The sequence below is a fragment of the Agelaius phoeniceus genome, chromosome 30 (assembly GCF_051311805.1).
Source record: "Agelaius phoeniceus isolate bAgePho1 chromosome 30, bAgePho1.hap1, whole genome shotgun sequence".
Lineage (NCBI taxonomy): Eukaryota > Metazoa > Chordata > Aves > Passeriformes > Icteridae > Agelaius > Agelaius phoeniceus.
Genome location: NC_135294.1, coordinates 6,396,760 through 6,518,514, shown reverse-complemented (window position 1 = coordinate 6,518,514; position 121,755 = coordinate 6,396,760). Strand labels below are relative to the sequence as shown.

At 50.1% G+C, this 121,755-nt stretch overlaps 4 protein-coding genes, 2 long non-coding RNA genes and 1 pseudogene across 12 annotated transcripts; 3 read left to right on the top strand and 4 right to left on the bottom strand.

The window, feature by feature from the left end:
• The first annotated feature begins 6,143 nt into the window (after positions 1–6,143).
• Positions 6,144–13,456, top strand: NFU1 (NFU1 iron-sulfur cluster scaffold). 3 transcript variants are annotated; one of them, XM_054650519.2, is made up of 8 exons: positions 6,144–6,258; positions 7,356–7,462; positions 7,732–7,867; positions 8,400–8,466; positions 8,920–9,034; positions 9,231–9,294; positions 11,541–11,715; positions 12,211–13,456. In XM_054650519.2, the coding sequence occupies exons 1-8, from the start codon at positions 6,212–6,214 to the stop codon at positions 12,256–12,258; spliced, it is 759 nt and encodes a 252-aa protein (XP_054506494.1). In that variant the 5' UTR covers positions 6,144–6,211; the 3' UTR covers positions 12,259–13,456. The 3 variants fall into 3 exon arrangements, with proteins under 3 accessions (XP_054506494.1, XP_077047878.1, XP_054506495.2); XM_077191763.1 differs by lacking the exon at positions 8,400–8,466; XM_054650520.2 differs by lacking the exon at positions 11,541–11,715.
• A 324-nt stretch (positions 13,457–13,780) lies between these two features.
• LOC143696184 (uncharacterized) lies at positions 13,781–14,642 on the bottom strand. The gene is made up of 2 exons (XR_013185626.1): positions 14,518–14,642; positions 13,781–14,185 (listed from the first exon to the last, which is right to left on the bottom strand). It is a non-coding gene; the product is annotated as an uncharacterized LOC143696184 (long non-coding RNA).
• Positions 14,643–14,672: 30 nt separating this feature from the next.
• GFPT1 (glutamine--fructose-6-phosphate transaminase 1) lies at positions 14,673–44,733 on the top strand. 3 transcript variants are annotated; one of them, XR_013185625.1, is made up of 20 exons: positions 14,673–14,814; positions 22,145–22,252; positions 22,678–22,785; positions 24,051–24,176; positions 25,041–25,099; positions 26,062–26,196; positions 26,951–27,012; positions 27,641–27,720; positions 30,213–30,318; positions 31,270–31,433; positions 32,113–32,208; positions 32,577–32,674; positions 33,700–33,820; positions 34,304–34,461; positions 36,263–36,377; positions 36,922–37,049; positions 37,140–37,307; positions 37,763–37,924; positions 44,294–44,432; positions 44,466–44,733. XR_013185625.1 is itself a non-coding variant. In XM_077191762.1 (19 exons), exons 1-19 carry the CDS (start codon positions 14,808–14,810, stop codon positions 44,321–44,323), a joined length of 2,031 nt encoding a protein of 676 aa, XP_077047877.1. In that variant the 5' UTR covers positions 14,673–14,807; the 3' UTR covers positions 44,324–44,733. The 3 variants fall into 3 exon arrangements, 2 of the variants coding, with proteins under 2 accessions (XP_077047877.1, XP_077047876.1); XM_077191762.1 differs by having other exon boundaries at positions 44,294–44,733; XM_077191761.1 differs by lacking the exons at positions 44,294–44,432; positions 44,466–44,733 and adding an exon at positions 39,373–43,255.
• A 7,114-nt stretch (positions 44,734–51,847) lies between these two features.
• LOC143696167 (uncharacterized) lies at positions 51,848–52,218 on the top strand. Its single transcript, XR_013185596.1, has 3 exons — positions 51,848–51,869; positions 51,996–52,115; positions 52,175–52,218. It is a non-coding gene; the product is annotated as an uncharacterized LOC143696167 (long non-coding RNA).
• On the bottom strand, positions 52,179–98,729 carry ANTXR1 (ANTXR cell adhesion molecule 1). 3 transcript variants are annotated; one of them, XM_054650665.2, is made up of 18 exons: positions 98,108–98,724; positions 88,894–88,965; positions 88,113–88,184; positions 86,354–86,435; positions 85,615–85,648; positions 84,917–84,996; positions 83,982–84,050; positions 82,689–82,769; positions 79,318–79,378; positions 77,653–77,751; positions 74,057–74,126; positions 73,268–73,346; positions 72,436–72,531; positions 63,456–63,497; positions 59,694–59,789; positions 58,542–58,709; positions 55,937–56,017; positions 52,179–52,756 (listed from the first exon to the last, which is right to left on the bottom strand). In XM_054650665.2, exons 1-18 carry the CDS (start codon positions 98,257–98,259, stop codon positions 52,493–52,495), a joined length of 1,698 nt encoding a protein of 565 aa, XP_054506640.1. In that variant the 5' UTR covers positions 98,260–98,724; the 3' UTR covers positions 52,179–52,492. The 3 variants fall into 3 exon arrangements, with proteins under 3 accessions (XP_054506640.1, XP_077047776.1, XP_077047777.1); XM_077191661.1 differs by having other exon boundaries at positions 52,661–53,871; XM_077191662.1 differs by lacking the exons at positions 52,179–52,756; positions 55,937–56,017; positions 58,542–58,709; positions 59,694–59,789 and adding an exon at positions 60,221–61,210 and having other exon boundaries at positions 98,108–98,729.
• Positions 98,730–100,970: 2,241 nt separating this feature from the next.
• Positions 100,971–102,896, bottom strand: LOC129131582 (gastrokine-1). Its single transcript, XM_054650503.2, has 5 exons — positions 102,849–102,896; positions 102,568–102,708; positions 102,323–102,433; positions 101,591–101,732; positions 100,971–101,201 (listed from the first exon to the last, which is right to left on the bottom strand). The coding sequence occupies exons 2-5, from the start codon at positions 102,652–102,654 to the stop codon at positions 101,113–101,115; spliced, it is 429 nt and encodes a 142-aa protein (XP_054506478.2). The 5' UTR covers positions 102,655–102,708; positions 102,849–102,896; the 3' UTR covers positions 100,971–101,112.
• Positions 102,897–105,648: 2,752 nt separating this feature from the next.
• Positions 105,649–119,972, bottom strand: LOC129131581 (uncharacterized; annotated as a pseudogene).
• Positions 119,973–121,755: the final 1,783 nt, after the last annotated feature.

Sequence of the window (121,755 nt, the reverse complement as noted above, 5' to 3'; positions counted from 1 at the left end):
TGGTGGGAGGGGCGGGGGGCGGGGCTGCGGGTGCCGGAGCTGTGCGGTCAGCAGGGGGGCGTGTCCCGCTGGAGACTCGCGGCGGCAAGGGGCGGGCCCGCAGGAGGGGCGGAGCTCGGCGGGGCGGCTGCTGCGGGCAGCGCCTGAGGGCTGGGACCGGCCCCGCGGCAGCCATGGCCCGGCAGGAGCTGCAATTAAAGGGTTTAAACACCTGCGTCCCAAAAGTCTCTGGCAAACACGGCTGAACGGCCAGCTTTGGGGAAATTCATTAAATTCCATTCTATGAGGGCTAAAACTCCTGTTGTGGTACTTTACGGCAGTCGCGTTTTACAGCAGTCGCGCTTTACGGCGCCTTTTACGACAGTCGCGCTTTACGGCAGTTTTACGACAGTCGCGCTTTACGGCAGTTTTACGACAGTTCTGCTTTACGGCACCTTTTGCGACAGTCGCGCTTTACGACAACTTTTACGACAGTCGCGCTTTACGGCACCTTTTGCGACAGTTCTGCTTTACGGCACCTTTTACGACAGTTCTGCTTTACGGCACCTTTACGACAGTTCTGCTTTACGGCACCTTTTGCGACAGTCGCGCTTTACGGCACCTTTTACGACAGTCGCGCTTTACGGCACCTTTTGCGACAGTCGTGCTTTACGGCACCTTTTACGACAGTTCTGCTTTACGGCACCTTTTACGACAGTCGCGCTTTACGGCGCCTTTTACGGCAGTCGCGCTTTACGGCAGTTTTACGACAGTCGCGCTTTACGGCACCTTTTACGACAGTTCTGCTTTACGGCACCTTTTACGACAGTTCTGCTTTACGGCACCTTTTACGACAGTCGCGCTTTACGGCACCTTTTGCGACAGTCTCGCTTTACGGCACCTTTTACGACAGTCGCGCTTTACGGCACCTTTTGCGACAGTCGCGCTTTACGGCACCTTTTACGACAGTTCTGCTTTACGGCACCTTTTACGACAGTCGCGCTTTACGGCACCTTTTGCGACAGTCGCCTTTCCCAGCAGTTTTACGACAGTCGCGCTTTACGGCACTACCTTTTATGGAACTTTTACGGCACTTTACGGCACTTTACAGTTTTTATTTTGTTTTTCATTTATTTTTAATTTTTTAAATTTTATTTCTTATTTAATTTTTATTTTTAATTTTTCTATTTTTAAAGCTTTTTATTTTATTTTTTTTATTTTATTTTTTATTTAGTTTTAAATTTTTCTATTTTTAAAGCTTTTTATTTTATTTTTTTAATTTTATTTTTTATTTAGTTTTCAGTTTTAATTTTTCTATTTTTAAAGCTTTTATTTTTTTTTATTTTTTAATTTTATTTTTATTTTGAATTTTTTTATTTTTAAATCTTTTTATTTTATTTTTTAATTTTATTTTAAATTTTATTTTTATTTTTAATTTTTCTATTTTTAAAGCCTTTTATTTTATTTTTTAATTTAATTTTTTATTTAATTTATATTTTTAATTTTTCTCTTTTTTAAGCTTTTTCTTTTATTTTTTTAATTTTATTTTTTATTTTTAATTTTTATATTTTTAAAGCCTTTTATTTTATTTTTTTAATTTTATTTTTTATTTAATTTATTTTTTAATTTTTCTTTTTTTAAAGCATTTATTTTAGTTTTTTTATTTTTATTTTTTATTTAATTTATATTTTTAATTTTTCTCTTTTTTAAGCTTTTTATTTTATTTTTTTAAGTTTTATTTTTTATTTAATTCATTTTTAAAATTTTTCTCTTTTTTAAACTTTTTATTTTATTTTTTTAATTTTATTTTTTATTTAATTTTTATTTTTAATTTTTCTCTCTTTAAAGCATTTATTTTAGTTTTTTATTTTTATTTTTTATTTAATTTTTTAAAAATTTTTCTTTTTTAAGCTTTTTGTTTTATTTTTTTAATTTTATTTTTTATTTAATTTTAAATTTTTCTATTCTTAAAGCTTTTTATTTTTTTTAATTTTAATTTTTATTTAGTTTTCAATTTTAATTTTTCTATTTTTAAAGCTGTTTACTTTATTTTTTAATTTTATTTTTTATTTAATTTTTAATTTTTCTATTTTTAAAGCTTTTTATTTTATTTTATTTGGTGCTGTCCAGACCAACTCAAGCTGGTGATTGTGGTGGTGTTTGAGGGTGTTGCACTACCTTTTATGAAACTTTTACGGCACTTTACAGCACTTTACAGTTTTTGTTTTTCATTTATTTTAAATTAATTTTGTTATTTTAATTTTATATAATTTTTATTTTTAATTTTTCTATTTTTAAATCATTTTATTTGGTGCTGCCCAAACCTGCTGTAGTGCATTTTTATACTTTGTAATACTTTGAAGTCATTTTGTTTTGTATCCCCATATTTTTCCCAAATGGTTTATCCCAAACTGTACCCCCCTCCCTTTACCTGTGTTATCCCTCTCCCGGGATGAGATCATCCCCAAACCCCACCCTGGCTCTCTGTCAATCACTCAGCCTCCCATCCCCTCCATGCAGAAGTTTCGGTCCAAGTCATCGAGTGATCAGCCAGAGGCCAGGGGTCAGCCCCCCAAGCCTTGCCCCATACACTGTCCTGTGTGTCTGTCCCCCAGCATCCATCCCTTAGGGTCACTTAATGGTTGGTAGGATGTTCTCTACTTTGGGTTTCCACCTCCCTTTAAATGTGACCTTGGCACATCTCCCTGGGGCTCTCGGCAGGAGCCCCCTGAGGTGCAGGAGCTCCTCTGGGACTCCTAATAAAACCCTGGATTAACCCCTGCTAAGAGTCGGCCCTTTATCATCTACCGATGTCTCTGGTGTCTCTGGTGCTGCAAAGGCGCCAGCCCAGGTGCCCTTAGTACCCTCGGGGCACACACAGAGAGTGTCTCCCCCCAGCCCAGGTGCCCTCAGTACCCTCAGGGCACAGAGAGTGTCTGCCCCAGCCCAGGTGCCCTCAGCACCCTCAGGGCACACACAGAGAGTGTCTGCCCCAGCCCAGGTGCCCTCAGCACCCTCAGGGCACACACAGAGAGTGTCTGCCCCAGCCCAGGTGCCCTCAGTACCCTCAGGGCACACACAGAGAGTGTCTGCCCCAGCCCAGGTGCCCTCAGTACCCTCAGGGCACACACAGAGAGTGTCTGCCCCAGCCCAGGTGCCCTCAGTACCCTCAGGGCACACACAGAGAGTGTCTGCCCCCAGCCCAGGTGCCCTCAGCACCCTCGGGGCACACACAGAGAGTGTCTGCCCCAGCCCAGGTGCCCTCAGTACCCTCGGGGCACAGACAGAGAGTGTCTGCCCCCAGCCCAGGTGCCCTCAGCACCCTTGGGGCACACACAGAGAGTGTCTCCCCCCAGCCCAGGTGCCCTCAGCACCCTTGGGGCACACACAGAGAGTGTCTGCCCCCAGCCCAGGTGCCCTCAGCACCCTCGGGGCACACACAGAGAGTGTCTCCCTGCCAGCCCAGGTACCCTCAGCACCCTCGGGGCACACACAGAGAGTGTCTGCCCCAGCCCAGGTGCCCTCAGTACCCTCGGGGCACACACAGAGAGTGTCTCCCTGCCAGCCCAGGTGCCCTCAGTACCCTCGGGGCACACACACAGAGTGTCTGCCCCAGCCCAGGTGCCCTCAGTACCCTCAGGGCACAGAGAGTGTCTGCCCCCAGCCCAGGTGCCCTCAGCACCCTTAGGGCACACACAGAGAGTGTCTGCCCCCAGCCCAGGTGCCCTCAGTACCCTTAGGGCACACACAGAGAGTGTCTGCCCCCAGCCCAGGTGCCCTCAGTACCCTCGGGGCACACACAGAGGGTGTCTGCCTGCCAGCCCAGGTGCCCTCAGCACCCTCGGGGCACACACAGAGAGTGTCTGCCCCCAGCCCAGGTGCCCTCAGCACCCTTGGGGCACACACAGAGAGTGTCTCCCCGCCAGCCCAGGTGCCCTCAGTACCCTCGGGGCACACACAGAGAGTGTCTGCCCCAGCCCAGGTGCCCTCAGCACCCTCGGGGCACACACAGAGGGTGTCTCCCCCCAGCCCAGGTGCCCTCAGTACCCTCGGGTGTCTCCCCGCTCTCGGCCGTGTCGGTGCTGCCGACTCAGGACCGGCCCAGGGTCACTGAGAGGCTCGCACAAACCCGCTCGGCCGCTGATTGTGGTGGTGTTTGAGGGTCCCCAGGACAAGGGAGGAGACGAGAATCTTGACTCCACCTTTCAGAAGGCTGAAATATTATTTTATAATCTCTATTATATTAAAAGAAAATGAGATATTAGAACCATACTAAAAGAGCAAGGAGACATCAGAAAGCTGGAAAGGAATGAATAATAAAAACCTGGGACTGCTCACAGCCCCGACGCAGCTGGACCATGATTGGTCATCAAGTAGAAACAATGCACAGGAGACCAATCCAAGATGCCCCTGTTGCTAAACCATCTCCAGCCCACACTCCACAGCCAGCAGATTGTTATTGGTTCCATTTCTGTTCTGAGGCTTCTCAGGAGAAAAAACCCAGCAAAAGGATTTTCATCAAACACATCAGTGCCAGGTGATGGCACAGGCAGCATCGGCTGGCCGAGGTCACTGTGTCATCCCTGCCAGCCCAGGTGTCACAGCAAGGAGCAGAGAGTTCACCCTGTGCTCAGCCTGCAATACAGAGCAATACAACACAACACACATATTAACACAAGATGATAACCTTTTTCTATTTTCATTACATGTTGATTTTTTGTTACAGAAAACCCAAAGCAACAAAAGCACACAGAAAACAACACTCATCTACCATTAACACCCCCTTCACATGACACACGAACTCACCATCCCTCTCATCACAACTGCTAAATTACACCCCAGCAATCATTGGTCCTTAGGAACGTGGTTCCCGGGAGCCTCCAAAAAATCCTCCTGCCTGACGAAAACCCCGGTCCCTGGACGGTCCACACCCAAACTTTGGTGATCAACAGACCGACCCACTGCTGTAGGTGGGTGAATACCCTCACACACACCCAGAAATCCCCCTGTGCAGTCAGAGGGACGAGGCTGCTCAGCGTTCCTGATCCCTCGCCTCCAAAGGGATGGGCTGGGAGGGCAGGGGGCTTGCTGTGGTGTGGGATGCAGCTGGTGGAGCATCCCAAACACTGAGTCTGGCTTTGGAAAAACTCCTTTGTGTCCAGGAGGAGATGGGGGTGTCCGTGGTCCCCACAGTGACCCACAATGAGACACTTGTGTCCCCCAGTCCCCTCTGTTCCCCCCATGCCTGGCAGAGCCCCGGGCTCCAATTTTGCACTCTTTGGTTGGGATCGTCTGTTCCTGGTAATCATGAAGAAATGTTCCGCTTGTAAACTTATGTACATTTTATTAAAACTATATCTGATGACAAGCACCATCTCCACTGTGCCTTCCTTCTCCCCTCCCCGGGGAAAATATTTCTGCTGGACACAGGGAAGCTGGGTTTTAATGAGTTCTTCCTACCTAAGTGCTGAACTGGGTTTGGATGTTTAATCTGGCAGCTGTGAAGTCAAACTGATCTTGCTGCTTTAAGCAGAGGATATTTCAGTTTGTATCCAGTTTATATTTCAGAGAGAACCCTTCCCATCAAGGGCAGGACAGAGCCCTGAGCCCTCGCTGTGTGCTGGTTAAACGTGTTTTTTGGTATCATTCAGCTGCCAAGACTCTCTTAAGTGCAAAATATTAATTGGGCTTTGCTAGACTTGTTATTTTAATTTTTCTCTTGAAGTAAATGTCCATTGAGAGAGATTTTGTGCTGTCTTCTGGCTCTGCACAGCTCCTGACAGGAGGGGACAGCCAGGGGAGGGGACGGGAGAGGGAACGGCCTCAGGCTGGGCCTGGGGAGGCTCATGCTGGAAATGGGGAAAATTCCTTCCTGGAAATGGGAAATTTCCTTCCTGGAAATCGGGAAAATCGGTGTTAAAATTTTCCTTTCTGGAAACTGGCAAAATTCCTTCCTAGAAATCAGGAAAATTCCTTCCTGGAAAGGGCTGCCCACCCCAGCACAGGCTGCCCCGCGCAGGGCTGGAGTCGGCACCCTGTGTGTGTGTGGCACTCGGGCCCAGGGTCCGTGGCGGCCCTGGCCGTGCGGAGAGCGGCGCTCGGTGTCCCGGCAGCCCCGGCAGCCCCGGTCGGAGCCCGTTCCCTCACGCCGCCGCCGCCATGCCCGCTGTCCCCCTCAGGCGCAGCCGCCAGAGGGCGCCGCGGTGCCCGCTCGGCCGCGGGGAGCGCCAAGATGGCGGCGGCGCGGCGGCTCTGCGCGGCGGCGGGGCTGGGCGGGCGGTAGGTGACGGTGGGGCCCGCGGCTCCCGCTGCCCCGGTGCGGCTTTTTCCCGGAGGGAGCTCGGTTTATTCCCGGAGGGTGCCCCTCACGCCCCTTCCCCACGCGGTTGAAAGGGGGCTGCGTCGCAGTTAGCGGCACCGCGACCTCCCGGGCCGCCCCGGCTGCTCCTTGCTCTTCCCCTTCCTTTTTCCACCGCGGACGGGGGTGACGCTTCTTCCTGGCAGGCAGCGGGAGGCTGTTTCTCCTTCTCAGCCCGTTCCAGCCGCGAGCTGGTAGTTCTGCAGTTCCTGGGTGCTCGGTACACCTGGGGGGAACCATGAGGGGTAATTGCCCTCAAACCCTGCTCGAGATGCTGCACCGAGGGCTAATTCCACACACACATCCTGCTCCGAGGGGTAATTCCACACACACATCCTGCACCGAGGGGTAATTCCACACACACATCCTGCACCGAGGGCTAATTCCACACACACATCCTGCACCGAGGGGTAATTCCACACACACATCCTGCACCGAGGGCTAATTCCACACACACATCCTGCACCGAGGGGTAATTCCACACACACATCCTGCTCCGAGGGGTAATTCCACACACACATCCTGCTCCGAGGGGTAATTCCCCTCACGCTCAGGACACTGCAGCCTGGTGTAATTCCCCTCACATGTGCTCACATGCTGCTGTAGGGGATAATTCTGCACCCCCCCGTGTGCACAGGATCAGGCAATGAGGAGCTGTTACACCCTTCCCACTCCTGTATGTTCAGGGCTGTGAAATAAGAGGAAATCCCTCCCTCACGGTTAGCTCAAGATCAAGCAGTGAGGGGGATTTAGAGGACCCTGTAGTGCTGGGCACTGTGAAATGGGATATAATCATCATTAGCTAAAGGGAGCTTCCAGGGCACCTTCCTTGCACATCCTGTTGTGGTTTCTACTTGCTCCCAAGCCCACAAAAGTAAGCAAATAACGCAATTTAGACCTTTTCTGTGTTGGTGTGTCATGTGCTCACAGTAGGGATGTTCATTTCGTGAGACAGAGCTTCTTTGGGACAGTGGAAATGTGGAATTTGGAAATTGTTAGTAAAGGTATTTTTCTCTAGGTTCTGTCACGTGCTGTTAAAAGATCATAATCTGACAACTCGCCAGCCTTTCCACCAACTCCTGCAGAAGAAACCATCTCTTCCATCTGCAGCATGGCATCGTGCAGGTAAACACCAGTTAAAAATACACAGATGAGCACATTGGGGGTTCTTCTGTCCCGTGGTAATGCTGAAGGTTTGCTTTTTAGTAAATAAACGTTAGCAAAAGAGCCAAGGTTCCTTTCATCCTGCTGTCTCCTGTGAGATGATGTGCCCGTGTTCAGCAGGGTTCCCATGGGCTGGGATCATCCTGGGCTTGCTGAGTAATCAGGACTTGACTTCCACTTAAGCTCCTTAGGTTTGATTATATTACTTTTCTTTGTTTTTGTCTTTGCAGCGAGAGGCATGTTTATTCAAACCCAGGACACACCAAATCCAAACAGCTTGAAGTTTATTCCAGGAAGGGAAGTGCTGGGGTCCAGGACTATGGAGTTTTCCACGCCAGCTGCAGCCTATTGCTCACCTTTAGCAAGGTATTATTATTCCCTTTTAAACAGAGTTTGGAATAAAAATTTCCAAAGAATTAACAGAAGCTCCCTGGAGGAGAGGGAGGGAAGAGAATTATTTGATTATTTCAGATGGTTTGGTGCACTTGCATAATTCCATGGTTTAAGTATTTTCAAAACCCAGCTGATTTAGTGATGCAGATGCTCAGTGCACGTACACCCGTTTCATGTGTAGAAATTCTTTCAAGTGGGTATTGTGAAATGACTTTTATCATGTTCCATTACACATACTTTTGTGGTAGGATTTCTGATTCTTTCATTCATTGCATTTTTGATGATTTCCATTCTTCCAAGAGAATATATATTTTTTTTTCCCCTGTAATTACAAAAAACACTCTTAGAGCCTTACACTGTATTTACTCCTAGTACACCACAGTTTAATATTTTTTTCTGTAGATGAAATTGTTTGGTAACCATATTATTAATTGGTAAAATTAAAGCTTAACTTGTCAGATTGAGTGCATTTTTGCCCACTTTTCCCCCCTGGTGTCCTTAACAGACAGTTATTCCGGATTGAAGGAGTGAAAAGTGTTTTCTTTGGGCCAGACTTCATCACAATCACCAAGGTAAGCAGAGCAGGGATTCAGCTGTGCTCAGAGATGAGCAGATCCAGGCAGGCACAGTGGAGTTCCAGAGCAGTGTCCACGAGTGCCTTTAATACAGAACAAAATAAGTTCAGGGAATGATAAATAGCTAAATTGACAATCTTGAGTCTCTGAAAGAGTTGATAAAAATATCTGTCAAATGATAATGCATTTTGGAGACTTGCACACCTTTTTAGCCAATATTTTTAAAGCACTTGCTTGGCTTGCAAACGAGGAGAGCCTTCTTTGGCTGCCACAGTCTGAGTCTGACTGAACGTCTGTTTAAAGCTGGACTTGAGAGAACATGAACCCAGTCTGTGCATCAGCTGGGGCAGTCCCTGGTGGCATTTGAATGTGAGGATCTCTGGGAATGTAGCAGCAGCAGGCACGTTCTCTTCCTCATTCTTTTTCCTTCCCCTCTTCTGATTCTCACAGGAGAGTGAAGACCTGGATTGGAACTTACTGAAACCAGATATTTATGCAACCATAATGGATTTCTTTGCCTCTGGCTTGCCTGTAGTGACTGATGAGGCACCCAGGACAGACACAGGTAAATCAGACCTTCAGGGGGAGGCCAAGTCTGCCTTTGGGTTTAGCTTTTGTGGCATGCAGAAGAGCCTCCCCTTCTCCCTCAGAAAAGCAGGCAGGAGAATTTAAATTTAAAACCCGTTAAGGTGACTGCAGACAGGAATTTGCAGCCTGGAATTCTCCCAGTGTTCTGACTTGCACGTTTTTCTTTTCCTAAGCTGCTTCAGAAGAAGATGATGAAGTTGTACTGATGATTAAGGAGCTGCTGGATACAAGAATCAGGTAGTTTATATTCCAGAGGAAGATCTCCTGGAAAATCCTGGCCCTCAGCAGATTTTGGCCTTGCACTCTGATTTTATTGGTGCTTTAACACAGCTTGAATTTAGAAATGGTGGTGACTCATGGATTCTCAAGAGTGGCTGTGGATCCTGTTGTTGACCTGAGGAGTATTTTGGTGCTCATTAATTGCCTTCCAAAGCAAACTGAAAGCAAAAGCAACTTGACATTTGAGGTGCAGGGGAAGATGTCTGATGTGTCTGTGATATCTGATGGTGCCATCTTCCCCAGCTCACAAACTGCAGGGACCAGAAACTGTATTTTTTATTTATTTATTTTTTTTAGCAGCTGCATTGAAACTGATATCACGTTATTTACAAATTTTATCTCAGAGCAGACACACGGTGCTGGTTAATTTTCCTGAAAAAGGAGGAAAAGTAGAAATAAGCTGGAACATCTTTCCCAAACATTTGCACTGAATGTTGAAAGCAGAAGCCAGGTAGTGTTGTATAAAGCTGACAGAAATGTCCATGCTCCTGCTGGCTGCCTGGCTGTTCAGTGTCAGCCCTTGATCTTCCAGGGCCCTTTTGTAACAGGCGTGGAATTTCTGCCCAGAATTCTGCTTTTCCCACCTTTTCATTTCTTCAGTTTCCCCCTGTACCCATCAGTGCACCAATAAGGTGTTGATGAGAATATCAGCAGTGGTGGAGCTTCCTTCATTTTCTAGCAGGGCATTCTCAGAAATTATCCATCAGCCAGGCTACACATAGAGCATTTATTGTCCAGCAGATCCAAATTAAATGCAGGAGTTGTCAGAAGGTGCAGGATGGGGGGAATGTACATCTAAAAGGTCCTGTAGTGTGTCAAAAAGTTAATTCAAGTAAGCAAAATGGAAATTTAAATGATGATCTTTGGCTTTCTGGAACGGAGATAATTTGCTGTGGTGAGTTTATAAATGTGTCAGGTTCACAGATTTTTCTGTGAGGACTGTAGCTCTCAGAGAGTTATTTTGGAAATCAGTATAAAGAGCTTCTGTTAGAGGAACTTGATGGTTTTAACTTGGTCTGGAAAAATGTTGCTATGGGGACAGGGCTACAATGCTGGGCATTTGTGACTGCAGAGGGGGAGCAGGCTGCAGAAATGCTGTGGCTCTGGGGTGAGCTTATCAGGAGCTGCTTCCTTCACCTGGGAGCAGGATTAACCTTTTAGAGCTGGGGTTGTTTTCTGCCCTGCACAAATTGTGGAGAAATGCATATTTATTGATGGAAGCAGGGCTTCTTATCACAGGTGACAGCTGTGCTGCACCCGGGGGGGACACACCCCACACCCATGAGGTGTTTGTTGGCAGCACCTGGGGCAACCACAGCCAGGGCAGGCTGAGCTTTGCCCCAGGGTGTTCATTCACCCTAAAATCTCCAGGTAAGGCAGGCTGAGCTCTGCCCCAGGGTGTTCATTCACCCTAAAATCTCCAGGTAAGGCAGGCTGAGCTCTGCCCCAGGGTGTTCATTCACCCTAAAATCTCCAGGTAAGGCAGGGCAGGCTGAGCTGTGCCCCAGGGTGTTCTGTACCCTAAAATCTCCAGGTAAGGCAGGGCAGGCTGAGCTCTGCCCCAGGGTGTTCTGTACCCTAAAATCTCCAGGTAAGGCAGGCTGAGCTCTGCCCCAGGGTGTTCATTCACCCTAAAATCTCCAGGTAAGCCAGGGCAGGCTGAGCTCTGCCCCAGGGTGTTCATTCACCCTAAAATCTCCAGGTAAGGCTGAGCTCTGCCCCAGGGTGTTCATTCACCCTAAAATCTCCAGGTAAGGCAGGCTGAGCTCTGCCCCAGGCTGTTCTGTACCCTAAAATCTCCAGGCAGGGCAGGCTGAGCTCTGCCCCGGGGTGTTCATTCACCCTAAAATCTCCAGGTAAGGCTGAGCTCTGCCCCAGGGTGTTCATTCACCCTAAAATCTCCAGGTAAGGCTGAGCTCTGCCCCGGGGTGTTCATTCACCCTAAAATCTCCAGGTAAGGCTGAGCTCTGCCCCAGGCTGTTCTGTACCCTAAAATCTCAATGCCTACAGAAAAGGTTTCTGTGTTAGCTAGTCCAGCACAGCAGGAGTTGTTGGAAATGTGGACCAGGTGGTTGTAGAGAAACAGTGACTAAGCCCCTCTGTGTCCACAGTTACTGTAAATGTTGAATGTTGCTTTCCTGAGGGTTTCTGGAAGGATCCCTGTTCCAGCTCTGAGCTTTAGGGTGAATGTTGTGTTCCCCCAGGCCCACGGTGCAGGAGGATGGCGGTGATGTCATTTACAAGGGCTTTGAGGATGGCATTGTGCAGCTGAAGCTGCAGGGCTCCTGCACCAGCTGCCCCAGCTCCCTCATCACCCTCAAGAGTGGGATACAGAACATGCTCCAGTTCTACATCCCTGAGGTGGAAGGCGTTGAGCAGGTGGGTTGGGAGACATCACTGAGGTTTCCTTTTCAGTGGCAAAGGAGCTCTTTGTCCCTAACCCTAACCCTTTCCAGCAGGCTGGGGGCAGTTAGGAAAACCAGGGCTGTGTGGATGCAGGTGTTCCAAGGCCGCTGGAGAACCCAGAGCTGGACACACTTGCTGATACCTTTGTGCTTTGGTGACTGGATGTGATAAAAAGCAATGACCTTTGTCCCCTGGAATGCAGATTCTTTGGGTTTCTCATGAAATATCTGATCTCTGGAGCCATTGTTCCGTGCCCTTTGTGGTGGCTTGACCAGCTCCTATAATTAAAGCTCATTTCCTCCTGGCATTTTGGATTGCCAGTTTTTCTTACCTTCCTCCTGAGCCCGTTGTTCAGTGGTGTGGAATAACTGCTGCTCTCCTTGGGCCCAGCAGGGATTTAATGTAATAAGTCCTGCAGGACTGAGAGCTTAACCTGTTTATCTAAACTGCTTCTGGGTTTGGTTTCAGGTTGTTGACGACGATGATGACGCGGAGAAAGAAGCAAATTCGACTTGAGCTTCGTCATCTGTGGCCAAATAAACATTCACCTCCTGCTGTATGTAAACCACCTTTGTGCTGAGGAACAACCAAGGCTGCCTTGTCAGAAAAACAGTTGTAGCTACTGTGAGAATGCACCATCAGTTCAAGCAGTTCACCCACTAATTTATTAAATGCCCTGGATTACAAAAAGGTTCTTCTGCTATGTCTTTAGAAAGGAATGGTGGGCTCAGAAAACAGTGATGTGTTTGTTGTTTTTTCATACAGATCTTCAATACTGGAAGAAAGAGAAGGCAAAGTTCCTTGGCTTTTTTTGTGCAATAGCAATATTAAATGTTTATTCCCCCAACCTGTGGGACTGACAGGACTGGCTGCCCTTACTCTGTAAGTGGGAGCTTCAGGAATGTTAATTTTATCAAGTCTTGCTAAAAAGCTGCTGATTCCTAGCAAACTTTTGTGAAAGATAACCTATAATATCAACTGTTCATTTTGGGGGCTGTAACCCTGCCATGGCTTTGTGGAAAGTTACCTCCTTGCTCATTACCACTCTGCAAACCATAGCAACAGAAACAAAAAAGGTTTGTTACAAAAATCATACCTTCTAAAGCAAATGTTAGAAAAGAACGATCCTTATCAGCTTCAGCAAGTAGACTGATGAGTTCATCTAGCAGTAAAATCGTCCAGCCACCATGCAGCAGCTGATTTCTCAGCACTGGGAGGAAGGAGGGCCTGTGTTTGTGCTGCTCCTCCACATCCTGTTTGCCTGGTACGTGGCAGAGCAGGGCTCCTGCAGTCCTGCACACATGGCAGGGGCTGTTTGCTGTTCTGAGTTGGAGCACATCAATGGGGCTTTGCAAGGAGCTCTGTTTACTTTGTGTGTGGGGAATGGTTTCTTCCTGGTGCCGGCTTTGTCACCAGGAATTCTGTTCCTTCCTGGTGCTGCCACCACGGAGCTGAGGTCGTGCTCCTCGTTGGCTTGAGAGCTTCTGGTGTGTTCCCCTCTCTCACCCCTTCCCAGTGTAATTATTCCACTGATAAGGTCCCTAACCAGGCTCAGTTCAGCCGGTGGAGAATCCCCTCTGCAGCACCACGTCAGCATGTGGTAACTGTCAACTACCTATTACTTGGTAGAAATTTAAAAATAAATATTTTAGCTAAATAAGCTAAATATTTACTCAGATTTCAATAATAACCCGCAGTTGTTTGACTCTGGAAATCGGTGTGAAATGACCACGTTTTCTTTGAGTCTCTGGTGAAGGACTCGGGGGTATTGATGGCAGAATTCCCTGCTGCAGGGCAGGGAGGGTGTCCTGCTTTGAAGCTGCAGGCTTCTCGTGTTCCTGAGACCTCCTCCTCCTCTCTGCTCTGTGCCCAGCCAGGTTCTGGCAGCAAGCTCAAAATACGGTTCTGTGTCCTGATGTTGTGGGTTGTTTTCTGTGCTTTTGAGGGAAATAGTTCTTTATAGAAATTTTAGTGTCATATAAAGTAGAATTTAGTGTCATATAAAGTAGAATGAATGGCATTTCTCTTAAGGCATTGCTCTCTTTTGTAGCCTTAGGTTTTTAATAAATTTCCAGGCAGGGTTTGATGGGGTGGCTGCAGACAGACAGACAGACAGCCAGCCAGCACACTGAGCTCTCCAGCTGCACGGATGTCACGCCTTGGTCAGCTATGCCTGTCCCAGTTTGCTCTGCAGATTCATCTTAATGGTTTCTTTCTGTGCCTCTGAATGGGAGCTGTTGTCGAGCGGGCTGGGGAAGGCAGGATGCAGCTCGGGGAGCCCGCGGCGCCGCTTCGTCCCTGCCTCGGTCGGCGCCCGCTGATCGCCAGGCACCGGGAGCGCCCGGGGGGATCCGTGCGTGCTGCCCTGCCTGGAGTCAGTGGGAATTACCGGGGCAAACACCTCCCGTCCTCCGTCCGGGGCCGGGAAATACCGGGAAGGGTTCTGGGAAAAGGGATACACTGTTCTGGGGTTAGGAATTACCGGGAAGGGCTGGGAACGGGCATCCCCCGGTCTGGGGCTGGGAATTACCGGGAAGGGACTGGGAACGGGCATCCCCCGGTCTGGGGCTGGGAATTACCGGGAAGGGTCAGGGAACGATCATCCCCCGGTGTGGGGCTGGGAAATACCGGGAAGGATCCGGGAGCGGTCTCCCCCCGGTGTGGGGCTGGGAATTACCGGGAAGGGTCAGGGAACGATCATCCCCCGGTGTGGGGCTGGGAATTACCGGGAAGGATCCGGGAGCGGTCTCCCCCCGGTGTGGGGCTGGGAATTACCGGGAAGGATGCGGGAGCGGTCCCCCCGGCCCGGCCAGGGGGCTGGGAATCGCGGGGTCTCTCGGGGAGCGGGCCCATCCCCGTGTGCCGGGGGTGTTTCCGCCCCTCGGCCCGCCCGGCCCCCGCGGCGGACGCGGCCCCGGCAGCGGCTGCCACGTCCCGGGGCGGGCGGGCGGCGCGGCCAATGGCGGGCGCGGCCGGGGCGGGGCGGGCCGGGGCCTGCGCCGGGCCTGGCGCGAGGGGCGCGGCCCCGGCGGCACAGACAGCGCGGCTGCGGACCGGGACGCACCATGTGCGGTGAGCACCGGCCCGGGGACGCCGCGGGGCCCGGCCCGGCCCCGGCGCGGCGGGAGGAGCCGCTGGGGCGGGCGCGGTGAGGCCGCGGCCGGGCGGGGACGCGGGCACGGCCGGGCCGGCTGAGGGGAGAGCGGCCCGGCCCCGTTATCCCGAGTGCGGGCGGCGGCTCGCTCCGTGCCGGGGATTTAAAGGGCCGATTGTCGGCGGAGCGTGGCGACAAAGGGCCGGTGCCCCGGGCTGGGCGCTGTGCCCTGTGCCGGTGCGGCTGGCCCGGGGACACCGGGGGAACGGGCGCTCCGGGGCCGCTCCAGCCGAGCCTCTGCTGCTGTCGGAGGCACCGCTCCCACCCGGTGCCCGTGGTGGTTTTTGGGCGTTGCTGCTCCGGTAATTTGTCCTCCGCAGGTCGGTCCGGGCTGGCCCGGTGTGGCACGGAAGGGTCCGGCCTGGCCCTGACCGTGCCCGAGCTCGGCCCGAGCCCGGAGTGAGCTCGGCCCGAGCCGGTCCCGGTCCCGGTCCCGGTCCCGGTGCCGGTCCCGGTCCTGGTTCTCCGCTCCTTCCACTCCGCTTCCCATGGCAGTGCAGCCACCCTGCCCATCCTTCGCGCACAGGAATGTCAATTATCCTTTCCCTATTCCCTTCTCTTCCTGTTTTTCCATGGAAATTTATGCAACAGCAATCGCTTGGATTTTCCTATTTTCTTTCCACGCTACCTTCTTTTTTTTCCCCTGTATTTTTGTGTGCAAAATTACGCTCTTAGCGGGACTGTGCGTTTTACACTTAACATGCAAGTTGCCATTTCTCTCATTGTTTTTGTGGGATGGAACCGGCGTTGCCTTCAAGCTGTCAAACTGTGGAGAATCAGTCAGAGACTCGTACCTCAGCTCACATTTAACACCGTGTTAATTCCTGTTTGAAAGTACAAAGCGGAGCAAAGCTAAGAATAGAAAGGATAATTATTATTATTATAAATAGCTTGCTGCAAGAATAGGGGTGGTTTTGGTGCCTCGTGCTTGCCATATTCGAGGTCCGGCCTTTGAAATGTGCAATATTTACATCTGCTCTTTGTCTTTTCTGCCTGGAAAACACCGGGCAGTTCCTCAGCTGTGCTCAGGGTTTAAGGTGTCTCCCCCCTTTTGGATACAAGTGAAATTCTTCCTGGATGTTGAAACATTTCACAGGAAGAGTGAGGAAAGCACAGGGGATTATTGTCTCTGTTGCTGAGGGCTGCTCTGGGATGTATCCTGGAGTGAGAGAGTGATGGTTTGTCTGGGTCTGATTTCCCAGGCTGTGGCAGCTGCAGGGCCTCAAACACAACATTTCTGTCATGGAATTGTGGCTGGGGATGGACAGACCTGGCTTTATCCTGCAACCCGCCTTCAGAGTTTTACCCAGTTCACACAGAAAGGTTAAGGTGGGTTTTAAAAGAGATAAATGTGACAATGGTGCTGTTGTTACCTGAGTTCTCAGACACCTCAGTCTGTGGCACTGAAGGGATTCCAGCCTCCAGACTGGAGTTATCAACACAGTGTTTTCAGCCTGATGTGCAGGTCTGTGACCTTACAAAATCTGATGGGCTGGTGCTGCTGGACAGGTAAAGGAGAGGAGCCTCCAAGTGCTTTGGTGCCTGCTGTGAGCACTGTTTGGATGTGCTGGGGTTTGTTTCTAACACTGAAAACCAGGGTTTGTCCTTGGCTATGTGTGTTACACACCTGCAGTTCGAGCACCTGGCCAGGTGTGAGCTGGGTGTGCTTTGGTCCGAGGGTTCAGTGGCATCTGCGAGACACTTCAGGAAACTGGTTTTTCCAGGGCTGTTCTGTAAATCAGTAAACCTGTCATCTGCCATGGCTGAATTTAATGAGCAAAAGGGACACAGAGTTCAGGTCTGGGGTTGGGACGGCAGAATTCAGGTGTAGGACAGAAGAATCCAGGTCTGGGATGGCAGAATCCAGGTCTGGGGTTTTAGAATTCAGGTCTGGGATGGCAGAATTCAGGTCTGGATGGCAGAATCCAGGTGTGGGATGGCAGAATCCAGGTGTGGGATGGCAGAATTCAGGTCTGGGATGGCAGAATCCAGGTCTGGGGTTGTAGAATCCAGGTCTGGGATGGCAGAATTCAGGTCTGGGGTTGTGGAATTCAGGTCTAGGACAGAAGAGTTCAGGTCTGGGGTTGGGATGGCAAAATTCAGGTCTGGGATGGCAGAATTCAGGTCTGGGGTTTTAGAATTCAGGTCTGGGATGGCAGAATTCAGGTCTGGATGGCAGAATCCAGGTCTGGGATGGCAGAATTCAGGTCTGGGGTTGGGATGGCAGAATTCAGGTCTGGGGTGGTAGAATTCAGGTCTGGGGTTTTAGAATCCAGGTCTGGGGTTGTGGAATTCAGGTCTGGGATGGCAGAATTCAGGTCTGGGGTTGTAGAATTCAGGTCTGGGGTTGTGGAATTCAGGTCTAGGACAGAAGAGTTCAGGTCTGGGGTTGGGATGGCAAAATTCAGGTCTGGGATGGCAGAATTCAGGTCTGGGATGGCAGAATTCAGGTCTGGGTTTGTGGAATTCAGGTCTGGGGTTGTGGAATTCAGGTCTAGGACAGAAGAGTTCAGGTCTGGGGTGGCAGAGCTCAGGTCTGGCTTTACTAGTGATTCCTGAAGATAAAGATGGGCTTAGGAAGGACTTGGGTTTCTACTTCTGGGCTTGCATGTACCTCAGTGGGGACATTGGGCCCCTCCTCATCTGTTGCCCCTGGCTGTGCCTGGTTCTGCCTTGCAGAGCTGTGGCCCAGGGTGAGTCCTGGGGCTGCTGCTCTGCTTGTTTACTCTGGGCAGGAGAAACCCGGCCCCTTTTAGCTGGAGAGGGAGCGTGGGCAGCAGGCACCAGTGGACAAGTGTGGATCCCCACTGGGTGGGTGTTTTTCTGGTTTTGCTTTTTCTCCCAGCCCGGAGGTGATGAATTGAGTGTCAGCTCCCAGACACAACAGTGGCCTGGCCCTGTGCTCCTCAGACTGGGCAGAAAAAGGGACCTTGTAGGACTCCAGGAGCTCCTCCAGCAGGGCTGAGCAGCAGCTCTGGCATCAAGGATTCCTTGGAATTGCCCGGTGGATGTACTGGTAACAAGGTCTATGGAAAGGAGTGAACAGTAATAGGAAAAGGAATTTGGGAGTAAACCCAGCCTGAGGGCTTTTCTGCTTTTGTAGGGAAAGGATTGCAAGAAGCAATTCCTTCAGGTATCTCAGTCATTTACCTGGAAAGGGTAAAGGCATTTTATTTGCCTGGGAATGTGAAATTAAGGAACCTGAGCTCCAAAAATGTTCGTGAGGAAAATAAAGTTCTCAGAAGAAGTATTGTGACTGTCAGCCATAGAGATCAATAATGCCCTGGAAATGTTGGAAATGTTACTCTGTTAAAATGACCACCTCTTTAGAGAGAATTCTTTATGTAGCTGAAGGCCTAGGATTTGTGCTTGAGTGTTAAAAATCAGCTCTGTGAGAGAGCTGAGTGTCAGGAGCAGCCAAATGCCTGTTCTGGTGCTTCCCCAGGTGAGGTGTTTAAGGCAAACCTGCAAGAAAGGAAATGCTTTATATTCTAAATTATATTGTTCAAGGGATTGCACTGGAGAGAACCCATTTCTGTGGATCTCAGTGTGATTCAGGAGCTGCCTGATGAGCTACAAGCTTTGGGTTGCTCTTTCCAGTCCACACGTGCAAAGTCCTGTGTGGGGTGAGCAGCTGAAATGTTTTATTGTGCTGTGGAGTGTCACTTCTGCCCTGATTCTGAGTTGCACTGGGGTTGAGACTGAGTTTGTCAGTGTTCCAGACAGGGGAGCTGTGATTTCTGCCAGCTGGGGATTCCTGCCCCCCTGGCTGCTCCCTGTCCTCTTGTATGGGAATTCCTGCACCCCTGGCTGCTCCCTCTGCTCTTGTATGGGAATTCCTGCACCCCTGGCTGCTCCCTGTCCTCTTGCATCTGGAAATTCCTGCCCCCCTGGCTGCTCCCTCTGCTCTTGTATGGGAATTCCTGCACCCCTGGCTGCTCCCTCTCCTCTTGTATGGGAATTCCTGCCCCCCTGGCTGCTCCCTGTCCTCTTGTATGGGAATTCCTGCACCCTTTGCTGCTCCCTGTCCTCTTGTATGGGAATTCCTGCACCCCTGGCTGCTCCCTGTCCTCTTGTATGGGAATTCCTGCACCCTTTGCTGCTCCCTGTCCTCTTGTATGGGAATTCCTGCCCCCCTGGCTGCTCCCTCTCCTCTTGTATGGGAATTCCTGCACCCCTGGCTGCTCCCTGTCCTCTTGTATGGGAATTCCTGCACCCCTGGCTGCTCCCTCTGCTCTTGTATGGGAATTCCTGCACCCCTGGCTGCTCCCTCTGCTCTTGTATGGGAATTCCTGCACCCTTTGCTGCTCCCTCTCCTCTTGTATGGGAATTCCTGCACCCCTGGCTGCTCCCTCTGCTCTTGTATGGGAATTCCTGCACCCCTGGCTGCTCTCTCTCCTCTTGTTTGGGAATTCCTGCATCCCTGGCTGCTCCCTCTCCTCTTGTGTGGGAATTCCTGCATCCCTGGCTGCTCCCTCTCCTCTTGTATGGGAATTCCTGCAGCCTTTGCTGCTCCCTCTCCTCTTGTATGGGAATTCCTGCACCCTTTGCTGCTCCTTCTCCTATTGCATCTGGAAATTCCTGCCCCCCTGGCTGCTCCTCTCCTCCTGCAGCTGGGAATTCACCGTTTCAGAGCTGCAGCAGGAGGAGGTTCCCAGGGCTGGGTTTTTGTGCCACCTCCAGCAATGCCAGCTCAGAGTGGTTCAGTGTCCCTGGAGGTCCTGGCTCCTCTTGGGGCTGGTTCTGTGGGCAGGTGTGGAAGGCAGTGCCTGGACAAGCATCTAAATGTACAAAACTGAAACCAGAACTGTGCTGGGCACCTGAAACTCAGCTCTGGGGAACCTTCTGCCCCAAGTTTGTGCATCCTCAGCATCCTCAGCCCCTGGCATCCAGGCTGGAGGTGCCCAGCTCCTTGCAGTTCCACCCAAATCACATTTCCACTGAGTGATGTCAAGGAGCTGTCACTGTGAGGGTGAAATTGTCCCTGCTGGAGGGCTCCTGGCAAGGCTCTGTGCACTGTCTGTGTTTTCATGCCTTGGTTGATTTGGGTATCAGCTCAGGGGGAGGGAGAGCAAGGCTTGAGCAGGGCACTGTGGCTCTGGGCTGTGACAAAAGCCTTTTCTGGGCTGGGAGGTGCCTTTGGGAACTGTCCTTAAAATTAGAAGTGGTTACAAGGTGTGATTGCTCAGATGGGAATGATCCAGCAGTTAAGAACAGAGAAAATGCTGTTTTCTACGTGGGGATTCCAACTTTCCCCAGCTGTGAAGTATTGCATCATTACAGGACGTTTGGAAAGGGCAAAATTAAACACATTTGTAAATATTTCCAATAAATGAAGTCTATTTGCACATAGTTCATGATGATAAGTATCACAAATGGGTGATAAGCCTTCAAATATTGGATATTAGCCTGCAGATTAGTAAGTCATGCATTTAGGAAGACTTGTGTTCTTTTACAGGAGCCTTATGGTCTCACTTTTTACTTTAATGATGCATCATTTATGCATATTCTATTTTTATTTCATTTTTTCCTGTTTTCTCCAAGGTGAATTTTAAGCATCCCTGTCTTACTTGCCTTCTCATTTGTAAGATGTGTTGCTCACAGATGAGTACTTAGAATTTGATCTTCCCAGTGGCATCTCCACTATCATTCTCCTTATTTTCCTCTCAGGATCTAAAAGCTGAACTGAATCAAAGCTGAACCTCCCAGGGTCTGGTTTTTGGAAGAGCATGTCCATATTTCACAGCATTAATGCTGCATTTGTGTTTATTCTGGTTTCCTTCTTTTCATAGTCTGTTTTCTGAGAAGCACTGAATTCCTTGGGTTGGTTTTTTGGTGAGGTTTGGGGTGTTTTTGTGTCATTCTTAGCCTTGGATTCAGGGTTTTTTTTTTTTCCCCCCCAGGCCTCATGAATAATCTTAATATAACTGTGCTGTAATTAATAGCTGTTAGCAGTGCCAGGCTGGCTCCTTCCTGGAGGGAGTTCAGTGTTTGTGTGCACTGCAGGCAGGGCTGAACCCTCTGCCTTTCTGCCTTTCCCTCTCCTCCCTGTGGGGAGGCCGCTGCCTCTTCGTGCCCCTCTTGTTGTGCTCTGCCAGCATTTGGGATCTGGGACAAGGAGCAGGCTTTGGGCTGTTGGGTGGGGTTTTCTTAGTGCAGGTGTGACTGAGCTTGCTGAAATCTGCAGAGAGAGCAGTGTCTGAAGGCACTGTCTGGGTCGGGTTCAGCTTTAACAGAGGTGTCCACAGCCAGCCCTTCTGGGGGCAGGCAGATGGGCTTCAGAGCAAGCTGAACAGTGCCAGAAGCCATCCTGTGCTTGGGGAGCATTCCCTGGCACCCTTTATCCCTGGAATCTGGAATCCCATGGGCCTGGAGCATTCCCTGGCACCCTATAACCCTGGAATCTGGAATCCCATGGGCCTGGAGCATTCCCTGGCACCCTATAACCCTGGAATCCCATGGGCCTGGAGCATTCTCTGGCACCCTATAACCCTGGAATCTGGAATCCCATGGGCCTGGAGCATTCCCTGGCACCCTTTATCCTTGGAATCCCATGGGCCTGGAGCATTCTCTGGCACCCTATAACCCTGGAATCCCATGGGCCTGGAGCGTTCCCTGGCACCCTTTATCCCTGGAATCCCATGGGCCTGGAGCATTCCCTGGCACCCTATAGCCCTATAACCCTGGAATCCCATGGGCCTGGAGCATTCCCTGGCACCCTATAACCCTGGAATCTGGAATCCCATGGGCCTGGAGCGTTCCCTGGCACCCTATAACCCTGGAATCCCATGGGCCTGGAGCGTTCCCTGGCACCCTTTATCCCTGGAATCCCATGGGCATGGAGCATTCCCTGGCACCCTTTATCCCTGGAATCTGGAATCCCATGGGCCTGGAGCGTTCCCTGGCACCCTATAACCCTGCCATGCTGTGATCCCAATCCATCCATCCCCTCACACCTCTCATCCCTTGTTCCCAATCCATTCCCTCTGTCCCACTTTGCTGTTCTCTGCTTCCCCTCCGCCTTCCCTGCAGCCCTCCTCCTCTTCCCCTCCTGGCACGACCCAGTGCCCCTTTCCCAGTTCCAGAGGTGCCCCAGGGGTGGGACTGGTGCCCACCTGAGCTGCTGGGGTGGGAATGGTGCCCATGGGATGGGGCTGGTGCCCATGGGGTGGGAATGGTGTCCCAGGGGTGGGAATGGTGCCCACCTGAGCTGGGTCCTGGTGGCACTGACTCTCCTGTCCCCCCCAGGCATCTTTGCTTACCTGAACTACCATGTGCCCCGGACCAGGAGGGAGATCCTGGAGACCCTCATCAAGGGGCTGCAGCGCCTGGAGTACCGGGGCTACGACTCTGCAGGTACCTCAGCTCTGCTGGGCTCTCTGGGGGGCTTTCCCTGGGTGCTGGGAGTGCTTTCTGCTGCTGAGGAAAGCTGGAACACAAACTGGATGTGCCTGTGGGCAGAGGTTTGCATTAACTTCAATATGCAGATTTCTATAAGCATTCTTGATGTTTGTTTTTGGGGTTTTCTTTTCTCTGTTTGTTTTTGGTTTTTTTTTTCCTTTCCCCAAAGGTTTTAAAAATACTGACAAGATGACAAAGGGAAAGCTGAGTTCTAATCTAATCTTAGTTCTAATCTAAAGGGTTTCTTGCCTTTATGTGGCAGGCCAGCTCTGGGAGAAAGGGCTCAGGGAGAATCAAAAAGGGCAGAATTTGTTGACAGAAAATCCTGTAATAACTTCTGCACTTGACCTTCTTTCCCCATGTCCCACGGGGGGGTTCAGGTGTGGGACTGGACGGAGGAAATGACAAAGACTGGGAGGCCAATGCTTGCAAAATCCACATTATCAAGCAGACGGGGAAGGTGAAGGCTCTGGATGAAGAGGTTCACAGTAAGTGCCTCCCTTTCCTCCTTTCCCTTGTTTCTGTTTTGAATCTCCCCTGATTTAGCCACAAACACGAATTTCCAGAGGTGTAAAGGCTCAGGGATGAGCTGTGAAGAGCTTGGTGATCCTCTGGTTGTTGGTGTGGAGTTACAGAGAAATCCTGATTTTTCCAAGATAAATGATTTGCAGCTACTGAAGTAAAATAGACCTGAAATACACCGTGGGAAACAGACAGGAAAAACTCCAAAACAAGCAACCAAAAAAAAACAACCTTGAACTGGGGATAGAGGAATTAGCAGGAGATAATTATCAAGACCTAGAGCTTGGGCAGAAGGAGAAATCGGGAGGAACCTCCCCCTGTTCCCTGTAGGAATCTCCTTCTGCCCTTTATTTAAACCTTAATTCATTAAATCTGAGCTCAGTGCAAAGATGCACGAAGGTGTTGGGGGTGGAATAGAGGCTGGCTGAGGGTGGGGAGATCTTTTCTTCTCAGCTTCACACTCAGAAGCTGCTGTGTTGGTGAAATTGGAGTCTTTTTAACCCATTCTCGTGTTCACCTGAGGCACAGAGTGCTGAGCGTGCAGAGAGAGGTGGGTCAGTGTAATCTCAGTGTAAACCAGCAGCCAAAAAGCTCAGATGTGGTGGGGTGTGTGCTACAGAACCAGGGGATGGGCAGAGCATTCCTGAAGGGAGATTTGAGAAGAAAGAACGAAAGGAAACATCAGGATGCACAGTTTTGAAGAGATTGCGGAAACACTTGTGGAGTGTCAGCAGGACTTTTTCCCCAAGAAATTTTTTTTTCCCAGAGATTTTTTTTTTCCCAAAGAATCTTCTTTTTCCCCAAGAAATCTTTTTTTCCCAAAGAATCTTTTTTTCCCCAAGAAGTATTTTTTTCCCCAAGAAGTCTTTTTTTCCCCAAGAAGTCTTTTTTTCCCCAAAGAAATCTTTTTCCAAAGAAATGTTGCTGCTCATGGTAGCTTTGCAGAGACAGGGGTTAGGGGTGCCTGAATAACCATAACAGGATGGCAAGGACCCAGGCTTGGGCTCTCCCTTAGAGGCTGCTTTTTGTTTTGGCACAGTGAGGGGTGCAGGGCTGTTTTCTGTGTGTGTCCCTCAATCCCCCTGAGGTTTTGGTGGTGTCTGGTGATCCCAAAGGTCTTTTCCAGCCCCGATCCGTGTCCTGTGGGCTTTGCTGGCCCTGCCGGCACCGCTGCCCCGCTGAGGCTCCCCGGGCACGGGCAGCCCCTCAGGGCTGAACCTTTGCCGTGCAGAGCAGCAGGACATGGACCTGGACATCGAGTTTGACGTGCACCTGGGCATCGCCCACACGCGCTGGGCCACGCACGGGGAGCCCAAACCGGTGAACAGCCACCCGCAGCGCTCCGACAGGAACAACGGTCTGGGGCTGGGCTGCCCTGGGGAGCTGGGGCTGCGGGAGCTGGGGGGCTCCTGGGGCTGGGCCTGCTCCTGGGGGGCTGCTGGGGCTGCCCTGGGGGAGCTGGGGCTGGGATGGGGAGCTGGGGGGCTCCTGGGGCTGGGCTGCCCTGGGGAGCTGGGGCTGGGGGAGCTGGGGGGCTCCTGGGGCTGGGCCTGCTCCTGGGGGGCTCCTGGGGCTGGGCTGGGGAGCTGGGGCTGGGGGAGCTGGGGGGCTCCTGGGGCTGGGCTGGGGAGCTGGGGCTGGGATGGGGAGATGGGGCTGGGCTGGGGAGCTGGGGCTGGGGGAGCTGGGGGGCTCCTGGGGCTGGGCCTGCTCCTGGGGGGCTGCTGGAGCTGCCCTGGGGGAGCTGGGGCTGCCCTGGGGAGCTGGGGCTGGCCTGGGGGCTCTGGGGGGCTGGACTGGGGGATCTGGGGCTGGGCTGGGGGAGCTGGGGCTGCCCTGGGGGAGCTGGGGGGCTGGGATCCTCTGCAGCTCCTCCTGGGGTCACTGCCTGCTCCTGGGGCTGGGCTGGGGGTTCTGAGGGCTGTGCCTGCTCCTTGGAGGGCTGGAGGGGCTGCTGGGGGTTCTGGGGGGGCTGCAGCTCCTCCTGGGGTCACTGCCTGCTGCTGGGGGAGGTGGGATCCTCTGCTGCTCCTCCTGGGGTCACTGCCTGTTCCTGGGCCTGGGCTGCTCCTCTGGGGGCTCTGGGGGTGCTGCTGGCCCTCCTGCAGCCCTGGGATCCTCTGGGGCTCCTCCTGGACTCCTGGGGGGGCTGCTGGCCCTGGGTGTCCCAGGCAAACTGCTGCCAGGCTGGGGCTGAGCAGGGCCTTTCCTCTGTCCCCAGAGTTCATTGTCATCCACAACGGCATCATCACCAACTACAAGGACCTGCAGAAGTTCCTGGTGAGTGGCCCTGGGGGTGAGACCATCCCTCCCTCCCTCCCTCCCTCCTTTCCCCTTGCTCTCACACCCTGCCCAGCTCACTCCTGTTGTATTCTCACTCTCCCTTCCCCACTTCCATTCCCCACTCACCCCTTCCTTCACTCACATCTCCACTCACTCCTCTCTCCTCTCTCACAGTGATTTCCCCCCTCACATCCCCTCTCACCTCCATTCCTGCACTCCCATTTTTGCACTCCCACCCATATTTGCACTCACAGACTCTCCTACTCTGGGAGTTCTCACATTTACACCCCCATTCCCTCCCTACCCCACTCCCCACATTCCCTCACTCAATATCCTGGCGTTCACACCCTGCTCACACCCCACAACCCCCTCCTCATCCTCACTCCTTCTCCCAAGGAGACCTTCCCCCTCAAACCCCCTCCCTGTGTCCCTCACACTCCCTCTCACTGCCCTCTCCTCATATTCTTGCAATTTAAAAGGCAGGAGGGATGGAAGGGAAGTGTGAGAAGAGAAAAAGAAGGGGAAAAAAAGGCAGGGAAGTAAAAGGAAGAGGAAAAGCAGAGTGAAGAATGGGGGAAAAAAGAGGGAAAAAAAGGGTAAGAACAGCTGCAGTGTGGAAGGGGGAAAGGAAAGGAGAGGGAAGGAAAGGAAAGGAGAGGGAAGGAAAGGAAAGGAAAGGAAAGGAAAGGAAAGGAAAGGAAAGGAAAGGAAAGGAAAGGAAAGGAAAGGAAAGGAAAGGAAAGGAAAGGAAAGGAAAGGAAAGGAAAGGAAAGGAAAGGAAAGGAAAGGAAAGGAAAGGAAAGGGGAGGGAAGGAAAAGGAAAGTTGAGGGAGGAAGGCAGGAGCAGAGAAATGGAAAACCATGAGAAAAAAGTAAGCAAAAGGTGAAGGCTAGGGAGTAGTGAGAGCAAAGAAAGGGAAGGAAGGGAGGCTGGGGAGCCACAGGAGCTGTCCCTGCAGGAGAGCAAGGGCTACGAGTTCGAGTCGGAGACGGACACGGAGAGCATCGTCAAGCTGGTCAAGTACATGTACGACAACCGCGACAGCGACGACATCAGCTTCTCCACGCTGGTGGAGAGGGTCATCCAGCAGCTGGTAACCATGGGGCATGGGGGGCATGGGCATGGGCACCACCCAGGAACACCCCTGCACCCAGCACTGCTGCTGTGGGGCTGGGCACTGCTGCCTCTGCCTGCCCGGAGCAGGGCTGGCTTTGCTTCTCTGGGCTGCTTGTCGGTGTTCAGCTGGGAAAGGGCTCAGCTCCTGGGCATGGCAGCTCTGGAGGCTGCCAGCCCCTGGTGGGGTGGTGGGAGTGGGGAGGGAGACTCTGTGCTGCTCCCAGTCCTTCCCAGAGCTCCAGAAATCCTGGGAGAGTCTGTGCTGCTCCCAGTCCTTCCCAAAACCCCAACCTGGGAGAGTCTGTGCTGCTCCCAGTCCTTCCCAGAGCTCCAGAAATCCTGGGACAGTCTTTGCTGCTCCCAGTCCTTCCCAAATCTCCAGAAATCCTGGCAGAGTCTGTGCTGCTCCCAGTCCTTCCTGCAGATCTTTGCCTCTGCAGGTCCCCTGAGTGCACCCTGAGCTAAAGCAGGAGCCCTGGGCTAGCCAGGGGAGTCTGGGTGTCTCTCTGCGGGTTCAGGAGGCTCCTGCAGTGGCTGAGGATGCACTGCCAGGCTCAGGGGAGGGAAATCCTGCCAGGGTGGGGGGGCTGGAGCTGCAGGCAGTTCTGGAAACATCCGTGAAACCTCTTGGGTGTCTCTTCTGTGTCCACAGAAACACAGGAGCAGTTTCTGTGCTGGGAACACTGACTCAGTGCCTGGGCCTCAGCTGAAGTTTGTTTTTCTTGTTGCAGGAAGGTGCTTTTGCCCTTGTGTTCAAGAGTGTTCATTACCCTGGGCAGGCAGTTGGTACCAGGTGAGTGTCCCATGGGAAGGGACATTTCTGCACCCTGCCTGGTGCTTGTGTTTGTACCCCCAAGTTAGAAGGCAGAGGGGAGATCATTCTCATCACACTGTACATGCTGGGACAGGGTGGTTGTTGTTTTTCATTTCCTTTCTCTTGTTTTCCATCTGTCACGACAGAAAGCTCCCAGAAGTGTTTTGGAAGTGCCTTACTGACCAGCTGTAGCACACCTGGTCTAGAGCAGCTTTGTTTTGGTGTCCTCTGGGGATGATCTGAAGGGAGAAGGTTTTACCTTTTCCTTTGTGCTTGCCCCTGTGGCAGCACTTGGCCTGCAGTGTGGGCCAGCCTCGTGTCCAGGTTTTCTGTCCCACTTTTCAACACCAGCACCAGCCAAAACCTGTGTGTGGGTGTGTGCAGTGAGGGGCAGTCCCTGTTCAGGGCTGCAGTGACTCTGGGCGAGTTTCTCCAGCCCTGATGCAGCTTCCTCCCGTCCTTGTGTTCTTCGTCCTGGGATTCCTTCTGTGTTTGCAGCAGCTGCTCTGGGGGTTCTGGCTGTGCCCCAGTGCAGCTGAGGGGCTCACAAGGGCCTGGGGGGCCGTGGGGGTGTCCCCAGGGCTGAGCTGTCCCTGTGTCCCTGCAGGAGAGGCAGCCCCCTGCTCATCGGCGTGCGCAGCGAGCACAAACTGTCCACAGACCACATCCCCATCCTCTACAGGACAGGTGAGTGGGGACAGCTGAGCCCTAAACCTGACCCTAAACCCTAAACCCTAACCCTGATCCACAGACCACATCCCCATCCTCTACAGGACAGGTGAGTGGGGACAGCTGAGCCCTAAACCTGACCCTAAACCCTAAACCCTAACCCCAGTCCACAGACCACATCCCCATCCTGTACAGGACAGATGAGTGTGACAGACCCAAACCTGACCCTAAACCCCAAGCCTAATCCTAACCCACATCCCCATCCTGTACAGGACAGGTGAGTGGGGACAGCCCCAGCCCTGGGGACCTTACTGAAAATTCCTGAGAGTGACTCTGTAATTCCCTGTGGGCAGAGGGGTCTGGATTTGTGTTGTGAGCAGTGCAGGGGTCCCTGCTCCTGTCCTGCTGCTCATCCCCTGCTGCAAGAGCCAGTGCCAGCAGCTCTGCCTTCTGGCTGATTAGCAGTAGCATTAATGTATTTGTGTAACACTGTGGTTTTTTATTCAATAGCTCAAATTTGGTTTGTTTGTTTTTGTTTGTTTTTTTTTTTTTCCCAATTGCACTTCCAGCCGTACAATCTATGGATCATTCTTTTGATGGAATATCCATAAAAATGGAGGAAGGTGCCCACCAGAGAAAAAAAGCTAACACTTGAAATTTCAGACAAATCCTCCAGCTCCTTAGGAGAGGAATCATAAATATGCATTGTCTTTTTAATATGTGGCTGTTGCTTTCCATGTAGTGCAGTGAAACATGTGGGAAAATCAAAATTCCTTCCTGATCAGAAGCACCACGAGCAGCACACAGGAAAATCCACCTATCCCACTTCAAATATTGGGACATAATGCTCAGCATATGTGCAAAAACTGATGACAGTGCAGCTTGTACTGAGTGTTCCTGCAGCTCTGGCTGCAGAAGGAAACAGTGAATTACCTTAAAAATAAACCCCACTAAAGCAGGAGGCTGCTGCCAATCCTGCTGCAAGCACTGCCCAAAATTCCTGCTGGGGTTTGGGTTGTAAGAGCCCCGTCCCCCCCTGAGCAGGGTGAGAGTCTGAGCTGCAGCCCCTGGAGGCTGCACTAAGCTTGGCCTGAGCTGGGCCTTGCTTCCCCTGTGCATTTATCAGGGGAACCATCTGGCTCTGTCCTGAAGGGCTGGAAAGGCCAGCCCAGCTCACATCTGAGAGGATGTGCCTGCCCCTGCAGAAGCTGTCCTGCAGGAAAGCAATGCCACATAATGAAGGCAATGCAGGGAAATGCTCTGTTTTGAGAACCCAAATTTGCATGTTCTGATCAGGTCTGGGTGTTTCTGGTGGGGAGTGGCCACTGGCAGCTCTGCTCTGTCCCTTCTCAGCACCAAATCAGCCTGTCCTGCCTCAGCTCAACAGCAAGGGCACTGTTCTCCTCATTTACTGGCTTGATAAGTGGACTGGAAGGCTCTGACTCGCTGCCTGAGTGGCTCTTCTCACTGAGTATCAACATGAAAGCAATATTTCCCCTTCACGTTTCCACCTGCAGAAGTGGAAGCCAGAGCACCGCGAGCTCTGCTTGCATCCCTGAATCAGATCAGTGTCTAGCAGGTGAAACAGCACCAGGACTGTGCAATAAATATAGAATGGAGGAACTCCAGTGTTGCTGTTCCTCAGCAATAGTCCCATTTTGGGAGATAAGCTGATTAATCCACCCCCTCCCTCCCCATACCCTGCACAATGACTGGCAAATAGTTCTGCTGGAGGCTGGTGCTGAGCAGTAGGTGTTGGGTGCCTCATCTGCATCCCTGATGAGCTTCAGCACTGAGCAGCAGTTTGGAGGAGGAGGAGGAGACAGTGTTGGGAATTTCCAGAGTACTCCAGAAAGGATCCCTGGTGGAAGGCTGAACTTTGAGGACAGGTTTTTCCCAAGCTGGCTCTCAGTCCTGTGTCCCCCTGGTGAGCCCAGGGGTGATTTCTTCCTGAGCAGGGTGAGGTGGTTTTGTTTGCTGGTGCAGGAACAAGGCCGATCTCTTAATCCTGGATGTCCTGAGCTGTGTCTGCCAGTGAGCTCAGCCAGACAGAAACAGGTTTGGGTTCCACCTGTGGTGCTCAGGGTGGGCACACAAAGGATTCCCCCAGAGCTGAGGGTAACAGACAGAGAAGGGGCAGTGCTGCTCCATTCCAGAGAGGAGCATGGGAGAAACTTAAAATGAAAACAGGGCAGGTGTAATGGGGAAATGTGGCTGCTCATAAAGCACCTTGAATTCTCTGCCAGTGGAGCCACACAGAACATTCATTTGGATTTTCTCCTGATACTTTCCTCTAAATTTCAGATACACTAGTAACACTCTTGCAGGCTTGATAAAAATCAGTCAAACTCTTGCAAGCCAACCGAGGACGGGCACAAGTGCTGCTGCTCCTTTTGCTGTGCAGGCATGAAAATAGTGCTTCATGTTGGTGCCGTGCTTTGGGGGCTCTGCTGGTGTCACCTGTGCCCGGGGCTGTCACCTGGGCAGCCCCTGAGCCTCCTGTCTCCTAGGGAAGGACAAGAAGGGGAGCTGCAACCTGTCCCGAGTGGACAGCACCACCTGCCTCTTCCCCGTGGAGGAGAAAGCTGTGGAATATTACTTTGCTTCTGATGCCAGGTAGGGCTTTCCAGCACCTCTGGTGTGGGGAGGAATGTCCTGTTTAAAGGAACAAGGCATGGGGAGGCTGGGCTTTCTTTGTGAATTACTTTGCAAATTACTTTACAAATGCTAACCAAAACAGAGTTGCTGTTAAAATAATGAGCACTGGCCTTGGAATAGAGTGGTACCATTCTTCAGGCTCATTTGTGAGTAAGATTTCCCAGTGATGGGAAACCTGAGGGAGTCCTGACCTAAATTAGCAGACGAGGTGCTAATTATGAGAGAATTGTGTTGATTCTCCAGGGATCTCTGCACCATCATCAATATATTATTATAATATAGTATAATATATTATATATCTGAATAGATAGTATAATAGAGTATCTATTATATACTATATAATGTAGTATAATATGTTATATATCTGAATAGTATAGTATAATTATTTTAATAAAGCAGTGGATCAGCCCTCTGCAATCATGGAGTCAGTGCTAATTATTCCTGTTCAGGGCACCATTGCCACGACAGAAATGCACAGTGTTATCTTTTTATACTAAAAACTCCCTGTACAATATTTCCAATTACTTCCCAATACCCATCACCTATGTTAGACAGTGAGCTTCTACTCTAAACCAATCCCAAAGTGCCACCATCACAGCAGAAGATGGAGGCCAAGAACAAGAAGGGGAAAGGCTGGACAGGCCCAGATTCCTCCATCTTGCCCCCTGAACCCCCATTCTAAAAACCCCAAAAATCTGTTTTTCACCCCATGATAAATTCACCATCATTCTACTTAAACTGTTGTGGCTTGTAATTCTTCATTATAAGGTTGGTAATTATTTCCATGGGTTAAAATCAAAGTCACAGGGGCCTTGGGCTCTGAGCCAGGCTCTCTGAGCCCCTGGCAGGGGTTTGGGCAGTCCAGGGCAGCCAGAGGGGTGTCCTGAGCTCAGTGTGATGTCCCCACAGCGCTGTCATCGAGCACACCAACCGTGTGATCTTCCTGGAGGACGACGACGTGGCGGCCGTGGTGGACGGGCGTCTGTCCATCCACCGCGTCAAGCGCACGGCCGGGGACCACCCGGGCCGGGCCGTGCAGACCCTGCAGATGGAGCTGCAGCAGATCATGAAGGGTGAGAGCTCCTGCCTGCCTGCTGGGGCTGCTGTCACCCTGTGCCACCCCTGCCCCGAGTGGGGACAGGAGCCCGGAGCGTCTCCAGAGGTGCCGCGGCCTGCTCTGGTGCTGGAGCATCCTCATGGGGAAAAAGTCCTCACAGGTCATGGGATTTCCCCTCTAAAAATCTTCATCTTGGGACTGCAGTCCTTTTTGGAGACAAAATCCCCAGTTTGGGGCTGCAGTCACCTGCTGCCATCCCTGCCCCGAGTGGGGACAGTCTCTGCTCTGCTCTGCTCTGGAGGTGCCACAGCCTGGTTTGGTGCTGGGTCATCCTCATGGGGAAAAGGTCCTCACATGTCATGGGACTGCCCCTCTAGTCATTGACACCTTATGAGGAGAGCTGTGGGGCTCAGGGTTTTGCCCCCTGCTTGGAGCCATCTGGTTTTTCCAAGACTGATCCCTCACAAAGTTGCCACTCTGGATCTGCCCTTCGCTGACACCTTCCAGGAGCTTGAATCAAGCTCTCACCATGAGCTGGTGTTTTGGCAGAAAAAGAAGGATCAGTTTAATAATCTTTGGCTGGTCCAAGCTTTTCTCTACATACACAGGAAAAATGGCAATTAGCAGGAGGTAATTTAAAATTAAAGTTACCAGGTGGTAAAGTGTTCTAATTTGTTTTCCATCTTCCTTCATAGGTAACTTCAGCTCGTTCATGCAGAAGGAAATATTTGAGCAGCCAGAATCTGTTGTTAATACCATGAGAGGAAGGGTCAACTTTGATGACTACACAGGTAATTGAGCTGGAGCCTCCCTCACTGGGTGTCCATGGTGGCTGCAGGGCAGGGAGGGGTGGAAACCTTGCTGGGCTGGGATGAAATCTGTGTCCAGTGCCTCCAGAATTCCATGTGCAATGAAATCTGTGTCCAGTGCCTCCAGAATTCCATGTGAAATGAAATCTGTGTCCAGTGCCTCCAGAATTCCATGTGAAATGAAATCTGTGTCCAGTGCCTCCAGAATTCCACCTGCTGCTGGCAAGGTCCCATTTCGATGGCTTTTTGCACATCTGGTGATGGAGATGGTGACATTCTGTTAGCAGCAGTGATTCTGGGAGCCTCTCCTCCCTGCTCACCCTGACTGGGCTCTCTGCTCTTGCCCACAGTGAACCTGGGGGGGCTCAAGGATCACATCAAGGAGATCCAGAGGTGTCGGCGTCTGATCCTCATCGCCTGTGGCACCAGCTACCACGCAGGAGTGGCAGTGAGTGCTGGGCCCAGGGCCACAGGCAGGGGCTGGGCTGGGCTGCAGGGACCCCAGGGACACCCCAGGGACACCCCAGGGACACCTCCCACTGTCCCAGGCTGCTCCAGTGTCCAGCCTGGCCTTGGCATCCAGGGCAGCCACAGCTGCTCTGGGCACCCTTCTCCCCACCCTGCCAGGGAAGAGTTTTGCCCTAATAATCTCATCTCATCTGCCCTTTTTTGGTTTAAAGCCATTCCCCTCTGTCCTGCCACTCCATCCCTTGTCCCACGTCCCCCTGCAGGAGGCTCTGAGCCCTCCCTGGAGCAGATTAAGGATTGATTTCAGGGTAGGGATTGGTTCTTAACCTCAGTCAGGTTAGGAGTAAGCAAGTGCACACAGGTGAGTGAAGGAGGGCCCTTGTGAAGGCTGCAAACACCAGGCTCAGTTCACAGCAGCAGCAGGAAATAAAAGCTGGTGAAGCTGAGCTTGGGGAAGTGGTGCCTGTGACTTCCATGGCTGTGGAAGGCTTTGGGAAACAAAAGCTGCTCTTTAAAAAAGGGCAGCTGGCAGGGGAGGGACGCTGCAGGAACAAAATGCAGGGGCTGCCAGGGGCCAGGTGGGGTCCAGCAGGGCCTGGATGTAGGCTTGGGGATTTGGGTTCTTCAGGCTGGGACACACTCAGGACACCCAGCATTACATAATTTATGTGGGGGGTTATGTAACCAGTGAGACTTACTTAGAGAAATCTCCATTTGAGGGAGGAGTAGGCCCCACAGACCAATGTGTTTTCCCCCCATACCTCCCTGCCCAGGTGAATTTTTATTAAAAATCAAGTTGGTGGTGGTGCCAAGGCAAGGTTGCTTCTCACAGGGGTTGGTGGTGACTGGAGTGTGGGCAATATGAGCAATTGAAGTGTAATCCAGCGCTAATTGTCACATGGAGTTTAACAGTAATATTTTCCAGTGTGTGTGGCAGCTAGAAAGCTTTTTTTGTGCCTTTATAAACATGATGTAATCCCTGCCTTCCTGCCCCTGCCCTGCCAGACCCGCCAGGTGCTGGAGGAGCTGACTGAGTTACCTGTCATGGTGGAGCTGGCCAGTGACTTCCTGGACAGGAACACGCCCGTGTTCAGGGATGATGTCTGCTTCTTCCTCAGCCAGTCAGGTACTGCTGGGCTCCCCTCCCTGCCCAGAGCTGAGGGGGAGGCAGAGGCCACCCTTGGGTGCCTCTCTGGGGGACTGGGAGGGCTGGTGTTGGTGCCTTGGCAAGGCGCCCTAGAGCTGAGTTACAGAATAAAGTAGGGAATTATTGAAAGGATCTCCTCCATGGATCCACCTTGGGCGCTACAGGAGCCTGGCCCAGATGAGTTTTTATTGAGCAGGAAAATGAATAAAGTTGATTTTTGTGAAAGGGGGACAGCCCCAGAGCTGCCTTGTGTTAACCAACAGCTGCAGGTGGGTTCTGGGTGGCACTGCCCTGTCCAGGGCTCACACTGGGCGTGCAGGGGCTGCTGCACCTCCCTGGGGCTGCGTCTGGGGCATTTCCCAGCAGCAGCAGCAGCAGCAGCAGCACTGAGCACCCACCCCTGTGTCCCCCCTGTGTCCCCCCTGTGTCCCCCCTGTGTCCCCCTGTGTCCCCATGTCCCAGGGGAGACTGCAGACACGCTGATGTGCCTGAGGTACTGCAAGGAGAGGGGAGCCCTGACCGTGGGCATCACCAACACCGTGGGCAGCTCCATCTCGCGCGAGACCGACTGCGGGGTGCACATCAACGCGGGCCCCGAGATCGGCGTGGCCAGCACCAAGGTGGGCGAGCCCCCAGGGCTCGGGCTGCATTTGGACTGGATTTATTTAATTTAATTTAATTTAATTTAATTTTATTTTATTTTAATTTATTTTAATTTATTTTTTTATTTATTTATTTTTAATCTTTGATTTTTATTTATTTTTAAAAAATATTTATTTTTAAAATTTGATTTTTATTTTAGTTTTATTTTTATTTTGTTTTATTTTATTTTTAATTTTTAAAATTTGATTTTTATTTTATTTTACCTTTTACATTTTTTTAAACTTATTTTTTTAATTTTTAAAATGTGATTTTTATTTGATTTTTATTTTTATTTTATTTTTATTTAAAATTTATTTTATTTTATTCATTTTAATTCTTATTTTTAATTGTTGCTTTATTTTATTTTCTTACTTTTATTTTATATTATTTTAATTTCTTTTATTTTAATCTTTATTTTTAAAATTTCATTTTATTCATTTTTTATTTGATTTTATTTTTTAATTGATGTTTTAATTTTAAATTGATTTTGGTTTTATTTTTATTTTTTTTTTTATTTTATTTTATATTTATTTTAATTTATTTTATTTTTATTTTTTAATTTATTTTTTTAGATAAGATAAAGGAAACTTTGTTTGCATGTAACTCCCTCACTGGCTGTGCTTTACCAAAGAAAATGGGATATTAAAACTATCCCTTTAACAAATGGGGGAAATGTTTTTGTACAGAATCCCACAGTTTGTGTCCAGGTAACAGGATTGTTCTGGCTGGGGGAGATGCAGTATAGGAGAACTTACTTTGCTGCCTTTCATTTGGGTGAAGTGCTGAAATCTGCTTTGGTTCAGTTAAATTTAGAGACGAGATGATGTCAATCTGTTACATAAATTCAGCCAAAAACCACATTTGAGTTTAACAGTTCATGGGGGAATTTGATAATGGAAAATTCATGAGTCTCTTACAAGAAACTCTTGAAGGAGCTGTTTGTCCTGTTGTTTTCACATGGCCAGCACTTCCAGCTTGGAGAGAAATGGAATTTTTCATTTTTTCTCTGACCATGTGGGGTGTCACCAGAGGCCAGACTGCAGCTTCAGGGTCCCTCAGGTGTCCCTCAGGTGTCCCTCAGGTGTCCCTGTGACCATTCCTGCCCTGCTGTGGCCCCTCCTGTCACCTCCCTGGGCAGGGATTGCCCCCAGAGGCAGGGCAGGAGTTCAGGCTCAGGTTTAGGCTGTTACTAAAGAAGGGAGCTGGGACATCACGGCTGCCTTTGTGTTCCCCTGAGTGTGGCCCAAGGAAATCCCAGCTGGCTGGGAGTGGTGCTGGTGATGGGCTTGCCCCAAACACCTCCAGGCAGTGCCTGCTGCTCTCAGGAGCCACTGGCAGTGAAGCAGGACAGGGGCACGGTCACAAAGCAGGGCTGGCAGTCAGCAGGGGATGGAGAATACAAAATCAGGGAATATGGGATATAAAATCAGGGGATATAGAATATAAAATCAGGGGATGTCGAATATAAAATCAGGGGATGTGGAATATAAAATCAGGGGATGTGGAATATAAAATCAGGGGATATAGAATATAAAATCAGGGGATGTGGAATATAAAATCAGGGGATGTGGAATATAAAATCAGGGGATATGGGATATAAAATCTTGGTTGTTGTGTCTGAATCCCCTGGGGTGTGAGGAGGTCACTGGTGAGCCCTGCCCGATGAGCCCAGGTCCATTGCTGCTGCTGGCTGGGAACCAAAGCTGCCACTTGGAGAGCAAAAGCTGGGCTGAGATTTCCCGTGTTTGGTGCAGCAGTGGTGTTCTGTGTCCCCTGCAGGCCTACACCAGCCAGTTCGTGTCCCTGGTGATGTTTGCCCTGATGATGTGTGACGACAGGATCTCCATGCAGGAGCGGCGCAAGGAGATCATGAGGGGGCTGAAGGGGCTGCCAGGTAGGGCCTGGGGCAGGGGGAGCCCAGCTGGGCTGGGCCTGCAGGGAGGGACTGAGCTTAGGGCTGGACCTGCAGGGAGGGACTGAGCTTAGGGCTGGACCTGCAGGGAGGGACTGAGCTTAGGGCTGGGCCTGCAGGGAGGGACTGAGCTTAGGGCTGGGCCTGCAGGGAGGGACTGAGCTTAGGGCTGGGCCTGCAGGGAGGGACTGAGCTTAGGGCTGGACCTGCTGAGTTTAGGGCTGGACCTGCAGGGAGGGACTGAGTTTAGGGCTGGACCTGCAGGGAGGGACTGAGCTTAGGGCTGGACCTGCAGGGAGGGACTGAGTTTAGGGCTGGGCCCTGCAGGGAGGGACTGAGCTTAGGGCTGGACCTGCAGGGAGGGTGGCAGAGCTGTCACAATTCCTCACAGCCATGTTCCCTCAGGTGTCCCCGGGCCACCAATGTGGGCCAGTCAAGCTCTGAGCCCGGGGTTTTGTGGTCCCTGCTGGCTGTCGGGGTGAGGGGGGTGTGAGCACACTCAGGCTGGGCTTTCCCTCCCCTCCAGACCTGATCAAAGAGGTGCTGAGCATGGATGATGAGATCCAGAAGCTGGCCACGGAGCTGTACCACCAGAAGTCTGTGCTCATCATGGGCCGGGGCTACCACTATGCCACGTGTCTGGAGGGAGCCTTGGTAAGGGCCTGAGATTAAAGAATCCCCAGAGCTGGTTAAAAACCACGACAGGGCGGCTCAAAGTGTCATGAATTCTTTCCCCCCCTGCAGAAAATCAAAGAAATCACCTACATGCACTCGGAGGGGATCCTGGCTGGGGAGCTGAAGCACGGCCCCCTGGCCCTGGTGGACAAGCTGATGCCTGTGATCATGATCATCATGAGAGACCACACCTATGCCAAGTGCCAGAACGCCCTGCAGCAGGTCATTGCACGGCAGGTGAGGCTCTGCAGAGCTCCAGAGGGGCTGCTTCTGGCAGGAAAGGCATTCACAGCCCCCATTCTGCTCCCCTGGGTGTCTGCAGAGCTCCAGAGGGGCTGCTTCTGGCAGGAAAGGCATTCACAGCCCCCATTCTGCTCCCCTGGGTGCTCTGGGCATCTCACAGCAGTCTTTGCAGCAATTGCAGAAGCCTGGCATGGTCTGTTTAACCCTTAAATACCCCCCAGGGCACCTGAAGCTGTTTGGTTCTAAATCAAGCAGTAGATTTTGCCACTGGCAGGGAAAAACCCTCCAGATGTGCTTCCCTTCAGGGAAGAACCCTCCAGATGCTGCTTCCCTTCAGGGAGGAACCCTCCAGATGTGCTTCCCTTCAGGGAAGAACCCTCCAGATGTGCTTCCCTTCAGGGAAGAACCCTCCAGATGTGCTTCCCTTCAGCCCCTGCCCTGTGTTGCAGGGCCGGCCCGTGGTGATTTGTGACAAGGAGGACATCGAGACCATCAAGAACAACAAGAGGACAATCAAGGTGCCGCACTCGGTGGATTGCCTGCAGGGCATCCTGAGCGTCATCCCCCTGCAGCTGCTGGCCTTCCACCTGGCCGTGCTGCGGGGCTACGATGTGAGTACTGCACCTCCCGGGGCTGCAGGGCTGCTGCAGGGCTGCTGCAGGGCTGGGGGATGCTGCAGGGGCTGCTGCAGGGCTGGGGGATGCTGCAGGGGCTGCTGCAGGGCTGGGGGATGCTGCAGGGGCTGCTGCGGGGCTGGGGGATGCTGCAGGGCTGCTGCAGGGCTGGGGGATGCTGCAGGGGCTGCTGCAGGGCTGGGGGCTGCTGCAGGGCTGGGGGATGCTGCAGGGGCTGCTGCAGGGCTGGGGGCTGCAGGGCTGGGGGCTGCTGCAGGGCTGGGGGATGCTGCAGGGCTGCTGCAGGGGTTGCAGGGCTGCTGCAGGGCTGGCTGTGACCGTGTTCACTGGGGTACGAGGATGAGGGAAGAGATGAGAGTGTTGACTCCATGTTTCAGAAGTGATATATATTATCATTTAAATATCAATAATATATACCATAATATAGATCATAATTATGATATAGAATATATATAATAAAATATATTTTATATTTTATATCATAAATAATGATATTTTATATATCATAAAATATATATTAAAGCTATACTAAGAGAATAGAAGAAAGGATTTCATCAGAAGGCTGGCTAAGAATAGAATAGAAGAATGATAACAAAGGCTTGAGACTGAGACAGTCTGGACAGCTGGGCTGTGATTGGCCATTAATTACAAACAATTCTATGAGCCCAATCCCAGATGCAGCTGTTGCATCCCACAGCAGCAGATAATCAATGTTTACATTCTGTTCCTGAGGCCTCTCAGCTTCTCAGGAGAAGAAATCCTAAGGAAAGGATTTTCCATAAAAGATCTGTGACAGCTGGGGGATGCTGGGGGCTGCTGCAGGGCTGGGGCTGCAGGGCTGGGGGCTTCTCTGTGCACTGCTTGAGCTGCTGCAGGGCCCAGGGCCAGCTGTGCCAGCTGTGCCCAGCTGTGGGCAGTGCAGGACTGCAGGAGGCTGAGCTGGGCTGTGTGCTGGGGGCAGGCAGGCCCTGCAGGGCTGCCAGGGAAGGGAAGGCACAGAAACACTGCACACCCTGCCCCAACCTCTGCAGGGCTGCAGGGAGCTCAGAGCCCAAACTGCAGCTTCAGAGTCCCTCAGGTGTCCCTCAGTGTCCCCCAGGTGTCCCCCAGAGGGTTTTTGGCAGTTGGGGGTTGCTGTTTGACCTGAATGCAGAGCCTGGCCCTGAGCACTGGAGCAGCCTGGCCTGAAGCTCTGCTCAGCTCTGGCCCAGGAGCTGCACCACTCAGGGCTGTGGAGTTTTGTTTTCTGCACTGATTGGCCTGAAGGAAAGTGAGGATGTGTTGGACTGTTTTCAGTTGGAAGGCAGACATTCCACAGGTTACAGAGTTCTACACAAACAAACAAACAAACAAACAAACAAACAAACCAACAAAGCAAGTGTGGAAATACTCACCAGCCTGTTCTTTCTCCTCCCTCTCTGCAGGTTGATTTTCCAAGAAATCTGGCCAAGTCCGTAACTGTAGAGTGAAAGATCATCTGAATCATAGGGGCAAAGGGGAATTAAATGAAAAGACTTTTTTTGGTACCAAAATAACTCGATTTTAAAGCCCCCTAGGTAAATCTTATTTTGGTAAATCGCTGTTTGTGTACAAGATCACCACAATTCCATTACATTAGTGATTGTCCAGTTGATTCCATGTGCTACATCAATAGCTCTGGGGTTGTTTTGGGTTTTTTTTTATCAATAGGCTTCCATGAAAGATGTTCAATGGTTTTCCTCAAAGATTGCTGAGTCCTCCAGGTGAGGGGTTACTCTGAGCTGCTGTCACTGTCCCTTCCCAAGGTGGCTCACCCCAGTCACTGCTGGGAGAACTCTGAGGGGGTTCTCAGTGCCCTGTGGTGACAGCAGGACAGCAGGACACACAACTGGAACAAGAGCCTGGGCAGGATTCCAGCAGTGAAGGGAACTGCAGGCAAACCTTTGGGGTGAGCTCAGCCCCAGGAGCAGGAGGGGATTCAGCACAGCCCGGGCAAGGGCCCAGAGGGGTTTTATCCATGCCAGATCCAGGGCAAGTGACAAACCTGTGGCCAGGGGGACCCAGCAGGGCCAGGGCTGGGGGCACAGGGGTGGCAGGGCTGGCTCTGAGCTGCTGCTGCTGCTGCTGCTGCTGCTGCTGCTTGGGGCTGTTCAAACAGGGGAGCTTTTGCTGTGCTGAGGATTTCCCCTGGAAATGGGAGCACACCTGGGTGTGACACACCTGAGTGTGACACACCTGGATGTGACACACCTGAGTGTGACAGATCTGAGTGTGACAGATCTGAGTGTGACACACCTGGATGTGACAGATCTGAGTGTGACACACACACCTGGCTGTGACACACCTGCATGTGACACACCTGAGGGACCCAGCTCTGTGACACACCTGAAGGGGATAAAAAGGCTCCATAAACCCGACAGAAATAACCTTTGAAAATTACCTTGGTAATTAAGGAGTCACCTAAAGAAATTGCCTTGGTAATATTTCTGTGACAAGCTTGAAGAGAATAAAAAAATGGCACAGAAAATACTCAAAATGACACAGAAAATACTCAAAATGGCACAGAAAATAACCTTCAGGACTGAAAGCCTGACTGTTTCAGAGTCAGCAAAGGGCAGTTATTATGTGTTTCCTAATGGGGGAAGGTGAATTTCCTCCCACCTTGCTGGGATTTGATTTGGCTTTCCATAGGCCCTGTCAGACCATGCCACAAGGTATAAAACAGTGCTGGGAATATTCCAGGTGCTTTACTGCCCTGAAAATGCCTTTAGCAAATGGGGAGTGCCCAGTTCCCCTGGCACAGGGGCTGTTCCCAAAGACTCTCTGGAATTCTGCTCTGTACAAACCCCCAGGGACTCTTGGGCTCAGTTCAGTGCCAGCTCAAGGCCCAGATGAATTGAAACCAATGAAATGAAATGCTGAGTGCCTGGAAAAGCTCCTCAGGGCCAGTGCATGTGTTTGTTAACCTGTCCCATCTGTGGGTTTGTGAGCACATCGTGCTGCCAGCGTCCGCTTAAGGACAAAAAGTGGAAACTGCTGCATTTTGGTTCAGCAAAGGCTCTGAGTGAGGCCCTGCCCTGCCCCAGCTGTGCCTGAGCATCACCTGCACCCCTCCCTGCAGGGGAGGATGGAGGGCAAAGCAAACTGTGCAGTGCTCCCAGCTGGGGGAGAGCTGCTCTTCCTCCTCCTCCTCCTCCTCGGGTTCCTCCAAGGCCCTGCAGGGCTGGGTCCAGGCTGGGCTGCCCCCGGCCCAGGGACGTGCAGTGCCCCATCCTTTGCTCTCAGAACAGCACCTGTTAATTAATATTAATTAAATATTAATATTAATTAATACATATTGATTAAAATCCCCAGGAGAGGGGATGATGTAAGGCCCTTCCTAGTCCCCCTGGCACAGAGCAGGGGGCAGCCAGCCCTGGGAGTTTCAGTGCAGGAGTTTCAGTGCAGGAGTTTCAGTGCAGGAGTTTCAGTGCAGGCTGTGATGCCCTGGGAGAGCCAGAGAGGACCAAAGATGGGAGTGAGGAGTGCCCAGCGTGGCTGTGGTGTGTGCTGAGCTCTGTGGGTGTGTGCTGAGCCCTCTGGTGTGTGCTGAGCCCTCTGTGTGTGTGCTGAGCCCTCTGGGTGTGTGCTGAGCTCTCTGGCTGTGTGCTGAGCTCTCTGGCTGTGGGCTGAGCTCTCTGGCTGTGGGCTGTGCCACAGCAGCCCCAGCCCCTGCCCTGGTGGCTCAGGGCCCCCTCCTGCTGCCTGGTGCCCAATCTGCCAAGCCCAGGGATGCTCTGCAGCTCACCCCAGGGAGGAATTTCCCTGCTGGGAGCTGTCAGCACCTCCTTGTTGTTGTTGGTGAAGTGGGAGTGTACAAAGGACTCTTTCTGCCTCTCCTTACCTCATTCTGCCCCCCTGTTGCATCTCTGAACAGATGATGTTTCTCTTTCCCTTAGAAAACACTTTTAGGATGTCTCGTGGTATTTATTAACAGCCAGTCAGTCTTCTGCTCTCCCAAATGAATGTTTTGCTTACTGAGCCAGTGAAACTCTCTCCTTTCTCGCTGAGGTGTTGAAAAGTTCAGGAGCCCTGTCTCTAAAATTGAGCCACAGGTAAACACGACCGAGGCCTTTTCCACCTGGGGCTCCAGCCCACCGTGGTCAGGGATTGTCCTGGTGTGAGCAGCTCTGCACAGGCTCACAGGGAAGCCCTGAGCTCCTGGGGGGGTTTAATTCCCCAAAACTCAGCAAATTCCCCAAAGCTCAGCAAATTCCCCAAAGCTCAGCTCACCTTCCTGCCCGCCGGTTCTCACACTGATTCCACACTCAAATTAAGCTGCACGTGGAATTTGCTGCAGCCAGAAAGGTTTTTTTGGTTTTTTTGTTTGGTTTTTTTGTTTCCCCTGGCTCTGCTGCAGTTTTTTTCCCCCCAGATTTTCTGTGCAGAGCCCATCAGTGCTGGGGCTGGGCAGGGCCTCTCCTGCTGCCCCAAAGCTCCCGGACACCCCGAGCTGAGGGAGCCGGGACAGCCGAGGAAGGACAGAGACGCAGACTCTGGAGAGGAAGGCTTCTCCCCAGCCTCCCTCTGAAATGAAATCTGCCCTCTGCAGTCATTCCTGCCTCTCGAGGAAGGAAGGGAAATCCAGTTTTTCTGCACTTGAACAGCCAGTTTGATCCTGATTCTGAATTCCAAACATTACAACTTCAGTTTCCGAGCCACCGAGGTCTTATGCGAGTGACGATTATCATTTTATTTAAGCAACAAGACAAAGGGCAGGGAGTTTTAGTGCAGTAAAATCATTAATGATGAAATAATTTTGACACCAGCTGGGCTGATTTGGGAGCTCTGCTCTGCCATTTGCTGCCACTGCCAGGGATCCACAGCTGGGTGGATGGAGGGAGAGGATGAAGTTAAGCAGCTCGAGCAGCTGCTCAGTGTTTAGCTGTGGCTGATTTTAGATCCTACCTGAGTGTACCAAACTTGCCTCAAAGCATGGAGTCCCTCCTCTTCACCAGGACAGGAAGAAGAAGAAACAGAAGTATTTGGGTTGGCAAAAAAAAAAAAAGAAAGAAAAAAAAAAAAAAGGAAAGAAAACTTTATTTGCCTTCAATTCAGTTTCTGTAAATAGAGATTTGAGTGGCAAACCCAGATTTCTCCCTTGTAGATTCTGTGCTGTACATATCCAGCTGGCTGGGGCTGTGGGACCAGACTGTGTTTGTCGTGTGCTGTAGCAGGAGATGTCTTATTCTGTCTGTAGTGTTTTATTCTCATTTGGGTTTTGTCTCTTTGCTTACTTTTTTTGTATCTCACCCTTTGAATAAAATCAAGTGCCCTACATTAACCAAATGGAATTTCTGGTCTTTAGTTAAATCCACTGAGGACAGAGGTGACCCCTGGGGAAGTTTAGGGCTGGGGGGACAAAGCAGAAAAGCTCAGGGCTTAATTCACCCCTGTCCTGCCCCATGGGGCTGTTCTGGGTCACATTCAGCATTTCATTTCTCACGTTTCACCTGCCCTGGCCTAACGCTCCAAGAAAGGCTGCGAGAGCCCCCTGAGGCAGACCCTGCACCTTAATTCTCACTGAATTATTATTCAATGATCACTGAGGCAGCAGCACAGCCCATCCCTGCCACCCACATCCCACAGGCTGGGCTGGAGCGCGAGGGCCAGGGCAGAGCAGGGGGCTCAGGGCTAAAACACACCTGGGTGCCTTTGTCAGGGAATGCCAGGGGGACAGAACCGTGGAAATCCATCCCTGGAAATCCATCCCTGGAAATCCAGCCCTGGAAATCCATCCCTGGAAATCCACCTCTGGAAATCCATCCCTGGAAATCCACCTCTGGAAATCCAGCCCTGGAAATCCAGCCCTGGAAATCCAGCCCTGGAAATCCATCCCTGGAAATCCACCTCTGGAAATCCATCCCTGGAAATCCAGCCCTGGAAATCCATCCCTGGAAATGCACCCCTGGAAATCCAGCCCTGGAAATCCAGCCCTGGAAATCCACCTCTGGAAATCCAGCCCTGGAAATCCACCGTGGAAATCCACCTCTGGAAATCCAGCCCTGGAAATCCACCTCTGGAAATCCAGCCCTGGAAATCCAGCCCTGGAAATCCAGCCCTGGAAATGCACCCCTGGAAATCCAGCCCTGGAAATCCAGCCCTGGAAATCCAGCCCTTGTCTCGTGGGTTCATTTCCTCAGGGTGACAGAACCCTGGAAGGTGGAGCTGATGTTTTTAGGGCTGCCTGTTCCTTTGCAGGTGGATTTGGTGTTTTAAGGTCCCTTTAGCAGGTGGATCTGGTGTTTCATGGTCCCTTTACAGGTGGATTTGGTATTTCATGGTCCCTTTGCAGGTGCAGCTGGTGTTTCATGGTCCCTTTTGCAGGTGGATCGCATCGCTGCCTCCCGAGACTGAGCCCGGCCCTGCCCTGGAGCTGCTGAGGAGAGAGAGCAGAGCCAGGGGTGAGCGGGGCAGCCCCACCTGCCCTGGGGTGACACCAGCCAGGGGTGACATTGGCACTGAGGTGACACCGCCCTGGGGTGACATTGGCACTGAGGTGATGCCATCCCAAGGGTGGCACCACCCCAAGGGTGACACCAGCCCCCACTCTCTGCTCCCCAGCCCCCTAAATGTGAGCACTGAACACTGAACAAAGCCCAAAGCCACCCTGGGGGAGGTGACACAAATGGGGAGGTGACACAAATGGGGAGGTGACACCCCCAGAGGTCACTGCTCGCTGCTTGGGTTTGCACTGGAGCTCTCCTCCTGGCTGTAGTTTTAAGCAATAAAAATCTGCAGGGATTCCCTTGGTTTGCAGAGCACAAGGGGAGTGTTTTACCCAAAAAGGGGGAGTGTTTTGCCTAAAAAGGGGAGTGTTTTGCCCAAAAAGGGGAGTGTTTTGCCCAAAAAGGGGAGTGTTTTGCCCAAAAAGAGGAGTGCTTTTCCCAAAAAGGGGAGTGTTTTGCTCCAGAAATGCCAGTTTGTCTCTGCTTGGGTTCTTCTTTCCCTGCCAGGACACAGAGCTGAGCTCCCCTCCCTTTTCCTCCTTTTCCCTGCTCAGTTTTTGGGGTTTGGGCTCAGAATTCCCCCCCTGCGCTCCCCTCCCTGCTCCCCCTTTTCCCTGCTCAGGTTTTGGGGTTTGGGCTCCCAGTTCCCCCCGTGTCCCCTTCAGGCAGAGCTCAGGACCCCAGTCCTGTGGTGGCTTTGTCACCAGAGCCTGGCTGGACAGTCCCGCCCCTTGCTCAGCGCCCCAGGTATGGGGACAGCACAGGTGATAAATAATTGGGGTCACAAATGCCCCAACCCAGCCAAAAAACCCCCTGAGATCCCCACAGCAAGATCCTGGAACAGGGAAACCTTGCAGGGTCCACAGAGTGCCCATAAATAACCACAGGGTCCCAAACAGCAACAGGGACCCCCATATTCAATTCCAAACTGGGATGGTCCACGGGAACGTTACCATGGGAATATTGCATTCCAAATGGGGATATTCCCATGGGAATATTGCATTCCAAACGGGGATATTCCCATTGGGAATATTGCATTCCAAATGGGGATATTTCCATGGGAATATTGCATTCCAAACGGGGATATTTCCATGGGAATATTGCATTCCAAACGGGGATATTCCCATGGGAATATTGCATTCTAAATGGGGATATTACCATGGGAATATTGCATTTCAAACAAGGATATTCCCATGGGAATATTGCATTCCAAACGGGGATATTCCCATGGGAATATTGCATTCCAAACAAGGATATTCCCATGGGAATATTGCATTCTAAATGGGGATATTTCCACGGGAATATTACATTCCAAACGGGGATATTCCCATGGGAATATTGCATTCCAAACGGGGATATTTCCATGGGAATATTCAATTCCAAACTGGGATATTACCATGGGAATATTGCATTCTAAATGGGGATATTCCCATGGGAATATTGTATTCCAAACTGGGATATTCCCATGGGGATATTGCATTCCAAACGGGGATATTACCATGGGAATATTGCATTCCAAATGGGGATATTCCCATTGGAATATTATATTCCAAACGGGGATATTCCCATGGGAATATTGTATTCCAAACGGGGATATTTCCATTGGAATATTGCATTCTAAACGGGGATGTTGCCATGGGAATATTGCATTCCAAATGGGGATATTTCTATGGGAATATTGTATTCCAAACGGGGATATTCCCATTGGAATATTGCATTCTAAACTGGGATAATCCCAAGAGAAGATTGCATTCCAAGTTGGGATATTCCATGGGAATATTGCATTCCAAACTGGGATATTCCCACTGGAATATACAATTCCAAACTGGGATATATCCATGGGAATATTCCCATGGGAATATTGCATTCCAAGCTGGGATATTCCATGGGGATGCTGCTGCTGCTCACATTATTTCACATACATCTCACATTTCACGTTTCACAGGCTGAAGGAATGCAGACATTCCCAGGGCTTTTCCTTTCCCAGACATTCCCAGGGCTTTTCCTTTCCCACAGACTTTCCACTGAGTCAGAAAATCCTGGAGAAATCCCCCAGCAGCCCTGGAGAGCCCCCGGAGCACGGGGGCAGCACCAGGACCCTTCTGGAGGCTCCCAAACCCCTGTGGGTGCCAGGGAGGGTTTGGGAGGGCGATTCTGCAATCCCCACTTCCCTTGGGAGCAGCTGTTCCCTCATGGCCCGGCTCAGGTTTCCACTCCAGTCCTGTGGGAGCTTTGGTTTCTCCATCCCTGTTGGTGCCTCCAGCTCTGGAAAAGGCCCCGGGGTTTAATTCCTGTGCAGAAATGCAGAATTTCTGTGCAGAAACGCAGAATTCCTGCGCAGAAATGCAGAATTCCTGCGCAGAAATGCAGAATTTCTGTGCAGAAATGCAGGATTCCTGTGCAGAAATGCAGAATTCCTGCGCAGAAATGCAGGATTCCTGTGCAGAAATACAGAATTCCTGTGCAGAAATGCAGGATTCCTGTGCAGAAATGCAGAATTCCTGTGCAGAAACGCAGAATTCCTGTGCAGAAATGCAGGATTCCTGTGCAGAAATGCAGAATTCCTGTGCAGAAATGCAGGATTCCTGTGCAGAAATGCAGAATTCCTGCTCGGGTGCAGCTCTGGGCACATCCAGGACGGCCCTGGCTGGAGGGGACGCTGACCCTGTGGCATGAGAAACCATTTCCCTCCTTCCCTGCGCCTCTCCAAGATATTTCTGTGGCATGAGAAACCATTTCCCCTCGTGCCCTGCACGTCTCCAAGACATTTTTCCTTCCCACATCACCAGGAAGGGACCCTCCACAACATTGAACTATTAAAAACCACTTAAATAATCGAAAAAGTTCTGGCAGCGTGCCGCAGACTCTCAGCCACTGTCTGCATGCAGGGTGATTTATTTTACAGCTCGTGGTGTTTTTTTAACAAGTTCTTTTATGGCTGTTTCTGAAAGGAAAAGATGCATTCCCCAGAGAGGGGATGCTCTGTCTGGCATTTCCATCAGCCCCACACAAACCCTTATCTCTGGCTCGGGTTTGGGGCTTTCTCTGCCAACTTTGGGGAGAGAAAAGCAATTTCTTTCCCTGCCAGTGGAAGCTTGGTTATTCCTGTGGTGCCTGAGCCACTTTGTGTGAGATCCATTCTGGGAGGAATGGACACTTCAGGCTCTGTCCCACCCCAAAAAAATCAGGTTTTGTGTCAGGAGTGCTCTGGGTTCTGGGAGGAAAACGTCCAAGTGTGAGTTCCCAGCACAGTGAAAAACCACTCGGTGGAAATCAGCGAAAATTTTCTTTTTTTCCTGAAGATTTTCAGGAAATTGCAAGGAATGGCTCAGAGCCCATGGGAGGTTTGTGTATTCTTTAATAATAATAATAACATCAAGGCCAGCAATCAGGAGTAATGACTGGGTTTAACAAAGGACACATTGAACATGCAACACACAGAGGGGTGAAACATCCCTGCACAGCCCTGAGCTGACACCAACCAACCCCAAACCAGCCCCTCTGCTCCCCAAAATCACCCCAAACCTTCCCAAAATCACCCCAAACCTTCCCAAAATCACCCCAAACCTTCCCCAAATCACCCCAAACCTTCCCCAAATCACCCCAAACCTTCCCCAAATCACCCCAAACCTTCCCAAAATCACCCCAAACCCTCCCCAAAATCACCCCAAACCCGCCAAAGCCCCCAGAGCCCCTCCCCAAAACCAGGGGAGCAGAGGGAGCATCCACAGAGCTCACGTGGGCAAGGAAAATGAAATAAAATAAACCAAAATAAACCAAAATAAACCAAAATAAACCAGAAGCTGAGCCTCAGTCAGAGGTTCAGCCCTTGGAGGCTGCCAGGCCCTGGCAGAGCTGTGAAGGAAGGGCAGCAAAGGCATTTCCCAGCTTTTTTTGGGGAATATTTCAGCCAGGGCTGGGCAGGGAAAGGTCACCCAGGCTACAAATGGCACCACGGGGGTGCTCCAGCTCTTCGACCTCATTTACATGGCATTAATTGGCATTAATTGGCATTAATTGGCAGCTGGCTGGGATCCTGCAGCAAGGTTTCACCCCCAGCCTTCAGTGGAGTCCCCAAATTCATCTTCGGGGTCCAGCAAAAGCGGAGTGGGGGCTTTTAAAGGCGCCTGAGGGATTTGTGGGAGCTGTTCCTGCAGCCAGATTTGGGCTGGTCCTAAATCACAGCGCCCCAAAATGGGTGGGGAGGGACCTTAAAGCCCACCCAGTGCCACCCCTGCCGTGCCAGGGACACTTCTCTGTCCCAGGTGGCTCCAGCTTGGCCTTGGGGGCATTTCCGGGGATGTGGAATTCCATCCCCACCCTCACGTGGGAGAATTCCCTCCTAAATTCAAACCAAACACAAAATTCACCCCAGACAGGCTCTGGTTTTTGTGGGTCACCAAATCCTATCTTCTGCAGAATTGGGTTTTTTTTTCCAGCCAGATCCAGGTGCAGAAATGCCCTGCCCCAGTTAATGCCATGTAAAACAGGTGCTCGTCACTACAGGAAATATTTGTACATTTATATATATATATATATATAAAAAAAAAAAGCAATACAACCATAAAGAAAAAAATACAACAAGCACAGCTTGATACGATAACATGCCATGAAATGTCATTGGCTTTATAATAATTTACTACAACTTGAAAAATGTTCTTTTATCCACAAGGGATGGGAAATGCTTCCATCTAACATATGGTAAGCATGCAGCAACAATATGTACAACAAAAATTTGGAGCTTGTTTTTCATTCTCAAACTGGATGATTACAAAGGGAGCATTTGAAAATTCTGATTTTTCCTAGCCTGATCTAGGCTTTATTTTGCTTCTTTAAATCTGCAGGGGTTGGGGTTTTTTCCCTTAGTTTGGGGAGAATGAGAATTTCTATGTACATCTGCAAAAATGCCATGGAGAATACACAGCTTTTACATTTCCCCCAGCAGGAGGTTTATTGGTTAATTAACCAATTAATTAACCCCCTTATTGGCTAACCAACACTATAAAAATAAAATTCTCAACGCTGTCTTGTGGAAAATCAATTTCCCCCCCAAACATTTTTGAAATGCTGAGGATCTGTGGGGGACAGGGATCCTGTGTTACACGGTCCCAGGTTTCACACCTTCCACGGTGGAACAAATCACAGCAAACCAGACCAGACTCGACCAAACCAGACCAGACCAAACCCAACCAAACCCGACCAAACCCAACCAAACCAGACCAGACTCAACCAAACCCAACCAAACCCAACCAAATCACAGCAAACCAGACCAGACTCAACCAAACCAGACCAAACCCAACCAAATCACAGCAAACCAGACCAGACTCAACCAAACCAGACCAGACTCAACCAAACCCAACCAAACCAGACCAAATCACAGCAAACCAGACCAGACTCAACCAAACCCAACCAAACCAGACCAAATCACAGCAAACCAGACCAAACCAAACTCAACCAAACCCAACCAAACCAGACCAAATCACAGCAAACCAGACCAGACCAGACTCAACCAAACCAGACCAAACCAGACAAAACCCAACCAAACCCGACCAACCCAACCAAACCCGACCAGACCAAATCAGACCAGACCAAACCCAACCAAACCCAACCAAACCAGACCAACCCGACCAAACCAGACCAAACCCAATCCAACCAAACCCGACCAAACCAGACCAAATCACAGCAAAGCAAACCAGACCAATCCAAACCAAACCAAACCAGACTAATCCAAAGCAGACCAAACCCAACCAAACCAATCCAAAGCAAACCAGACCAGACCAAACCCAACCAAATCAACAAAACCAAAACTAACCCAACCACACCAAGACAAACCAGACCCAACCAAACCACACCTAACCAGACCAAATCACACCAAACCAAACCAAAGCAACCATACCAACTAAAGCAAAGCAACCAAAGCAACCAAACCCAACCCAACCAAACCAGACCAAATCCAACCCAACCAAACCAACCAATCCAATCCAAACCAAACCCAACCAAAGCAACCAAACCAGACCAAACCAATCCAAACCAAACCCAACCCAACCAAACCAATCCAAATCAAACCAATCCAAACCAAACCCAACCAAACCAATCCAAACCAAACCCAACCAAACCAACCAATCCAATCCAAATCAAACCAATCCAAACCAAACCAAACCAAACCAATCCAAACCAAACCCAACCAAACCAACCAAACCCAACCAACCGAATCAGACCAACCAAACCAAGCCAAAGCCAGGAGCTCTTTGCCTGACCAGATCCCATCCATCCATGAGGGATCTCACCCCAGCTCGTGTGGAGTGGGGGGCTCTGAGCTTCCCCTGCCCCTGGCAGTGCCCGGGGGGGGCAGGAACTGGGACAATGGGGTGGGGGAGCAGCACAGGGGGCTCAGGGGCTGCTCCGTGCTGCCTGCACACAGAGCAGGGCTCAAAGGGGGCACGGGGAGAACGGGGAGAACAGGGGAGCACAGGGAGAACGGGGGATCAGGGGATCAGGGACGCACAGGGGAGCCCAGGGGATCAGGGGAGCACAGGGAGAACAGGGGAGCACAGAGAGAACGGGGGATCAGGGGAGAACAGGGAGAACGGGGGATCAGGGGATCAGGGGAGCACAGCCTGCACACAGAGCAGGGCTCAAAGGGAGCACAGGGGAGCCCAGGGGATCAGGGGAGCACAGGGAGAACAGGGGAGCACAGGGAGAACAGGGGATCAGGGGAGCACAGAGAGAACGGGGGATCGGGGGAGAACAGGGAGAACAGGGGGATCAGGGGATCAGGGGAGCACGGCCTGCACACAGAGCAGGGCTCAAAGGGAGCCCAGCCCCAGCTCCTCAGGGCTCACAGCTTTGTCTCACCTGACCTGGCAGAGGGAGGGAGGCGCCCAGAGCCTCTGCCAGGGGTTCCCTGCTCTCCTTGCCCAAAGGGGCCAGGGCAGGTCTCCACTGAGTCTCTTTCCTCCACTCCCTTTCCTCCTTGAGAGTTTTTTCCTTTTTTCCCCCCCCTTGTTTTGCTACAAAAGCTAGAACTGGTATTTCCAAAAGCATTTCTGTGCCTGGTAAAAACCAAGGTGAGAACGTTTGCTATTGACAGAGCTGCAGCTACAAAGGTGATTTCTCTGCTGGGGCATTTCCAGAGGGAGTTTTGTGAGAGCTGCCGGGGCTCTGGGGATCCCCTGGGCTGCAGGTGGGGCTCGGGGGGCTGCAGGAGGCAGGGATGCTCTGGGCAGAGCAGGGGGCAGCAGAAATGCAGCCAGTGCATTTCCTGGCAGTGAGGATGATGAGGGCGGAGCAGGGGGAGCACACGGCTCCTCCTCATCCAGAGCAGGGCAGGCAGCTGCTACTTGTTCAGGAAAGGAAAAGAAAGCAAAACAAAACCACCCAAACCCCTCCCCAAAATCCCAGGTGTCCAGGCATGCCAGGTGCCCAGGTGTGCCAGGTGTGTCCAGGTGTGCCAGGTGTGCCAGGTGTGCCAGACATCCAGGTGTGCCCAGGTGTCCAGGTGAGCCAGGTGTGTCCAGGTGCACCCAGGTCTGCCAGGGGCCCAGGTGAGCCCAGGTGTGCAGGTGTGTCCAGATGTCCAGGTGTGCCCAGGTGTGCCCAGGTGGGCTCAGGTCTCCAGGTGCCCAGGTGCATCCAGGTGTCCAGATGAGCCAGATGTGCCCAGGTGTGCCCAGGTGTGCCAGGCATGCCCAGGTGTACAGGTGCACCAGGTGTGCCCAGGTGTGTCCAGGTGTGCCCAGGTGTACCCAGGCATGCCCAGGTGTACAGGTGTACCAGGTGTGCCCAGGCGTGCCCAGGTGTGCCAGGCATGCCCAGGTGTGCCAGATGTGCCATCCTGCAGAGCGTCCCGTGGTGGCACAGGGGACCCAGGGGTGGCTCGGGGCTCTCGGTGGCTGCTGTGGCTCCCGGCGTTGGTGGCACTGATGCTCGGGGGGGGTGCAGAGAGGGGAGAAGGTTCCAGAAGAGGCCGGGATGGGGGGGGGGGGGCGGAGCTGCTGCGCTGTCCCAGGGCAGGGATGGGATATTGGGGGGGGGGGGTACAGTACCGAGAGAGCCCCGGGGGTACGGGGGGGACCCCTCAGGCCGTGGGGCGGGGCGGGGGCCGGGACGGGGGCGGGGCCCGGGCGGGGGGCGGGGCCTGGGGCGGGGGGGGCAGCGGGGGCAGCGTGGAGGAGGGGGAGGGGGCGTGGGGGGAGCTGGGGGGAGGGGGGCTGTAGATGGGGGCGGGGCCGGGGGGGGTGTAGATGGGCGCGGGGGGCGGGGCGCAGGGGTAGGAGTTGTTCAGGGGGTACTTGGGGGGCGCCTCCGCGTTCTTCACCCGCGTGAAGTTGATGCAGCGGCCCTGGAACGGAGAGCGGGAGCGGGGGGGGAGTTACTGGGGCAGGAATCAGGAATTGTCACCGTCACGGCAGGGGATGGAGCCACGGTCACCTTCCCATCCCACCTTTGGCCGCCACCATGGCACTGGATGGAGCCACGGTCACCTTCCCATCCCACCTTTGGCCACCACCCTGGCATGGGATGGAGCCACAGACCTCCCTGTCCCAACCCCGGCCACCACCCTGGCATGGGATGGAGCTCAGAGACCCCCCTGTCCCACCCTTGGTCACCACCATGGCACAGCTGGGACCTCTCAGACCTTCCCATCCCACCCTGACCACCACCATGGCATGGGATGGAGCTCTCAGATCCTCCCATCCCAGCCTGGGATGGCAGGAACCTCCCATCCCACCCCTGACCAGCACCATGGAGCTCTCAGACCCCCCTGTCCCAGCCCTGGTACCACCATGGTGTACCAGGAGCCTCACAGACGCCCCTGTCCCACCTCTGGCCACCACCATGGTGTACCAGGAGCCTCACAGACGCCCCTGTCCCACCTCTGGCCATCCCCATGCCATGGCTGGGACCTCCCATCCCGTCCCACCCTTGCCTGTGACCGTGGTCCGAGGGGTTTTCAGGATGAAGAAGAGAGGAGAACGTTGGCTCCACCACCCTGCATGGCACGGAGCTCTCAGAGCTTCCCACCCCACCCTTTACCAGGCTCAAGGAATTTTAGCTCAGCTGGGCCATTTTCCTGCTCAGAACTGTTCCTGAAGGGCCCCCACTCCCCCCCAGGCTGTCTCCACAGCCCAGGGCTCCTCAGGAGCCAGCAAATTGCTGCTCTTGCTCTTTGGTGCTAAGCTACAGTTTGTTGTACAGTTTTAAACAAAACCTTTGCCCTCTGAGCTGTTATTTTCTCTTTTTTTTTTCCCCCTCACAAGCTCCACCTGCAAAAGATCCCACTGTAAATACTCAGATGTCAGAATCAGCATTACTGTATCATGGATTCATTCCTTTGGATATGAAATCATCCCCAAAGGCACCAGAGCATTTCTGGATCCTTTCTTTACTTTTGGCCTGCTGAGCACGAGCTCATTTTGTGTTTTACTCTTTCCTCTCCCAAAGTAAATGTTTTTCCTGGTGGAAAAAAAAAAAAAAAGCCAAATGGAGCAGATTTTTGGGGGATTTTTGCAGGTTTTAAATGCCCTGCCCAGCCCTGCATCCTCTGTCCCTGACAGAGAGTCCCAGACAGCTCTGCCAGCTGTGCATGGGGGGAAACATCTGCCTGGGAGGGAAAAGGGCTCCAAAAAACCCAAAATCAGAGATTCCACAGAGCCCTGAACAGCCCAAAATCAGAATAATTCCCACAGTGTTTGGTGAGGAATAATTCCCAGAGCTTTTGGTCAGGAATAATTCCTTCTGTGTTTGGTCAGGAATATTTTGGTGAGGAATAATTCCCACAGCATTTGGTGAGGAATAATTCCCACAGCATTTGAGGAATAATATAATATATAATATATAATATATAATATATAATATATAATATATAATATATAATATAGGTTATTCAAAGAAACAAAAAAGGACTGAAAAGGAAATTTTACAGTGGTGAGATTCCACCAGTAAACTTCCAAAAACCCCCTCTTTTCCCTGAATCTTCATTATTTTGGGTAGGACAAGTCTCTACACATTATTTGTTGTACCTTTGCTCTCTTTACACCCTTCTCTATCTGCATTCACCTATTTAAGCACAAAATGAAAATGCAATTTATGCGATGCAATAACAAATTAAACCCCAGTCTGGTCTCTGATTGAGGAGCTCCTGGCCAGCTCTGAGCTTGAAACACGTTTTGAAAACCTCATAAATTCCTGACAGAGCAACAATTATCAATGAAGTGCAGCTGGCACTGCAGAGAAACAGGAATTGTTTGGGTCCTGTGGGCAATTTGCACGAATAAGGGCTCCTGTGTTCCATTAGAAAAGGGATAAAGTTCCCTAAAAATGCATCTCTTACATCACCTCTCTATTTGTGATACGAAAATAACCCCGTTAATGCTGACAGGAATGCAAAGCCAGTCTGCTGAAAACGCCAGGGGACCGCAGGAATCCCGTGTGACCTCAGCGCCTCGGGATATTGGAACCATCTGGGGCCATCTGGGGCCATCCGGGACAATCTGGGGCCATCTGGGACCCTCTGGGACAATCTGGGACCCTCTGGAACCATCTGGGACCCTCTGGGGCCATCTGGGACCATCCGGGACCCTCTGGGACCCTCTGGGACCATCCGGGACCCTCTGGGACCATCTGGGACCCTCTGGGACCCTTTGGGACCCTCTGGGACCATCCGGGACCCTCTGGGGCCATCCGGGACCCTCTGGGAAAATCTGGGACCATCCGGGACCCTCTGGGACCCTCTGGGACCATCCGGGACCCTCTGGGGCCATCCGGGACCCTCTGGGACCCTCTGGGGCCATCTGGGACCCTCTGGGACCATCTGGGACCATCCGGGACCCTCTGGGACAATCTGGGACCCTCTGGGACAATCTGGGACCATCTGGGACCCTCTGGGACCCTCTGGGACCCTCTGGGACCATCCGGGACCCTCTGGGACCCTCTGGGGCCATCTGGGGCCATCTGGGACCCTCTGGGGCCATCTGGGACTCTGCTGGTGACCCCAGGGCTCTGCCAGGGGCTGCAGAGCACAGCAGCCAAACCCAGAGGGGACAGGGGGACAGAGTGACAGGGATGGCAGAGCTGGCAGAGTGACAGAGGTGATCAGAGGTGGCAGAGGTGACAGGGGTGGCAGGGGTGACTGACAGAGGTGGCAGAGGTGACAGAGGAGGTGACAGAGGAGGTGACAGGGCTGGCAGAGGTGACAGAGGTGGCAAAGGTGATCAGAGGTGACAGGGGTGACACAGGAGGTGACAGACGAGATCAGAGGTGGCAGAGAAGGTGACAGAGGTGATCAGAGATGGCAGAGGAGGTAGCAGGGCAGACAGGGCTGGCAGAGGTGACAGAGGTTACAGAGGTGACGGGGGGGTGACAGAGGAGGTGGCAGTGCTGACAGAGGAGGTGACAGAGGTGACAAGGAAGGTGACAGGAGAGGTGACAGAGGTGACAGAGGTGACGGGGGGGTGACAGGGGAGGTGACAAGGAAGGTGACAGGGGGGTGGCAGTACCATCGGGCTCTGCAGTCCCTTACCTTGTCCCCGGGCTGCGGGCGCATCACGGACACGCGGTCGTAGCCCTTCCTCAGCAGCACCCAGAGCGCGTCCAGCTTGCCCTGGGGGGACACAAACGGGGGGTTTGGCCTGCCCTGGTCGTGTGTGACAGGTAACAGCATCAGGTGTGTGACAGCTCTGTCATGTGTGTGACAGGCAACAGCATCAGGTGTGTGACACATAACAGCATCAGGTGTGTGTGATAACAGCATCAGGTGTGTGATAACAGCCCTCAGGTGTGTGACAGCTCTGTCATGTGTGTGACAGGTAACAGCATCAGGTGTGTGACAGATCTGTCATGTGTGTGACAGGTAACAGCATCAGGTGTGTGTGATAACAGCCCTCAGGTGTGTGACAGCTCTGTCATGTGTGTGACAGGTAACAGCATCAGGTGTGTGACACATAACAGCATCAGGTGTGTGTGATAATAGCATCAGGTGTGTGACAGATCTGTCATGTGTGTGACAGGTAACAGCATCAGGTGTGTGTGATAACAGCCCTCAGGTGTGTGACAGGTAACAGCATCAGGTGTGTGACAGATCTGTCAGGTGTGTGACAGGTAACAGCATCAGGTGTGTGACACATAACAGCATCAGGTGTGTGTGATAACAGCATCAGGTGTGTGACAGATCTGTCATGTGTGTGACAGGTAACAGCATCAGGTGTGTGACAGGTAACAGCCCTCAGGTGTGTGACAGATCTGTCATGTGTGTGACAGGTAACAGCATCAGGTGTGTGTGATAACAGCCCTCAGGTGTGTGACAGGTTACAGCCCTCAGGTGTGTGACAGGTACCAGCCCTCAGGTGTGTGACAGGTACCAGCCCTCCTTCCTGGAAATGAGGATTATAAATCCCCAGCGAGGACAGAAATGTCTGTGTGAGTGTCCTGGGCCAGGACTGAGGGTGGAAATGTGAGCTGGGCGTGTCAGAGGGGCTGGGGAAGGGCTCGGTGTCCTCACCCCGAGCTGATTCCCCTGCTCTGGGTGGGATCCCCAGGCCTGTGAGGGGCACAGTTCACATTTGGGGTGTTTGGGGGCTCCTGTGTGAGCCCAGATGCCTGGGGTCTGACCAAGACTCCCTTCCATGGGGCAGAGTGCTCCTGTTCCCTTTCCAGGGATCCAAAATTCCCCTCTGGGGTCTCCATCCTGCTGCTCAGCCCAGAGCTGAGCTGGGGCTCGCAGGGGTGGAGGCAGACACGAGAAATGACTGCATGGAACTCATTTCCAGAGGATGTGGGGGGAAACTTCCCAAGGTGAGAGCCAGGAAAGTCTGGGATTCTCAAAGGGAGAGGCAAGAAACTTCTCTGTCAGATCCTTCTGCATTTGGACCCAGAACTCCTCAGAGCTGAGGGAAACCACCCCTGGTGCTCCAAGCCATCCTCCCCCTGCAGCAGAGCTGCTGGGAGCCCTTGATCTCCTGTCCACCCTGACAGCTCTAGAAATGAGCACCTTTTCCTTCCATTTCTCCTTCAGGAAACCGGAGGCAAAGCGACAACTTTCCATGGAACAAATTTTAAAAAATTAAAAAAAAAAAAAAAAAATTCCTCTTTACTCTGCAGTCCCAATTTCCAAGAGCCTGCCATGGTTTCTTGGGGAAAGCCAAGAGCTCCATCTCTGGGAGCCTGTGAGACATCTGGGTGGAAGAGAGGGAGTGTGCATCATGGAAAGGATGATGGCTGGAGACAGGGGATGGCAAAGCTTTCTCCTGGAAGCAGAAAACCTCCCCTGCTCTCCACGGATGGGCTGGGGCTCCGTGTCTGGAGCTCCTCCACAGCTCCAGCACGAGGTCACTTGCAGGAAAAAAAAAAATGATATGCAAGGTCTGAAGGCAAACAAAGCCTCGAATCCTGCTGGATCTGAAGCCCAGAGAGAAGAAACACTCGGGGCAGATGACAAACGAGGGAGTGCACGGCTCCAGCCCTGGAATTTCCTCTGAATTCATGGTGAACTCAGCCCTGCACTGACCCTGAGTTACCCCAGTGCTCCTGAGACCTGCTGGGGTCAGGCACAGGCACCTTTGGAGCTTTCTGTGAGCCCAGGTGGGACTGGAGGGACAGGGGCTGGAGGAGGGACAGGGACACACGGCCAGGCAGTGCTGGGGTGGCTGGGATCCACCTGGGATCCACCTGGGATCCACCTGAGCTTCCCCTGGCAGTGCAGGAGGGGCTGGGATCCACCTGGGATCCACCTGGGATCCACCTGAGCTTCCCCTGGCAGTGCTGGGGTGGCTGGGATCCACCTGGGATCTACCTGGGATCCACCTGGGATCCACCTGAGCTTCCCCTGGCAGTGCAGGAGGGGCTGGGATCCACCTGGGATCCACCTGGGATCCACCTGAGCTTCCCCTGGAGTGCTGGGGTGGATGGGATCCACCTGGGATCCACCTGGGATCTACCTGAGCTTCCCCTGGAGTGCTGGGGTGGCTGGGATCCACCTGGGATCCACCTGGGATCCACCCTGGCAGTGCAGGAGGGGCTGGGATCCACCTGGGATCCACCTGGGATCCACCCTGGCAGTGCTGGAGGGGCTGGGAAATACATTTTAAATGTCATTTCAACAAAAGGTTCTGCTGGTGCCCGGGGCTCACCTTGATGGGCGAGTACCACCTCTGCGGGGCCGAGGCCCGGCGGGTGCTGCTGCCCAGGCTCCTGGGCTCGGGGAACTCGAACTCCTGCTCGGGCATCTTCACACGGGCGTTCTTGGCCTTCTCCAGCTTGGCACCTTCCTCCGTGGAGCCCTTCTCACCCCAGCGCACCTGGAACCGGGGAGCAGGGCCGGGATGGGGGCAGGATCGGGGTCGGGGTCAGGGGCAGGATCAGGATCAGGGATGGGATTGGGATCGGGATCAGGATTAGGGGCAGAATCAGGGTCAGGGTTAGGGTTAGGGTCAGGATTGGGATTGGGATTGGGATCAGGCTCAGAAGCAGGGTCAGGATTAGGGTCAGGGTTAGGATGAGGGGCAGGATCAGAGTCAGGGTCAGGATTGGGATTGGGATTGGGATCAGGATCAGGATCAGGATTAGGGGCAGAACCAGGCTCAGGGCCAGGGCCAGGGCCAAGGCCAGGATCAGAACCAGGGTCAGGATCAGGGTCAGAACCAGGGTCAAGATCAGGGTTAGGATCAGGATTAGGGGCAGGATCAGGACCAGGGCCAAGGCCAGGATCAGAATCAGGGTCAGGATCAAGGTCAGGACCAGGATCAGGGTCAGGGCCAGGATCAAGGTCAGGACCAGGGTCAGGATCAGGGTCAGGATCAGGGTCAGAACCAGGGTCAAGATCAGGGTCAGGATCAGGATTAGGGGCAAAATCAGGGCCAAGGCCAGGATCAGAATCAGGGTCGGGATCAAGGTCAGGATCAGGGTCAGAACCAGGGTCAGGATCAGGATCAGGCTGTGCCACCCCTGCTGGAGGAGCAGCCCTGCCTCTGGGTGTCCCCAGCTGAACAGCAATGCACAGCCTGGGAGGTTTGTTTCTAGACTGCAGCCCAAATTTTCAGCTCGTCCTTCATGGTGGTTTATGAGAAATGTGGCAGTGGAGGAGCTTTTCAAGAGAACTAAAACCATCTCCTGCTAATTTGTGTGGCAGCGCTGCCCTGTGTCGCAAGCATGGACCAGGACGTTGCTAAACTCCAGGAATCTGTGTTTGCCTCCTCAATATTCCCGCACAAAAATGATTTGGGCTCCTGAAAGCCTCAGGAGGGCTGTGCCTGGCCCTGGGTGCCCTGCTGGGCTCTCCTCACCTCCATCCGCTTGATGCCGCCCACGCCTCGCCCTCCGTAGTAAGAGGCATCCACTGTTGGCCACTTCTTCTTGGGCAGCCCATCATCATCCTCCTCCTGCAAAACAGAGCAGGGCTGCAGCTGCCAGGGGAGCCAGCAGGGATGGGAGGGAATGAGCAGGGATGGGAGGGAATGAGCAGGCTTTGAAAAGAATGAGATTTTGGGATGGGAAGGATGAGCAGGGATGGGAGGAGATGGAAGGGATGGGAAGGAATGAGCAGGGATAGAAAGGAATGAGCAGGGATGGGAATGAGCAGGGATGGGAATGAGCAGGGATGGGAAGGAATGAGCAGGGATGGGAAGGGATGGAAGGGAATGAACAGGGATGGAAATGGATGAGCAGGGATAGAAAGGAATGGGAAGGGATGAGCAAGGATGGAAATGGATAGAAAGGAATGAGCAGGGATGGGAAGGGGTGAGCAGGGATAGAAAGGAATGGGAAGGGATGGAAAGGAATGGAAGGGAATGAGCAGGGATGGGAATGAGCAGGGATGGGAAGGGATGGGAAGGAATGAGCAGGGAATGAGCAGGGATGGAAAGGAATGAGCAGTCCCAGGCTGCCTTGTCCTGGTTCAGGCCAGGTTCTGGTCTGTGCCCTGTTCTTTTGCAGAGCATGGACACTCGTGAAAGGACAATGTGTGTGTCAACACCAGCACGTGGAAGGGACAGCCCAGCTCCAGCAGGAATGAGATTTTGGGGTTTTTCAGCCCCAAAGTCACAAAAATGCAATTAACTCCTGTAATGCACCTGGAGCAGCTGCCCATGGGAGCCCATGTGGCTTGTGTGTGTGTGTGAAAAATGAGATTTAAATTGTGTGTCCTGCCCTTGCTCGCTGCAGCATCCCATGGTGACATTCACATTTGGGTGACTTAACACATCAAGCAAATTCCCCTCGGTTTATTTAAAATGAGCCTGCTAAAGCTCCAGCGAAATTCAAGGTGTTTTAAATCCTCTGCCAGGTCAGAGTGTGCACTTAACAGAGCCTTTCCCTTTAATTTCTACAGTTCAGGCTGTGAACTGGCAAAGCAGAAAAGCAGAGTTCATCAAAAACGTGAAGTATTTCCTGTGAAAAACGTGGAGAGAAAAGAAAAATGGTCCCTCTCTCTTTTTTCTTCTCCTTTCCTTAATTTTTCACAGGGATTTGGCTAAACTCCAAAACTTAGGAGCTTTCCAAAACTGGAAAAGCCAAAAATACTTTGAAATTGAAACTCCCCATCAGGAAAACTGAAAAACTGGGTGGTGGTGGTGAGGGGGGGGGAGAAGAAAAAAAATCCAAGAAAAACTCCGGTTTTCACGGCAACCAAAAGCATTTCAGTTTATCAAAACACAAGAAACTGGGCTGCAAAACGTGTCCTGAGCCAAGGGAAGGGTGAACAACTGGTCACAAGCACCAGGCTCCTCTCCTCAGGGCTGCCGAGGCTCTGTGCTGCAAATCCAGAACTCAAGATCTCTGCGTGATGTTTTCCATGAGGATTTTTCTTGTGTTAAAAAAAAAAAAAAAAAAAAAAAAAAAAAAAGGAAAAAGAAAAAGAATAAAAAAAAAAAAGAAGAAAAAAGGGAAAAAAGGGGAAAAAAAAAGGAAAAAAAGGATAAAAAAGGGAAAAAAAAAGAAAGAAAAAAGTGGAAGCAAAGCCATGGAAATATTTTCCTTCAGCAATTCTCTTTTCTCTCCCCTCGGCTCGGCACAGACTGGACTCCTCACAACAGGAAATACCAAGGTTTGGGAAGTTTTCCCCACAAGCCCTGCGAGCCCAGGGCAGCCGCACGCCCCACAAACAAAGGAGTCACAAGTTTGCTGCAGCCCGAGCCTGTTTACATCAACGGGAGGGCAGGGGGGGTTCTGCAATGCAAAAAGAGCCCCCAGAGCCCTGTCCTGCAGGCCTGGCCGTGTGCCCACCACGCTGGGGGAACTGGGAATGGCTGGGAGAGGGAGGAGCAGGGGATGGGAGGGAAAACGAGCCCAAATTTCACATCCAGCGCCCCAGTTTGGGGTGGATTCCCACCCCCTGCCTGCCCCAGCTGTGTTTCCCTCCACCTGAGGAGCTGCAGCTCCAAAAGCAGCCCAAGAAAATCCAAGAGCATTTGAGGATGCTGGGAATTGACCGTGCAGGACCTGGCACCTTCCCAGCCCCACAATCTGCTTTGGATGGAGCTGGAGTTTCTTTTAAGGAGCAAGGAGAAGCAGGACAGAGCTGCATTTCACAGTCAGGGACCCAGATCCAGGAGTGCTGGGCTGCAGAAAACAAAGATCTGTGTTTATCTCCGAGGCCAGGCTGGGCTCTGGATGCTGTGACCCTGACCTGAGGGAACCTCATCCGTGGGTAACACAAGGATAATTCAGGCTCCACAAGGGACGGCTGAACCACTCCGGGTAGGAACTCAAACGAAATTTGGCCAGATATTAAAAAAAAAAATAAAAAAAAAAGAATTGGACAGCTTCCCCCTCTCCCCACCCTTATAATTATTTTCCCAGTTGTCTCTGCAGTGCCTGAATTTTGTCAGAATTCAGCATTTATGGAGAGCTCTGCCTGCACCAAGGGCTGAGCCACGGCACGAAATTCCCTTCTCTGTTGAGAGATTTCTCACTGAGTTTTAGTGTGGAAGGAGCACAGAGGAAACCCAGCTGCCCTCAGGACCCCTTTCTGCCCCTTCTCCCAGCCCAGAGCCCTTCCCAAACCCCATGGCCACCCCTTGGTGCCACTCTGGGGACGCCCTGCTGTTCCTTTCAAGGCTTTGGTGTCTTGAAGGGACCCCAGGATCTCCTCCTCTCCAGCCTGAACAACCCCAGCCTCATCCGAGCTCATCCTCGAGACACAGACGTGAAACTGAAATTCGGCCATGAGGCTGAAATTTGGCTGTGAAACTGAAATCTGGCCTGAAACTGAAATCTGGCCTGAAACTGAAATTTGGCTGTGAAAATGAAAATTGGCCATGAGGCTGAAATTTGGTTATGAAGCTGAAATCTGGCTATGAAACTGAAAATTGGCCATGAAACTGAAATTTGGCCATGAAACTGAAAATTGGCTACAGAACTGAAATTTGCCATGAAGCTGAAATCTGGCCATGAAGCTGAAATCTGGCCAGGAAGCTGAAATTAATTGGGAGTTCCTGGCCGGTGCTGGTTTCCTTGCCCAGCAGTGAGAGTCTCCCAGGGCCTCTGAAGCAGAGTTCAGTGAAACCCCTGAGAGCAGAGCTGCTTCCCCTCCTTGTTAGAGTGCAGTGCGTTCTCCTTCCTCCTGTGGCCTTCAGCTCCCAAACCTGCTGATGCAAGAATTCCTTTTTTTGTTGGTTTTTTTTTTTTCTTTTATGGCCAAGGATTTCGTGAGAAGGAAAAAATCCAACTGTAACCCTGCTGCTGCTGCTGCAATCCCTCCTGCAGGGGAGGGGGGTATCTGCAACGCCTAAAACAAATGGATTATGGACAATCAACTCCATCTTCTATTTGTCCAGAGCAAAGTGGAAAATCTTTGAGTCGAGATTTTAACGGAGTTAAACACAGGCCCAAGGGCTGTCCCTGCGTGAATCACACCTGAGTGAGGAGGGATGGCCTGAGCTGCGCTTCCCCACCTGGGAACTCACAGGTTTGGTCACCTTCACTGAGGTCAATTAATCACCTTCCCTGAGGTGCTTTAATCACCTTTTTTGAGGTCATTTAATCCCTTTTTCCTGAGGACACTGACCAAAACCCCGTCCCAAACACAGAGCAGGCTCAGGGTCGCTCACCTCGCTGTCTTCTGCGGGAGGTGGGGGAGGCTCCTTGATGATCTGGAGGGAGGAAAGAGAAGGAGAACCATAAATTCGTGTTTTGTTCCCCAAAGGCACGGGAGAAAACAGCCGGATGTGCTGCTGGGACACGTCCCCAGTGACAGCCTGGAGCTGTGGTGTTCTCTGAAAAATCCTGTCTTGATTTATATAAATAGAAAATTAAAATAAACATAAAGCCATAAATATAAATATAGAAACACAAAATAACAACTATATAAATATTTATATAAATATAAAATAAAAATATAAAAATAATATAAATATAAAAATATATAAATATTAAAAAAATAAACCTAAACATTGATATATACCATAAATAAATATATATATTTATATAGACATATCAATAAATACATATATGTAAATATATGTATGATTATATTTATATAAATATAAATATATACATACATATATGAATAGAAGAAATAGTAAACATAAACAAATAGAAATAGAAATAGAAATATAATATAAATATAATATAAATATAATTATAAATATAATTATAAATATAAATAAGGACCCAGATCTATGGCTCACTGAGGTTTCTAATAAGGCAGGGAGAGGCTGCAGCCTGCTCCAGGATATTTCCATAGAAACCATCTCAGTGCTGTGGGTGTGAGGCCATTATTTCATGCAGAAACTTTGCATGCAGGGCTTGGCAGCAGCTGCTGCCAGCGGAGCCTCCAAGAGCAACAGAGGCTTTCCAAGGGAGGGCAGGGACAGCGGGGAATTAAAAAAAAAAAAGTTAAAATTAGGTCTAAATTTAAATAAAATAAAAAGAAAAATAAAAATTAAAAATAAAAATAATAAAAATAATTGAAATTTAAATTTTTAAATTTAAATAAAATTTAAGTTTATATATATATATATATATATATATATATAAATAATAAAAATATTTAAGTTTAAATTTAAATAAAATAAAAATTATAAAAATAAAAAAATAATTGAAATGTAAATGCTTAAATTTAAATGACATTTCAGTTAAAATAATAAAAATATTTAAGTTTAAATTTTTAAATTAAAAAAAAATTAAAATTAAAATAATAATTAAATAAAACTAAACCAGAAAAATAAAAATAAAAAATTCAAATAAAAATTAAAAATTGAATAAAAAGGAAAAGAAGAAAAAGAGAAAAAAAAAAAAAAAAAAAATGCAGTCCCAGCCAGCAACAGCTTGGCCGTTTAAATGCAGAAAGGGAAAATCTCAATCACATTAAATGGCCCTGAAGTTATAAATATTTACAGGAGTTCCTCTCACTTGTGTTTTCCTCCTGTGATGAGCTCAGTGTTTTTATTTTGCTCTGCAGAGCCCCAGCCATGCAAGGCTGCAGTGATGGGAGCAGGAGGCTCTGCTGGGGAGGGGACAGGGCAGGAGGGGCTGCTGGGACACTGGGACAGAGAGCAAAAACCTGGAAATCTGGGACAATGATGAGCAAAAATGGTCAAAACTGGGACAGTGAGCAAAAATAATGATAACTGTGAAAATTACCGAAAATTACCCAAAATTATGAAAACTGTGACAATGACCAAAAACTATGAAAACAGTGGGAATCACCAAAATTATGAAAAGTATTGAAACTACCAAAACCAATGAAAACACTGGAAATTACCAAAACCAATGGGAACTCTGACAATGACCAAAAACGATGAAAACAGTGACAATGACCAAAATGATGAAAACTATTGAAACTACCAAAACCAATGAAAACTGTGAAAATGACACAAAATGATAAAAACTGTGCCAATGACCAAAAACGATGAAGACCATGACAATGACCAAAAACGATGAAAGCTATGAAAATGACCAAAACCAATGAAAACTGTGAAAGTTACTCAAAATGATATGGGGTTAAAAATCAGAATAAACCATCCAGTTTTGGTCCAGCTGAGCATCCAAGCACAATTTCTGAGCCAGCACCAGTGCAGATCCCACACTTGGAAGCGAGGCCGTGGCTGATTTCCATACATTTGCATTCCTCCCCATAGGCACACACGTACACACAGACTGGCTGATTTCTCTAAACAGATCAAGTGTTTGCTATCCCAGGCCAAAAGGGGGGAAAAAACCACATTCCTCCCATTTTTGGGTGCTTTGCACTTCTGAGAGCAACTGAGCTGCCCGAATTGGCAGCAGGGTTGGTGAATTTGGACGAGGCTACAGATGGGGGAGTTCAGTCTCCCGTGCTTTTGAGCATCTATGACCTCTCAAAGTTCAAATCTTACCAAAAAAAATAGAGAAATTCTCATTTCTGACTCGCTGAAGTTCAAATCTTACCCCCCCAAAAAAATCTCATTTCTGACTCGCTGCCCGGGCCTTCAAACAGCACAAAGCTTTTCCTTCTCCCTCTGGGTTCTGACAGCTCCAGCTCTGGGGGCATGAAATCCTCACTCTGAGGCACTGAGACACTCATTTGGGGCTCAGAAACCTTCATTTTGGGGCTCAGAAACCTTCATTTTGGGGACACTGAGACCTTCATTTTGGGGCACTTGAGACCCTCAGTTTGGGGCTCTTGAGGCCCTCAGTTTGGGGTACCAAGACCCTCATTTTGGGGCACTGACACCCTAATTTTGGGACAGTGAGACTCTCATTTTTGGGGCACTGAGACCCTCATTTTGGGACACTGAAACCTTCATTTTGGGGCTCCTCGTTTTGGGGCTCAGAATCCCTCATTTTGGGACACTGAGATCCTCATTTTTGGGACACTGAAACCTTCATTTTGGGGCTCACACTGAGCTCCTAATTTTGGGACACTGAGACTCTCATTCTGGGCCATTCAGACCCTCGTTTTGGGGCACTGAGACCCTCATTCTGGGCCATTCAGACCCTCATTTTGGGGCACTGAGATCCTCATTCTGGGCCATTCAGACCCTCGTTTTGGGGCTCCCAGAGCTGGATAACCCCGTGGCAGAGCACAGCAGCGCCACCAGCCACCTCCAGGGAGGTTAAAACCTTTGGGAAGGGCGAATTTCCTGAATTTCCTGCTGCCCTGAGATTCCTGTGGCCGCTCAGGCACAGGAAAGCAGAGGCTGAGCCCGGGTTTTGCAGACTCCAGGAATGTGTCTGGGGTGTTTTCTGTGCTCTCCACCAGCCCTGAGTGTCCAGCAATCCCACAGTGACTGTCCCTGGGGTTTCGGATGATAAATTGGGGCAATGTGGTTCCTGTCAGAGGAGATATCTGCTCTGGGATGGGACAGATCATCGTTTAAAACCAAGCAAACAGTACAAAATAAGAAATAAAGGACTTTGCCTCTAATTAGGACTGGAGTTTGGAAGCATGCTGTTAACTGGGCAGTTTGTTTTTGTCCTTAATTCCCTTCACTCCTCTGGAAAACACCGAATATATATTCTTGCTGTCTCAATAAACAAGGATTTTTAATAGCATTAACCACGATCCATCTGACTAATTCCCTTATTTTTCCCCCCCTTACGTATTTATAGTTTTGACCTCTCAGTCCTGTGACTGCCTCATATTTGAGCTATGAGCTGGGCAAAGGAACATTTCCTTTTTATTTCTGTCCTATCTTCTGTGTCTTCTCCTTGGAGATCTGCTCCACACTTCAAAGCTAACACAAGCAGGGGCCTGTCCCCATTTCTTCAGCTGCAATAAAACACAATCTTCTCCTTAGAGACAGAAATGACATTTTTAGGGAAATGAAATCTTAGAGAAATGAAATCCCAGAGAAATGAAATCTTAGAGAAATGAAATCCCAGAGAAATGAAATCCCAGAGAAATGAAATCTTAGAGAAATGAAATTTTAGAGAAATGAAATCTTAGAGAAATGAAATCCCAGAGAAAGGAAATTTTAGAGAAATGAAATCTTAGAGAAATGAAATCCCTTTTCTGGGCAATGCAGAGCCACGGTGGCCACCTGGAGCCCTTGCCCTCACTCAGTGACTCCAGATTTAAATTCTCTGGGGAATTTAAAGCTAACACAAGCAGGGGCCTGTCCCCATTTCTTCAGCTGCAATAAAACCACAATCTTCTCCTTAAGATAGAAATGAAATTTTAGAGAAATTGAATTTTAGAGAAATGAAATTTTATAGGAATGAAATCCTTTTTCTGGGCAATGGAGAACCACGGTGGACACCTGGAGCCCTTGGTCTTACTCACTGACTCCAGATTTAAATTCCCTGGGGAGTTTTCTGGTGGGGTGATGCTGTTCTCCCTTCTCCCCAGAGCATCAGAACCCAGGGATCTCTGTGAGGAATCTCCATCCCTCACAGGGTCCCTGCCATTTTACAGCTCTGCAGAGCCTGTGCATTTCCTCCCCTTCTCCTCCACCTCTTCAGCCATGTGGTTTTAATCTATATTTTCTGCATTTTCTCCATCCAGCTTTTTGCTTCCAAAACTTCTGGTCAGCTGCAGCGCAGGGAGCCAAACAGATTGCTGGGTTCTTCCAAGCTCACTTCCAGAAAACAGCGTTAAAGTTAAAAGCTGCTGTTGGATGCTCAAATACCAGCACCTCATTTATCGGCCAGCCACACCCCTGCCTTTAAAATCACCGGAGTATGAAAATGAGCGAGGTGGGGCAGATTCTGTGGGCAAAGAACCCAGCCCAGCCCCTCAGGCCACCCTGGATGGCTGCAGAAGGGAGGGAAAAAATCAAACTTGGAGGAGGTGGGAGGGTGAGCATCATCCCAGTAAAGGGAGAGAACACCCCAGTAAAGGGAGAGAACATCCCAGTAAAGGGAGAGAGCATCCCAGTAAAGGGAGAGAAAATCCCAGTAAAGGGAGAAACCATCCCAGTAAAGGGAGAGCATCCCAGTAAATAAGGGAGAGCATCCCAGTAAAGGGAAAGAGCATCCCAGTAAAGGGAGAACATCCCAGTAAAGGGGGAGAACATCCCAGTAAAGGGAGAGAGCATCCCAGTAAAGGGAGAGAAAATCCCAGTAAAGGGAGAGAAAATCCCAGTAAAGGGAGAGCATCCCAGTAAAGGGAAAGAGCTTCCCAGTAAAGGGGGAGAACATCCCAGTAAAGGGAGAGAACATCCCAGTAAAGGGAGAGCATCCCAGTAAAGGCAGAGAGCATCCCAGTAAAGAGAGAGCATCCCAGTAAAGGGAGAGAGCATCCCAGTAAAGGGAGAGAGCATCCCAGTAAAGGGAGAGAGCATCCCAGTAAGGAGAGAACATCCCATTAAAGGGAGAGAAAATCCCAGTAAAGGGAGAGAAAATCCCAGTAAAGGGAGAGAACATCCCAGTAAAGGGAGAGCATCCCAGTTAATAAGGGAGAGAACATCCCAGTAAAGGGAGAGAGCATCCCAGTAAAGGGAGAGCATCCCAGTAAAGGGAGAGAACATCCCAGTAAAGGGAGAGAACATCCCAGTAAAGGGAGAAACCATCCCATTAAAGGGAGAGAGCATCCCAGTAAAGGGAGAGCATCCCAGTAAAGGGATCTGCTGGGATTTGCTAGGACCTGCTGGGCCATACTGGGATCTACTGGAAGCTTGTGGGCGCTGCTGGACCATGCTGGGATCTACTGGAAGCTTGTGGGATCTGCTGGACCATGCTGGGATCTACTGGAAGCTTCTGGGACCATGCTGGGATCTACTGGAAGCTTGTGGGCGCTGCTGGGGTCTGTGCACTCCTCTCCTTCTCGCCATCAGTGCTGGGCAGTCGTGCACAGCAGAATTGGTTCCTTTGTTTTCCGTTCTCCAGTGAGCCTCCCACAGCCTTTGGAGAGGTTCCTGCTGCTCCCTGTAACATCCTGCACAGGTATCCAGGGGAATGGTGCCTGTGCTGCTGCACCAGGCCCGGCAGGGAGCTGTTGTTGTCCTGATCTGCTAAGCAACAATTGCCTCTACTGTAAAGCGGAGTGCTGGGTTCCAGGCCTCATCCCAGAGCCCTCCTGAGGCCAATGAACTCGGATGCATTTGGAAAGAGCATTCCTCCATGGCTGGCTGCCAGGGAGATGCTGGGCTCCAGATGAACCTCCAGGGCCAGCCTGTTGACTGCAGCCCATTCACTCCAGGGATGGAGCTGGCTCGGGCTCTTTCCTGGAGAACTGCTGGACAGCAACGACTCCTCTTCAATTAAAGAGCACGCCAAGAGGAATTTCAGGCTTCAGAAATGCGCTTGTCGCTCAGAAACAGATTTATGCTCGGCGAGGGAAGAGGCTGGTGTGGTTTTTTCCCCTTTTTCCCCTGACACATCCCCGATCACCGCGGAGCCGTCCCCGGGCTGGGATCCGCGCGCTGTCTCGGGCGCTGCGGTTTGGTCACCGAGGCTGCAGCCCTGGGCTGCTGGGCAAGGCAGCTCCTGTGCCCTCAGCTCACCCTGGCAGCCCTGCATTGCCCCCTGTGCCACAGCTCTGCTGGGCTCCTCTGCCACCCTGCCAGGCTGGGCACCCCTGCAGGGTTTGTCTTTGATTTCACAGAGTTTTGGGGTGAGCAGAGCACAGGGAGCAGAGCACATGGCTAAAGAGGTGGAGGGGAAGGGGAGGGAATGCACAGGCTCTGCAGGGCTGTAAAATGGCAGGGACCCTGTAAGGGATGGGGATTCCTCACAGAGATCCCTGGGTTCTGATTCCTCTGCCAGGAGCAGCTTTGCAGCATCCTGGCTGCTGATCCCCTGCCAAACGCACAGGGTGCCCTCCCCGAGGGGTGCAAGAGATGTTGGGAATAAAATCTTCCCAAGAGCTCCCTCTGCCCACCCCTGCCAGGCCGGGCACCCCTCCAGGGTTTATCTTTGATTTTACAGAATTTTGGGGTGAGCAGAGCACGGGGAGCCGTCCTGGCTGCTGACCCCCTGCCCTCCCCGAGGGGTGCAAGAGATTCCCTGCAGCCTCCTGGAATAAAAATCTTCCCAAGAGCTCCCTCTGCCCACCCTGCCAGGCTGGGCACCCCTGCAGGGTTTGCCTAGCTCCTTTCACAGGTTTGAATCTCTCTCAATGGAGGCTCCTCTGTCGGGTTAACACGATATTTAATACTCTGCTTGCTGGATTTGTCATGATTTGTTAATAATGGACGGATGTAAGCTTGAGTAGAGGGAGGACCCTGCTTACTCATCCTAGCATTAATTCTCCTATTTAAATATGGGTTAGCCTGTTAATGGGGAGGGAGTCATAAATTCTTACATTTTTGCAGTGTAGAGCTTTAATGCACTCTTTGTTGATGGCTGCTCGAGGGCCCACGGGGTTTATCTTCGATAATCCAGGGTTTATCTTTGATTTTATCATTTTGGGGTGAGCAGAGCACAGGGAGCCGTCCTGGCTGCTGACCCTCTGCCAAACACTCAGGAACCCCTCCCAGAGAGGTGGAAGAGATTCCCTGCAGCCTCTTGGAATGAAAATCTCGGAATGAAACGCTTCCAGGGAAGTGTTTGGCTGCACTGGAAACATCTCAGTGAGATAATCCCCACTAACAAACCTTGCTGGGAGGGAATGTGGGAGGTAGAGAGGGGAGTGAGGAAAAGCTTTTATCTACAGCAAACCCTTCAAGTGGAGAATTTAAATCTGGAAAATATTAAGCTTTTAAAGTGGAGCAGAGACTCCCTCTCTGTGCTGCACCCACCTTGCTTATCTGGGCTGCTTTCCACACTCAGGGCTGTCACCTGAGCACTGTCCTCACACGATTCTGCTGCAGCAGAGCCCTCACACTGGCAGCTCCACATCCCCTCCATGCTTTTATTTATGCCTTTTTCTCACCAGGCTTCGTCTTTCTGCTTCACAGAGATTTAAACCAGCAGCAGCGCTGAGAGCATTTTCCCTCTATCCCCTCAGTTCTCCAGACCCCAGTCTGCACAGGGCACATCTGCATCACTTCCATGCAGATGTGCCAACAAAAAGCTGGCCCAGCTCCCCTGGGAAGGTGCCAAATAAATCTGAGCAAATAAACCTACCACGCTGCTAATCCTCTGGCCAATTTTAGAACTTTTTAAAAATTTATTGTTCTGAAAGTCCAAATAAATATTTTTTTTCCATTCTGGTTTTCACCCTGGGATGGAGGTGCCAAACTACTGTGAAGAGGAGCATTTTATGCCCATTTTCAGCCAGGAACAGAAATAGACAATTGAGATTTTTCCTGCAAGGTTTCCATCCTTGTTCTGGATAACACAGCACGGAGTGGCTGCAGAGCTCTGCCCTGCACTGTTTGCCACAACCTGGTGCAAATTTACACACCAGGTCTGGGATTTAAAACCAGGAATAACCATGGTGACCCAGAAACTGGGGCAGCCCTAAAAGCAGCTTCTGAAAGGTCCCACACAGAGCCAGGCTCCAGCCCTGCTGACACCTGTGTGCCCCCAGCTCTTGTTCTACATTTGCAGCACAAACAGGACCCAAACCCAGAGCGTGGTGAGCTCTGGAGAAACGAGCCCAGATCCTTGCAGGGCAAGGCAGAGCCAGGGCCCAGCAGGGATGCTCAGGGTGGGACAGACACGCAGCAGTCACGGGACACAAGAGCTCATCCCCAGCCCCGTCATTTCCCTCTTGCCTCCCTTCTCCCCTGCTTTTTCTCCTGATTTCCTTCTGCCCTTCTAAAGCTTTAACTCTGTGGTTGTGCTGTTGAAATTTTGGGAAAGGGCTTGGAGGAAAGACAATGCTCATTCAAAATGCTTTTCAGACACGGCAGTGCAGGAAACACAGCTCATCTTGCAAAGCCTGGACACCCAGCAAAGTGTTTTCCTTGCAGCCAAGGCAGAACCAGGACTGCAGCGTGGGCTGGTCAGTGCTGCCCTTCTGCAGGAGCCCCCATCGTGGCTTAAAAAATCCAAACCAGGCAATGGGAACACATTCCTGCCAACCATTTCCATGCTGTGACCAAAACACGAGGCCAAAAGGCTCCTGACAAGGTTTGGGTGTTGGCTACAAGGGTCTGATCCGTGATGGAGAGAAGCCAAAGCAGAGCCAGAAATCCTGGGATCAGCCCTGTGGAAAACTCTGCCTCCCCCACCTCACTCCATTTACTGAAGTGGTGTTTGGTGATTTGTGCCACTTACCACGGTGCAGCAGAGGGGCCAGAACCACCAGAGCAGAGCCAAGGCCAGCAGGAGGAAGAGGATCAGCAAGGCAATGGCCAGGATGGTCCCATCAGACTGGGGAGAACACAGAGAGCACAGTGTGTGACACCCCTGGGACACCCCTGGGACACCCCTGATATCCCTGGGACACCCGTGACACCCCTGGCATTGGTGCAGAAGAAATTTCTGGAGCACCTGGACCAAGACAAGCTGATCTTTGCCCAAGAGCACAGACAAAGTGGGCTGAAGAGAGAAAACCAAGCAGGATGGGGCTTGGTAATAACCTAAAGTTGTAATTGGGCAATGAACTCCAAGATGTAAATGGAGCAGAACTTATAAAAGTGACAGACCTTGTGACCTGTCCTGAATTTTGTGACCATTTTGGTTCATCTTGGGTTCATTTTGGGACCATTTTGGTTCATCTTGGGTTCATTTTGGGTCATCTTGGGTTCATTTTGTGCCCATTTTGGTTCATCTTGGGTTCATTTTGGGACCATTTTGGTTCATCTTGGGTTCATTTTGGGACCATTTTGGTTCATCTTGGGTGCAGCCCTGGCTGGGCTCTTGTGCTGCCCAAGGTGGATCCATGGAGGAGATGCTTTGAATAAATCCCAGCTTTATTCTGGAACTCTGCCCTAGCCCAGCCTTCCCAAGCCTGTCCCAGCCCAGACCTGGAGCCTGAGGTGTTCCCTGAAGGCTTGGCCACATTGTGGGACACGAGACACCCAAAATGTCCCATTGCCACACGTTCAAAGTCCCCTCTGAGTTAAACCCCAGCACCCCCAGGAGCATTTCAGGGACCACAACTCACACAGTGCGTGCTGGAGATGATGACAGAGCTGGAGATGAAGCTCAGCCCATCGTTCATGCTCACTTGGAGAGCTGCTTCCCTGGAAAAAGCCAGAAGCAGCTCAGGGCAGCTCCTGCCCAGCCCTCTGTCTGATGCCCTGGCTGCTCAGCAATCCTCCTGTGCAGATCATTCCCAGTGCTGCAGAGCACAGCTGGCACTGAGCACGGGAGGATCCAAATGGGATCCAAATTAGAGAAAAACGGAGCCCAGGGAGGAGACCCAGCCCCATCTCCCCATGGGCAGGGTGTTCAGCTGGCACTGAGCACGGGAGGATCCAAATGGGATCCAAATTAGAGAAAATCAGAATTCAGAGAGGAGACCCAGCCCCATCTCCCCATGGGCAGGGTGTTCAGCTGGCACTGAGCACGGGAGGATCCAAATGGGATCCAAATTAGAGAAAATCGGAGCCCAGGGAGGAGACCCAGCCCCATCTCCCCATGGGCACAGGAGGATGGCAGCTTGGAGAGAAAAGAGAAAACAAAACCAGAGAGAAAAACAGAACTCGGGGAGGAGACCCAGCCCCATGTCCCCATGGACAGGGTACAGAACAGGAGAGGATGGGATCCAAATGGGATCCAAGGAGAAAAACAGAATTCAGGGAGGAGACCCAGCCCCATCTCCACATGGGCAGGGTACAGAACACAAGAGGATGGGATCCAAATGGGATCCAAGGAGAAAAACAGAGCACAAGGAGGAGACCCAGCCCCATGTCCCCATGGCAGGGTGAATATCAGGGCAGCAAGAACCTACATGCCAACATCCCTGAGCACAGGTGCTGGGCACAGCAGGTAGGTGTCCTCCACCACGAAAGGCTTCTCATCTGCAGAGGGGAGAGAGGGGGGTTAGTGCCAAACCACCCGCACAGGCCTCAAAGAGCCACTTTAAATGAGGGTTTTCCTTGCCATTGGGGCATAAATGGGATGGGGGATGAGGACATTAGGATATCTGTACATTACAGAAGTTAGGATAGAGGTACATTAGGATGTAGGTAAATCAGGATATCTGTACATTAGAAATTAGGATATAGGGGTGTTAGGATATTAGGGATATTAGGATATATGTACATGATAGAAGTTAGGATATAGGTGCATTAGGATATCTGTACATTACAGAAATTAGGATCTAGGTAAATTAGGGTATAGGTACATTAGGATATCTGTACCTTAGGATATATGTACATTACAGAAATTAGGATATAGGTGCATTAGGGTATCTTATATTAGGATATCTGTACATTACAGAAATTAGGATATAGGTACATTAGGATATCTGTACCTTAGGATATCTGTACATTACAGCAGTTGGGATATCTGTATATTACGGAAAATGCTGCATTTCAAGGCAGAAGCCTCTGAAGCTCAGTTAAACCCTGCAGCCTGAATCACACTGCTGTAAAAATGATGAGAGAAACTGCCCAGAGGGCTGAGGAGCCCTGGGTGATGCTCCTGCTCTGCAGGCAGAGCTCGGGGACACTGGGGACACTGGGGACACTGGGGCACCCCAGTGGCTGCCCAGCCATTTCCCAGCTCTCTGGGTGTGCTGTGCTGGCACGTTGCTCCCCCTGGGCTGTCCTCACCCTGATTTATGAGCATATCATGAATTTATCACGTTGTCTCGGCGCGCACATGCCAAGAAAATGAAGATCAGTGTCTTGTTTTCCCTTTGCTGAGGAGAGGAGGCCAAATCTGCTCCCTGCCAGCACCCACAAAACAAAAGCTGCTTCACCCTGCCAGGCCTTTCACTCAGCTCCCTCAGGTTTTTGTTTCTCTTTCTGTGCCTGCCCGCTGCCATCGGCCTCTCTGGAGGCTCTATCAGCCCTGGCTGAGCTCCAGGCTGGCTGCAGGCACAGATCAGTTTGTTTGGGGGATGTTTTGTGCCTCGCCACAAAAATGAGCCGTGCTCCAAACAAAGGAGCATCCATTCGGTTTGCATAACTCTGGCCCATCTGACTCCTGCCTGAAAACTCACCCAGGGGAAGCAAACAAAGCAGAATTCTCATCCCCTGCTCTGCTGTAAAACCCCCCCAGATGACCCAAACTGGGCAGTCCTGGGTCTGAGCAGAGTGCAGGAGGGTCCAACCTCCCCAAAAACACCCCTGGGCTCTGTGCAGGTACCTCAGACTCCTGCAGTCCTGTCCTCAGTGCTCCTGCACCTGGGCAGCCCAGGGCAGCCTGGCAAATCCATTCTTGCCAGCGAGAGGGAATAATTCCTCCTGCCATTAGCAGGGGTGGGACCTCCTGGCAAGGCAGGACTTGGAATATTTCCTCACCATCGTAATAAAAAAAAAAGTTTCAATGTATGCAGGATGCTTTGAGAGCAAGCCTCAAACAAAAAAAAAACCCCTCAAAAAGCAGCAACAAAACCAAACAAAACAAAGGGGAAAAAGGGAAGGGAAAGGGAAAGAAAAGGAAAGGGAAAGGGAAAGGGAAAGGGAAAGGGAAAGGGAAAGGAAAAGGGGAAAGGAAAAGGGGAAAGGAAAAGGGGAAAGGAAAAGGAAAGGGGGAAAAGGAAAAAAGGGAAAAAGGGAAAAAGGGAAAAAGGGAAAAAGGGAAAAAGGGAAAAAGGGATGGGATGGGCTTGGGGAAGCAGGCAGGGAGTGCAGCAGCTCCAGCCCTGCTGCTGATCACGCCTCTGCTCGCTGCTCTGCTCGGCCAAATTTCCCTCACGCTTTCTGCAGATGGTCCCTTTTATTCTCTATCCCTTAGCTCTGAACATTCTGAGTCTCTGCTCTCTCACCTGCCCCTTTTCCCTGCCAATAATCCCAATAAAACCCCATTAGCTCATGCCTTTAACCTCAGCACGTCCCAGCCCTGCTCACTGCACCTCATCTGGGATAATTTAAGGTTTCAGGAACTGTTGGCTCAGTGTTATCTTTAAAAATACCTCCCTCCCTGATGCAATCAGAGCTTTGAGGCAAACAAAGGCAGCTGAGCTTTCCAGCCTCCAGGAGGTTTCCATAAAATCCCGGTTCGGCTCTCTCAGGGACAGGGTTTGAGCTGTGTCACCTCAGATGAGCCAAAACCGTCCCTCGTTCCCTGCCCCACCTACCAAGGGGCTGCTAAATGAAATATTTATCGATCACGATGGTCCTTGGAACGCGCTGCTGTAGGAGCAAGCAGGAATTCTTTACAGCATCCACTGTACATTTATTTCTGTTTCATTTCCAGCCTTTGCCCCAGCAAAGAACGCTTTACCCAGGGGCTCAAAACGCACCCGAGCCTTGAGATCTCCACGTTCCAGAGCTCATGAATGCATTTATCCCACACTGAGCAGGGGCTTCCCCAAAGCAACCGGGAATGTGCTGAGCAAATCCCAGGACGGGAATACCCTGCTCAGCAGAGCTGCAGGAGCGGGGCACTGAGCACCCCAAAACACAGGGAGTGGAGAGAACCTCAGCCGAGCACCCCAAAACACAGGGGAGGGGAGAGAACCACACCTGTGAGCACCCCAAAACACAGGGAGGGGAGAGAACCACACCTGTGAGCACCCCAAAACACAGGGGAGGGGAGAGAACCACACCTGTGAGCACCCCAAAACACAGGGGAGGGGAGAAATGCACCTGTGAGCACCCCAAAACACAGGGGAGGGGAGAAATGCACCTGTGAGCACCCCAAAACACAGGGAGGGGAGAACCACACCTGTGAGCACCCCAAAACACAGGGAGGGGAGAGAACCACACCTGTGAGCACCCCAAAACACAGGGGAGGGGACAAACACACCTGATTTCCCCTTATGAGCACCCCAGATTTCAGGTGAGAGTAAAACCACACCTGATCCCCCTCTGAGCACCCCAAAACACAGGTGAGGGAGAATCACACCTGATCCCCCTCTGAGCACCCCAGTCAGGCACTGAGGGATGCTCTGAGCACCCCAAATTTCAGGTGAGAGTAAAACCACACCTGATGCCCCTTCTGAGCACCCTAAAACACAGGTGAGGGGAGAGAACCACACCTGATTTCCTCTTATGAGCACCCCAGATTTCAGGTGAGAGTAAAACCACTTCAGGTGAGGACAGAACCACACCTGATTCCCCTCTGAGCACCCCAGCCAGGCACTGGGGGATGCTCTGAGCACCCCAAATTTCAGGTGAGAGTAAAACCACACCTGATTTCCCCTTATGAGCACCCCAGCCAGGCACTGGGGGATGCTCTGAGCACCCCAGATTTCAGGTGAGGACAGAACCACACCTGGTCCCCCTGCTCAGAGCCCAGCTCGGGCTCCCTTTTACAAACCACCCCCGTTGCCCCTGCCCATGGACATCTCCTCATTCTGCACCCCTGCTCTCCCAGCCCTGGGGTCACAGGGGAAGCAGGGGGGAGCCCGGGCAGGGGGTTTGTGCTCCTTACTGAGGGTGAGGGTGTCGTTGATCCTGAAGCTGCAGAGCACCCTGTCCACGTTGCGCGCGTGCCGGAATCCGTTCCCCCTGACCACCACCTGGAAGGACTCTGCCAAAAGAGCCACAGCTCACTGGGCATGCACAGCATCAGCAAAACCACCCCACAGACAGCAGAGGGTCACGTCCAAACAGGACACACAGGAGCCATTTGAATTTACTGGAATAAAGGCAGAGGCCGTGGGGCATCCCCTGGGGTGTCTCCAAGTTTTGGAGGATGCAGCCTCCCTTTTTATCCCAATTTCCAGCCACATTTCCCTTCTCTCTTCCCCCATTTCTGAGGTACTTGAGAGGTTCAGACTCCCAAGAACACCTGATCCCAAGGATTCCCCTCTAATGTGTAACCCTCCCTTTAATTTTTAATTCTTGTTAGGAAAATCAACCCAAGAACAGCAGAGGTTTATGTCCAAAAAGGAGACAGAGGAGTCCTTTTGCTTTATTCCAATAAATGCAGAGGCCATGGGGCATCCCCTGGGGTCTCTCCCATTTTTGGAGGATGCAGCCTCCCTTTTCATATCCCAATTTCCAGCCACATTTCCCTTCTCTCTGTCCCCATTTCTGAGGTACCTGAGAGGTTCAGACTCCCCAGAACACCTGATGCCAAAGATTCCCCTCTGATGCACAACCCTCCCTTTTAATTTTTAATTCTTACAGAATTTAGGGGTTTTTCTTCCCCATTGTTTCTTTCATCTTTAACATCCAATTCCATTTATCAGCAAACCCAAAGTTTATTTGTAAAAGCAAATATCCTTTTCCATTCACCAATCAGTGGAATCTTCTTCACTGTTCCTCTCATTTCTCAGTGCTGGTTTTATCTATTAATGGGGTTTTTTTGTTTGTAAAGACAAACCCCTCATTCCTCTCAGGCAGGGAGGCAGCAGAAGCTACGTTTCCAACGGGTTTTCAATGGTGAAACAGCCAATTTTGGCAGTTGAAAACCCCCCCAATGAGCATTCATGACTGCTGTGTGTTATAAGTGAATTAGCCAATTTGATTAATGAGCAGAATTTATGGTGGCCAGTGGCACTTCCATCATAAAAGGGATTTATTTATTTACCTCCTGCAGGCCAAGGGCAAGGACTGTGCCAGACTTGGAGGTCCTGAATTGAGGATCCAAAGATCTGCTGGATTTTCCAGGGATTGCTGCTCTTGTGGAGCAGCTTTGGCAAACCCCGTGCGTTTCCTCCCTGGGCACAGCTGTTCCTGCCCCTGCCCTCCCACAATGGCAGGGATGAGATCAAAGCCCTCAGGAAGTGTTAAAGATGGTTATAAATGATGTTTTCAAGCCACCTGTGTTCTAGAAGCACCCTTGTTTATTTGCACTGGAGTGTGTAAATATCTTTTTAAGTGCATCTACTTCAAGCATCGAACAGCCAGACTGGCGCGACAGAAGAACATTTATGGAAAACTTTGGAATTCAGGCCTTTTCTGTAAGAAAATTTCATTTGACACCACTTGGCAGAAGTAGGGCACACTGCCCTGAGGTGAAAAAGAAATTCACCCCAAAATAAAGGTGAAGCATGGTAAATAGTGAATCTGGCACTCTGCAGCAATTAGAGATGAACTGAAAATTGTTATTTTTTAGGCAATGGAGAGCCATGGCCTCGCTCATACTCACCCCCTGCACAGATACTGGAGGGCTCTGCTGCCAGGATCTCTATGCAGGATTTCTTCAAAATCTGAGAGAGACAAAACGTGAATTCCTCAGCCTGGTTTCCATGGAGACCGAGATGGAAATAAAGAAGTGACAATGACCCTCGGACCCAGCAGAGCAATCTGGGCTGGGGGCACAGCTCCAGCTCTGGGCTCCCCACCCTGCATCCCCCAAACCGGTCCCAGTGCCCCCCTGGGGCTGTGCCAGGGCCCTGTGCCCCATTTTCTGCAGTAATTCTGGAATTTTTGCTGATTATCTGCAGCCCCCGGGGCTGTGGAGGCATCACCTCCCTTCCCGGGCAGCCCCAGCTCCCTCCCACCCAAACACCCCCAGTTTAAGCTGAACTGTTCAGCTTTGCCTAAATCAGCCCAGAAATCCCCGCAGAGCCACCCCAGGGGCTGGGAGTTCTGTCTTTAACCTGATTTGTGCCAGGGCGCCCCCGAGGCTGCTCAGACCAAAGCTCAGACAATTCTCCAACGTTTAAGCCAGGTTGAAGCCAGGCTCAAGGAGCAGAGAGGCTTTGGGAGGGCTGGCCCTGGCTTTAGGCACTTTTGGAAGGGATTTCCTTGGCTCAGGCTTGGCTCTCGGGGCAGAGGCATTATTTATTATTTATTTTATTAATTATCTTTATTATTATTATTATTATTTATTTATTTTATTATCTATTATTAGTAACTATTATTTATTATCTATGGTATTAATTATTTATATTTACTATTTATTTTTATTTTATTATTTAGTTTTGTTTATTTATTATTTATCATTTATTATCTATGTTACTACTTATTTTTATTTTATTCTTTATTATTTGTTTTTATTATTTAGTTTTATTTATTATTTATATTTTTATTTTATAATTTATTTAATTAATTATATATCAATTATCATTTATTCTATTATTTATTATCTATTATTAATGTTATTAATTCTTCATTTTTATTATCTATTATTTACTTTTATTATTCATTATGTTTATTTTTATTTTGAATTTTATTTTAATTATTTATTTATTTATTATTATTTGTTTTATTATTATTTATTTCTCATTTATTTATTCCCTCAAGGGGCTGCAGCTCCCCAGGCTGCAGAGCAGCCCCAGCTCCTCCTGCCCAGCCTGAGCTGAGCCTGGGCAGAGCTGGGGGCTCAGCAAAGCTCAGCTCAGCTCCAAGAGGCCAGCAAATGTCAGCCAAGCATCCCTGGGTGACTCAAATCCAGCATGAAAACTATTTTCCCGACTTTAAATTGAAACATCTGTAAGGGAAGAACAGCAACCAATGCAATAAACCCTGCAAGGAAAAAGAGAGTTTTTGGTTTTTGTTTATACCTAATTGCAAAAGCCACTCCTAGAGCCAGGCCTTGCTTTTTGGAACGTTTGGACAGGAATTTGAAGGATTCACACATCGAGGCAGAAGCTTTACTCAGAAAGCAGAGCTGAAAGTACCGAGGGGCTGAAGGAGCAGCGTGCCCTGAGCTGGTGCAGCCCGACAGGCGAGGAGAGAGGAGATCTGCAGGAACAAGGTTCTGCAGGAACAAGGTTTTACAGCAACTGCCGAGCAGGAAAAAAGAGAAAGTCAGCAGCTGAGAACAGAACTGAAGAATTGCAAACAGGAGAATTTGAAATAGAAGAGTTCAAAGGAGACAGAATGAGGAAAAACACAGAGAATGTAAAACACAATCAGCGCTTTTTAAAATGAAGTAAAACCCCCCCGTGATTAAATTTGAGGTGAGTGACTTCTGCTCAGCCATTTACAAACATTCCTGCTGGCTCAGAGGGGGAATGGCAGGTGGATGATGCAGGTATCCCAGGCCAGTCCCTTTACATGGCCCTAAAATCTGTCCCTAAACACTTCCACAGTGCCAGCTGCAATATTTATTTTGATTTAGATTGAGTTTCCAAGCACACGCCCTGACTTCGAGTGAACATCGGGCAGAATTAGTGCAAAAGGACCAAAATTACAATGGCAGCACAGGGGTCCTTTTGGCAAGGGAAGAGGGACCTGATTTTCCAGCTGGAAGAGGAATCCACAGATTGTTTGTTATCCTCTGGGGGCGATCAATGCCCTCCTTGCCATTCCTTTCACCCACAAAACCTCTTCCTTTCTCCCAGGCTGCTGCAGGGATCCATCCCTGCCCTTCCCTCCTTCCCAAACTGGGAATTTTCTCTCCCTTCTCAGCTGGAGCAGCTCCTGGCTGGCCTGGAGGCTGAAAAATCTCAACTGGAAGGGGAGGCAGAGCTGGGATTCATTAAAAACAGCTGCAGAGGGAATGCAGGGCTGGGAGGCCAAGCATTGCTGTGCTGTTGTTGTTGTGCTGCTCTCTGAAATAAATGAAATGCGGCACCTGATTGTCCCAGAGAGCTCAGGCAGTGCCAGGAAAACCAACAAAGCAGGGCTGGGTTCCATGTGCATGTGAGAGCACTGGGGAAAAAATGGGGGGAAAACTGGGGGAAAAAATGGGGGGAAAAAATGGGGGGGGGAAAAAATGGGGGGGGAAAAAAATGGGGGGGGAAAAAAATGGGGGGGAAAAAAATGGGGGGGGAAAAAATGGGGGGGGAAAAAATGGGGGGGGAAAAAATGGGGGGGGAAAAAATGGGGGGGGAAAAAATGGGGGGGAAAAAAATGGGGGGGAAAAAATGGGGGGGGAAAAATGGGGGGGGAAAAATGGGGGGGAAATGGGGGGGGGAAATGGGGGGGGAAAAAATGGGGGGGAAAAAAATGGGGGGGAGGGAGACAAAACAATTCCTTCTCCAGCTGGGGACCAAGGACAACCACCCAAAGCTCAGGCCCAAGAGCAGAAACAATGTGAATTGAAGAGGAAAAAACAAGCAGGATGGGACTTCATAAGCGAAATCTGTAATTAAGAAATTAACTCCAATATGCAAATGGAGCAGAACTTATAAAAGTGACAGACCTCGTGACCAGTTGCCCATTTTGGTTTGTCCTGGGTTCATTTTGTGCCCATTTTGGTTCATCTTGGGTTCATTTTGTGCCCATTTTGGTTCATCTTGGGTCCATTTCGTGCCCATTTTGGTTGATCTTGGGTGCAGCCCTGGCTGGGCTCCTGTGCTGCCCAAGGTGGATCCATGGAGGAGATCCTTTGAGTAAATCCCTGCTTTATTCTGTAACTCTGCTCTAGCCCAGCCTTCCCAAGGCACCACAGAGAAAGGGGAAACCTGGGCCCTATTGACAAATTCCACCCCAAAGCAGCATTTTAGCACAGAGCAAGGCTGCTTCCCTTGGCCTGAGTGCTTCAGTGAATTATTTTCCAGCAGGCCCTGGTGAAAGCCAAGCTCAGGGTGACCCCAGGAGTGCGAAGAGTGGGTGGAAAATACTCACAGAGTCAATGATGCCCTGCAGGGCCTCAAAGCCATCGTTGACAGGGAAGACATGATCTCTGCTGTCAGCAATCCGGGCCAGCTGCCACAGGGGGAGAAATGGAACAGAAATGCAGAGGGTGACATCAATTAGCCTGCAGGCAGATAATTAAGACTTCTCCAGTTTAACTGGCTCACAAATAAAACCCTCCAAGACTCAGCTGCTCTCTCTGGGTTGCCCCCGTGCTGCGGTTTATTGAGCAGGAAAATGTTTGTCCTGTTAGCCTGATTGGCTTTTTAAATCAGGGATTTTTCAGATCAGGGATCAGAAGAGCCTTGGAGCCAAGGCAGAGTGTGGCTTTCACTGGTGCCCAGGGGCTAATGATCTTCAGGGCCAACAGGAACCCAAAAAAGGTTGGGCTCCACAATCATGGAGGCATTTTCCAACCTTGACTCTTCCTGGTCCAGCTCTCCTGTCAGGCCAGGGATTCGATACTGGGCCCAGGGAGACACCAGGGGATGTTTTCTGAGTGGAGGCTGAAAGGTCCCAGAGGAGCACTCAGAAACCTCTGTGACGATGAGGAGGAGCCTTCCTGAGGAGGTGGTGAGGCCAGGGCAGCCAGGCCATCACTGCCAGCAGCACACCAAGGGTTAACCAGAGCTCCCCACGCATCTGCTGGAGCAGGCTCAGCTTCGAGGCCAGGGCTTGTTCCAGTAAATCCCCCCTGGCAGGGGCACCAGGGCCTCTCTGCAGCTTCCAGGAGAGCAGAGATTGCCCCCCAAGCCCTGGGGCTGCAGGCAGGGGATGGCCGGGCTGAAAGGGACCAAAACCCAAAGGGACCCGGCTGTGCCAGGGGCTCACTTCAGACAGGAGCAGAAAGAGAGGAAAACCCCAGGAGGAGCCTTGAGCAGGGGATTCAGGGCTGTGAGCCCCTGCCCAGAGGCTGTGAGCCCCTGCCCAGGCTTTGCTGGGGCAGGCACAGGGGCAGACTCAAGAGAAAGGGACCAAAACCCAAAGGGACCCGGCTGTGCCAGGGGCTCACTTCAGACAGGAGCAGAATGAGAGGAAAGCCCCAGGAGGAGCCTTGAGCAGGGGATTCAGGGCTGTGAGCCCCGTGAGCCCCTGGCCAGGCTTTGCTGGGGCAGGCACAGGGGCAGACTCAAGAGAAAGGGACAAAACCCAACAGGACCCGGCCGTGCTCCCTTCAGACAGGAGCAGAGGGAGAGGAAAAGCCCAGGAGGAGCCTTGAGCAGGGCTGTGAGCCCCGTGAGCCCCTGGCCAGGCTCTGCCAGGCTCCCAGGGCTGGGCTCTCACCTGGGTCTCGTTGAAGTCCTTCACCCCCACGCAGTACACGGTGGCCCCCAGGTCCCTGGAGCGGTTGGCCTGCAGGGGACAGAGGCACAGCAGGGTCACCAGCGGGCTGGGAACCCTTAAAATCACAAAAACAGCTGCAAAGCCAGGCCTCAGAGCCCCAGAGCCAGCGGAGCTGCAGTTAGAGCCAAGCAGGAGCCACGAGATTGGGCAGCAGAAAAGTTCTGTGAGACGTAGAAAGGACAAATGTTGGTTTTACTCTACAAACCCATTCTCCTTGCTGCTACTGGATTTAATGCTGCACTTTGGACAGACTGAGAGGAAAAGTTCCGTCCATAGCAAACCCGTGCAGAAATTCCCTCTGCCAGGTTTAGATGGCCCTGGTTTGACTGGCAAGTGCCAAGTGCTCGTCTCTGCAGGGAGGGTGTGCAGAGGAACCTTCTGCAGCAAAGCTCTCAGGCTCACCCCACTGTGTGACATTTTGCACGGCTCACTCATTCAATGGGGATGCTGAGAATGTGTGCCTGAGCCTCAGGGATGTTTGTGGCAATGCCAGGCTGGCTGATCTGAAGGATTTTCTGATGTGGCAGAAGCCACCACCCTCCTCCTGCAGCTGTGACTTTGTGTGAGAGGGGGGGGAAAGTGAAAGTGAGAATATTCAGCATTTCCCAGAGCAATCCAGTAAAGACTGAAACTTTTCAGCTGTGAACAATTCCTCCTCCTGCGTTTATTTTTAACTGGAGGTTTTAACCCCTCTCCTTCCCCCTGAACAGGCTCAGCTGGGGTGGCTCAGAGGCTGCTGCTGTCACTGGGTGTCCTTCAGATTCCTGCCTGCAGAGCACCAAAGTGGAGATTTCACAGTGGGCAAAAGGCTTTTCCTCACCCTCTGCCTTCCCAGCAGCCAGCCCAGACATTCCCCTGCCTATGCAGTCACTTACCTCCCTCTCAGAGTAGAAAAACAGATCCTCGTGGAGCTCCCCGTCTGTCAGTGCAATGATGACACTGGCAGTCCTGTAACCTGAACACACAAACCTCCTTAGTCCTGGCTTTGTTAAACCACCTCAGAAAGCATCCTTGGGTTTGCTGAACCACCTCAGAAAGCATCCTTGGGTTTGCTAAAGCACCTCAGAAAACAACCTTTGGTTTGTTAAACCACCTCAGAAAGCATCCTTTGGCTTGTTAAACCACCTCAGAAAACATCCTGCTGGCATTTCAGGCCAGGGAATGAGGCTGCAGCCACCAAAATCCCAATTTGCTCCTGGTTTTATTCCCGCTCTCAGTTCCAGAAATCCAGAGGGGCTTTTTCAGCCGGTGACAAAAATCTCATTTGGGATTTAAACAAAGACGGTGGGGAAAGGGCCAAAAAATCTTCAAGATTCCTGAGCAACATTTCAGGAACATCATTAAACATTTGCAGCCTTCCCTTCCAAACCAGAAAGTTTTTACATCAGTTACAGGGAAGGAAAGGACATTTTTTTCAGTTGTCTGCACTTAACGCTGGTTTTAATAATTGCTGGTTTAAAAAATCTTTTCCCTAACAGCTTCTCCATTTATTTGTGCTTCAGAAGGAAGAAGAATATCAATCAAAAAAGAAAGAGAAAAAACCCCATTCAGTGGATCAAGAAGGGCCTCTCACCGTGAACATTCTCGTGGTAAATCTGCTCACTTGCCTGAAATCAGAGCAGAAGATTGTCAGTAATAAACCAACAATTGGTTTGTTTGGTCCCACCAGCCAAAGCAGCCCCAGAGCTGTGTCCCGCTGTTCTCCTCTCTGAAAACCCCATCCCCTTTCATCCCTGAGAAATATCCCAGGCCAATGTCCATAAATATTCCTAAACATCAGTGCTAAATATCCCTCAGCAGCCCCAGATCAACGATTCCTAAATATTCCTAAATATCCCTAAACATCAGTGCTAAATATCCCTCAGCAGCCCCAGGTCAACCATTCCAGCTGCAAATAAAGCATCAGCTCAGTCTGTGCGTTCCCATTTCAGGGATGGGGCAGCTCTTTAAGCCCTCAAACCCCTCCCAAACCCCACGTGGGAGGCAGTGCAGGAGCTCAGCTTTGGAGAAACTCCTGAGCTTGTGAAAATACGTGAAAGCCATGCCCAGGAGGAGAAGGGAACGGTGTCTGCAGTTATTTGGGCATCCCAGGTGTGAGCTGTGGCCTCTCCCCACCCAGGCCAGGTGGGACTGACCCCTTCCCACCCTCCTGGGCACGGAGCCTCAGTGCCACTGAAAGAGCAGAAATCAAGAAACGAGCAGGGTTTGCAGCCCCAGCCCCGAGCCCCTGCAAAGGGACACAGGGTCCCTCTCCCCAGCAGGGAATTCCCAAGGGTTCCCCGGGGAGCAGAGCCAGCCCCTGCCCCAGTTACCCTCTCAAATCCTTCGTGCATGTACGTGTCCCCTCCTGGCAGCACCTTCTGCAGCTCCTCCAGGCCCTGCCGGATCTGCTCCCTGCAAGGAAGGCAGGGCTGTGACCCCCGGGAGAGAAGGACCAGGGAGCAAAGCCACCAGGGTGTCCTGGTGACACTCAGAGAGACCCAGGAGCAAAGCACCAGGGTGTCCTGATGGCACTGTGACACTCAGGAGCAAAGCCACCAGGGTGTCCTGGTAACACTCAGAGAGACCCAGGACCAAAGCCACCAGGGTGTCGTGGCACCAAGCAGAGGTGGGTGATGGACACAGCATGTCCTGGCTGGCACTGGGACATCCAGGAGCAAAGGACCAGGGTGTCCTGGCACCAAGCAGAGGTGGGTGATGGACACAGCATGTCCTGGTGGCACTGTGTGACATCCAGGACCAAAGCCACCAGGGTGTCCTGGCACCAAGCAGAGGTGGGTGATGGACACAGCATGTCCTGGTGGCACTGTGTGACATCCAGGACCAAAGCCACCAGGGTGTCCTGGCACCCAGCAGAGGTGGGTGATGGACACAGCATGTCCTGGCTGGCACTGGGACAGCCAGGACCAAAGCCACCAGGGTGCCCTGGCACCAAGCAGAGGTGGGTGATGGACACAGCATGTCCTGGTGGCACTGTGACACTCAGGAGCAAAGGACCAGGGTGTCCTGGCACCAAGCAGGGGTGGGTGAGGTACCCAGGGTGTTTTGGTGGCACTGTGTGACATCCAGGACCAAAGCCACCAGGGTGTCCTGGCACCAAGCAGAGGTGCCCCCAGGCTGTCCTGGCATGCAGGGCACAGAGGCTGGGCCAGCCCAGGGTCCCCCCCGTGCCTCTCCAGGCTGGTTCACCCTCTGCACCCCTGGCCCTGCAGGAGATGCTCAGCCTGGCTGGGTTCAGGGACCTTTCCAGGGCTGGAGTGAGGGTGCACTGCTCTGAGGAAGGCAGCCAGCTCCCTCCCCTCCCCTCTGGTGTGTGATTTCAGGCATCCGAGATGTAAAACACATGCTGCCTTACACACTCCACACATGTGGAACATATATTTCTGCTCCACGTGGCAATGAAGTTAACAGAGGAAGCGAGAGAGATTTAGGGACCTCATCCAGCTCTCCTTGCAAGGCAGAATAATTAAAATAAAATAAAATAAAATATTAAAAAAAGAAGAAAAAAATAAAATAATTATTAATCCTGTAGATTTTTCTGGGATTAACTTGGGGGTCTGTAAGGGGGTGGCAGGGACACACTTGACAAACAAGGCAATCTGGTATTGCCAAAAAATCCACCCCAAACTCTCTTTGGCTGTGCCACACCTTCAGGCCCTGAGGAAATCACATTTCCCTCCAGCCAGGGGTGTGGGTGGCACCTCTGCCTTCCAAGCTGCTTTTAAGGGAAGGGAATTTCACCCCTCTGCAGGAGACACTCCCAGAGATGTTCCAGCCTCTGCTCCTCTGACAAAATCCTGAATTTTGCAGGATTTTGTGCAGGTTCCCCCAGGGAAACCAGCGTGAGCTGGAACCCTGACTGAAGGACATTTATTTGGGAGCTGAAATGAATCCATTAATCAGGGAACCTCTGCCCCGAGAGCCCTTGGGGCATTCTAGCAGGGCAGGGTGGGAAATTGGGGAGCACAGAGGAGGCACAGCACGTTCCCAGTGGGATGGGAAGCACTGAGGAGGGCGAGGGAAGCCACAAGGACACAGAGGCTGCTGCTGGACCTTCAACCCTCTCCTTACCTGTCTTCTGTTAGCCTCATCAGAATTGTCCCTCGGGTTGAAAAGACAATGAAGGACATCCTCAGCTGAGGGCTGGAGGAGAGAAAAAAGGGGATGAATGTGGAGGTGAGAGCAGAGCTCAGGGTGCGTGGCACAACCACACCCAGCCCAGCAGGATGAAAACGTGCTTAGCCCCGGGCTTTGTTAGTCCAGGCAAACCTTGGGGAACCCCTGTAAAGGATGTGGGGGACATTTGTACCACAGCCTTGGGATTGCGAGAGCCAGAAGAGCTAAAATGCACCCTGAGGCAAGGGAGGGCTCAACATGGGTCACGTTTGTGACAACAGCTCCCAGCCCCTGTCCCCAGGGGCTCCTCAGCCAGGGCCTGAGAGCCACAGGCTGTGCCTGCAGCCCCAAACTCAGGGACAGCAGGATCTGAGCCAGGCAAGGCCGGCAGGAATGAATGGAATTATTTTATCTCCCACAGATCCGAGCCAGGCAAGGCAGGCAGGAATAAACGGAATTATTTTCTCTCCCACAGGTCCGAGCCAGGCAAGGCAGGCAGGAATGAATGGAATTATTTTCTCTCCCTCTTGCCCACAACAGGAAGGTGGGGAGGAGCAGTGAACGGAGGGTGGGAGGAAAGCACCAAGAGCCCTTTCCCCACCACATTTCCCCATGGAGCAGCACATGAGGGGCTGGGCTGGCAGCACCAGACCCCTCCAGGGAGCTGCAGGACTTTCCTCACCTGATGAACTTTCCTCACCTGATGAACTTTCCCTACCTGATGAACTTTCCTCACCTGATGAACTTTCGGGCCAGGTGCTCCACAAAGTGGTAGATCTCGTTCCAGTGGTGCAGGACACTGCCTGACCTGGGGACACAAGGGTGACAGACAGACAGACAGACACGTCAGGGTCACTGCTCTGCCCCATGCTGCTCAGGGAGGAATTTCCTCTGTTCAGCACTCACTGCCCAGGCTCTTCCTCCAGATCAAACTGGGACTGACATTTCCTACTTAACTTAAAATCAAAATAATTCCCACTCCTGTGACCGTGTTCACAGGGGTCCCAGGATGAGGGAAGAGATGAGAATGTTGACTCCATGTTCAGAAGGCTTGATTTATTATCTTAACATATAATTATTAGTAGTATCTTATTATAATTTTATAATATTTATAATATTTTATAAAATATATATAATATATTATATTATATATATAATATATTATATAATATATATAATATTATATATATAATATTATATATATAAAATATTATATAATATATAATATATTATATAATATTTATAATATTTTATAAAATATAAAAAATTTTATAATAGTATAACATTATAATATTATGAATATTTTATAAAATAATGTTAATATTTTACTATATATTATTTTAACGTATAATTATTGTATATAATATTTATATATAATATAATATTTATATATAATATAATATTTATATATAATATAATAGTTATTATTTTAATATTTAATTAATATATAATATATATTGAAACTATACTAAAAGAATAGAAGAAAGGATTTCATCAGAAGGCTGGCTAAGAATAGAAGAATGATAACAAAGGCTTGAGACTGACTGAGACAGTCTGAGCCAGCTGGGCTGTGATTGGCCATTAATTAGAAACAACCACATGAGCCCAATCCCAGATGCACCTGTTGCATCCCACAGCAGCAGATAACCAATGTTTGCATTTTGTTCCTGAGGCCTCTCAGCTTCTCAGGAGGAAAATTCCCAAGGGAAGGATTTTCCATGAAATCTCATGGCTACACCCTCCAGCAAGGCTCCGAGGCTGCCCTTGGCCGTTGGGCTGGGCTTTAACACAGCCTTGACCAAATGCAGCCCGTGTGAGTGAGGAGCTGTCTCTGGGCAGTGTTTTAGACCAATTCCACCCTCTCACTCCAAACCATTGCACAGAGCTCGCAGCTCAGGCGTGTTCTGAGAATTACAGCTGGAGGAACGAATTATTCAACTCCTCCAGTGTTTGCACTGAGCCAGAGACCACGAGGAGTGAGACACCTCAGTCCACATCTCAGCTGCTCTGGTTAATTCTTTCACACCTCAGTTAAAGACAAAACAAATTCATTCTGCTCCTCAGGAGAATAAAGCACAGGATGTAATGGGCTTGGATTATTCGCCTTTATGCTGTAAGAACGAGGGAAAAATTAGGTTAATCAGAATCTTTCAGCACAAAATGCCCCTTCTGGCATAAACACTTCTGTGAACACTGGAATATTAACATTGGAAAAAAAAAATTTCTTTCCTGGAGTTGGAAAATAAATGTGTCATCACTTATTCAATTCATTGAGTACAATTAGAAATATTTACAGGGGAAATAACCATTCCAGCTCCAACAGAAATCCATTGATCTGCAGCCTGAGGAAGAAAAGGTGAACGTTTGAGATGGTTTTTCACTTCCCAGGAAGAAAAGGCAAAGGAGCTGTCCTGGCTCAGCTCTGGGAGTTCCAGGGGAGAGGCAGAGCAGGTCCTCAGGCTGGGTGCTCAGGAATAAAGCCAGGATAGAAAGCTATGGTTTATTGCTATTTATTATTATTTATTTCATGCCAGGGGACAGGCAGAGCAGGTCCTCAGGCTGGGTGCTGAGGAATAAACCCCAGCATATAAAGCTATGGTTTATTGCTATTTATTATTATTATTTATTTCATGCCAGGGGACAGGCAGAGCTGGTCCCCAGCCTGGCTGCTCAGGAATAAACCCCAGCATATAAAGCTATGGTTTATTGCTATTTATTATGATTTATTTCATGCCAGGGGAGAGGCAGAGCAGGTCCTCAGGCTGGCTGCTCAGGGATAAACCCCAGCATATAAAGCTATGGTTTATTGCTATTTATTATGATTTATTTCATGCCAGGGGAGAGGCAGAGCAGGCAGGATCACCAGCAAATGCTCTCAGTGCTGAACTCTTCATTTCTGTCTTTCCTCGGACCAGGACATGGCACAAGGGCTCATCCCCACACACAAATGTTTATTAAAGAGGAACAAAGGAACACCAAACAGCAAAGCTCTTGATAAACCAACTAAACCACAGGCAGTGGGAAAATTGGAATCGTAAGAGGTGAGGGGTGACAAGATCAGGACTTGCTCTCAGGCAGGAAACTCAACCCCCAAATCGAGAGAGCAGAGACACTCAGAGCTCAGCCCCAGGTGCAAATTCCCCCTGGATGGATGGGATAACTCACAGAGCTTGAATTCCACAGGCACTCCAGGCCCAAATCATTTCCTACAACGGGCCTGGAAAAGAAGTTTCTATTGTCTTTAGGTGGTGAGGCATAAAAACCACTTGAATTTATAGCAAGGGTCAGAAGGCTTGGGGAGGCAAGGTTGGTTAATCAGAACCCAATCAGTGCCTGCTTCAGTTACTTTAGACCAAAAATTCACCTCCCAAAAGCACCTCAGGGAAGATTCCCACATTTCCTGACCCATCTGGAGGCAGGCACGAGGAGCTGGGAGCAGCAGCCCCTGCCCAAATGCAATTTCTGAATCACACTTGAGAATTCTCACGTTCTTCACTCGGCCTAAAATGGACAAACCCAATAAAAACCAACAAAAATGGAGAAAATAAATGAAACCAACAAAAATGGAGAAAATAAATGAAACCAACAAAAATGGACAAACCCAATAAAAACAATAAAAACAATAAAAACGGACGAACCCAACACAACCAATAAAAGTGGACAAACCCAGTAAAAACAACAAAAATGAAGAAAATAAACGAAACCAACAAAACCGGACAAAATAAATGAAACCAACAAAAATGGACAAACCTAATAAAAACAATAAAAGTGGACAAACCCAACACAACCAATAAAAGTGGGCAAACCCAACACAACCAACAAAAGTGGACAAACCCAACACAACCAACAAAAGTGGGCAAACCAAATAAAAACAACAAAAATGGGCAAACCAAATAAAAACCACAAAAATGGGCCAACCCAAGACAAGCAGGATTTCTGCAGCCAGAGCAAAGCTCACAAGAGCAGCATCAGCTCCCAGTGCCCACCTCCCTGGGCTGTGTCATTCAGCAGCCGCACTGTAAATGACACTTCCTTTGCACAGGGAGCCAGGCCAAGAACTCTGAGCAGGATGAGCGTTTCTAAAGTCCAACTGTAAGATAAGAAAAGCCAATTTTCAAATAGTTCTCTCCTCCTATTCCCCAAAGAACCGAGACGAGCAGCGAGCCAAGGCTTTGCAGCTGAATGGCTGATGCTGTAAACTTGCAATTGAAGAAAAGACTCGTCCTGAGGATGCCAAAATCTCTTCTGGAGGAGGGCCCAATAGATGGAAATTAAACCCTGTGACTGTGTTCAAAGGGGGCTGAGGATGAGGGAAGAGATGAGGATCTGACTCCATGTTTCAGGAGGCTGATTTATTATTTTATGATATATATTATATTAAAACTATACTAAAAGAATAGAAGAAAGGATTTCATCAGAAGGCTGGCTAAGAATAGAAAAACAAGAAGGATAATAAAGGCTTGAGACTGACCAGAGAGTCCGAGCCAGCTGGGCTGTGATTGGCCATTAATTAGAAACAACCACATGAGCCCAATGCCAGATGCACCTGTTGCATTCCACAGCAGCAGATAATCAATGTTTACATTCTGTTCCTGAGGATTTTTCAGAAAAAATCATGGCTACAAAACCCAAGTAAACGATTCTCTCTAACAAGGGAGTGAGGCCTTCTGTGGGCACCTGCACTGGTGTTTTGTACCTGCCAGGTGTGCAGAGACCCTGCAGTGGCCCCTTCAGCAGTGCCCTCCTCCTCCTCCTCACTGGGACAGGGTGCTCCAGAACCCAAAGCTGCACTTGCAGCAGCTCAAGCCTCCCTAACCTGCTCCTTCTTGCCCTTTTTTAGACTCCACTTTTCCGTTTCTGCTGCTGCCCCTCCCGGAGCGCCTGTGCCTTTATCCAGGTCACAATCCGGGGATATCAGAACCCAGCCCACGCTCTCACACCAAGGCCTCCTGTGAGTGAAGGGCTCTGCAGCCGGCAGGAGGACATGGAGACACTTGGAGACACTTGGTTCAGGGGCTGGTGTTGGTCCAAACACCTCCTTGAGCTCGCCTGTGTTTGGGCTAACTCCCAGAGGTCTCAGAGATGCCGTTCACCTAAGGAGCTGTGCAGCACCTCTTCATTGAGCTCCTCAGAAACAACACAAACGAGCCCAAGAGCATCCTCTGCCTCCCCAAAGCCTGCAGGAGCAGTTGTGAAAGGCCTCCAGAGCACGGAGGCTCCGAGGGGTGATGCAATCCTTGGAGGAAATGCTGATATCTCGTGCCACAGCAGCCAGCTCCCTGCCAAACCCTGCAGGTCACAGATCCACGGGGCTCAGGTCAGAGCAGGACAAGCCCCTCAGTCCAAGAACATTCCTCTCCTCCTGGCTGGCAGGGGGTGTGCAGAAAAACAACTAACAAACAAGCAGCCGTGACTTAATTTCCATTAATCAGCAGATAAAGCACAGAGTGCTGCAGGCACTCGCCGGGTCCTGGCTGCAAGGGAGCTCCTGCCCATTCCTTCCACCAGGAATGCTCATCCCAGAGGCATCCCTGGGTAAAAAAAACCACATCCACAGGTCCTGACTGGCAGGGATTTCACACATGAGCTCAGCTCTCTGCAGTTGGCAGAACTGGGAGTTAATTACGTTCCTTCAGGCAAAAAGACACCAAAATGCACAAATTCCTCCACCCTGCCTTGCTGGCATCCCTCAGCCCTCACGCTAACAGGGAAAAATCGTCCCTCCACGTCCTTGCAAGCTCCTGCCATCCAAAAAAATGCACACCTTGCTCTGGGTGCAGGCCTGGTCCTGGGGAAACCCCAAATATTCCAGTGGTGCTGGGAGAGGGGAGGTTTGCTCACTGCAGGGCTGGGGTGAGCACAGGCTGCAGGAATTCATCACACGGAGAATATTGGTACAAAAACGGGACAGTTTGCCCAGTTTGGGCTTTTTAGCAGCATCTGTCTGCTCCCTCATTGTTCTGTACGTGAATTGATCTGAATTTGTTAATTCCTGGGCACCAACTCCTCCAGCACGTGGAGCCTGAGCCCACGAATCCTCTCAGCAGCACAGGAACACAAGAGGCTGGAGCAGCCAGGAAGCCAGGCCCAACTTCCACTGCACTGGGCTTATCTTGGTGTGACCCTCACCTGAGCAGCTCAGCACCTGCACAGAGGACACAACCCCAAAACAGCCAACAGCTCCTCTAAAGGGCAAACAGCAACCCCAAAACAGCCAACAGCTCCTCTAAAGGGCAAACAGCAACCCTAAAACAGCCAACAGCTCCTCTAAAGGGCAAACAGCAACCCCAAAACAGCCAACAGCTCCTCTAAAGGGCAAACAGCAACCCTAAAACAGCCAACAGCTCCTCTAAAGGGCAAACAGCAACCCTAAAGCAGCCAACAGCTCCTCTAAAGGGCAAACAGCAACCCCAAAACAGCCAACAGCTCCTCTAAAGGGCAAACAGCAACCCCAAAACAGGCAACAGCTCCTCTAAAGGGCAAACAGCAACCCCAAAACAGGCAACAGCTCCTCTAAAGGGCAAACAGCAACCCCAAAACAGCCAACAGCTCCTCTAAAGGGCAAACAGCAACCCCAAAACAGCCAACAGCTCCTCTAAAGGGCAAACAGCAACCCTAAAGCAGCCAACAGCTACTCCCAATGACAACACAAAGCTCCTCCAAATGACCACACAAAGCTCCTCCAAATGACATAAAACTACTCCAAATGACAACACAAAGCTGCTCCACAAATGACAACACAAAGCTACTCCACAAATGACATAAAACTACTCCCAATGACATAAAACTACTCCCAATGACAACCCAAAGCTACTCCAAATAACAACCCAAAGCTACTCCACAAATGACACAAATCTTGAGACCAAATTGAGAAAGTAGACACCGTTTGAGATTTTGCCATCCAAGAACACGAGGCCTGGTCTCTGGAAGGTTCCTCACCTCGTGGGGTGGAACCAGGTGCTCTTTAGAGGCCTCCCAGCCCAAACCAATCTGCGATTCCATCAAAGTGTTAAAGGAAACGTGAGGAGCAGCTCCACCACAGGAAAATCTCTCAGCAGAGGTTAAACAACCAGATCCGAGGGTGCACCGTACTCAGGAACAGCTGAAAAGCCAAAATGCTCCTCCAGAATCCCACCGGAGGCCAAGGAAACTCTTACAGCAGATCCTGTTCATTTCTGCACCAGAAAAATCCCAGGAATAGGAAAAAAATCCCAGGAATAGGAAAAAAAATCCCAGGAATAGGAAAAAAATCCCAGGAATAGGAATTCTGAGCTGTCAAAGCTGGGTTTTTGTTGGGTACCTTGACACCGACACTGGGGCCAGCCTGCCTGCTTTAAAGCTTGTGTTTGCACCCCAATCCACAATCCTGTGAGGGAGGCTCACAACTCATGGATTTCAGTGGGGGGACAGCTCAGAACTTGAATTAAGGACAGAACTTGAATTAAGGAGCTGCTGAAGCTACATTAGCTCAGAGGTGCAACACAGCACATCCATGAGATGTGAGGAATCCTTCAATCCTGCTCAGCCTCCAGGGAAACGCAGCTGACAAAAGCTCTCTGCAGCACAAATCATGCTCTGGGTTTGTTTAAATTCAGGGTTTTTTTTTTTCCATTTGCAGCAATAGACTTGTTCCAATTAATGACTGGAAATGAATAGGCCAGGTAGATGTTTCCACTGAATAAAATAAATAAATCTTGCCCCTGGAGCATCAGGACCACTGGCACTCTGAAGCAGCCAGTGTCTCAGCGCTGGGTTTTGCCCAGGATTTTGTAATAAAGGGTTATGTAATTCCAAGTCATTTCTGCTGATGGAATGTGGGAGCTGCTGCAAAACACTCCAGAGGATCAGGCAGAAACTTCGTCTGTGAGCGCTTCTGGCAACTCGCAAATACTTTCCTGTCTCTGAAATTTATGGTTGTTAATGTCAGTGCCATGGCTCTGGCAGGCAGCACCTCCACCATTTCCAAGCCTTTGGTTCAAAAGAACTGCTCTTGATCAAGAAAACCAGGACAGCCATCTCAGCTAGCATTTTTTAAAAGTTTTTTTCCTTTCTTTTTTAATCGCTGTATTGCTTTAGTGAGAAGCTTTCCAAAGCTCAGCACAAAATGATTCCACATTGCTCCATGCACATCTGCAAAAAGCAGCACGGGCTGCAGTGCCAAGGAGGTGACACTGCCACAATTAGCGATGAAAAAGTGAGGCAGGAAGTTATCTGCAGCACAAACAGCCAAACAGGCAAAATATGCATTTGATTAACAGAAGAAACAAAGAAAGTGTGACTCAGCTCGGGCAAACAGAGCTCTTTAAATGAGGCACTCGAGCTGTTCTCCATGCCTGCAGCTGAATTCGGCCCCTCCGAAGGGAGCAGCTCCTCTCTGGGCTGGTTTGTGCCTGGAGCTGCTGCTGGGGGCACAGGGGCAGGGACCCAGCTCGGGGCCAGGGGCAGAGCTCCCTGAACGTCCCTGCAGGGACAGTTCTGTATTCCCTGAATGTCCCTGCAGGAGCAATTCTGCACTCCCTGCTCATCCCAGCAGGGACAATTCTGCATTCCCTGCATGTCCCAGCAGGGACAATTCTGCATTCCCTGAACGTCCCTGCAGGAACAGTTCTGCATTCCCTGAATGTCCCAGCAGGGACAATTCTGCACTCCCTGCATGTTCCCAGCAGGAACAATTCTGCACTCCCTGAATGTCCCAGCAGGAACAGTTCTGCATTCCCTGCACATCCCAGCCTGGAATTGGTGCTGCAGGAACAATTCTGCATTCCCTGCATGTTCCCAGCCTGGAATTGGAGCTGCAGGAACAATTCTGCATTCCCTGCACATCCCAGCAGGGACAATTCTGCATTCCTTGCATGTTCCCAGCAGGAACAATTCTGCACTCCCTGCTCTGGTGGGAGCCCTAGAATTGGTGTCTGCAGGAACAATTCTGCACTCCCTGCATGTTCCCACCCTCGAATTGGTCTCTCCAGGCCAATTCTGCACCCCTTGCATGTTCCCAGCCTGGAATTGGAGCTGCAGGAACAATTCTGCATTCCCTGCATGTTCCCAGCCTGGAATTGGTCTCTCCAGGCCAATTCTGCACCCCCTGCATGTTCCCAGCCTGGAATTGGAGCTGCAGGAACAATTCTGCATTCCCTGCATGTTCCCAGCCTGGAATTGGTCTCTCCAGGCCAATTCTGCACCCCCTGCATGTTCCCAGCCTGGAATTGGAGCTGCAGGAACAATTCTGCATTCCCTGCATGTTCCCAGCCTGGATTGGTCTCTCCAGGGCCAGTTCTGCACTCCCTGCATGTTCCCAGCAGGAACAATTCTGCATTCCTTGTACATCCCAGCCTGGATTGGTCTCTCCAGGGCCAATTCTGCATTCCCTGCTCATCCCAGCCTGGATTGGTCTCTCCAGGGCCAATTCTGCACCCCCTGCATGTTCCCAGCAGGAACAATTCTGCATTCCCTGCTCATTCCAGCCTGGAATTGGTCTCTCCAGGGCCAATTCTGCATTCCCTGCTCATCCCAGCCTGGATTGGTCTCTCCAGGGCCAGTTCTGCATTCCCTGCTCATCCCAGCCTGGATTGGTCTCTCCAGGGCCAGTTCTGCATTCCCTGCTCATCCCAGCCTGGATTGGTCTCTCCAGGGCCAGTTCTGCCCCCCCTGCTCTCGGGGAGCCCCAGCGCCCCCGGCTCACGGGAGAGCAGAGGGGACCCTGGCGCTGCCCTGCTCTGAGAAACTCGAGTTGGGCACACACAAAGCTCCCGCCCTGTGAAATCCCCAACGATGCCACCGCGGAGCACAAAGGGGTTTAGGCACCGGAGCCAGCAAAGAGCTCCCGCAGCAATAACAGAGCGAGAGGTGCCCTGGGGACACAGGGACTCCTACAAACCCCGAACCCAAAGGAAACCTCCTCGGTAGCAGCCCAGAGCTCGGTGGGAAAGAACAAAGCGGGAGGGACTCACTTGTCCAGGATGAAATACAAATCAAAGCCCCCATAGCAGGCAGGACCTCCGTTCTCTCTCCTCCCGCCGTGCCCGTCGCAGGTGAGGGTGAAAACTGCCAGGAAGGCGCACTGGAAACCAAACCTCCAGATGCTCAGCTTTGCAATGGCCATTATATCCAGAGAGGAGGAGAAAAAGAAATCTCTTCTTCCGAGGCTCCTTTATTTCCCCGGTTTCCCCACAAAAGCCATCCAACGACCTGCAGGAGGTTTAGACGTGCGTTGTATTCCTCAAAACTCCACTCGCAACAGTTGTCCACAGGAATTGCGAGGCTTTCCCCCTTGTTTCCCTGGCGCTGCTGTTTCTCGGTTTCAGATTTCAAGATGCACAATTCTGTATTGCACTTTTTTCTTTTTTTTTTTTTTTTTTTTTTAAAGGGACTTGACCCTCAGTCTCCCCGGCAGCCCTGGGCGAGCAGCGGCATTGTTTGCCAGGAGCAGCCTCCTCCTCACAAATCTCGCTTTGTCACGGACCTCAGCAAATACGGGGAGGGTTTGTGGCTTTCCTCCCCCCCTTTAATTATTATTGTTATTATTGAAAATGGCAAGCTCTGCTTTTCCTCAGCAGGGGAAGCTCGGAGAATGCCCTCTCGTGGCCGCAGCTGCCGAGCGCTCCCAGCACGGAACCCCAGCCTGGGCTGAGTTAGGACGGACCTAAAGCCCGGCCCATCCCAGCCCTGCCCTGGCAGGGACATTTCCACTGCCCCAGGGGGCTCCAAACCCTGTCCAGCCTGGCCTTGGGCACTGCCGGGGATCCACAGCTGCTCGGGGAATTCCATCCCAGCCCCTCTCCCAATATTCCTTCCCAAAATCCCATCCAAACCTGCCCAGGGAATCCTGGAATGGTTTGGGTGGGAGGAGACCCCAAAGCCCATCCAGCCCCACCACGGGTCCCACACTTTCCATAGACCAGGGTGCTCCAACCTGGCCTTGGGCACTGCCAGGGATCCACAGCTGCTCTGGGAATTCCATCCCAGCCTCACAGGGAGGAATTCCTTCCCAAAACCCCACCCAACCCTGCCCTCAAGGCCATTCCCCCCATCCTGTCACTTCATCTTTATTTCCACACAGGCAGAGGAGATGCACAGGGACATCTTTGCTCCCCACACAGAGAGAAGGGATGCACAGGGACATCTTTGCTCCCCACACAGGCAATTTCTGAGCTTAAACACCTTTAAAACCTCGGGGGCAGCTCCTCAGGAGTGAGAAGCCATGCCAGGCTTCCTGCCTTGCCTTTTCTCACTCCTGAGCCGTGCTCAGCACTGCCTGGGCTCATCAAAGCCTGCCCCAAATCCCCACCCTCGCCAAAATCCAAAGGCTGAACTCCCCCTGTCCCAAGGAAACCCAGTGGAGAATGTAAATCCATGTACAGGACATTACCTGTCCTGTCTCCTTCCACAAACAGCACCCCAGGCTCCCAAGCAGGCAGGAGAGCTCACAGGGAGCCCCAGCCCCACCGAGGGAGCCCCTGGCACCTCCAGCTCAGCTCTTACTGCCCCAGGGCTCCCAGATTTCCCTGCCAGACCCTCAGGGCACACCAACAACCCCAATCTCCTAAGTGCCAACACCTGGTGAGCTCAGTGGGGCTCTCAGGGGATGCAATGCACTGTGCCAGGCTTTCCAGCTGCCCTGCCCTGCTTGAAGCATTAAATCTGCCTTTAAAACATCCCTAACAAAGCTGGAGGAGGAGATCAGATTCTCTGGGTAGCTGTGGGGTCAGAGTGACACAAGGAGAGCTTGGGGAGAAGCCAGGGAATGAAGCATCAGAGGGAGCTGGGAGTGCTCTGAGGTGGAGGGAGCTGCTGACCAAGGGGAACTTTATCTGAGCTTTATCCTGAAATTCTGAATTCCTTCAGGACCAATCCTCTTCATATGCCTGCCTTGGGAGTGTGTATTTTTGTTTATGATCTGGTGAGAGCAGCACCAACACCCCCAGCTCACGTGGGACACGGGAGGGCTGCTGGAATTTGTCTGCCTTTTCTCCCCCTCACTAAAAATACCAGAACCAAAAGCATTGTGGAGATTGTAGGTGGTGTGAGAGAGACCTCGGGAGGGCTGAGTGTGCTCTGGGTGTGTGTGTGGGAGGACAGGGAGGTGTGAGGTGTTTTAATTGCACACAGCAAGGTGAGGCTCCAGCCGCTGCCTCTGGAGCACCTTTGGGTGGTTCCCTTGGGCTCTGCCCTGGCTGATGGGCAACGGCTTCTGTCAGCTCCTAAAAATCACATTCCCTGTTCTCCAGGGGACCTCAGGGAGCCGTCCCAGCGCCCTGTGAAAACTGCCAGAACCGGCACCACTGCACTGCTCTGGTGCTCTGCAAGGGATCCGGAGCCTTTCCCATCCCTCTTGTGCAACTCGAGGCTGACACTCAGTGGCCGAGAGGATTTTTTTCCTTCCCTGGTCTGCCGTAATTATTCATGTATAAATGTACAAAAAAAATGTATAATATAAAGATTTAAGCAACAAGAATCCCAGCCTTGCTTTAGGTTAGGGACAGAACAACTCTGTAAATCCCACAAAGGAGACTCCCCTTCCCATAAAAAAAAAAAAAAAAAAAAAAAAAAAAAAAAAAAATATATATATATATATATATATATATATTCATTGTTTTTCACTTCTTTCTATCTGCCTTTTGTGCCCCCTGGATTTTTAATGAGAAGCATCTTTCCCCAGGCAGGGAAGGAAGGTCCAAACTGTGAATTTCTTGTTTGTGCCACACACCCTGGGGGCTGCCCAGCTCTCTGGCTGTGCTGGGATGAAAAGAGCAATGAAAGGGGCAAAAATGGGACGAAAAGAGTAATGACAAACAGGCTGGAGTTATTCCATGATGAAGGAATTTAATTGATAGCTCTGCTCACCAACTGATCTGCTCCAGCACTCCATCCTCAGGAAGGAGCCTCAGGAAGGAGAAATGCCAGGGAACAATTCCAGCAGGGCTGGATTTGGGCAGCAGCTCAGGAAGGGCAGGATTCACACAAAGTTATCGTTGTGGCAGTAGGTGAGGGCCAAATATTGGAGGACATCGAGCTTGAGGCACGATCCAAGATTGAATTGGGGTTCTTCAAAAACAAGGAAAGAAAAACAATTACCAAGAGACAGACTGAGATGCTGGTAAGGGCTCTGGGCCAGGTCAGCTCTGAGCTGAAGGACAGAGGTGCTTAGAAACCCCCTTTTTATTGACTGGGCATTTCAGGGCTGCTCAGTGTGGGCCAGAACACCCTGAGCCCCAAATTAAGCATCCTTCAGCTGTAAGGATTTGCTTTGGTCATTTATGGGGGCTGTGACCCCACCCTGTTCCAGTCCTGATCTGCAAAGGTGCTGAACCCTTTGTGCAACTGCTGAGGCCCCTGGTTCCTGTGGGTTTTGAGGTGGAAGAGCAGCAATTGTGCATCATTCATTCCCCAAGGAAACAAAGGTTCAGAGGCAGAATTCCTCTGCTTGCACTCACCCTGAACTTCATAGGCCACGTAGGTTGAGAGGCCTCTGCACAGAGAGGAGGTGTCTGGTCCATAGGATTCCAGGTCACGAATGGCTCTCCTGACAAGGCTGAATGTGATCTCCTTTGAAGGGGGTCTTGGGTGCTTCTGGTTCTAAACATCAACACCAGCACTCAGCAAGATCAGTGCCCTGCTCTGCTCAACTCCTGGCACACTCCTAGTTTTAGTTGTTATTAATAATAATAGTAATAGTAATAATAGTAATAGTAATAATATTGTTAATATTATTAATAGTAATAGTAATAATAGTAATAATAATAATATTATTAATATTATTAATAGTAATAGTAATAATAATTACTATTACTATTATAATATTATTAACATTACTAAATAATATTACTATTACTAAATTACTATTACTAAATAATAATAATAATAATAATAATAATAATAATAATAATAATAATAATAATAATAAACAATGTGATAAGATTCATCTAACTGAGCTACAAAATTGGCCAAACATGTAAACCCTCCGCTGGAAGCATCTGAAGAAGGGTATTGCAATTTTCAAAAGCTGAAAGTTACATTGTTGTAAAATGTCATTGAAGTTGATAAAAATATCTAATTAATGATGTGATGAACCTGCTCTTCAAAGTAGCTGTTGGTTTTGGAAATAGCAAGACCTTCACTGTGCATTAAGTACAACTTTCCAAGCCACTGCTCCTTTTCAGTCTTACCCTGATGTCTGCAGCCAGCTGGGGAAGTCCATCGAAGCTGGGCATCTCTGTTCTGTTCATTATGGAAATGTAGCAAGCTCTCTCTGGCAGCACTTTGGTTGCCATAAAGCCCTGTCAAATAAAGTTATTGGCCACGTGGAATTTAATCATTAATACTGGAATTTCATACCTATTAAAAAAAGTTAGAAAACCCAGTTTTTACTGAGTGTTTGAGCTACTCTGAACAAGCCCCTCTCTGCACTCACTGTGTCATAGTTCCAGATGGTTTTCCAGTACCCATGGTTGGTCTTTTGCTCAATACTTGCCACCAGCCATTTCCTATTGATGGTCATAATTTGGTAGCCTCCACTAATGGAGATTTTCTTGCTTATTTCAGTCTGTTGATGCTAGAAAAACAAATGAAAGAACACCTGGGCTTTCAAGTGATTATTGCCCCAAGGCTTTAGGGAAATGAAAGGTTCAAGGATTTCTCTGAAGCAGGGAACACAGAAAGAGCAAGATTGTGGAATTGTTCATTTGTACTCACATGATCAGCAAGGGCTGGGGTCAGGACCAGTCCAAGAAGGACTGCAGTCCAAATCTGAAATGAAAATCAAATACAAAATGTAACTGCAGCTCTGGCTGACAAATCTGGTCATGACATTCCTCCTTTTCTATTCCTAATCTGATGTTCAAGGGTCCTCCTTGGATCCTGTTTTTGCTTTCAACCCGGGATTGCACCAGTGCCCCCAAAGGGAGGCACCCTTGCTTTACCCCAGGGGCTGAGCTGCTCCTTCTGGAGGAGCTCAATGTCCCCAGGGAAAGCCTTGGTGCTCCAGAGAGGCAGGAGCCCTTCTGAGAGGTAAAGGAATGGGTTTGAATCAAAGCTTCAGTTCATAAGGAAGAAAAGCATGCATACTTACAGAGAGATGCATCCTGACTGCAGAGCTGATGCTGCTGAAGGCAGAATAAGTGATGTGAGCCTCCCACCTTTTTTATTTGTTTTCAGAATTAGGTGTGGAAGGGCTGAATGCTGCAATAAAATTATTTTGTCGTTTGTTTCCCAGCTGCATGTCCCTGATAATTATTTCCTGGTGTAACTACTTGATCAATGTGGGGATTGTACTCTTGGAAATTTTGATCTGCTGGAGTCTGATGATTATGAGGTAGGAATCTGTTGGTAGGGAAAAGAATAAATAGGTTTTATTGCCTCCTCCAGCAATGCCACGTGTATGATGTTTCTCCTGCTCAGGCAGAACCCCAGTGCCAGAGTGGTGTGAACTTCCATTGTGGGGCTCCTTGGAGCTTTCCTTGATGTTCCAATTTCTGGGATAGATTAAAGGAGGTAAGGGTTTAGCTTTGTGGGTTCCCAGCAGAGTTTCTCTCAATAAAGCATTGGCTGCAGGAGCCGGGTTTTGGGGGATTATTGCCCCAGGTTAAAGGGGAGGTGGTTTGTGGCCTCAAAGGGGAGGCTGGGAACCCCACAAGAGCCATCAGTGCTTTTGTGTCAGGCTTTACATTCAGCCTTTACCCCAGCCTGGTTTTCATGACTGTTCTGGGAGAGGCAAACGTGGGAGTGACACTGCTTATATCAGGAATATTGGCTCCCTGACCCAGGCAGGGAACAAGGGACAATCACTCACTCCTGACAGCCTTGGAACATGATCTGCCTGGATCACAGCCTGAGTGGAACAGGACCATTGTTACCGGCTGGGACAGGCCAGGGTGGAAATCTCCTGGGAATCAAGGACAATCATCTCCTGGCTCCATAAACAGCAGAGCTAAGGGGGCCTCTCAGTGCCCTGGACTGCAGTGGGCTCCTCAAGCCTCTCCTGTGGACTGGGACGTGTCCTGAAGCTTGCAAAGCCTCAGGTTTGCAGTCCTCAAAATTTGATTTCCTGAAGACTGGGCTGGAATCCTCCACTCCTGGAGCCTCAACCCTCACCTACTGAGAAATGTAAAGGCATTTGACCCCTTTCAGTGAACTCAGGGGAATTTTTAACAGGTCCTTTTGCACACACAGATAGAGATGTAAACAGCTCTGGGCCTGTGTGGGTGCATGAGCAGTGATTAGGGTATGAATGTTGCTATCTAGAATCTATATTTCAGTCTTTGTTGTAACTGTAATAAACACTATTGAATCACCTTGTAAATGAGTCAGTGTTTAAATGCTCTTAAACCCTCTGCACCCTCACCCTTTGCAGCCCTGGGCTCTGTCTCTGCCATTCTGAAGGGATTTTAATTTGATTTGCCTTTGCAGGTTCCATCTATGCAGTAAGCAATAGACCAACCCTTGCCACTGAATTCTGTTAACTTCCACAAACTGATGTTGAAACCTGCTGCCAACTGATCTGCACTCTTGCTTTTTATACATAATATCCCAAAGTTAAATCTGAAAATGGGTTTGCCTTATTGGCAGGTGCCCTGTGTTCACAGAAGCATGACGAGGTTCCTGGGGAAGTGCTCTGATAAGAGGAGGCTTTGATACCTGCCTGATTGAATTCATGGCATACAGGGAGCTGAGAGAAAAGTGGTCATGGTAAGCTCAGTGTATTGAACAGCCACTTTTAAAGGAAAACCAATGATCATCAGAAGCAGAGCAGAGATTCCCAGGAAACTTGCAGTGATGCTTTGTGCCAGTGTGCACCAGGTTATGGACTAAGGGCTGATTTGAATCCCAGAAACTGAGGGATGTGGCATGGCTGGTGTTGGTCCTGAAGGCAGATTTGTATTCACCTGGACAACCTGGGGCATCCTGCCAAAAGGAAATAATAATCTTGATTGTAAAGATTTGAGCAACAGGAATCCCAACCTTGCCTCATTTTAGGAACAGAACAGCTCTGTAAATCCCACAAAAGAAACCCCCCTTCCCCTAAAAAAGGCAAATTCAGTGCTTTGCCCTTCTTCATTCCTGCCTTTTGTGCCACCCGAATCAAGATTCTTAATGTGAGGCATCTTTCCCCAAACAGGGAGGGAAGGTGCTGCCTGTGACTGCCTTGTTTGTACCATCCACACCCTGGGGCTTGCCCAGCTCTTTGTCTGTGTCCTGTGTTGGGAGCTGGCAATCAAAAGAGCATTTGAAGGGCTCAAATGGGGCAGAAGGGAGACAATAAAAATATTTTTGTGGAGGGGTTCTTAGATGGAAAAGGGTAGAGTAATGAGAAACAAGCTGGAGTCAATACATAATGAGGGACTTTATTTGAAAGATGTGGTCAGCAGTTAATGTGTGTCAGCATCTACGTCCCCAAGACCATCTCTAAAAGGAGATGTGAGGGAAGAATTGCATCAGGGTTTGCCTTGGGCAGCAGCTCGGATCCTCTGTTCTTGATTGAAGAAAGATAAGGTTTTCAGGCCTTGATATTTCCACCACAATAATTCAGATCCACAAGTTTGAGGACATCAAGAGAGATACACGATCCCTGATTCAGCTGGGGTCCTATACAAACAACATCAGAAAAAGAAAAAAAAAAAGAAAAAAATAGAGACACTGGCTTAGATGATTTTAAGTGCTCTGTGCATTCACTGACAGCCCTTAAACCTGGCACATTGCACTTGCCTTTCCAACCCCTTTGAGCCCTGTCAGCTGCCAAAGCAAGCCTAAAGCAAAGCAAGCAGTGAGTACGTGGAACTGCTGCTGAGCCAGAAATGCAGCAGCTGGAGCCTGAGCTGCAGAGTGTTTTCCAAAGGAGGGCTGGAGACCATCAGCTTGGAGAGAGGCTCAGAGTACTCGGATGGTGCCTGAGGATTAACTGCTCTGAGTAAAAGAATTACTTGAATATGTTTCAGAAGAATGCAGTTTTTGATCTCAATAGAAGAACCTCTGTGATTGACAAACTGACACAGATTCAGTAGATTTACACCCATCTCCACAACAGCAGCTGCTCTTCTACAAGGATGCATGTTTGTTGCTTGCTTTGTGCCAGTCTCAAGGTGGAAGAGCAGCAATTGGTCATTCCCTAGGGCAAACAAATGCCAGGTCACTCTGAGACAAAATTCCTTTGCTTGCACTCACCATGAACTTCATAAGCCATGTAGGTGGTGAGTCCACTGCACATAGAGAAGACATCTGCTCCATAAGACCCGAGGTTGCTGACCAATCCATTGGTGACAAAGGTGATCTTCCTGGTAGGTCTTCCAAGGCCAAACTGGTTCTACACAAAAAACAGCGTTCAGCAGGATCAGGGTTGGGATCCGGTTCCTGCTGGGGCTGTTCCTCTCTCTGGAAGGATGACTCAGGGCTGGGTGTTTCAGCCCCAGCTGCCTTTAGGGACACCTTTCAATCCCTGGGAGGCTGTGGGACCCCTGGCAAGCCCTGCAGGCAGCTCCAGAGGCCGATGGTTCTCAGGGAGCCTGAGGGGAAGTGGCAGCACAAGGAAAGCGCTGATGAAGAGGAGTGAGGCCTCTCTGTGGAGCCAGGGCTCCTTCCAAGGCCCCTGCTCAGTCCCTGCCCTCGCCCCTCAGGGCCATCAGCTGGCAGGAGAAGTCTCCTCCTGATTCCCTTCTGCCCTACAGGCCTTCCTGCTATTTGAGGTGTGTTATTTTACATACTCACTTCTCAGATTTCAAGGGAAGCTTCTTTTTAGCAAAGGTGAATATGCTGAAAGCTGAGATAATTTGTATAATGTCTGTGCTAATGTGAATGGCTGAACTGAAACATGGTGTACAGTCCTCTTCAAAAAATTTAAAAGCTTACCAAAATATTTTTCTATAAAATTGAAATATCTTTTATTCCTCAATTAGATATTCTGAAGAAAAAATATTTTTCTAGACTTTGAGAATGAGACTTTATGAAAGATACTTAGCAAAGAATCTAAAGTCTGAGTTACTAAGGTAGTATAAAAAGTCAATTGAAATAATGATTTAAGTAATTATAAAAATAACCTAACTAATCTGAGACTTAGACTCAAAATTAACCTGCACTAAAGGCATCCAAACTAGGATATTGTAATTTTTGAAAGCCTTCAAATGATGTACCTGAAAAATATCACTGAAAACATTAATGAAAACAACCATTAAAATGGCTTTTAATTTACCATTGGTTGTGAGGGTTTTGAAAACAGCAGTGCTTCAGGCAAAAAAAAGGAATTTCAAATTCAGTACAAAAATATTCCAAGCAACTGCTGAATTGAATCTTACCTTGTTCTCTGCAGCATATCTGACAAGAGCATCAAAGGTGGGCATCTCACTCCTGTTCATGGTGGAAATGTAGCACGTTCTCTCTTGCACCAGTTTGGTTGCAATGATGCCCTGTAAAAATAAAACTTATTGAGCACTTGCAGTTTGGTTTTCCACCCAAAGGGACAGGATAGACTCTGACTAACAAGAGTCACAAATGCTGAGAGGTTCTGCCCCTAATCTTGGACTCAGGATGGTGACAATATAGAAACAGGCCCTGTCCCAGGGCCAGCTGGGCCAAGAGCCAGGCTCCCAGTAGAGCTTTTGAAGGAGCCCCCTCCTCCCTGGCACTCACCGTGTTGTAGTTCCAGATGGTTTTCCAGGAGAACTGCTCACTCCTTTGCTCGAAAATCACCTCATGTGTTTGACTGCTGAGGGTCATGTTTTGGAAAACACAGGCACCAGAGAAATGGCAGTTGTGACCTGGAATCTGCTGAGACTGAAAAGCCAAGGGAAAGCAGATGTTTCACCTTTGAAGGGAGACAGTGACGTGCCCAAAGCTTCTGGAAAATCCCTGCTACAATGGAAGAATGCTGCCCCCGGGAAGTGCTGGCACTGCCTTCAGTCTTTTCCAAAGCACCCAGAATCAAGGGTGCAAGCATTACTTTTTAAGCATTCAGTGAATCATTGCTGCATCTGACACCTGCCAGCTGGTGCCTTTAGAGGTTGATGCATGCCAGAGCACTGGCCAGAGGAAATCCACATTTAAGGTCCTGAACAGAAACCTCTGCTCCGCTTCAGCATCTGTACACTCAGGCAGGAGCCTCTCAAAAGTGGAGATGTCAGGCAAGAAGGGCATCAGGGTTGGCTTTGAGCAGCTTCGAGCCCCCCAGATTGGTTCAAGAAAGGGAAGGGCTAAGGTTTTCTCACCTGTCCATTGCCATGGAAATTACCAGTGCAGTAGTTCAGATCCACAACTTGCAGGACATCCAGGATAATGCATGATCCCAGATTCACCTGGGGTCCTTGCAAACCTGGAAAAGGAAAGAAAAAACACCATGAAGTGATCCCAAAGACCTTGGCTGCCTTTTTACAGAATGATGGTGGTGTTGCTCAGAGCCAGCCAGGTTCAGGAGAGTTGCTGCTCTGGGAATATTTGAGCTGTATGAGGGATAGATTCTCTTGGAGTCCCCAAATAGCACTGGCTCGGTGGCTCAGCCAGGAATGCTCACAAAGACCTGATCTTCAACACCCTTAGGGATTTCCTGTGCAGAAATTGGGGCTCTATTGCACTTGGTTACGGGAGTCCCAATGGCTGGGCATTGCATGGTGAGGCTGCTGCCAGTTCATGGGCCCAGAGTCATTAAGATTACTGAAAGGAGCTGTAAGGTTTGCTTTGGGTCATTTATGGGGGCTGTGACCCCACCCTTTTCAATCCTGATCTGCAAAGATGCTGAACCCTTTGTACAACTGCTGAAGCCCTTGGTTTCTGCCTGCCTTGAGGTGGAAATGTAGCAATTGTGCATTGGTGATTCCTCAGGAGAGAAAAATGCCAGGTCACTCAGAGACAGAATTCCTTTGCTTGCACTCACCATGAACTTCATAAGCCATGTAGGTGGTGAGTCCAGTGCACATAGAGAAGACATCTGATCCATAAGACCTCAGGTTGTTGACCAATGCACTGGCAACAAAGGTGATCTTCTTGGTAGGTCTTCCAAAACCAATATGATTCTAAACATGAAATTACAGCAATCAGCCAGGTAAGTGTCAGGAGCTGTTTCCTGCTGGGCATATTCCCCAGGGGAAAGGCTGTGGAATAAGGAGATGCTCTCTCACACCCCAAAGGAAAAGGGAGTCTGGCCGGAGCAGCTGCAATGCCAAGCTCTGAGCCGGCCAACGCAGTTTGGTACTGAAGAGTCTTTGGAGGTATCTTTGAGAAATTGGCATGCCAAGAGAATGAAGGCCCATGAACGGCTCCTCAGTGAAAGGCTTTGCCCAGCAAGCTGCAGAGCTCAACATCCTCAGAGAAAGTGGAGATAAGAAAGAGAAAGGTGCAGCCCTGTTTCAGCTTTCAGCAAATTTGGGCTTGGGATTTTCCTCCGAAAAAATCCCAAGCCCCACTAGTGTTGAGAGAAAGAAAACCCTGCCACTTGTGACAACATTCTCCTGTCCAGAAGGAAAAAACCAATGAAAAAATGGGCCAATGAACTCCAGGGTCATGAATCTGCTACACGTTTGGAACCTTACCCTGCTCTCTTGTGCCAGGCGGGCCAGGTTATCAAAGCGGGGCATCTCATTTCTGTTCATGGTGGAAATGTAGCAGGTGTTCTGTTGTGTGATTTTGGTTACAATGATGCCCTGTGAAATGAAGTTATTGAGAACACAAACTTTAATCATTCAAGCCTTGGGATTGTAAAAAACCTTTCTTAAAACCAGAACAAGTGCAGGAAGTTTCTACTTGAAATTGTGCACTCAAAATGGTCAGAATAAGGAAACAATCACCATCCCTGGGTCAGCTGTACCAGCAGCCAGACTCCTTGGATGCTTTTGAAGGAGCCCCCTCCCTGCCACTCACCGTGTTGTAGTTCCAGATGGTTTTCCAGGACCCAGTGATGCTCGTTTGTTCAATGATGGCCACACGCCATTGCCTGTTGATGGTCACAATCTGGGACTGGCCACCAATGATGACCACTTGTGTGTTGTTGAAGATGTTGCCTTGAGTGTTGTTGAAGATGCCACCTGGAATCTGCTGAGACTAATAAGCCAAGGGAAAGCAGATATTTAGCCTTTGAAGAAAGACAGTGATGTCCCCAAAGCATCTGAAGCCCCCCCCATTTGGTTCAAGAAAGGTAAGGGTCAGATTTTCTCACCTGTCCATTGCCATTGCCTGTGCAGTACTTCAGATCCACGACTCTCAGGACATCCAGGGTAATGCAGGATCCCAGACTGACTTGGACTCCTTGCAAAGCAAGAAAGGAAGAAACACAACCCCATGAGCTAATGCCTGAGACCTGGGCTGCCATTGAAATTGTCAGCCAGCTCTGACCTGAAGGACAGCTTTGGATATGTGGGGTGACACTTTTTATTGCCTGGGCATTACAGGGGAGCCCAGGGTCAGCTGAAACACTCTGTGCCCAAAATAGAGCCCCATGAAGCTTCTCAGAATGGAGCTGTGAGTGTTTTCTTCAGGTCATTTATCAGGGGCTATGACCCCATCCATTGCTTGCACTCACCGTGAACTTCATAAGTCATGTAGGTGGTGAGTCCACTGCACATAGAGAAGACATCTGATCCATAAGATCTGAGGTTGCTGACCAATCCATTGGTGACAAAGGTGATCTTCTTGGTAGGTCTTCCCAGGCCAAACTGGTTCTAAACGTCAAATACCAGCATTCAGAAAGCTCAGTGCTGTGATCTGGTCCCTACTATGCATATTCCCTAGAGGAAAGGCTGAGGAATAGGGAGATGCTCTCATGCGCATCAAAGGGAAAGTGATTCTGACCAAGAGCAGCAGCCATGCAAAGTTCTGAGCTGACCAATGCTGTGTGATACTGAAATGTCTGTGAAGGACTTTGAGATCTTGGCATGCCAAGCGAATGAAGGCCATAGAAGGCCTCCTCAGAGCAAGGCTTTGCCCAGCATGCTGCAGAGCTCAAGATTCTCAGGCAATGGGGAACTTGTGGACGGAATATTGCAGCCCCTTTCTTCTTTCAGCAAAGCATTCTTATGGAAAATTCCCAAGCCCCACTAATGTTGAGAGAAAGAAAATCTTGCCACTTGTGAAAATCTTGTTTGCTCCTGCAGATACAATTGCACGAATATATATCCCAATTAACTCCAGGATCAGGATACTGCTACCACTTGGGAACCTTACCCTGCTCTCTTCTGCCAGGCGGGCCAGGTTATTGAAGCTGGGCATCTCATTTCTGTTCATGATGGAAATGTAGCAGGCGTTCTGCTGCGTGACTTTGGTTGCAATGACTCCCTGTAAAATGAAATTATTGAGTACTTGGATATCATTTTTCATGCCCTGATATTGGAGAAAACCCTTTGTTAAAACAGAAGAGCAGGCCAAGAGTTCCTACCTCAAATTGGGCACTCAACACGGTCAGAAGAAGGAAAGAAGCCCCATCACTGGGACAGCTCTACCTGCTGCCAGTCTCCTCATTTGTTTTTTGAACAAGTCACCCATGCCACTCACCGTGTTGTAGTTCCAGATGGTTTTCCAGGACCCAGTGATGCTCGTTTGCTCAATGACGGCCACACGCCATTGCCTGTTGATGGTCACAATCTGGGACTGGCCACCAATGATGACCACTTGTGTGTTGCTGCCCTGCGTGTTGTTGAAGATGCCACCTGGAATCTGCTGAGACTGAAAAGCCAAGGGAAAGCAGATATTTAGCCTGTGAAGAAAGGCAGTGATATCCCCAAAGCACCTGAAGCCCCCCCCATTTGGTTCAAGAAAGGTAAGGGTCAGATTTTCTCACCTGTCCATTGCCATTGCCTGTGCAGTACTTCAGATCCACGACTCTCAGGACATCCAGGGTAATGCAGGATCCCAGATTGACTTGGACTCCTTGCAAAGCAAGAAAGGAAGAAACAAAACCCCATGAGCTAATGCCTGAGAGCTGGGCTGCCATTGAAATTGTCAGTCAGCTCTGACATGAAGTACAACTGTTCTTAGGGAGACACTTTTATTGACTGGGCATTACTAGGGAGCCCAGTGTCAGCTGAAACACTCTGGGCCCAAAATTCAGCCTCCTTAAGCTTCCTGGAAAGGACCTGTAAGGATTTGCTTTGGGTCATTTATGGGGACTGTGACCCCACCCTGTTCCAGTCCTGAGCTGCAAAGATGCTGAACCTTTGTACAACTGCTGATGCCCCTGGTTTCTGCCTGACTCAAAGTGGAAGAACACCCATTGTCCATTGGTCATTCCCCAAGGGAAACAAATGCCAGGTCTGTTAGAATTCCTTTGCTTTTACTCACCGTGAACTTCATAAGTCATGTAGGTGGTGAGTCCACTGCACATAGAGAAGACATCTGATCCATAAGACCCGAGGTTGCTGACCAAACCATTGGTGACAAAGGTGATCTTCTTGGTAGGTCTTCCAAGGCCAAACTGGTTCTAAACAGCAAATACCAGCATTCAGAAAGCTCAGTGCTGTGATCTAGTCCCTGCTAGATATATTCCCTAGAGGAAAGGCTGAGGAATAGGGAGATGCGCTCATGCACCCCAAAGGGAAAGTGATTCTGTCCAAGAGCAGCCACCATGCAAAGTTCTGAGCTGACCAATGCAGATTGGTACTGAGTAATCTCTGTACGATTTTGAGACCTTGTATGTCAAGAGAATCAAGGCCCTTGAAGGGCTCCTCAGTGAAAGGCTGTGGCAAGCAAACTGCACAGCTCAACATCCTCAGAGAAAGTGGAGATGAGGAAGGGAATGGTGCAGACCCTTTCAAGTTGCAGCAAAGCATTTCTCTGAAAAATTCCCAAGCCCCTCTAGGGTTGATGAAAGGAAATCCAACCACTTGTGACAACATTCTCCTGTCCAGAAGGAAAAAGCACATGAAGAATTGGGCCAATGAACTCCAGGGTCAGGATTCTGCTGCTCCATGGGAACCTTACCCTGCTCTGTTCTGCCAGGTGGGCCAGGTTATCAAAGCGAGGCATCTCATTTCTGTTCATGGTGGAAATGTAGCAGGCATTCTGCTGAGTGACTTTGGTTACAATGATGCCCTGTGAAATGAAAATATGAAGAAATCACACATTAGTCTTTCACACATTGGAATTGGAGAAATCCCTTTGTTAAAACAGAAACAAATTCAGAGCATTCCTACCCCAAATTGTGCTCTCAACTGGGACAGAATAAGGAAACAAGCCCCATCTCTCTGCCAGCCCTATCAGCAGCCAGTCTCCTCATACACTGTGTGAACAAGTCCCCTTCCTGCCACTCACCGTGTTGTAGTTCCAGATGGTTTTCCAGGACCCAATGCCAGCCTTTTTCTCAATGATGGCCACACGCCATTGCCTGTTGATGGTCACAATTTGGGACTGGCCACCAATGATGACGACTTGTGAGCTTCCCTCACCACCAGGAATCTGCTGAGACTAAAAAGCCAAAGGAAAGAAGACATTTCACCTTTTAAGGAGGACAGTGATATCCCCAAAGCTCCTGAAAAATCCCTGCTACAATGGAAGAAATGCTGGCCTCTGGGAAGTGCCATCCCTGCACTCAGTCTTTTCTAAAGGACCCAGAATCAGGGCTGTGGGTGCTGGGCAGAGGGGCTAAGGAGGACTGCCCACAGTTAATCCATGCTCAAAGTCCTGGAGGGAACCCATTTTTCTATTTCAGCATCTGCACCCTCAAGCAGGAACCTCTCAAAAGGGAAGATGCCAGGCAAGAAGGCCATAAGGATTGGCTGTGGGCTGCAGCTCAGGTTCCTCCCAATTGGGTTCAAGAAAGGTTAGGGTCAGATTTTCTCACCTGTCCATTGCCATTGCCAGTGCAGTACTTCAGATCCACGACTCTCAGGACATCCAGGGTAATGCAGGATCCCAGATTGACTTGGACTCCTTGCAAAGCAAGAAAGGAAGAAACAAAACCCCATGAGCTAATGCCTGAGACCTGGGCTGCCATTGAAATTGTCAGTCAGCTCTGACCTGAAGGACAGCTGGGGACACATAGGGTGACACTTTTTATTGCCTGGGCGTTACAGGGGAGCCCAGTGTCAGCTGAAACACTCTGTACCCAAAATAGAGCCCCATGAAGCTTCTCAGAATGGAGCTGTGAGTGTTTGCTTTAGGACATTTATCAGGGTCTGTGACCCCACCCTGTTCCAGTCCTGAGCTGCAAACATGTCGAACCCTTTGTACAACTGCTGAGACCCCTGGTTTCTGTTTGACTCAAGGTGGAAGAGCAGCAATTCTGTTGGTCATTCCCCAAGGGAAACAAATGCCAGGTCTGTTTGAATTCTTTTGCTTGCACTCACCGTGAACTTCATAAGTCATGTAGGTGGTGAGTCCACTGCACATAGAGAAGACATCTGCTCCATAAGACCTGAGGTTGCTGACCAAACCATTAGTGACAAAGGTGATCTTCTTGGTAGGTCTTCCAAGGCCAAACTGGTTCTAAACAGCAAATACCAGCATTCAGCAAGATCACTGTTGGTTTCTCATTCCTGCTAGATATATTCCCTAGGGGAATGGCTGAGGAATAGGGAGATGCGCTCATGCACCCCAAAGGGAAAGTGATTCTGGCCAAGAGCAGCAGGCATGCAAAGTTCTGAGCTGACCAATGCAGATTGGTATTGAATAGTCTGTTGAGGACTTTGAGACCTTGCATATCAGGAGAATCAAGGCCCTTGAAAGGCTCCTCAGTGAAAGGCTGTGGCAAGCAAACTGCACAGCTCAACATCCTCAGAGAAAGTGGAGATGAGGAAGGGAATGGTGCAGACCCTTTCAAGTTGCAGCAAAGCATTTCTCTGAAAAATTCCCAAGCCCCTCTAGTGTTGATGAAAGGAAATCCAGCTACTTGTGACAACATTCTCCTGTCCAGAAGGAAAAAGCACATGAAGAATTGGGCCAATGAACTCCAGGGGCAGGATTCTGCTGCTCCACGGGAACCTTACCCTGCTCTGTTCTGCCAGGTGGGCCAGGTTATCAAAGCGAGGCATCTCATTTCTGTTCATGGTGGAAATGTAGCAGGCATTCTGCTGAGTGACTTTGGTTACAATGATGCCCTGTGAAATGAAAATATGAAGAAATCACACATTAGTCTTTCACACATTGGAATTGGAGAAATCCCTTTGTTAAAACAGAAACAAATTCAGAGCATTCCTACCCCAAATTGTGCTCTCAACTGGGACAGAATAAGGAAACAAGCCCCATCTCTCTGCCAGCCCTATCAGCAGCCAGTCTCCTCATACACTGTGTGAACAAGTCCCCTTCCTGCCACTCACCGTGTTGTAGTTCCAGATGGTTTTCCAGGACCCAATGCCAGCCTTTTTCTCAATGATGGCCACACGCCATTGCCTGTTGATGGTCACAATTTGGGACTGGCCACCAATGATGACGACTTGTGAGCTTCCCTCACCACCAGGAATCTGCTGAGACTAAAAAGCCAAAGGAAAGAAGACATTTCACCTTTTAAGGAGGACAGTGATATCCCCAAAGCTCCTGAAAAATCCCTGCTACAATGGAAGAAATGCTGGCCTCTGGGAAGTGCCATCCCTGCACTCAGTCTTTTCTAAGGGACCCAGAAGCAGGGCTGTGGGTGCTTGGCAGAGGGTCTAAGGTGGACTGACCACAGTTAATCCACGTTCAAAGTCCCGGAGGGAATCCTGTCCTGACCCATTTTTCTGTTTCAGCATCTGCGCCCTCAAGCAGGAACCTCTCAAAAGGGAAGATGCCAGGCAAGAAGGCCATAAGGATTGGCTTTGGGCAGCAGCTCAGGTTCCTCCCACTTTGATTCAAGAAAGGTTAGGGTCAGATTTTCTCACCTGTCCATTGCCATTGCCAGTGCAGTACTTCAGATCCACGACTCTCAGGACATCCAGGGTAATGCAGGATCCCAGATTGACTTGGACTCCTTGCAAAGCAAGAAAGGAAGAAACACAACCCCATGAGCTAATGCCTGAGAGCTGGGCTGCCATTGAAATTGTCAGTCAGCTCTGACATGAAGGACAGCTGGGGACACGTAGGGAGACACTTTTATTGACTCAGCATTACAGGGGAGGCCATTGTCAGCTGAAACACTCTGGGCCCAAATTCAAGCCTCCTTAAGCTTTCTGGAAAGAAACTGTAAGGACTTCACTAGGGTCCTCTATGGGGGCTGTGACCCCACCCTGTTCCAGTCCTGATCTGCTAAGACGTTGAACCCTTTGTACAACTGCTGAAATCCTTGATTTCTGCCTGACTCAAGGTGGGAGAACACCAATTGTCCATTGGTCATTCCCCAAGGGAAACAAATGCCAGATCACTGAGAGACAGAATTCCTTTGGTTGCACTCACCGTGAACTTCATAAGTCATGTAGGTGGTGAGTCCACTGCACATAGAGAAGACATCTGATCCATAAGACCCGAGGTTGCTGACCAAACCATTGGTGACAAAGGTGATCTTCTTGGTAGGTCTTCCAAGGCCAAACTGGTTCTAAACAAAAAACAGCATTCAAAAGGATCAGTGTTGGGATGTGGTTGTGGCTGGGCATATTTCCTAGAGGAAAGCCTGAGGAATAGGAGATGCTCTCATGCACCCCAATGGGAAAGGGAGTCTGGACAAGAGCAGCAGCCATGCAAAGTTCTGAGCTGACCAATGCAGATTGGTATTGATAGGCCTGCAAAGGACTTTAAGGACCTGGCATGCCAAAAGAATTAAGGCCCTCAAAGAGCTGCTTAGATAAAGTGTTTTCAGCAAGCTATAGAGCTCAATGTTCTCAGGGAAATCAGAACTCGGAAAATCAACGTGCAGCCCTTTTCCTCTTTCAGCCAAGCACTGCTATGGAAAATTCCCAAGCCCAAATACTTTTCAGAGAATGAAAATCCTGCCACTTGTGAGGACCTCATCCTGTCCAGAAGGTAAAAGCACATGAAGAAATGGATCAATGAACTCCAGGGTGAGGACTCAGCTACTCCTTGGGAACCTTACCCTGCTCTCTTCTGCCAGGCGGGCCAGGTTATTGAAGCTGGGCATCTCATTTCTGTTCATGATGGAAATGTAGCAGGCGTTCTGCTGCGTGACTTTGGTTGCAATGACTCCCTGTAAAATGAAATTATTGAGTACTTGGATATCATTTTTTCATGCCCTGATATTGGAGAAAACCCTTTGTTAAAACAGAAGAGCAGGCCAAGAGTTCCTACCTCAAATTTTGCACTCAACACGGTCAGAAGAAGGAAACAAGCCCCATCTCTGGGACAGCTCTACCTGCTGCCAGTCTCCTCATTTGTTTTTTGAACAAGTCACCCATGCCACTCACCGTGTTGTAGTTCCAGATGGTTTTCCAGGACCCAGTGATGCTCGTTTGCTCAATGATGGCCACACGCCATTGCCTGTTGATGGTCACAATCTGGGACTGGCCACCAATGATGACCACTTGTGTGTTGCTGCCCTGCGTGTTGTTGAAGATGCCACCTGGAATCTGCTGAGACTAAAAAGCCAAGGGAAAGCAGATATTTAGCCTGTGAAGAAAGGCAGTGATATCCCCAAAGCACCTGAAGCCCCCCCCATTTGGTTCAAGAAAGGTAAGGGTCAGGTTTTCTCACCTGTCCATTGCCATTGCCTGTGCAGTACTTCAGATCCACGACTCTCAGGACATCCAGGGTAATGCAGGATCCCAGATTGACTTGAACTCCTTGCAAAGCAAGAAAGGAAGAAACAAAACCCCATGAGCTAATGCCTGAGAGCTGGGCTGCCATTGAAATTGTCAGTCAGCTCTGACCTGAAGGACAACTGTTCTTAGGGAGACACTTTTATTGACTGGGCATTACTGGGGAGCCCAGTGTCAGCTGAAACACTCTGGGCCCAAAATTCAGCCTCCCGAAGCTTCCTGGAAAGGACCTGTAAGGATTTGATTTGGGTCATTTATGGGGACTGTGACCCCACCACCCCACCACATTCCAATCCTGATCTGCAAAGATGTCAAACCCTTTGTACAACTGCTGAGGCCCCTGGTTTCTGCCTGACTCAAGGTGGAAGAACACCCATTGTCCATTGGTCATTCCCTAGGGCAAACAAATGCCAGGTGTGTTAGAATTCTTTTGCTTGCACTCACCGTGAACTTCATAAGTCATGTAGGTGGTGAGTCCACTGCACATAGAGAAGACATCTGATCCATAAGACCTGAGGTTGCTGACCAAACCATTAGTGACAAAGGTGATCTTCTTGGTAGGTCTTCCAAGGCCAAACTGGTTCTAAACAAAAAACAGCATTCAGCAAGGTAAGTGTTGGGATGTGGTTATGGCTGGGCATATTCCCTAGGGGAGAGCCTGAGGAATAGGAGATGCTCTCATGAACCCCAAAGGGAAAGGGATTCTGTCCAAGGGCAGCAGCCATGCAAAGTTCTGAACTAACCAATGTAGATTGGTATTGAAAGGCCTGAAAAGACTTCAAGGTCCTGGCATGCCAAAAGAATTAAGGCCCTCAAAGAGGTGCTTAGAGAAAGTGTTTTCAGCAAGCTACAGAGCTGAATGTTCTCAGGGAAATCAGAACTCGGTAAAAGGAATGTGCAGCCCTTTTCCTCTTTCAGCAAAGCATTCCTGTGGAAAATACCCAAGCCCCACTGCTGTCCAGAGAAAGAAAATCCTGCCACATGTGAGGACCTCATCCTGTCCAGAAGGTAAAAGCACATGAAGAAATGGATCAATGAATTCCAGGGTGAGGACTCTGCTTCTCCTTGGGAACCTTACCCTGCTCTCTTCTGCCAGGCGGGCCAGGTTATTGAAGCTGGGCATCTCATTTCTGTTCATGATGGAAATGTAGCAGGCGTTCTGTTGAGTGACTTTGGTTGCAATGATGCCCTGTAAAATGAAGTTATTGAGTACTTGGATTTCATTTTTTCATGCCCTGATATTGGAGAAAACCCTCTGTTAAAACAGAAGAGCAGGCCAAGAGTTCCTACCTCAAATTTTGCACTCAACACGGTCAGAAGAAGGAAACAAGCCCCATCTCTGGGACAGCTCTACCTGCTGCCAGTCTCCTCATTTGTTTTTTGAACAAGTCACCCATGCCACTCACCGTGTTGTAGTTCCAGATGGTTTTCCAGGACCCAGTGATGCTCGTTTGCTCAATGATGGCCACACGCCATTGCCTGTTGATGGTCACAATCTGGGACTGGCCACCAATGATGACCACTTGTGTGTTGCTGCCCTGCGTGTTGTTGAAGATGCCACCTGGAATCTGCTGAGACTAAAAAGCCAAGGGAAAGCAGATATTTAGCCTGTGAAGAAAGGCAGTGATATCCCCAAAGCACCTGAAGCCCCCCCCATTTGGTTCAAGAAAGGTAAGGGTCAGGTTTTCTCACCTGTCCATTGCCATTGCCTGTGCAGTACTTCAGATCCACGACTCTCAGGACATCCAGGGTAATGCAGGATCCCAGATTGACTTGGACTCCTTGCAAAGCAAGAAAGGAAGAAACACAACCCCATGAGCTAATGCCTGAGACCTGGGCTGCCATTGAAATTGTCAGTCAGCTCTGACCTGAAGGACAACTGTTCTTAGGAAGACACTTTTATTGACTGGGCATTACAGGGGAGGCCAGTGTCAGCTGAAAGAATCTGGGCCCAAAATTCAGCCTCCTTAAGCTTCCTGGAAAGGACCTGTAAGGATTTGCTTTGGTCATTTATGGGGACTGTGACCCCACCCTGTTCCAGTCCTGATCTGCAAAGATGTCGAACCCTTGGTACAACTGCTGATGCCCCTGGTTTCTGCCTGACTCAAGGTGGAAGAGCAGCAATTCTGTTGGTCATTCCCCAAGGGAAACAAATGCCAGTTCTGTTTGAATTCCTTTGCTTGCACTCACCATGAACTTCATAAGTCATGTAGGTGGTGAGTCCACTGCACATAGAGAAGACATCTGATCCATAAGACCTGAGGTTGCTGACCAAACCATTAGTGACAAAGGTGATCTTCTTGGTAGGTCTTCCAAGGCCAAACTGGTTCTAAACAGCAAATACCAGCATTCATCAAGATCACTGTTGGGATCTAGTCCCTGCTAGATATATTCCCTAAGGGAAAGGTGGAGGAATAGGAGATGCTCTCATGAACCCCAAAGGGAAAGGGAGTCTTTCCAAGAGCAGCAGCCATGCAAAGTTCTGAGCTGACCAATGCAGTTCGGAATTGAAAGGCCTGCAAAGGACTTTAAGGACCTGGCATGCCAAAAGAATTAGGCCCTCAAAGAGCTGCTTAGAGAAAGTGTTTACAGCAAGCTCCACAGCTAAATGTTCTCAGAGAAATCAGAACTCAGAAAAGGAAAGTGCAACCCTTTTCCTCTTTCAGCAAAGCATTCGTGTGGAAAATACCCAAGCCCCACTGCTGTGGTGAGAAAGAAAATCCTGCCACTTGTGAGGACCTCATTCTGTCCAGAAGGTAAAAGCACATGAAGAAATGGATCAATGAACTCCAGGGTCAGGACTCTGCTACTCCTTGGGAACCTTACCCTGCTCTCTTCTGCCAGGCGGGCCAGGTTATTGAAGCTGGGCATCTCATTTCTGTTCATGATGGAAATGTAGCAGGTGTTCTGCTGAGTGACTTTGGTTGCAATGACACCCTGTAAAATAAAATTATGGAGCACTCTCACTTCCTTCTTTCAAGCCTTGGGATTGAAAAATCCCCTTTGTTTAAATAGGAACGATTGCTGGGATTTCCTACCCGAAATTTTGCACTCAAAGTGGTTAGAATAAAGAAACAAGCCCCATCTCTGGGACAGCTCTACCTGCAGCCAGCGTCTTGTGAACAATTCACCCATGCCACTCACCGTGTTGTAGTTCCAGATGGTTTTCCAGGACCCAGTGATGCTCGTTTGTTCAATGATTGCCACATGCCATTGCCTGTTGATGGTCACAATCTGGGACTGGCCACCAATGATGACTTGAGTGCTGTTGAAGATGCTGCCCTGCGTGTTGTTGAAGATGTCACCTGGAATCTGCTGAGACTAAAAAGCCAAGGGAAAGAAGACATTTCATTTCTTTGAACAGAGACAGTGATGTTCCCAAAGCTTCTGAAAAATCCCTGCTACAATAGAGCAAGTGCTGCCCGCAGGAAGCCTCAATTTTTTCCAAAGGACCCAGAATCAAGGCTTTGGCAGTGGCCAGATGCCCTAAAAATTCTCCTCATGGATTCAGTGAATCATTGCTGCATCTGACAGCTGTCATTTGGTGGCTTTAAATGTTGATGAGTGCAAGAGCACTGGCCAGAGTAAATCCCTTCTCAAAGTCTTGGGTGGAAACATCTGCCAACCCATTGATCTCTTTCAGCATCTGCACCCTCAAGAAGGAGCCTCTCAAAAGAGGAGATGCCAGCCAAGAAGGACAACAGGGCTGGCTTTGGGCAGCAGCTCTGGAAACCCCAACATTTGATACATAAAAGGGAAAGGCTAAGGTTTTCTCACCGGGATATTGCCATTCCAATTGCCATTGCCACCACAGTAATTCAGCTCCACAATTCTCAGGACATCAAGGGTAATGCATGATCCCAGATTCACCTGGGGTCCTTGCAAAGCTGCAAAAGAAAAGACAAAACCCCTAGAGCTGATGCACAGTCAGATGGGCTGTGACATTCTGGAAGAATCCTACCATGTGTAGTTCATTAACCCTGGGGAATGGGATCATTGCCCCAGGGGAAAAGTTA

Coding starts and splice junctions, on each gene's coding strand:
- NFU1 (XM_054650519.2), top strand. CDS start 6,212: ATGGCGGCGGCGCGGCGGCTCTGCGCGGCGGCGGGGCTGGGCGGGCG. Junction 6,259..7,355: donor GCGGCGGGGCTGGGCGGGCG/GTAGGTGACGGT, acceptor ATTTTTCTCTAG/GTTCTGTCACGTGCTGTTAA. Junction 7,463..7,731: donor TGCAGCATGGCATCGTGCAG/GTAAACACCAGT, acceptor TTGTCTTTGCAG/CGAGAGGCATGTTTATTCAA.
- GFPT1 (XM_077191761.1), top strand. Junction 31,434..32,112: donor GCTGCAGCAGATCATGAAGG/GTGAGAGCTCCT, acceptor CTTCCTTCATAG/GTAACTTCAGCTCGTTCATG. Junction 37,925..39,372: donor CCGTGCTGCGGGGCTACGAT/GTGAGTACTGCA, acceptor CCCTCTCTGCAG/GTTGATTTTCCAAGAAATCT.
- ANTXR1 (XM_054650665.2), bottom strand. CDS start 98,259: ATGGCCATTGCAAAGCTGAGCATCTGGAGGTTTGGTTTCCAGTGCGCC. Junction 85,649..86,353: donor TGCACGAAGGATTTGAGAGG/GTAACTGGGGCA, acceptor CTCTGATTTCAG/GCAAGTGAGCAGATTTACCA. Junction 84,997..85,614: donor TTACCACGAGAATGTTCACG/GTGAGAGGCCCT, acceptor TTGTGTGTTCAG/GTTACAGGACTGCCAGTGTC.
- LOC129131582 (XM_054650503.2), bottom strand. CDS start 102,654: ATGACCATCAATAGGAAATGGCTGGTGGCAAGTATTGAGCAAAAGACC. Junction 102,434..102,567: donor CCATCTGGAACTATGACACA/GTGAGTGCAGAG, acceptor TTTATTTGACAG/GGCTTTATGGCAACCAAAGT. Junction 101,733..102,322: donor AGCTGGCTGCAGACATCAGG/GTAAGACTGAAA, acceptor GTTGATGTTTAG/AACCAGAAGCACCCAAGACC.